Below are 144,179 nucleotides of genomic sequence, written 5' to 3' on the forward strand. Positions count from 1 at the left end.
TCTGTTCAGTTCGTCTTCAGTTGATTGGTGCTTATTTCTGTGTTTCCTGAATTTCTGTCTCATGTTTTCTAAGAACTGTTCACTCCCACAGTCTGTCCTCCCCCTCTTATTTTTATGGTTTTCACAGTAAAATAAATAAGTCATAGAGTCCATTACCAATCTTAGGGAGTGATCAGGTGTCTGTGATGTCACAGTATTTTAATAATTAAATCCTGTCAGTCCTGTAAATTAAAAGTTAAATGATCAATCACCTGTTTGTTGATGTCTCTGATCACTTCTTCTGAGCTCTGTAACCTGCCTCAGGTGTCTCCTGGATTTGGATCTATTTTCTTTCTGCTTCCTGTTGTTTGCTTTAAATAATCATTTGATTTCATCTGTTTCTCTTCAGATTCGTCACCTGGTGTATTTTTCTACCTTTAACTTTAATTAATAATAATGAATTTATTAGTTTGTCATTGATGTTGAGCAGCTCCATAAACTACAGGACTTCAGTTTCCTCACATCTCACAGTCTGGTAGAAACAGAGGAACAACAGAGACAGTGGTTCAGATTTGTACGTGTTTTATTTCATTTTATTATATTTACACTTTATTAATCCACACTAAAGTTCTGTCTTCTCCACATTTGTTCAGTAGGAACAGGGACTCGTCTGCATTTGGGTTTTATCTTCATTGTGGTTCACAGACAACTTGTGACAATCAAAAAGCATGAAATAGTTTAATAATAAAACAGCAACGAGCAGCGTGAACGTTACAAAAACATCAGTCAAACAACATATATATCTCTCCTACTCCACATCCTGAACGTCTCCTTACATCACATTTACAAGTTAAGTAAAGTTAAGGTCTGACGACCACCTATGAACAGCTGCTCACACCGATCATAGCCTGTCACTGTTTCTAATGCACAATACAACATATAGTAAATGTTAAAATAAAATTAATTTTATTTTTTATATATATTTATAACTCTAACACACTCTAACAAAAAATATTTGACTAAAAACAGGAAACATACATTTATTTATGTATGTGGAGTCGTGCAGGAAGGCAGAGGGGTTTGTGGGAAAGTTGGCGTAAGATGTTAATGCAGGTCCTGAGTCTGGCTGCTGGGGGGGGGTGTTGTACCTCTGCATAGTCGTGATCCTTCCAGTATCAGAAACACAGAGTTAATGCTTTAATATATTACTTTAACATATCACACCATGTTGTCAGCTGGAGGAAAACATGTTTATGTCACTCTACATAACCTACAGAAGATTTTATCTTGTTACGTTGCTGACTGACAGAATTAAAAGTGTGTTTAAAAGAGCTGGTGAGGACCTGATGTTAATCAGAAACATTAACATTAAGAGGACTAACATTAGGTGATTCTCTGGAAACGTTCTTTTCTGATCATCGCTCTCTTTCACAGCACAGCATGGTTATGTATTGTTATTCCTGCTCTATGAGTAAATGTGTGAACCTCTGTCATTGTGCTAAATGCTACAAAGCTAATAAACCACACAGAACAACCATGTAGACAGATCTGTTCGTTTACCTCTTTAATGACCTGTGCTCCTCTGTTTCTTTAGTTTTTCTGAGTCTGTCAGAGAGAAATTAAAATAGAAACAAAACAGAAAGAGAAATGGATTCATGTGACCACAGTTAAACCACAGTTCGGATTTGTTTTCAGGCATTTGTTTTTTTTAAATTTTTATTTATATAATCGTACTATCAAGAAAAGGTGTCAAGGTTTATGCGAAGAACAGAAGAGAAACTTCTTACGTTTGTAGATCAAAACCACAACGAGCAGAAGAACCAGCAGAACGACACAGATGCGAACAGCAGTGACTGCAGTCATCAGAGATCCAGCTGCAGGAACTAAAGCAGACGACAGTAGAAACACATTGTTAAAGACAAACTGGATACTGAAGAATAAGACCTGGATTCAAACACTGAACTATCTTACGTTTGTAGAGATGTTTGATCTGCATCATAGAAGCAGACAACATGATTATATCCAACATGAACAGAAAATATGACGAGATCATCAACACCTTCCTTTTTCTTTAACGTCTGGTGTGTAGAACACGTTTATGTGCATGTTCATGTGGTCGACTGTCACCAGTCAGTGTTGGCATCTTAAGGTCTGGTTGAAAATAGAAACAGTAAAGCTGTGCTAGAATTAACATTAACATATTTACAGCTAATTTATCAAGTGGTGACATCAGGTGATTTCTGTTATTTTAGCCAGTGACTAAAAATAAGAAGCAGCTACAGATGTTTTCAGCAGCTGTTTGCTTATTTAAGATAAGATGAGATGTTCTGCTGCCTCTGTATGAATTCAGCAGTCACAGCTGCTCTCAAGACAGGAGATCCAAACAATTCCAATAACTATAACTGTAGTAATGGAATTGAGTAATTTAAATATTCCACAATGATAAAAGTAGCACAATGACACAAGTTGGTGAATTTTCCTTATTTCTGGAGCAGTGTGAACTACAACATAATCTGATTAAGATGAAATGCTTAAACCTGATACAGAGAACCAGAAAATTACCTATTAATTTATTATTATATGTTTATTTATTATTTACAATCTTAAATAAGATTGTGTGGCTAAAGTATGTGAACGTGTGCCTTCAGTAACTGGTGTGAACGTCTCCAGTAACTTTGTTGACTGAAGGATCAGGAGCTGTAATCGAGGCTGTTGTTGTTGTTGCAGGCACAAAACCTAAAATAACAGATTACAGATATAAAACATGATCAGATGTTCATCAGATGTTCTCGTGATGAATCCAAACTGTAACCAGCTTGACAGGGATTCATAGAAACAGCCTGACCTTCAGTGCGTTTTCCACCTGGAGTCTTAGTAGATGTAAACTGAGTTGGAAAAACAGAAGCTGTAATAGAGGTTTATATTAAAGACATATTAATAAAAAGTATTTTATATTAAAAAAATACAATTTGGCAGATCTTGGCAAAGCTAAAAACAAATCTTTGTTAATTTCTTTTATATGGGACTGATACTTTTAACTATCAGTGTTTTTTTAAACTGTTTGTCTCAATTGTGGTTTACATAGGATCTATGGAATACCATGTCCCAATAACTCCATAGAAGCCTCCAGTTAATTCAAAATGCTGCAGCAAGAGTTCTGACTGGAATTAGGAAGAGAGATCATATTTCTCCCATGTTAACTTCTCTCTATTGATAAAATGTTAGTAGATGTCTGATACTCACCTTTAACCTCCAGTTGTATTTTCTCAGACCTGCTCTGTAGTTTCCATCATTTGATTTTCCTCCACACCAGTAGACTCCAGCATCCTGTGAGGACACGTCACTGATGGAGATGTTGAATCCACTGTTGGACTTTATGAGAGTGAACGTCCCGTTTGACTTTGAAACAGATGTCGTTGATAAAATTTCTTCACAGATGAAATCGTTCTCTTTGCAGAAAACCTGGACGTCATGTTTGTTTCCTGTGTTTTCACATGTGATGGTGGTTTCAGCTGTTCTAGACGTAGTTTGAGTAAATGTCTGAAAGACCTCGTCATCTGATGACAAAAAAAGTACATTAAAAATTTAAATCTCTCTCCTGTCTGAATCTGTTCTAAGTGACTTTTAATATTTTAAATTTAATTGGTTGAATAGATGATGAACTGAAAGATTAACTGATTTAGTGACTCTAGTTAATATATCTAGTTTATAACAACATTTTATCAAATGAAAACTCAGCTCAGCAGACAACATGTATTAATTGAAAGGTCTGTTCTGTATCTGAGGTCACAGCAGCTCCTCAGTTCATCTCTCTGAGACTGAGGAATGTGAGCACTGGTGTGATGAAAACCAGCTTGTGTTCAATATGAAGAAGAAGAAGAGATGATGTTTGATCCAAACTGTGTGAGGACAACACGACTAGAATCAGTCTAATGTACAGAAAAATGCTGCTGCACTTCTTACCAACACCCAGTTCCACTTTGTTGGATTCTAATGTTGAGTTGTGTCCTTGGTAAAATTTACACTCGTACTCCGCAAAATCCTCCTGTTCAAGTTGTTTGATGACCACTCTGAGGTTTTTGTTTTTTGTATCATGGTACAGAGAAACTCTGTCGTTCTTTTCCCACTCGTCGTTCTTGTTGCTTCGTATTGTTCTTTTATTTTTAGCAATAACTACTTCAGGATCTTTGTATCTAGTGATGGTTGTGTCGGGATATTTGCAGGTGAATTCAAACCATCCTTTTGGACGTCCCTTTACTTCAGATGAGGCTTCATAGACTGTAGATCAAAGAAAACAGTTCATGCTTCAGATTCTGGAATAATTCATGTTCAGTAATGTGAACAAAACCTAAACTGTGTGAAAACACATATTATAGAGATATTAGATTAGATAATATTCAGTATTAGAATAAGAATAACTGTGACACATGGTCCGTTTTTTAGGATTCATTACTATGTCGAACCAAACTATGTGTAGAAACCATTTTACTGTAAGAGGCACGGTGATAAGTTAGAGGAGCTTCTTTCTCAAAGCTCTGTGATCCTACTGAAACCACAATAATATTACATCACTGCAGTATTTGTCACTGTTTACTGTACCTACTCACCCTCATCAGCATTATTCATACTACATATATGACCATATATATACTTCAACCATTCTTATACTCACCACACACACCACTTGTTTATGACACCACCTACGCTGTAGTACACACTCATTCATACTTAAACTCTATCTATAAATAATAATGAATATTTGTACTTATATTCAGATACTAACTGTACTCCTTTGGCTGTGTACCTGTACTGTGTCAGTCAGTAATCTTCAGTATCAGTAATCGGGTATTAATGATAGTTTTACCTGCCATCAGTGAGAAGACGAGGAGAAGGAAACTCTTCATGTTGGTCTTAGATGCTGAGATCTTAGTTTCCTGATTATTTATAATCTCTTGGTTGTTTCAGCTTCCTCTTGTTGGTTTGTGTCTAACATTTGATTGGTGCTCATTGACGTGTTTCCTGAATCAGTCTGTAGTTTTCTAAGAAGTTGTCACTCTCATGTTTCTGTCTATTCTTCTCCTTTTTAGGTTCCAACTTGTATGTTTACTGGTTAGCACAGTACCAACACCATAAGAATGTAACTAACACTGTTACCTAACAGGATAAGTTGGGTTCTGTTCTATAATGTTATCAAGTCTAGTCCAGAAAGATGTTTAGAAACCCTGCAGACAGCTTTTGTTTGTCTTCAGCTGCTGCTGCTTGGTTGTAAATTGGTCTCTTCCTCTGTCATCACACAGTTTGAGTGAAGAAGATAAAAAGCTGCTTCAGATAAAAAAATGTCACGTTCTGTGGTTTTAAGGAGCACATCAAGTATTTTAATTAAATAAACAAAAGCTTTTACAGCTTCTGCAGATCGACCACTAATAATACAAATTTTGAAGCACATGAACAAATAAAGCATTATGATAATCCTGTCTTTACCAATAGAATTAGTGATGGAAATATTAGAGCAACAGTTTCCAATGTAACATTAAGACTGTTTATGCTGTATAATAAAAAGAATAAAGAAGATAAAAACATGATGTTGGGCACCCCAGGTGCTTGTTGTTTCTGGGTGTGATCGAATTCTCAGTCAGAACGTCTGAGTTCAATCTGCATGTTCCTCTATAAACCAATCACTAAATGTTTACTGCTCCCTCATGCTTCATCTTTGTTGTTGAGACGAGGAAGAAAACAACTCAAGTAAAAAAAAGACCTGTACCTGTTTAAAACCTCTAACCTTGATCCATTCATTAAAATCTTGGAAGATGTGTGAAGATTAAAACTAACTCTCTTTATGTTGGTAGGTGAATCATGTGGTGAACATCAACAGATCCAAACATGATTAACACAGATGTTTGATCTAAATCACAACAGTTCATCATACTTAAAAAACTATGAAATAAATGTAGTTAGAGGTTTTTTAATCAAGAACCCTAAGGTGTAATGTAAAAGTGGCTTCATCTCGGCACAGATATCAGCTGGTAACAAACACTTTTATTTTAGCTGCTGCAGATTCAGCAGTAGAAATATGCATTTACAGCTGGTTTCATCAGGTGGTGACAGGCAGTGAGAGCTGTTGTTTACTTGTAAAAAGATGATAAGATGAGACACACTGCTTCCTCTGTATGAGGTAGCATCACCACAGAAGAGTTATGATCATCTCTGCAGGAATTTAACACGGTTCATGAATTATTTTAGACAAACTTTAAGGCCAACACTACCCTATACCCAGAGATACAGTAAATACATGCACAGATAATCTGGAAATTGAGTCATGGCAACTGGACTTCACTACTCATCAAGTAGCTTCTTCAGTCTGAAGATAGTTGGTTCGAGACACTAATTTATGCTCCAGGTTTGGTTTCCCTCCACCCCTGAGCTGAATAGAAGTGTTAGGTTGTTAGATTTGAATTCAGCCGACCCGTTCTGTTTGTACTCTTGTTACTTTCCTGTATCCTGTTGTTGTATTTGAACATTTCTTGGTCAGTATAACAAACCCTCCAAAGACTCGTCATCTTTAACCCTTCAGCTCTAAATGACAGTTCAGTAGAACTCCTCTTCACACTGTTGTGCCTTGAATACAGTCAGAGGAATTTCCACACCACCACATGAACATTAATCCACCGACACCTTACTTCTGCCTCCCCATATCCTTAATTTCCCACCTGGCTGTGATGGACTGACGACTCTGCTTGTTGTCCAGTGATAGCTAGGATTGGCTGTAGCAACATCCAATTCATTTTAGTTCTGGGTTCTTCACTTAGTTTACACCGACCAGCCCCAACATTCAGTCCATGACCATGTTTTATTTTTATTTATAAATCTTCTGAAGATTCACACCAAGTCACAAAGCTAAAATAATCTCAAACAGTTTTTTTGAATATGACAACTTCACCGTAGTCAGATGACCTCACAGTCACCAGACCTCAGCCCAATAGAGCACATTTGGGATGTGTTGGAATGGGAGATTTGCATCATGGATGTACAGGCAATAAATCTTTAGTGACTGTACGAAGTTGTGAGGACGCAACAAAGGGGACACGAGTATAACGAACTGCATTGACGCAGGCAAACTAAGTAACACACTGACCAAAAACAAAGTACCAACAGAAATGCACAACTGAGTATGTACCAAATGTGGTACTGTAACTAAAGGCACAGTACAAGGCACCACCCGGTCGTGTCTCTAACTACTCACACTTTGTAAGCAATGACTCAAAGTTGAGTTCTGCTTGTCGAGTCACTATAAAAAACAGTGAAATCATTGAACCTTTTTTTTTTTTCATTCTACTTTTGAGGTCAAAACATTTCGCTACTCGTCCAAGTAGCTCCTTCATCCTTTAAGCCACTTCATGTTGTATGAAGTCAGTGGAAGCACAGGTTTTTTCCTTGTGTCTGCTCTGCTCTGTGCAGCTGTGTTCTTTTAAAGCTCTTGGAGAAGAATGGAACTATGAGAGCCACGGTTCTCATCACTATATACTGAACAGAATTTGTTGTTCGAGTCCAACTTCTCAGTGATGAACTGACAGAAGCTTCAGTGGCTGTGAGCCGAGAGAACCAACAGGAGACGCTGAGCAGCCAGTCCAGGATTTAGATTTGGATGTGTCTAATTTTTGTTGTGGATTTAACGTGAGCTTTAATATAGGAAGAAATCGGTAACTTAACTTAATCTAAACAACTAATTTAAGTGATTAAAGTAGGTTAAAACCTGTTTGGAATGATGTTAAACATGTTTGAGAGAAATTTTGCTGTTTCTGTGAATCTGTTTGGATTTTAGTTTGTCTCATAGATAAAAATCACAAAGTTCCAGCTGAGTGTCGTTACTTCAGAATCAGACGTAGTTCTGAGATGTTGACTCCAGTTTAGCTTCATTCGTCAAGTGTCATGACGGTTTACTTGTGTGTTTTTGACAATTATTAAGACGAGTTCTTTAAATCAGCATTTCACTGTGTGACCTCATTGAGTTTGAAGGCCTGAAAGAGAAAATGACCTGCGGCAGTGGTGAATGCAGATGAGGAAAAACCTTTAAACATAAAAAACATTGTGCTGTGGGCTGTGGTTTTACTATTTTAAAAGGTAGAAAGTGATTTAAACAAATAGAAATTGATGGTTCCAGTTTCTGCAGATTTACAAATAATAATACTTAATTATTTTCAGCCAGTCTCTTTATCAAACAGAGTATTTGTAATTGTATTCATTGTATTTGAGTATATTGTGCACATCTCCTTATATCAGATTTAAAAAGATGCTCAAGAAAACAGAAACATTATGTTAAACTATAGTTCCAGTCAGTTGTATGATCCAGTACAATAGTGACAGACAGGGTTAATGTGAAGGATGTCGACTGGTCAGCAGCTGGTTTTGGGTTCATCACACTTGTTTTGGTGGGATGAGGATGGAGCGGTGCGACTGTACAGGTGCAGGTCGAGTGGTTTTACAGGTCCTCTGTCTCATCACGGCTTCAATTCAGTGTGGAACGATGAAAAGTGTCCAGTTGGGTCTGATGACAGTCAGCCTCTTTGTTACTAGCTGCATTTTTCAGAGTTATTTAGAATAAGACCTGAATTCAAACACTGTCTTATGTTCGTAGATGAATCACAAGATGAACATCAGCAGCAGAAGCAGATCCAAACAGAGACACAATGGTCAACACAGATGTTTGATCTGCATCACAGAAGCAGAAGACAGTGTTAGATCCAACATGAACAGAAAATACCAACATCACCTTCCTTTAACGTCCAGATCAGTTTGTGTGAAGCATTTTCCTTTTTCTAAATGAACTCTTTGTACGTAGATTATTATTATTTTTTAACGAAGGTCTTTTTTATATAAAGAACAGTAAAAGACTCAAATTAGATTCTGAACAGGATTCAGGCCAAATTACTATCAAATGTTTTTCCTTAATAATTATTAATTAATCATCAAACGTCATCGTCATTAGTTATCAAACATCTCCCTCTGTAGGAATTCAGGAGTTCAACACAGTTCAAAACTATTTAACTAATGTTATTAATTCAACTTTACCTTGGTAATTGTAAACATTGAGTTAAACTAGTTGTTCACAGTAATGTTATGTATGATCATATTTCCAATGGCATTTTTGAGTGTGACACATTACAAACTAATCGCTCTCAGGGAGGAAGATTCAACATCTTAAACAACTCGGATACTTTTTTAATCAACTACAAGTTAAAACACAAACACCACTGTGATGATAAGAAGTTTCTAGATCTTGTAAATTTTACTTAAACTCGATCAGAATTTCTTTAAAGTTCTAAAACCAGATGGAAGAAACAAAAAGGGACTCTTACTCATTTATTTATGTTGGGATCAAATCAGCTTCAACTAAAAGGAAGTTGTATTTTAAGGGATGTTTTCATGAACCATGTCAGGTTTAAATCTTCCTGCTGCTTCTTCTGTCGTAGTTTCAGAAAAACAAAGTGGACCGAGTACGAGGATCAGCTGAAGCTGTTGGAGGCACTGAAAATAAACAGTTTACTTTGTCTCTGAAATATTATAAAATAAATATTTATATTCTAGAATAATATAATAAAGAAAGCAGATGATGTTGACATCAGGAACCAGAAGAAGACAGGACTCAATAAAGAAACATGGACTGTTTAACATTAACATTTAACTGCTGCAGGTGAACGTCTCCATCTGTCAATAAGCCTCCTGTAATCTGAAGGAGTCAGATTATATTCAAACAGAAAAACGATGTAAACAGTCAAAACCAGTTTGTTGAAGAACACGTTGCTGCGTCTGTCACTGGTTTCTGCTCCACACCAGTATGTCCCAGTGTCGTCTGCTCTCACATCTCTCACTGTTACTGTGATATTTATCTTTTCTTTATCATTATTTATAGAAAACCCCCCAATTTTCTTTCTGCTTCCTGTTGTTTGCTTTAAATAATCATTCGATTTGATCTGTTTCTCTTTAGATTAGTCACCTGGTGCATTTTTCTACCTTTAACCTTTATTAATAAAAATGAGTTCAGTTCTCACGGAAACAGAGGAACAACAGAGACAGTGGTTCAGATTTGTACATATTTAATTTCATTTTATTATATTGACACTGTATTACAACATATATATCTCTCCTACTCCACATCCTGAACGTCTCCTTGCATCACATTTACAAAGACACTCGAGTTAAGGTCTGACGACCACCTATGAACAGCTGCTCACACCGATCATAGCCTGTCACTGTTTCTAATGAGCAATTCAACATATAGAAAATGTTAAAATAAATCAAATGTTCAATTATATTTAGAATTTAAATAATATAATCCAGTCTTTAAAACATGAATAAATGTAATTACATTTTTTCCAGCTGTATTTATGACTCTAACATCAACGGAAAAATATTTGAATAAAAACAGGAAACATAAATGCATAGTCGTGATCCTTCCAGTATCAGAAACACAGAGTTAATGCTTTAATATATTACTTTAACATATCACACCATGTTGTCAGCTGGAGGAAAACATGTTTATGTCACTCTACATAACCTACAGAAGATTTTATCTTGTTACGTTGCTGACTGACAGAATTAAAAGTGTGTTTAAAAGAGCTGGTGAGGACCTGATGTTAATCAGAAACATTAACATTAAGAGGACTAACATTAGGTGATTCTCTGGAAACTTTCTTTTCTGATCATCGCTCTCTTTCACAGCACAGCATGGTTATGTATTGTTATTCCTGCTCTATGAGTAAATGTGTGAACCTCTGTCATTGTGCTAAATGCTACAAAGCTAATAAACCACACAGAACAACCATGTAGACAGATCTGTTCGTTTACCTCTTTAATGACCCGTGCTCCTCTGTTTCTTTAGTTTTTCTGAGTCTGTCAGAGAGAAATTAAAAAAGAAACAAAACAGGAAGAGAAATTATTCATGTGACCACAGTTAAACCACAGTTCGGATTTGTTGTTAGAATTTAAACTTTTCTTTTTTTAATTTGTTAATTTATATAATCGTACTATCAAGAAAAGGTGTCAATGTGTATGTGAAGAAAAGAAGAGAAACTTCTTACGTTTGTAGATCAAAACCACAACGAGCAGAAGAACCAGCAGAACGACACAGATGCGAACAGCAGTGACTGCATTCATCAGAGGTCCAGCTGCAGGAACTAAAGCAGACGACAGGAGGACGAAGAGCTGTTTTAAAACCACATCAACACATCGATCTCATCCTGAAGATCCATGTCAGATCCACATGTTCTCAAAAAGCTGTTCAGTAAGGAGACAGTCGTCGTCCTTACAGAAAACTGAACCACTTTCTCACCTGGAGTGTCAGTGAATGACGTTGAGTCGACTGAAGGGATTTTAACTGAGGGTTCTGCTGTGGTTGGAGTCACTGAAGCTACAAATAAGAGATTACAAATAGAAAACAACACATAATTAATACAAGTTGACAGATTCCTGTAAACAACAACAACAACAGTAAAAACTTCTACATTATGTTAAGAACATAGAATCAACTGATCCATGACACTGAAGAATCCGACTGTGACCCTGAACCATTATAATGTGATGAAGACACGTCTCTGGTCACTATGAAGAGTTTTGTAGTAAACAACTGGGAGTCGTCAGCACATGATTCTAATTCCACAGTTTGTGGTTCAGATAAAATAAAAACTCGACAGTAGCAGTAGAGATGTTAATTACTGATTACTGGTTGCTCATGTGACATGACTGCTGCCAAGCTTTGACAACTAACGTCTACAGTAAATAATGAAGGATGATCTCTGCCTCTGGACAGAAATCACTGAAGTGATGCATCGTTGAACACGGAGGACTAGAACAACATCCAGGTCCAGGGAGGAACGATCATATAAAATACTTGAGAGGCAGCTAATTTCTGGTTTGACTGAGAAGTGAGAAGAGAGATAAGGTCACAAGAAGCAGAGTCGACCTCTGTGTCATGTTCGTTTGTCTGAACCTTGAGGAAACCTGCTGTTTTTATTATACTGAGGTTCAACATGTCTCCACGTTTCCCTGTCTGCTTGTTTCTCACATATTAACTCATCAACACTAAATGAATTAAAATTCCCTCTCAATATACAACCCCTAAATCTAGCCACAGGGGTTGCAAGCCAGTGACTTCTGTGCCGGTCCCAAGCCCGGATAAATAGAGAGGGTTGCGTCAGGAAGGGCATCCGGCGTAAAAATTGCCAAAATAACCATGCAAATCATCAATAACACTTTCATACCGGATCGGTCGAGGCCCGGGTTAACAACGACCGCCACCGGTGCTGTTAACCTACAGGGTGCCGGTGGAAATTTGACTACTGTTGGTCGAAGAAAGAGGGGAGGCAGAAGGGTTCGTGGTCAGAGAGAGAAGGGAAAAGGCAGGAGCGTAGATCTGAGAATAGGGACTCTTAACGTTGGCACAATGACAGGGAAAGGCAGAGAGCTGGCAGACATGATGGAGAGAAGGAAGGTAGATGTTCTGTGTGTGCAGGAGACAAGGTGGAAGGGCAGCAAGGCACGTAGCATTGGAGGAGGATACAAACTGTTCTACCATGGAGTGGATAGGAAGAGAAACGGGGTAGGATTGATTCTGAAGGGGGAGTTTGTGAACAATGTTCTAGAGGTGAAAAGAGTCTCAGACAGGGTGATGAGCCTAAAGCTAGAAATTGAAGGGGTGATGATGAATGTAGTCAGTGGGTATGCTCCACAAGTTGACTGTGAGTTAGAAGAGAAGGAGAGATTCTGGAGTGAGTTTGATGAGGTCATAGAGAGTATCCCCAGAGGAGAGAGAGTTGTTGTTGGAGCAGACTTCAATGGGCATGTTGGTGAGGGCAACAGAGGTGATGAGGAGGTGATGGGCAGGTTTGGTGTGAAGGAAAGGAATCTGGAAGGACAGATGGTGGTGGACTTTGCTAAGAGGATGGAAATGGCTGTAGTCAACACCTACTTCCAGAAGCGAGAGGAACACAGAGTGACATACAGAAGTGGAGGTAGGAGTACACAGGTGGACTACATCCTATGTAGACAAGGTCATTTGAGAGAGGTTAGTGACTGCAAAGTGGTGGTAGGAGAGAGTGTAGCCAGACAGCACCGCATGGTGGTGTGTAAGATGACTCTGGAGGTCAGGAAGAAGATGAGAGGGAAGACAGAAAAGAAGACCAAGTGGTGGAAGTTAAAGAATGAAGAAACTTGTGAGGAATTCAGACAGACGTTGAGACAGGTTCTTGGTGGTCAGGATGAGCTTCCAGATGACTGGGAAACTACAGCAGAGGTTATCAGGGAAACAGGTAGGAAGGTGCTAGGTGTGTCATCTGGAAGAAGGAAAGAAGATAAAGACACTTGGTGGTGGAATGAGGAAGTACAGGAATGCGTCCAGAGGAAGAGGTTGGCTAGAAGGAAGTGGGATGTAGAAAGGACTGAGGAAAGTAGACAGGAGTACAAGGAAGCACAGCGTAGAGTGAAGAGGGAGGTGGCAAAGGCCAAACAGAAAGCTTACGAAGAGCTGTATGACAGGTTAGACACAAAGGAAGGAGAGAAGGACTTGTACAGGCTAGCCAGACAGAGAGATAGAGATGGGAAGGATGTGCAACAGGTAAGGGTGATTAAGGACAGAGATGGAAAGGTGCTAACAACCCAGGAGAGTGTGCAGAAAAGATGGAAGGAGTATTTTGACGAGCTGATGAATGAGGAAAATGACAGGGAAAGAAGAGAGGAAGATGTGGATGTTGTGGAGCAGGAAACAGCAGAGATTGGAAAGAATGAGGTTAGGAAGGCTCTGAAAAGGATGAAGAGTGGAAAGGCTGTTGGTCCTGATGACATACCTGTGGAGGTGTGGAAGTGCTTAGGAGAGGCAGCAGTGGAGTTTTTAACCAGTTTGTTCAATAGGATTCTAGAGAGTGAGAAGATGCCTGAGGAATGGAGGAGAAGCGTTCTGGTTCCGATCTTTAAGAACAAGGGTGACACGCAGAACTGCAGCAACTATAGAGGAATAAAGTTGATGATCCACACAATGAAGCTGTGGGAAAGAGTAGTGGAAGCCAGGCTTAGGAAGAAGGTGGAGATTTGTGAGCAGCAGTATGGTTTCATGCCCCGTAAGAGCACCACTGATGCTGTTTTTGCTTTGAGAATGTTGATGGAAAAGTACAGAGATGGTCAGAAGGAGCTGCATTGTGTCTTTGTAGATTTAGAGAAGGCGTATGACAGGGTGCCGAGGGAGGAGCTGTGGTACTGTATGAGGTCGTCTGGAGTGGCAGAGAAGTACGTCAGACTAGTTCAGGACATGTATGAGAGAAGTATGACGGTGGTGAGATGTGCTGTAGGTCAGACAGAGGAGTTCAAGGTGGAGGTGGGACTACACCAAGGATCAGCTTTGAGTCCCTTCTTGTTTGCTATGCTGATGGACAGGCTGACAGATGAGATCAGACAGGAATCTCCCTGGACAATGATGTTTGCGGATGACATTGTGATTTGCAGTGAGAGTAGAGAGCAGGTGGAGGAACAGCTGGAAAGGTGGAGGTTTGCTCTGGAAAGAAGAGGCATAAAGGTCAGTCGTAGTAAGACAGAATACATGTGTCTGAACGAGAGGGATCAAGGTAGAAGCGTTAGGTTACAGGGGGCTGAGGTGAAGAAGGTACAGGAGTTTAAGTACTTAGGGTCAACAGTTCAGTGTGATGGAGAGTGTGGAAAAGAGGTGAAGAGGCGAGTGCAGGCAGGTTGGAGCGGGTGGAGCAAAGTGTCAGGAGTGTTGTGTGACAGAAGAGTGTCAGCAAGACTCAAAGGAAAGGTGTACAAGACAGTGGTGAGACCAGCTCTGCTCTATGGGTTAGAGACGGTAGCAGTGAGACAGAGACAAGAGGCTGAGATGGAGGTAGCAGAGATAAAGATGTTGAGCTTCTCCTTAGGAGTGACGAGGTTAGACAGAATAAGGAACGAGTACATCAGAGGGACGGCTCACGTTGCCTGCGTTAGCAACCAAGTCAGAGAGGCCAGACTGAGATGGTTTGGACATGTGCAGAGGAGGGATAGTGAGTATATTGGTAGAAGGATGTTGGAGATGGAGCTGCCAGGCAGGAGGGCAAGAGAACGACCAAAGAGGAGATATATGGATGTTATAACAGAGGACATGAGGTTGGCTAGTGTTAGGGTAGAAGATGCTCATGATAGAGTTAGGTGGAAAAGGATGATTCGCTGTGGCAACCCCTGATGGGAAAAGACGAAAGAGAAGAAGAATATACAACCCCTAACCCTAACTATATATATCTGAAAAGGTGAGAATGACTAAATCCTACAGTTTCTCTCTTTAGAACAGAGGAAATGACTCTGCTGCAGGTGAACGTCACCATCTATCAATAAGCCTCCTGTAATCTGAAGGAGTCAGATTATATTCAGACAGTAAAATGATGTAAATACTCACCAACAGTCAAAACCAGTTTGTTGAAGAAGACGTTGCTGCGTCTGTCACTGGTTTCTGCTCCACACCAGTATGTCCCAGTGTCGTCTGCTCTCACATCTCTCACTGTTACTGTGATATTTCTCTTTTCTTTATCATCATTCATAGAAAACCTCCCAGTGTTTTTCTCTGTGCTGCTCACTAGACGTTCACACACAGATGGATCTTCTCCCTTACAGATGAATGTTATACTGGGAGCACTGGTTGAGTAACTACACCCGTAAGTGAGAGTCTGTCCAACAGATGAGGACTTTTCATGGACAGTAATGTCTGTAGACAGAGACAGTTATTGATTATTATACTGAGAACGTTCTCACACTTTGTATTAACTCACAGTACATGTACATGTACATGCAGTACACCGTATATGTACATGTACGTGTTGAAATAGTATTTCTGAGTTTTCTGTTAATGACTTTTATTAAATATTAAATATGATCCAGTCGTGTCCACTGAACCATCTCAGTGTTTTAACATGAACTTGTTAAATCAGCTGTTGTGTTGTGTCATGTTTCACCAGTTGAACCAGTTTCATTAAAAACACCAGTAGATAAAGTTCAGTGTGTCGTAGATGTGAAGTCCTCACTCTGAACCTGCAGCTGGATTTTAGTGAGACTTGATCCGAGTCCACACCAGTAGACTCCATCATCCTGTGAGGACACGTCCCTGATGGAGATGCTGCCGCTGTTGGTGAGAGTGAACCTGTTTGTTTGTGGAGAAGGTCCTGATGGTAAAATGTTCTCACAGTTGGAACCGTTCTGTCTGCAGAAGAACTGGACTGTGGACTGATGGTTTCCACATGGGATGGTGGTTTCAGCTGATCTGTATGGAGTTTGAATAGATGTCTGAGTCTCACATTTCTCTGTAAATAAAACAGAAATAAAACTTGTAAATTCACTGTAACACTGTTTTAACACATGATGAAAACAGTAAAATGTTTCAAAGACACTAGAGGACGAGACGTTATGTAATTTACAGAGGAAGTTTAGAAAACTTTACATCACTGACAGAAAGAAAAGGAAATAAGAATAAAGCTTTGTACATATGAAAAAAGAAAACACAGTAAAAAGTGTTTTAACAAAGAACAAGAGAGTTATTGATTTTATTACCAATTTCCTGTTCCATTGGTTCTTCAGGAGTTGAGCCGTTTGTTCGGTAAAATCTACACTTGAACTCCTTCCTGTTGAGTTGACGCTGTAGAAAAACCAGCTTGAGTTCTTTGTTTCTTGTGTCGTGAAACAGGAAAAACGTTCCTTTGTTTTCCCACATGTTTGTTTTTGTGCTTCGTTTAACACGTCCACGATGATCAACCTCAACTATTTGGTAGTTTTTATTTTCTTTATAGTAACATTCAGCCCATGTTTCATCACATCTGCTGCCAGATGAAGTTTCACAGCCTGTAAGAGAAAACTTCATGTTACCTTAAATTCTGAAACTATTATGTTTCAATATTCAGTTTATCAAACAAATATAAACTGAATAAAACTTTTCCACAGTTTCTGTTTTAAAGCTGTAATTGTTCAGATGTGTAGGTTTTTGAGCGTCTGTTAATTCACATGTATTAACTGCTCTGTTGTGAACATGAGTCAGATGTGGTACAGTAGGTTCAACATGAAGATCTCATAACATAACATCAGTACATTTATTTATTATATGATTTACTTTGAAATAATAACATTTAAATTGAATTCAACACTGATATAATCAGAATATTTTCACATGTAACATTTAATCACTAACATTTACATCAGTAACTAATTTAACTTCACTCAGCTGATTCTAATTAAATATTATTAGGTGTTAATAACAGTTTTACCTGCCGTCAGTGAGAGAACGAGGAGAAGGAAACTCTTCATGTTGGTTTTTGCTGCTGAGGTCTCAGGTTCCTGGTTCTTTATGTCCACTCTGTTCAGTTCGTCTTCAGTTGATTGGTGCTTATTTCTGTGTTTCCTGAATTTCTATTTCATGTTTTCTAAGAACTGTTCACTCCCACAGTCTGTCCTCCCCCTCTTATTTTTATGGTTTTCACAGTAAAATAAATAAGTCATAGAGTCCATTACCAATCTTAGGGAGTGATCAGGTGTCTGTGATGTCACAGTATTTTAATAATTAAATCCTGTCAGTCCTGTAAATTAAAAGTTAAATGATCAATCACCTGTTTGTTGATGTCTCTGATCACTTGTTGTCTTCTGAGCTCTGTAACCTGCCTCACGTGTCTCCTGGATTTGGATCTATTTTCTTTCTGCTTCCTGTTGTTTGCTTTAAATAATCATTTGATTTCATCTGTTTCTCTTCAGATTCGCCACCTGGTGTATTTTTCTACCTTTAACTTTAATTAATAATAATGAATTCATTAGTTTGTCATTGATGTTGAGCAGCTCCATAAACTACAGGACTTCAGTCGCCTCACATCTCACAGTCTGGTAGAAACAGAGGAACAACAGAGACAGTGGTTCAGATTTGTACATATTTTATTTCATTTTATTATATTTACACTTTATTAATCCACACTAAAGTTCTGTCTTATCCACATTTGTTCAGTAGGAACAGGGACTCGTCTGCATTTGGGTTTTATCTTCATTGTGGTTCACAGACAACTTGTGACAATGAAAAAGCATGAAATAGTTTAATAATAAAACAGCAACGAGCAGCGTGAACGTTATAAAAACATCAGTCAAACAACATATATATCTCTCCTACTCCACATCCTGAACGTCTCCTTACATCACATTTACAAGTTAAGTAAAGTTAAGGTCTGACGACCACCTATGAACAGCTGCTCACACCGATCATAGCCTGTCACTGTTTCTAATGCACAATACAACTTATAGTAAATGTTAAAATAAATAAAATGTTCAAATGTATTTAATTAATATAATTCAGTCTTTATAACATAATTATAAACATATTAAGAGTTTTTCTAAAATAGCAAACATGAATTTATTGTCTCCTCTCGTCTCTGTTCTCCAACATTTTAACATCTTCTGTTGTTTGAATTTAAATGAATCCTTTCTTCAGTCCCGCTGAGTGGAGGTGACGGTATAATACAGAGGGTTTTCAGTGGATTCAGGTGGTTGATTGTTCCACACAGTAGAATATGTGTCACCGTTAATGTCGACTGTGGAGTTGTGCAGGAAGGCAGATGGGTTTGTGGGAAAGTTGGCAGTGACGTAAGTGGTTTTTAATGCAGGTCCTGAGTCTGGCTGCTGGGGGGGCTGTTGTATCTCTGCATAGCCGTAATCCTTCCAGTATCAGAAACACAGAGTTAATACTTTACAATCAATACAATCATCTCTCAGTTACACTGAGCTGCTCACAGACAGTTTGAACCTGTCGTCCCACAGAGAATTTAACAGCACAACATTAGTTATGTGTTGTGACTCCAGCTGTAGCATGAGAAAACTAATAAAGACATGTATTATATGAAATTATACAGTATTGAAACTCTGTCATTGTGCTAAATGGTACAAAGTTAATATAACCACACAGAACAACCATGTAGACAGATCTGTTCCTTTACCTCTCTAATGACCTGTGCTCCTCTGTTTCTATTGTTTCTTGAACCTGTCAGAGAAAAAGAGAAAATGTAAAATAGAGTTTAAACAGGAAACAAAATGTACATTAATGTTACAGGAAGGTTTAAGTTTAGGACTTTAGTTGTGCTGGTAAAGTTTGGGAAGAAACTTCTTACGTTTGTGGATCCAAACCACAACAAGCAGAAGAACCAGCAGAACGACACAGACGAGAACAGCAGTGACTGCAGTCATCAGAGATCCAGCTGCAGGAACTAAAGCACAGAAAGATCCACATGTTCTCAAAAAGCTGTTCAGTAAGGAGACAGTCGTCGTCCTTACAGAAAACTGAACCACTTTCTCACCTGGAGTGTCAGTGAATGACGTTGAGTTGACTGAAGGGATTTTAACTGAGGGTTCTGCTGTGGTTGGAGTCACTGAAGCTACAAATAAGAGATTACAAATAGAAAACAACACATAATTAATACAAGTTGACAGATTCCTGTAAACAACAACAACAACAGTAAAAACTTCTACATTATGTTAAGAACATAGAATCAACTGATCCATGACACTGAAGAATCCGACTGTGACCCTGAACCATTATAATGTGATGAAGACACGTCTCTGGTCACTATGAAGAGTTTTGTAGAAAACAACTGGGAGTCGTCAGCACATGATTCTAATTCCACAGTTTGTGGAACTCATCAACACTAAACCCACCAGTTATCTTTCTCTTCTCAGCAGCTGCAGTAGTTGACTGGACTGAAGTTGAGGTTGTTGTTGATGTCGATGGAGAAACTGTGAAAATAGAAATGTTGAAGAAAATTAGGAAAAAACAATTTCAGTCAGTTCTACAGTTTCTCTCTTTAGAACAGAGGAAATGACTCTGCTGCAGGTGAACGTCACCATCTATCAATAAGCCTCCTGTAATCTGAAGGAGTCAGATTATATTCAGACAGTAAAATGATGTAAATACTCTACAACAGTCAAAACCAGTTTGTTGAAGAACACGTTGCTGCGTCTGTCACTGGTTTCTGCTCCACACCAGTATGTCCCAGTGTCGTCTGCTCTCACATCTCTCACTGTTACTGTGATATTTCTCTTTTCTTTATCATCATTCATAGAAAACCTCCCAGTGTTTTTCTCTGAGCTGCTCACTAGACGTTCACACACAGATGGATCTTCTCCCTTACAGATGAATGTTATACTGGGAGCACTGGTTGAGTAACTACACCAGTAAGTGAGAGTCTGTCCAACAGATGAGGACTTTTCATGGACAGTAATGTCTGTAGACAGAGACAGTTATTGATTATTATACTGAGAACGTTCTCACACTCTGCATTAACTTACAGTACATGTACATGTACATGCAGTACACCGTATATGTACTTGTACGTGTTGAAATAGTATTTCTGAGTTTTCTGTTAATAACTTTTATTAAATATTAAATATGATCCAGTCGTGTCCACTGAACCATCTCAGTGTTTTAACATGAACTTGTTAAATCAGCTGTTGTGTTGTGTCATGTTTCACCAGTTAAACCAGTTTCATTAAAAACACCAGTAGATAAAGTTCAGTGTGTCGTAGATGTGAAGTCCTCACTCTGAACCTGCAGCTGGATTTTAGTGAGATTTGATCTGAGTCCACACCAGTAGACTCCATCATCCTGTGAGGACACGTCCCTGATGGAGATGCTGCCGCTGTTGGTGAGAGTGAACCTGTTTGTTTGTGGAGAAGGTCCTGATGGTAAAATGTTCTCACAGTTGGAACCGTTCTGTCTGCAGAAGAACTGGACTGTGGACTGGTGGTTTCCACATGGGATGGTGGTTTCAGCTGATCTGTATGTAGTTTGAATAGATGTCTGAGTCTCACATTTCTCTGTAAATAAAACAGAAATAAAACCTGTAAATTCACTGTAACACTGTTTTAACACATGATGAAAACAGTAAAATGTTTTTTCATCATTTTAATCCTCGATGTATCTGATTGAATTACTTGAATTAATAAAGATAAAGTTAATTATTATTAAACAACAATAAGAGTTTTTCAGACAGTGTAATGATCCTTCTGACACTTAGACTCTGACTTCTCACTGTTCAGTGTCGGTGACTATTCAAACTGTACAAAGACACTAGAGGACGAGACGTTATGTAGGTTAAAGAGGAACTTTAGGAAACTTTACGTCACTGACGGAAAGAAAAGGAAATAAGAATAAAGCTTTGTAAATTAAAAAAAAAAACAGTGACAAAAAAGTGTTTTAACAAAGAATAAGAGAGTTATTGATTTTATTACCAATTTCTGTTTCTTCGGGTTCTTCAGGAGTTGAGCCGTTTGTTCGGTAAAATCTACACTTGAACTCCCCCTTTTTAACTTGACGCTGTAGAAAAACCAGCTTGAGTTCTTTCTTTCTTGTGTTGTGAAACAGGAAAAACGTTCCTTTGTTTTCCCACATGTTTGTTTTTGTGCTTCGTTCAACACGTTCACGATGATCAACCTCAACTATTTGGTAGTTTTTATTCTCTTCATAGTCACATTCAGCCCATGTTTCATCACATGTGCTCCCAGATGAAGTTTCACAGCCTGTAAGAGAAAACTTCATGTTACCTTAAATTCTGAAACTATGATGTTTAAATATTCAGTTTATCAAACAAACATAAACTGAATAAAACTGAATTTAATTTAAAGTTGTTGATTGCATTTTTTTACTTTATACAAAGGTTTTTTTTATTCTTCTAGTAATTTCTGAGAAACGTGGAAAATTGTATTGTGTAAATATGTATAATTGTAAATTTCACATTTCTTATTTAATGGTGACTTTCTGTTCTCATAAACCTTCATTAGTTACAAACAGTACATTCATACATACTAAGAGCTAAATAGATTCTACAGACTGTGTAACATTCATTAATCGGTACTATTAGTAATAAAGTATAAATATATGTATTTTACCTGCCGTCAGTGAGAGGACGAGTAGAAGGAAACTCTTCATCGTGTTGAGATCTCAGATCAGATCAGTTCGTCTCTGTTTCCTCAGTTTAAGTTATTTTAAACTCACTTCTTGTTTCTGTCCCTCCCCCTTTTTCCCTTTTATTAACAACATGTTCATCATTAGTCAACAGGAAATATGTGGTTAGAAAGAAAAAACACTTTAAATGTAGGAAGTGTACACGTTAACAGTCCAACACAATATGTTGGAAACTAACTTTAATGAGGACTCATCAGTGAACATTATTTTAATATGAATTATTACCGTGGCCTTATTGTCATCCACAGTTGAACTAAAGACAGACAGGAAGTGATTCACACTGCATTCACTAAACCACAGACTGCTGCTGCTGAAATGGTTTCTTATATTTAACTTCTCAGATTTAGTTTGTCAAAATATTTTAAAGCTTTTATCGTGAGGCACCTGTTGATACTAAACATTCTCTGGTTTTATTCCAACATGCAGCAGGTCACAGTTTCTCTATTTTCACCATTAAAGGCTTTAAACAGACAGAGATGATATAATGTCACATATATGGTTCACGTCTTAACTCACATCCTGTTTTTATGTGACGCTGTTTTAAGTGGACACTGGTTCCATATATGACTTTATCATGACTTTGTAAAACTTCCTGACAGACTGGAGCCAAACTGGAGACTCGTCAGACACATGTCACAGACACGTGGAAATTATCTGGTTTAAATAAAATGTATTTTCAGCCTCATATTTCTTCTTAACACACAACCTCTTGTGACTCAATAAGATGTGTTTCCAACACTTGACAAGCTAAGAATAAATAGCTAATTAGGTAATTATAACATAGGATGGAGTATGAGACCTAGACAGGGGAGTAACCCCTCACTGTTTTTAATGGGGACATAAAATAGGGATGGGGACCCCTCCCCGAACTGCCACCTTACTGTGGTGGAGGGGTTTGCCTGTCCGAATGACCCTAGGAGCTATGTTGCCGGGGGCTTAAGCCCCTGGTAGGGTCTCCCAAGGCAAACAGGTCCTAGGCGACCGGCCAGACTAAGAGCAGTTCATAAACCCTTTATGATGAATATAACATCAAGGTCGGTTACGTCGCCCAGATTGGCCTCATCAGACCGGGACCTCCAGCAGGCACTGGGGCGGTTTGCAGCCGAGTGTGAAGGGGCTGGGATGAGAATCAGTACCTCCAAGTTCAAGGCCATGGTTCTCAACCGGAAAAAGGTGGCTTGCACCCTCCAGGTTGGGGGGGAGATCCTCCCTCAAGTGGAGGAGTTTAAGTATCTTGGGGACTTGTTCACGAGTGAGGGAAATAGGGAGCGTGAGATTGACAGACGGATTGGTGCATCGGCAGCAGTAATGCGGTCGGTGTACCGGTCCGTCGTGGTGAAAAAGGAGCTGAGCCGAAAGGCAAAGCTCTCGATTTACCGGTCAGTCTACCAGTTCCTACCCTCACCTATGGTCATGAGCTTTGGGTCATGACCGAAAGGACAAGGTCGCGGATACAAGCGGCCGAAATGAGTTTGTTCTGTTCTGTTGTTCTGTAGATCTGTTCAGTAAACCATCTAATGGAAGAGGACATTACACCACAGAGAAGTCACTGCCGCGTTGCAAAATGGGGTTAAAATGGAAAAGCTAATACCTACAGCAGACGCATCTTGCGTCACAGAAGACACGTTGTTAAATTACGAGACAAGTTGAGAAAATGTGAGTTGCGAATGTGCCTGTAAATGAGGCACTGAGTCACCTCCTGTTCCTGTATCAGTGTTTGACAACAGAGTGTGAAACAACACACATATGAGAACAAGGGTTGCAGAAGAATCCATTAAAAGAGCATCATGCAGTGTGAGAGCATCACACACACCATCGCACTGACCTGCACACACACCATCACACTGACCTGCACACACACCATCACACTGACCTGCACACTGACCTGCACACACACCATCACACTGACCTGCACACACACCATCACACTGACCTGCACACTGACGTGCACACACACCATCACACTGACCTGCACACACACCATCACACTGACCTGCACACACACCATCACACTGACCTGCACACACACCATCGCACTGACCTGCACACACACACCCTCACACTGACCTGCACACACACACCCTCACACTGACCTGCACACACACCATCGCACTGACCTGCACACACACACCATCACACTGACCTGCACACACACACCCTCATACTGACCTGCACACACACCATCACACTGACCTGCACACACACCATCACACTGACCTGCACACACACACCATCACACTGACCTGCACACACACCATCACACTGACCTGCACACACACCATCACACTGACCTGCACACACACCATCACACTGACCTGCACACACACCATCACACTGACCTGCACACACACCATCGCATTGACCTGCACACACACACCCTCACACTGACCTGCACACACACACACCCTCACACTGACCTGCACACACACCATCACACTGACCTGCACACACACCATCACACTGACCTGCACACTGACCTGCACACACACCATCACACTGACCTGCACACTGACCTGCACACACACCATCACACTGACCTGCACACACACCATCACACTGACCTGCACACTGACCTGCACACAAACCATCACACTAACCTGCACACACACCATCACACTGACCTGCACACACACCATCACACTGACCTGCACACACACCATCACACTGACCTGCACACACACCATCACACTGACCTGCACACACACACCCTCGCACTGACCTGCACACACACACCCTCACACTGACCTGCACACACACACCCTCACACTGACCTGCACACACACCATCACACTGACCTGCACACACACCATCACACTGACCTGCACACGCACACGCACCCTCACACTGACCTGCACACACACCATCACACTGACCTGCACACTGACCTGCACACACACCATCACACTGACCTGCACACACACCATCACACTGACCTGCACACACACCATCACACTGACCTGCACACGCACCCTCACACTGACCTGCACACACACCATCACACTGACCTGCACACGCACCATCACACTGACCTGCACACGCACCCTCACACTGACCTGCACACACACCATCACACTGACCTGCACACACACCCCTCACACTGACCTGCACACACACCTCACACTGACTCACACTGACCTGCACACGCACACGCACCCTCACACTGACCTGCACACACACCATCACACTGACCTGCACACTGACCTGCACACACACCATCACACTGACCTGCACACACACCATCACACTGACCTGCACACACCCATCACACTGACCTGCACACACACACCATCACACTGACCTGCACACACACCATCACACTGACCTGCACACGCACCCTCACACTGACCTGCACACACACCATCACACTGACCTGCACACACACCCTCACACTGACCTGCACACACACCCTCACACTGACCTGCACACACACCATCACACTGACCTGCACACACACCATCACACTGACCTGCACACACACCATCACACTGACCTGCACACACACCATCACACTGACCTGCACACACACCCTCACACTGTGTTCAAACCTACAGTTTATGTTCGTCTCTCACAACTAATCACACAGATGATTTTTCCTGACAGGCCTCTCTGGGTATCTTGGCCGTGCGACTGGGAAGGACACAGACGCTGATGGTTTTTGGCCGATCCTGTGGGTGAACATGGAGCAATGGCTGAGTGTGTTAGTGGTCGGTGGGACTGCCAGCTGCCAATCTGGAAAGAAAACACAGATAAGATAAAGGTTTTATACCGTTAGTGGGCAGATCACATCAAATCCAAGTGCTCAAGAGTTGATTGGTGTTTATAAAGACTCTGTGATTTATTAGTTATTTACAACCTGATGGTGAGAAGAACATGTAGAAAGGGAAATTGAGTAAGAGCAGGAATCTCAGCTCCAGCGATGAACTGCAGTGTTTCAGGGGATTTCAAGATTCAAGATTCAAAAACCTTTATTGATCCCAGAGGGAAATTATTTTGCCTCTTTACAGTTGTTCTCAAAACAGACAAAAAGTAAAGGAACCACAACCAGGAAAGATCCAACACCAACATAAATACACAATAACATCAATACCGAAAACTCAATATATAAACAGAATACGTAAATAGATAAATAAATTGGGTCAATATATTCACAGCAAGGTTATGACAGTATCACTTCCCCAACCCCTTACAGAGGGGGGAGGAATTGTACAGATTGATTGCCACAGGTAGAAAGGATCTCCTGTGGCGCTCTGTGGAACATTTAATGTTAATAAATCTTTGGCTGAACGTGCTCCTCTGTCCAACCAACACACTGTGCAGTGGGTGGGAGGGGTTGTCCAAGATTGAGAGGAGTTTAGACAGCATCCTCCTTTCAGCCACAACATGTAGAGGGTCCAGCTCCACCCCCAGAACAGAGCCAGCCCTCCTAATCAGTTTGTTTAGTCTGTTAGTGTCTCCACCTTCATGTTGCTGCTTCATGTTGATGACACTGGAACCACAGACTCATAAAACATCCGCAGCATGGTGCTGCAGACGTTGAAGGACCTGAGTCTCCTCAGGAAGTACATCCAGCTCTGAGCCTTCCTGTACAATGCTGATGAGTTTTTGGTCCAATCCAGTTTGTTGTCCAAGTACACTCCCAGGTATTTGTACTCGGACACGACCTCCACCTCCTCTCCCTGTATAGAGAGAGGGATGACAGGACTCCCAGATTTCCTGAAGTCCATCACCAGCTCCTTTGTTTTGTTGATGTTAAGTTGCAGATGGTTGAGTCCACACCAGTCCACAAAACTGTCCACCACTCCACGGTACTCTGTGACATCTCCACCCTTAATACATCCTACAACTGCAGAGTCATCAGAGAACTTCAGAAGATGACAGGACTCTGAGTTGTACCTGAAGTCTGAGGTGTACAGGGTGAAGAGGAATGGAGACAGAACTGTCCCCTGTGGAGCACCTGTGCTACAGATCACAGTGTCAGACACACAGTTCTGCAGGCGGACGTACTGTGGCCGGTCAGTGAGGTAGTCCATGATCCAGGAAATCAGGGGAGTGTTGACTTGCATGTTTTTTAATTTCTCTCCCAGCAGTGCAGGCCGGATGGTGTTGAATGCACTGGAGAAATCAAAAAACATGATCCTCACTAAGCCCCCAGGTTTGTCCAGGTGGGTGTAGGTGCGATGGAGAAGGTGTATGATGGCGTCATCCACTCCAATATGGGGTTGGTAAGTAAACTGGAGGGGGTCAAGTGAGGGTTTAACCAGAGGTCGGAGGGACTCCAGGATCAGCCTCTCAAAAGCCTTCATGATGTGTGATGTCAGAGCCACTGGTCTGTAGTCATTGAGGACTCTGGGACGTGGCGTCTTATTCACTGGAACAAGGCACGACTTTTTCCACCCTAGAGGAACTCTCTCCAGGTGCAGGCTGAGGTTGAAGATGTGTTGGAGAACAACACATAGCTGAGGAGCACAGGCTTTCAGCACCCTTGGGCTGACTCCATCAGGACCTGCAGCCTTTGTGGGATGAAGCCTGTGCAGCTCTCTTCTCACCTGCTCAGCTGAGATTGTGAGGGTGGTGGCTGAGTCGTGTGGGGGAGGGACTGAGGAGCAGTTGGTGAACTGAAGTGGGCTCTGTGACTCAGCCTGGAATCGATTGAAGAAATTATTAAATTCATTAACTCGGTCCACTGTCCCCACATTCTCCTGGCTGCTGGACTTGTAGCCAGTGATGGTCCTCATACCCCTCCAAACCTCCCTGGTGTTGTTCTGTTGAAGGCGTTGTTCCAGTTTTCTCCTGTACGTCTCCTTCCCCTCCCTGATCTTGACAGACAGCAGTCTCTGGACCCTCTTTGCTGCCTCCCTGTCTCCTGATCTGAATGCCTTCTTTTTGTCATTCAGTGTGGCTTTAATGTCCTTAGTGACCCAGAGCTTATTGTTTGGGAAGCAGCAAATGGTTTTTGTAGGTACCTGGGTGTCCACACAGAAATTAATGTAGTCAGAGATGCAGTCTGTCAGTCCATCAATGTCCTCACCATGAGGTTCACAGAGAGTCTTCCAGTCTGTCTCTTCAAAGCATCCCTGCAGGGCGAGGTGTGCCCCCTCTGTCCACCTCCTTACAGTTTTAATGGTGGCAGGCTGCCTGTGAACCAAAGGTGTGTATTGTGGGAGGAGATGTACCAGGTTGTGATCCGACTTTCCCAGAGGGGGGAGGGCAGTGGAGCTGTAGGCATCTTTAACATTAGCATACATCAGGTCCAATGTCCTCTCCCCCCTGGTGGGACAGCTCACAAACTGGGTAAAGGTAGGAAGTGTCTTATTGAGGGTGGCGTGATTAAAGTCTCCAGAGATCATAAAGAAGGCGTCAGGGTGTCTGGTCTGCAGGCTGGAGGTGACCGTCTGAATGACGTCACACGCAGCAGCAGCGTTAGCGGATGGAGGAACGTAAACAGATTAATATGGTGTGAGAAACTCTCTGGACAAATAATATGGACGAAGTCCCACAGCCAAAAGTTCAATATCAGGGCTGCATACACACTCTTTCACAGTGACATGGCCAGGATGGCACCACCTGTTGTTAATGAGAACATCAACCCCCTCTCCTCTCCTAAAACCGTCTACATTAACACAGTAAGATCAGCTGATCCCGGGTGTAAACAAAGGAGCTGGCTCCATGGTGATGGAGCAGCTGTTGCGCTCCGGTCTTTCGGATTAGTGAGAGAATGAAACCAAAGGTAAAAACAGAGATAAAAACTCTCTCGAACAACATGATCTGAGAGGGTAAAACTTAATTTCAAAACTAGTAACTTATCTACACAAAAGGAATAAAAATAATAAGATAAAATACAGAAAAAGACATCACAAGATGAGAACAACGGTAAATCGGCTGCAGCAAGGCTCGCGCCTGCGCACTTCTTTGGTCTGTTAGTGTTTTATTAGCTGAGTTGTTTGTCTTTACAGTTGAAATAACTTATTTTTAGACCAACGTGGATCAGAGAAAATAAACTGTCTGACAAGTGAACCTGTTCATCCCTCACAATCGAACAGGTTCTTATGATTTTAAAGTAAAAAGCTGTTAAACTATAGACAAACTGATGTGACCGCTGAGCTTCAAATTTGTGATCTGCTTTAGGGTCTTAACTCTCCTATAAAACCTTTTTATAAAGCTAACCACCTCCAGTCACATTCAGGGCCCAGTCCCAGCAGCCTTTGTCCTGTAAAACCTCACCTACTTACCCCAGCTCTTCATCATCAAAGAGAAAAAGCTGTTGTCACTAGAACACGGTTTCACATCTGTTGAATTTTAAATACTAAAACTTTTATTTCAGTCACATTGACATGATAATTATGATTTGTCCTGTTTGTGAAGATGATGAAGTGTGTGTGAAGTGGCTGGACAGTGGTGAGACTGCTGCTGAGACCAGGGTTTGAATCCCGTCTCTGTCGTACCTCCCATAAATTAGACCTCCCTGCACTCACCTTGTCTTTGTCTTGTACCTCACTTAAACATCTGTTAAATGACTAAATGTAAGTGAGTGAATAAAGCAGTGTGGAAAGTCCCTGTATCATAGATATATTTAACAGATATTTTTAGGTTTATTAAACATGTGACATCATCACTGTTGTCTTCTCTTCAACATGTTCTATTTACAGTTCTCAGAAATACATCACTCACCTATTGAAACCTTAAATGTTCAGTTTTATTTTTATTTTTCTCCTGAAACATTTCATTTCTTCCATTACTGCTGTTGTTTGTATAAACTTGGTTTGTTACTGTGTTTGAATGAGGATCAGTGTTTTCCTGCAGTCAGCTCAGCTCTAATGTGTTTAATTAGGATTTAAAAGCCTCTCAGTAACTGTTGACCTGTAAATTCCACTCTGTTAGTGTCAGAGACACATCTGATATTTGATTTTCATGTATTTAATTCTAGAAATGCAGCTAAAACTGCTGATAATCTTTTTTTTCTGGATCATTACGCTGACTGACATCTTTAATCTTCATACTGTTGCTGCAGATAATAAAGTGTAAACACCAGAATCACTACTGGTGGGAAATCTCATCACGGTCAATCCCTGTGAAGCTGAAGCTTTTAAGACATAATGGCCATAAATTCCCTTTTTTACTGTAACGATGTGTTTTTACTCCCTTACTGAAAGCATTCCTGTGTCCTCCCCTCTCCTGACATTAGTTTATATGCTACTGGACAGTAGTACAACACATCTACATTAAATTATTCCTTATTGTCTCTGATCCAGGTAATACAGAGGTTCTTATTAATTAGTCTTACAAACTGCATAGGGTATAGAATAGATATAGATATTTCAGGAGACAAGGCCAAAGAGGCTGTAATTCCTCATGCACTTCCTGATTTCTGCCAGCTCTGATTTCCTGAACTCCACCCTGTCAGCTCATTGGCTGCACCTGGTCCCTCCCTATAAATACCTGTCCTCATGTTCAAATGTCTGTTTGACAGATTGTTGCTTCATGTTTAAACCTTCAAACCTGTGTCTTCACCTGCTTTACCAGTCGTCTTCCTGGTTGCTGTTTACCTTCCTGCCTTTTGTCTGCTGACCTTTAAACTCTGTTGGCCTGTTCCACCTGGAACCCATCGTGGACCTGTGTCTCAGCCTGTGACTGATCTGTAAGTGAACTTTCTGTCTTGTGAATTTTGACCTTGGTACAATAACTGTCCCATATGGTCTAGCGGTTAGGATTCCTGGTTTTCACCCAGGCGGCCCGGGTTCGACTCCCGGTATGGGAACTGGTCTTTGACATGTTCAGGGAGGCGTCAACTTGGAGGAGTACACATCATCAGTGACCAGCTACATCAGCAAGTGTGTTGATGATGTGACCATCTCCAAGACCGTCACTACACGCTCCAACCAGAAACCGTGGATGACTGCTAGGGTGCGTGCGCTGCTGAAGTCGAGGGACTCCGCCTTCAGAGCAGGAGACATGACGGCCTTAAGAACAGCAAGGGCTGAACTGTCCCGAGCCATCAGAGAGGCGAAGCGCGCGCACGCCAGGAGGATCCACGGCCACTTTGAGGACAGCGGAGACAGCCGGCGCATGTGGCAGGGCATCCAGGCGATCACTAACTACAAGACAACTCCACCCGTCTGTGTTAGCGATGCCTCCCTCCCAGATGTGCTGAACGACTTCTACGCCCGATTTGAGGTACAGGTAAAGAATAACACGGTAGCTAGGAAATCCACCCTTCCCTCAAATGATCAGGTGCTCTGTCTCTCCACAGCCGACGTGAGGAAGACTCTACGCAGAATCAACCCACGGAAGGCTGCTGGTCCCGACAACGTTCCTGGCAGGGTCCTCAGGGAATGCGCAGATCAGCTCGTGGATGTCTTCACTGACATCTTCAACATCTCCCTGAGCAGCGCCGTTGTTCCTACATGCCTCAAGTCAACGACCATCGTGCCGGTGCCGAAGACGTCTACTGTCTCCTGCCTCAACGACTACCGCCCTGTTGCACTCACACCCATCATCATGAAGTGCTTCGAGAGGCTGGTCATGAGGCACATCAAGTCCCAGCTTCCACCCTCACTGGACCCGCTGCAGTTTGCGTATCGTCCAAACCGTTCCACGGACGATGCCATCACCACTACTCTCCACCTGGCTCTCAGCCATCTGGACAACAAAGACTCATATGTTCGAATGCTGTTCATAGACTTCAGCTCAGCATTCAACACCATCATTCCCCAGCAGCTGATTGGGAAGCTGAGCCGACTGGGTCTGACCACCTCCCTCTGCAACTGGATCCTGGACTTCCTGACTGGGAGACCCCAGTCAGTCCGGATCGGGAACAGCATCTCCAGCACCACCATGCTGAGCACTGGGGCCCCACAGGGCTGTGTGCTCAGTCCACTGCTGTTCACTCTGCTGACTCACGACTGTGTAGCGATGCACAGCTCGAATCAGATCATCAAGTTCGCTGACGACACGACTGTGGTGGGTCTCATCAGCAAGAACGACGAGTCAGCATACAGAGAGGAGGTACATCAGCTCTCAGCCTGGTGCAAGGCCAACAACCTGTCTCTGAATGTTGGGAAAACTAAAGAGATGGTTGTTGACTTTAGAAGAGCAAAGAGTGACCACTCTCCACTGAACATCGATGGAGCGTCAGTGGAGATCGTCAAGAGCACCAAATTTCTTGGTGTCCATCTGGAGGAGAACCTCACCTGGTCACTCAACACCCGCTCCATCAGCAAAAAGGCCCAGCAGCATCTCTACTTCCTGAGGAAGCTGAGGAAAGCCCATCTGCCGCCCCCCATTTTGACTACATTTTACAGGGGAACCATTGAGAGCATCCTGAGCAGCTGCATCACTGCCTGGTTTGGGAACTGCACCGTTTCGGATCGCAAGGCCCTACAGCAGATAGTGAGGACAGCTGAAAAGATCATTGGAGTCTCTCTCCCCTCCATCACGGACATTTACACCACACGCTGCATCCGCAAGGCTACCTGCATTGTGGACGACCCCACCCACCCCTCACACCCAATCTTCACACTTCTGCCATCAGGGAAGAGGTTCCGGAGCATTCGGGCCCTCACAACCAGACTTTTGAACAGTTTCTTCCCCCAAGCCATCAGGCTCCTAAACATACACACAACAAACTGAATGGAGCACACACACTCGCTAGATTTGACATGTTTCCATCTTTCAGTTGTAAATTGTATTCATTTCCGCTACTGGTCGCTGCTGTTTTGTGTTTTGTGTTCTGTTTTTTTGTCTTCTGACGTCTGTCTGCACTTTTTCTTTGTGTTCTTGCACTGTTTGCACTAGGTTGCACAGGATGCACTTTATGTGTTTTGCTAGGACAACTTAGCAGTCCTCAGCCCCATGTTTGTCTTGTTGCCGTTTTATGTAGCACCATGGTTCTGGAGAAACGTTGTCTCATTTCACTATGTACTGCTTCAGCTATATGTGGTTGGAATGACAATAAAGCTTCTTGACTTGACTTGACTTGACTTGACTATTGGATTTTGGGTCGGACTTATTCTACTTATTTGTAGACTGTGTGGAGGACAGAGGTTTTGGGTTCTTGTGGGATGTACTTTACCTTTGTTATCACTGGGACCAGTTCGCACCCTCATTGCTTGTTGACACTTTCCCTTTGCCGTGTTGCCGCCTATATTTCCCCTGAAGTTAAAGACGCCATCTTGCGACTTCTGATCCCTTTTCTCTCATCAACATCTTTACAGGTGTTTAAGTACTTTCCTCACCCGTCCCGCCAACATCATCAAGTCCCACTGCGTTTTCTTCCTTAACATCTTTAAATATGTTAAACTTTGTGTCTCTCTGTCTCCTTTTGCCTGTTCTCTGTGTTTTTTACAGCTTTAATCTTCTCAGCCTGACTGAATGCACAGTGTCATATCCACTAGTCTGGGTCTTTATTTTAAAAACATTTTATTTAACATTTTCTTCAAAAGAAGAGAATTCTCAGTATAGAAGGAAAGTACTAGTAAATAAACCACCACCAGTGAGCTGCTTTGGTTTGTTGTGCTTATTAGTAGAGGTCATATTTGCTGAATGTGACTCAGCAACAAATCTGATGTTTTAGTGAAAGAATGACTGAAACTTTAAAAAAATCAAAAGCATCATGTCACGACTGTTTGACAGAATACGAAAAATAATCTGCCCTCGACAGTTTGAGGCCCTCAGTTCTTTAAAGTGCTGAGATTCTTCATGGAAAACGACAAATATCTTTAATCTTATTCTCAAAGTCTGAGAAGCTCAACAATATGTTTGAATGGCCAAAACTCAAACAAAGGCACTGACAGTCTTCAAGATAAAAACATAACACAGACAAACACTGGAATTGGAAATGACTGTCTTGTCCTGCAGTCCAACTGATAAGATGGAGAACCAGTTCAGTTCTGATTAACAAACCAAGTTCTGGGTGTTTTAACCAAACACGCTTTGGTTCAGAACCTAAATAAAGAACAAAGAACAAAATGTCAACTCCGAACAATAACACTAACTACATTGGTTTCATGAGTGAGTGTGTTCTAAACCTGTGAAAAGAAGCTGTTTTCAGACCATCAATAAACATTAAAGGAAGAAAAAGAATGACGGACATGATCATTATCACCGTCTGGGCCAAATCCTGACTGATGGTGATCGGTCTTCAAAGCTGATCTCAAGCTGTGGACTCATTGTCACAAACGTTCAACAACAACAACAACGGTAAGAAAATCAACAGAGAGAACAACAACGTCTCTGCCACGAGAAATAATTAAAACTATTTTAATATTGACTATTTTAACAGTGCAAACACGAAATGCAAAAAAGCATTTCTGGTATTTCTTTACAGGACATTGAGAATGATCTGCAGAATCATTCAAACATCAGCTTCATTAGAGGTGCGATGACGTTATTTTCAGTCATCTGAAACCTCAAGACAGGAAATCCTTTTCCGTCCTCTCTGTGTTTCTGTGTCTGTTTCACTCTAAATCTCCCCTCACTTCTTCTCATCCTGTCTCTCTTTTTGCTTTAGACATTGAATAGAAACAAACATTTTTAAAGGCTTTTAGGAGCAGGAGCATCATCGATATAGAAGAGTAAAATAGAACAGATTAAACTAAATATGGACAGAAATGTCTCATGTCATGTCGTCCTAACCTTCTGGTTCCTGCTGAAACCATCGAGTCTCTGTCGCATGTAGAAATTTGCTGCTTCTTCAACACAAATAAACTGGACATGATCTAATTTAAATTATCTGATCAGAAATGAAGAAAAACAAACATCTTCCCATTTTAAGTTGTTGGTTTTTTTCTCCTGCACCAAAAAGACATGACACACACGCCTCCCACATCTGGTATCAAAGTGGAGGTTGAGTATTATTTAAATAAAATTAAAAATGAACTCAATGTTTGCTCTTGTTCCTTGTTATCTCCCCTCCGGCCACAAGATGTCCTCAGCCACCTCACCTGTTTGTTCCAGTTAGTTCTACTGTGTCTCCTTGCAGCTCTGCCTGTGTGTTGCTGTGTTAGTCTAAGTTTCAGATTTCTCCAGCACACAATATAAAATTCAAGAAACTTTGAAATTTTAACAACAATCTCTAAGATCTAATAAAATATGATATCTTAAGCTGCACATTTGCTGTTGATGCTGATGATAAACTAAAGGTCACTGCTGAAGTATAAGAAATATAACAAATGATCAAACATCCACAGATTAGAGCTGTAGGTTCTGCAAAGATGTGGGTGTGTTAATGGATTATTGTCCATGTAAATATCACAGTTTGTTGTTTATTATTAGCAGAAAATTCAGAACTGTCTCAACTCTCAACTCTCATTGTTTTCTTTGGTACCACTAAAACTCATAACTGCATAACCAGTTGATTCTGCCTCTGTGAATGCTGCTGTTTACTTTGGCAGACAGGTAAACATCTGGACCTAGAGTCATGGCAACTGAACTTCGTTCTTGTTAGGCTGAGAAGTTTTCTTTACTCAGTCAACTAGCTTCTTCAGTCTGAAAAACGTTTGCAGGATTTAAATCAGATTTATTCTCCAGGGTCGTCACTTCCCTCCTGACCCTAAAAGCCTTGTTATGTTGTGTGTGTATTTCTATGTTTTGCTGAAATGCACACAAAAAAAATACCTACCAAGTCAAGCATTTCAAAGTAAACCATCAAATTCCACAAATGTAATACACAGCTAAAGTCCTTTCCATTGAAGGACTCCATTGTATTTACATTGTCTCATTACACTCTCAACTTATCCTCTCCAAGACAGTTGTTCTCGTCTTTCTAGCCGATCCATCAATACAACACAACATCAGCATCAAGATTTGGTCCACAGTGATTGTTTCCCAAGTCTGCCAGAAAGCTGGGGGTGACCATCATTGACGATCAGCTGAGCTTTACTGGCCACATCTCCTCTGTCTCCACATCACGCCGATTTGCCATTTTCCACATCACAAAGATCGGACTCTACCAACTATACAACTACTCATTTTTCAGGCTCTGGTCATAACTGCTTTTGACTACTTCAGTGTCTTACTGACGGTGTTACCAGCTGCATCATCAAACCTCCAGATGATCCAAAATACAGCAGCACGTCTCATGTTTGACACGTTACACCGCTGTTCAGATCTCTGCACGGGCTTCCTGTAGCATGAGGTTCAAAGACCTAATCCTTACCTACAAAAAACGTCAACTCAACAGCACCGGCCTACCTGAACTCCCTCATCCTGGTCTACGCTCCCTCTTATCAACTGCTCCGCTCTGCCAGCAGACGACGTCTTGTGGTCCCCTCACCTCACCTCAGAAGATCCCAGGCAGCTCAGTGGTTCCATGATAGTGGAACGACCTGCCCACCTCTGCACACTGAGCTGCCTCACTATTAACAAACAAACAAACAGGACTCTTCCACTACTTTCTTTGCACTTAGATCTTCCACTTACACCTCATGAAACAGCAACAGCTCCTCCTAGAGCACTTTACTTAAAGTTCTTCTTCTGGATAAAAGCATGAAATAAATGACTTAATGTAAACGTAAATGCTGTCACCACTAGTGACACTGTTGTAGGTTTCTGAGCAGCTGATGATTTTGTAACACTGGAATCTTTGAGCTCTGTTGACTCTGTGTGTATTTCATGTATTCTCTGTATAGATTTCATCTTGTTACACATTTTTGTTTTAATATGGTAACTGTAGTCTATGTGGCAATGTCTGGACCAGAAGACAACAGTGAAGACATCACTGATACACGATACATACAGGAAGTGAAAACTGTGAAGTGGAGATACAATTAAAACCTGTTGCACATTTGGCTGAAAACAAATGAATAAAAACTGATATTTTGGCACATGCTTCTATCAGGGTGATGAAGAAATGAAGATCAGATGTCAGAAATTAACAAAAGCTTTTAAATATGAGAGCTTTGACGTTTTATATACAACAGTATGATCATGTATTCTTTCACTGATTGCAGAGACACAGGATACAGTACATGAAAAATAAACAACTGCTAAATCAAACCTGTTAAAACACATAAATAAAGCACAGGAACACCAGCTCTTGGTTCTGCAGCTCTGTGCTCTTCAGGCTCTTCGTCCACTCCTGTTCCCATGAGAATGATCTCTGGCTGGTTAGAAGCCATTCGCTGTGTAACCTCTCTGCTTTCCCCCAAAGGACCAATTGACCAACAGTGAGTGAGCGACCCAGCCTGCAGAATGAAGACATATACTGCAGAGCAGCAGTAACAGTAGACTGAGGTCAGGTCGTGCTGGAGATAAGCATTATGTCAAAATAAAGAAGTGGGTGATGGTAAAACTTCAGCAGCAGCTTTTTGTCTTTGACCAGAAGAGGACGTTGCACAAACACCAACTTTTGAACAGAAATCTGTTCTTGTACTTTGTGTTTCTACTTCCTGTTCCTGTTTTTAAAATGTCACTTTCAATGCGTTTCAGAGTTTTTATGTTTCTCTGTAAAAGTATTTAATCTGTATTTGTATCAATCAGTTTCTGCAGAACAACTTATTGCTGTGCAAATAAAGTCAGCACTCATCTCATGTTGTCCCCCCACACATGTAGAGCTTGTGTTTCACAAGCCTGGGACTTTAGTCAAGCCATTTGTCTGGAACTAATCTTTGTATGTGTTTTCATGTACAGAGCAGCAGCGCAGATGAGAGGCTGAGAGAAGCTACATCCTGTGATACTGAGACTCAGAAGGTTGTTAAACTGAAAAGTCGTGGACTGCATGGTTTGTCTTGGCCCTTGATCTCCAGTGATAGCCTAAAGCATCTCTCTGTTTGGAGGACAGAGTAAAACCTTTAGCTCCCAGTTGCTGTCTCAGTATGAATGACCATACAAGGCGTCTGGATTGACTTCAGAACTGGAAGATCAGTCCGGAAAGAAGATTACAACAGCTACTAGACCTCTTTTACAGGTCTTTCCTCTTCTTTCTACCCATTTCTTTTTGCTTTTCCTCAAGTCAACAGTTTATCTGCTTTTCCTCTCCCCTTTTTCTCTGTGTTCCTCTTATCGGCCTTTCCTCTTTTTCACTCCCCTAATCTTGCCCTTTTACATTTCTGGCCACTTCTCATTCCTTCTCTCCTTCCTCCCTCCTTCCTTTGCTTCTCTAATAGACCTCCCTCAGGTCTCCTGTCCCTCCACTCCTCCCTCTTCTTCCCAGTCTTTTCTCTCTCCTCCTCCTCTTCCCTCCCTTGCTCCAAGCCCCAGATAAGAAAAGGGCAGACGTATTTCTCTCTGGCCACTTCTGAAACTGGAGCCACCAGAGAAGGATGGGAAGAGAAAAAGACTGAATTAGATATTTTGCTTTTTTATCCCTGAACCTTTAAGGATTGAGAGATTTGGTATCAGTCTCTGCAACTTCTCCTTTTCTTGTCTTTTAGCTTGTTTTTTAAACACTTCACTTTTCTTCATCCTCACATTATTTATTAGTTTTCTATCTGGAGCTGCACCAGATAATTAAGGACAAGAGGGGACTTCAAAAAAACCAAGACCTACCCAGAGTCAAACCAATGGACTCATTCTGAAACATCTTTATGAACAACACGATCACAAAGAGCAAAATTAAAACCCAAGGAAAGAGAAGAAAGCAGGGATGAGATGGATGCCTCATCTTGAAAAACCATCTGATGCAGATCTTGACCACAGCTGAGGAGGTTTTAACATCATCTTTAACATCAGACAGGTGTTGCTTTCTGGATCAGCATTTCAGAATCAGACCTCATGGATTAACTTATAGATGCAGAGACTCGTACCTGCATCCTGCTCACAGATGTTTTCCTAAAGTGAACTGGAACGAGCTTCTCTCGACTTTCTTGGCACTGAGAGAAAACACTTTAAAGTAGTTGAAGAAAGCATCATGACAGACTTAAATCCCAGGTTGCTGGTGCTTGTGCTGCTTTGGACCTTGTCAGTCATTGCTGATGAAGCTGATGCTGTGAGCGCAGAACGAGGAGGAGCTGGAAGAAGCCAGAGGAAAGGAGGAGGAGGTGGCGGAGGTTCGGAGAAGAGAAGAAAGTTCCATCGCATCCAACACGGCCAGTGCAGCTACACCTTCATCCTGCCAGAGCTGGATGCATGCCAGCGTGGAGGACCCCTGTCACAGACCGAGCAATATGGAGGTTCTCGCAGTGGGACGAGTATCGTGCAGAGAGATTCGCCGCCTACAGATGCTGAATGGTCAGCGCAGAAACTTCAGCAACTGGAGAACACAATGGAGAACAACACACAGTGGCTGCAAAAGGTAAGAAACTGTCTTATGTTGTTGTTCAGATACGTAACTTCTGTCTTTGACCAGTAACGTTTGTACATCTTTACAAAGAACAGTTGAAGACTGTTCCCAAGAGAACCTCCAGAAACTGTGGCATCTTTTAATTTATACGGTGAAGCTGCAGTACAGTTGTTGTACATATGAGGGAAGTTAAATATTAGGGGGTTTGAATCCAGCAGCAGGGAATGTGTGGCATGTGTTCTGCCACGTGCTGTTGACAGTTCATCCAGGACCATTTAACCCCTTGTAGCACCCACAAAAACAAAATAATAAAAAAGGATGAGTAATAGGTAATATATTATAAGATTCCTTCAAGAGAAGCAACATTTGCGTCAACATCTGTTTACGCTGTTGTTGCAACAGCTTTGATTTTATTGCTTAGTAATCTGGAGGATACAGATCAAAGTTTGAGGCTGTGACTGTAGCTGCGTTCAATCAGGAGAAAACCAGCTCGTAAGTGTTCCCTTCTGTCCTCACAAGCTACAGCACATTTCTTCTCTGTGTTGTTTCAATGGAACTGAATCACGAGAACCATTGAACAGTTTGTTCCTTTACTGTGTCACATCTATCCTGCAGCATCTTACCGTCCAAATACTTTGACATGAAAAGCTGAGTGTTAACGTTTGCAGTGTTTCCTTCTGCACTTGATGCTGTTAACGTGTAGGTGGTCCGTGCCGCCCAGTAACACACCCACTGTGCAGGAACAAACCAGTAACAATGATAAAAAGAAGCCCCTGGCTTCACACTTACAAATACTCATACTCACCTGTTGCATCTCATAATGTTGTAAAAGGGTACGAGACGTACAGAGGATGAATTGACTACAACAGTAACACGGCTGCATCAATATTTAATGCACAGAGCTTGATGGGGACTTGACACTGTTGAGTGATGAGACATAGACAGCAATGACAGAAACAGAACAGAAAGAGGTGTTTGGCTCAGTTTATATTCGTCTATGAATCCCAGCATCAGCAGTTGGACTCCCGGTTCCTCCTGGCTACATGTCAATGTGTCAATGTGGATGAGACACTGAAACCCGACAGTAGCACCGTCGTCTGCTGCAGCTGCACAAACAACAATGTCCTCGAGGGGTTCATAAAAGTCTATGATTATTATTATTATCAGTATAATGATTATTATTATTAACACAAGTAATACTGCTCTACTCTCCCTAGATATTGCCCTTATGCGTGTTTGGGGTGTGGAGGGAGAGTCGTATGTGAAGCTATTAATTGTCCAGAGCATTAATAAGCATAAGCCAGATACAACGTTAATACATACTGTATAGTTTCCATGGAGAGGAGGTCAGAACCGATGACCAGGTATCACCCTGTGATCCGCAGGTTGAGGATCCTCTCAACAAGCTCCTCTGTAGATGAGGATCTTCAGAGGTGCTGATCTTGGATGACGAGCTGACATTTAAGACCTGCTTTCTTCAGCAGTCTGATAATGATGCAGTCTATGTTGAGCTCTTTTCACAATTGAAGCCATGTTTCTGGCCCAGCTAACGCTTTCTGTGATGTGGAGGTCTAGGAACCTTAGTTCCCTTAATGGTGAGAGCACGTTGATTTTGAGAGCCAGGTCTCTGTATGATAATCAAAATAATAATGATAAATTTATTTATAGAGCACTTGTGTTTCTCAAAGAAAACAGAAAATTCAAATAGAGAATAGAAAAAAGAAAACTCAACAAATCCCTACTGAGCAGGTACTAGGTGACGGTGGAGAGTAAAACCTCTGTGGGACTCCTGGGAAGAAACCTCCAGCAGAACCAGGCTCAAGATTAGCGGTCATCTGCCTCGACTGGTTGGGGTGAGGGGAATATATGATGGTGACTCATCCTCTGCTGTGTTGAGGCCCAGGATGTGGGTGTCATCCACATACATGATGATATTATTGTCCTGGGTCAACGTAATAGAAGAGGATTAAAATGATGTTGATAGTAAACGATGGTCGAAGTTTTAAAAGAGACCAGGGACTTTTCCTAAACCTCACTGAACAAACCAGTCACTCACTCAGGTCTCTGTTTATGGTTTTCAAACTGTACAGATATGACTGATGCAGCTCTTTATCCAGAGACCACACGCGTCTTGTTGCAGCATCGCCTTCATGTCAAACTCCTGCTAACATGCAGATTGAAGTGATTTGGGTGCAGCAGGTGATGTTGATCCATAAAATCAGATTAACAAATGAAAACATTTTGGAAAGTGATCTGCGTGTGTGGAGTCCTCATTCATCATCATTAGAATCATTTAAGCGTTACACAAGAACGAGAGCCGCAGCATGAATAATGCTTCTGTTTTAAAAGTCCGAGTCCGTTTGAATCATAATTCTTACTGAAGGAATGTTGAGTTGTTAACTCAGCTGTTGTTGTTAACGCGTATTTATTTAACTTTGTAAATGTTGGGTATATCCACGCTAGGCTTCACACGTATTGTAGATGGTGTTTAAAAAAGAGGAAAACTGATTGTTCTGCTCGGTGCAGGGTGGTGTCGGGAAAACTGTAGACTGAGCCACAAGTGCTGCAAAGTAGGAGCTAAACTAATTTAAGACATCTAAATAATATAAAAATAATTGATTATGGATTCATCAATACGTAAGTGTGGAACAGTCGTTTGATTGAGTTTTCATTACATTTTACACTTATACAAACCCAGAAGAGTTGAAACTTTTTCTAACCTAACTTAACTTAACTCTATCCACTGTGACAGAAGCAGGAACTTATTTGACCAATAACATCCAACTGACACAAGCTCAGATCAAGAGAAGCCGTACGACGTCCTCGTCCATGAGTGGAGGTCCTGTTGAATTTCTGGGTGCAGAAGCAGACTGTGTTAAGTGACCGTGGTTTTCCAAAGTTCCCCTGAGGCCTTGTGGCTGTGATGAAACTCTTCAAAGAGTGACAGTTTGAAGAGTTTGAAGATCGCACACATTCAACAGTGGTTTCTGCCGTTGGTCTTTACACACTGAGATGAGTTTTTTCACAGTATCATGAACTGTAGATGGTTAAAAAAAATGTGTGTGTGTATTTGATTTGTCCTTTTGTCAGATTAAGGTTCAAGTCAATTAACAAACATAAATTTTCGTTTTTATGCGTTTGTCTCTTCACATTTGTCTGTTCTATCATTTTGATTCTCTTTAGCTCAGATTGATAAATTACATTGGGTTCAGATACATTCCAGTGTAAATGGACCAAGTAACAGTTCCATCATCTCTGCTGCCCAGAGCAGTTTTCTTCCTTCTAGTAGCTGAAGTAGGGATTGGATTACTTGGATTACTTGGATTACTCTGCATCGTGTAAAAGTGGTGCTTCACTGGATTACGCTGAGCTGTGATCTTTAACAAGCTGGTGTGAGTATATGTGAGATTACTGTGTGTGTGTGTGTGTGTGTGTGTGTTGGTGTATTAACCACCCACAGTGTTAAACCTCAGAGGAGGCACAGATCAAGTCCAGCACTGAGGTCTTCGGCACCCCGTCAGGAGACAGAGGGCCGACCTTTCACCTTCAGGGTTCAGTCAGGGTCAGTAAATATCTAATCGCTCTCTGCCTCTTAAACATCAGTGCACTTTCGTCACCATCCTCTCGTCAGAGCTTTGATTCAGTTCAGATAAAAGATAACCGAGTCTCCTCTTCCTGTCTTTGTCTCCGTTTCTCTGTTCTTCTTTTTCCATCGATCCTTTTGTTGTTGCTCTTCTCTCAAAGCTGCTTCAGACAGTTGAAGACTTATCAGGAATAAAATGAATTAAATTCCTCTGAGCTGGTTTATAAAACAAATAGAAAAGTAACTCCTCTCATGTGAGAAGCTGGAACCACAGAACGTTGATGTCTTTGCTTTAAAATCCACTGAAACCATCAGTGTGTAACTTTGTAGGTGGATTAATTAAGTTTCAGTTCCCTTTGTTACAAAGCAAAACAAAACTTGTTTTCTCTGTCGACTGTAAACACACGTAGGAATTTAGAAATGATAAAAGACATGTAATATTGTACAAGTTTTCACAGAGCAGCTGTCTCGTGTCTGAGTCAGAGTGCAGCAGAGAAAAGTGTCCCGTTCCCTGACCCCTCTAACTGAGACACAGCAGACGGACTCCATTCTCCGCCTGTGTTTCATACTCCATCACTGGTGGCAACTGTTCTCCGTCAGCGCTCAGGAAGTCACAAATCACATGTTAGAGCTGGAATCCTCAACGTTGGTCAGGTTCGAAGTGCAGCACGAATGATGGAGCATCTAGTTCGGTGCTGGTGATGATGCTGCACCTCATAGTTTTCAGACTGCAGCAGCAATATGAACCCAGGCGCTGCGATCTGACAGATCTGACTACCCCTTCTCAGTAGTAGATCGCTGAGAGCGGGTAAATGTGCTGTTTCTAGTACAAACCAGTGCAGCTGAGACATTTCACTTAACACCAAACATGTAAACCAGGTGGTGGCGCTAGAAGAAGAATCACTGAAGGTAGTGGGACGCTCTGCTGGTGACTCAGTGAACCGTGTCCCATAATAATACAGTTACATTCCTCCCAATAACAGATTTGTAACTGCAGTTTAGTTTAATAGAAACATAATTCTTAGGAGACTGGGTTGGTCTAAATAATGTGGTTTTCAGTTGTAAGAACAAAAACATACTTTTTTTTAGCTAATTGAGGCGTCTGTCCAGAAAATGTTGACCTTATCTTCAACTGCTCATTAGGGAAAACATCTGCATATTGTCATTACTGCCCAGGATTTCTGTGAAGTCTGGAAAAAAGCACCTACAGCTCCCAGTGTGAACATTACTTGAACGAGTACAAAAGCAATTAGTAGCTCTAACAGCCCCGATCGCAACAGATCTCACCCTCACGAGTAAAATGAAACTCAATTTATTTCTGTCTCTGCAAAAGTTTTCACTACTTGTCACTCTCTGGTTTCATGGAGCCTCGTGGCCTCTGCAGCGGTTTGGTGGTTTTCAGGGAAGTCAGTCTGCAAACAGCAGTGAGCGAGGTGCTCACCGGGAGGCTTGTTTAGTTTTCTGCCAAATGACTGATTTTAAATGGACCTGTGCCTGAGAGACTGCGAGAGGGAGACAGGGCGACCGCTGTGGTCACATCAGAGCTCTGCTATCAGCCGCTGCTGCTACCAAACAGCGCTTTGATGCAGTCAGAGGTTGTTTCGGTGATAACCCTCTGCAGAGAGACAAAGACAACATCAGCGGCAGCTAGAAAAATCTGAGGATAAGATGGAAAGTGGATGTTAAAGAGCGAGAGCACAGGATGCACATTTTAACCTCGTGCTGCAGCAGTGTGCTGTGTTTCCTGGAGTTAAACAACCTGTATGAACAGAATATTGTGCTGTTTATGGAACATGTTATTCTGAAAAGTGCCATAAATTAAGATTCACATGTGAATCATTACGAGTTAGAAACATTTTTTATTGCACTTTAACTGCAGTGGGCAAAATGTTTTACGAGCCAAACATCAGCACTCACATCTCACACTCATTCAGACAAGTTCGAAAAAAGCCTCCAACTGTGGAAAAGCATCAAATACTTTCCAAATATGTGCAGGGTGTGAAAACCGAACCACGAGAAACACACACAACGTCCAATAGAGCCAAAGAAAATGTAAGAAATAGTTTAATAGAGGTTCAGTACATTAATAATAAATCAGATGAGTAATGTGGAGTCATGGAGAACAGCCACTGCTTTGGAGATTTATGGTCTCTTATAGTTCATTTTAATTTCATAACACATTCAGTCACAGTACAGTCGTCATCACTGTAGTCACCAACAACCCACTACAAACGTACAACATATGTCTGGTGCGTTTGTCTGGTGACACTCACACCAAAATGTTGAACATGTTTCTGTCTGATGATTGAAAATCCTTCTTTTCTCTTTGGTACCAGTGAAACTTATTGTTATTTTAGCATTTTAACAATTTTAATAAAATCACAAATCTGCAGCTGCTGATGAAGTGAACTGTGTTCATCACGTTGAAACAACTGTCGGATTTCTGAATGTGACTTATTTAGCACTGAGGTCCAGGACAAAGCTGAGTCTGGGAGAAGACGTTGAAATCCAAGCCGCCCGCTGTACTAGCTGCTCGACCTCTGTCTGGAGAAACACCTGGTCTGAGCTGCTGCTGTGCTTCATCATCCTGTCCAGACATACATCAAACGTGTCTGAGCAGACCTCACTGACAGCACTAATGACGGCCTAATGACAGTTATTATCGGAGTCCGTCAGTCTAAACACAAACACCGACAATTCAGCTCTTGTTGACTGACTTTTAAAGGCGTCGTTAAAAGAGTAAAAACTGGGAAACTGAAGAATTAGTTCTGGTGGCTCATTGATGGAAAACTGAAAACAATGAAGACTGATGAGGAAAGAAATAGACTTTAAATAGTTTAGTCAGATGATCTAAACCAACCTGAAATGTTCCCCGTGAAGATTTGTCCATACTCCACAGTTTCCCACATTAAAAAGCAGATTTACTTTTTACTCATGCAGAACTCAGATGATTCATATTTACAGTAGAATCTTCACTTTGTCAGTGTGGAACAGCAAAATACAAATTCTATTTTAATAAGCAGCATATGAACAGACAGAGTGTCTCCAGCATTACTTTCAGTTCCCTTTAGTAAAAAAAGAACCTACTATGTATTTTCCAGTGACATCGTGCACGTCATACATCCAGTACTGCACATACTGCAGCTATTTCAGGATTCTGCTTAAGGTGTTCAAACATGAAAAGAGAAGTTCTCAAATTAGACACAAATCATCCTGCTGCTTTGAGAAACCCTGAGTTCTTTGGACCATCATCACAGAGTCTGAGTCAGAACAAGTTGAAATATTCAAACGTTATCTTTTCTTCTGTTGCTCGATTATAATTGGATTTATTTATGTATTTAGTTTTTGCAGATAATATTTTAATATGTATAGATAGTCTTTACTGATGTAAAAGTCCTGCATTCAAAATTATATAAGTGAAGTAGACAAGTACAGTATAAACACAGTGTATTTAAGTATCATAAGTAAAAGTACACGGCCCCTGCTCTTTACAGTGTCTGATTAATTATAATGTGTCAGTGACGAACGAACCAGAGGCAGCTGAACCCTGGTTTGTATTGTGATATAAAACTGGATCACAGAACAGTATCTGAAGCCTCGCACAGGTCCACTACTTGAGTAAAGAGCTAATGTAGCTCTGCTTCTGTTGGTTCACACGTTGTTCACTGAATAAACTTTTTATAGTCATGAAATCACTGCAATTAAAACAGTGCAAACACTGCGTGACCTGTCAGGAATCTGTGACCTCTTTTATCAGAAAATACCACAACAAATCCTCAACTAATCCACTTCACTGGATCCAAACCTCTGGCATTGTGAGAATCTATCTTCTCCCCCTTGAAGAAGAACTCCATGTTTGATTATGTGTCCATCACATAGCAGACATTCCTGCTTCAGGACAGACACGGTCCCAGTTTGTACAAACTCTGAAACCACTGATTTCTTCTGAAGTTCATATCAGTGTTGTTCACTGCTCCCCAAAGTCGGAATTAACAGTTTATAGGTTTTCATTTCTGAGATTCTCTGAGTTTATTCCTCTTCTGGGATTAGTTGGGAATGATTGTTGAGGGCTGGAGGCAGTGATGGGATTGGTTTTACCACAGGAGGCTGTTTTATTGTGTTTCATGGAGACCTGCAGTGGAGACGTTTGAGTGTGTTGTGGCTCATAAAAACATTTCACTGCAGTGCACTGACTGGGGAGCTGGTGCTTTATGATCTGATAATGTAAATGCCAAATGTTTCTGTTACATACTGAGCTGTGTAACACTGAAACAGGTATCAAAGTGAAAACTAACCTAAAACGAAAGGAGTCCCATCATTGGTTTTTGTTTTGCAGCCTTTTTCTGTGGACAGAATTGCACAATGTAATTACATTACAAAATGATGAGAAAGCTATAAAAGCAGAAATTAGAAACATAAAACAAATTACTAATGCAGGAAATGTAGTCACAGGGGAAGTGGCTGTGGTCTTGATTAGGAACTTGTGTGTTTCCATTGTTGTGTATGAAGCTGCTGTGGGTTTTCATGTGAATGTGACAGAGACAGACGTCTTTCAGCAAAACATATGTTCGCCCACTGACTGACGGAGGCATCCATACATGGTCAAATGTTTATCAGCGTTGTAGTTAAATTAACCTCAGCTCGTTATCCTGCATGTGGTGCCAGTGGTGAAAGGAGTTGGTGAACTGTGTGAGGAGATCTAACAGCTGCTGTCTCTTGTTCTCATTACTCCGTGTCATGTATTGATTAGTGGGAAACTCTGGCTGACAGAACTAGTAAATCTGATACTGCTCAGTAAAAAGGATTTGAAACAGAGTTTCTATTTAATAAAAGTTTTATTTATATTTTTGCCACAATCAAAGTGTCCGAATCTCAGATTTGCTGTGCAGTTAATAACTTGCTGCCTTGTAAAGTGTTGCTGAGATTTCTGTCCAAGAATGTTTTGGTAAAGTTTTACGCAGACGATGTGATGAATGTAGCTTTGATGTTTCCCACTGACACTTTACAAGCCTTTAATCTTAATTAAACAACTTTTTTATTAAGTGTCATTATCAATGGAAGTTTGTGGCAACCTTAATTGTTTTTAGTGTTTTTTTTATTTTTTTATAACAAACCTTCTATTTAAAACAAAATGTCATGCATATAAACATATGACAGTAGTTACACATCACTTCACACTAATTTTGCATTTTCTAAGGCTGCTTCAATTTAATTCTAGTGTGGGAATGACATACTCAGCCATGAACAATGAAAATAACTACATTATTATTATTATTATTATTATTATCGTTGATGTTTTAAGATCATTTTATAGTAATGATGGGGTGCTTCCGAAACACAAATGACCTATGCTGCATATGGTCCCTGAACACCTCATTTATGTCCATATAATTAAATAATTTCATAACGATAACGTAACTATTTGCAACTCCCTGGTTTTATAGTTTCATGCAGAAAACCTGAAAGTTGCAAATAGTTCACTTAGTTATTTTTTTGTGGCCACTGTGAGCTAGATTAGTAATTTAAGAAATAATTCAGCATAATTGGTTAATAAATAATAACAACTGAGTGTAGTTTAAATTAAATCTTTCTTTTAAATTGACGAGGAGTTCAATATAAGCACTGAGTAACTGAACTGACAGTTCCTAGAAGAAACTTGTTAGTTCTTTCCAGGACATTTTCAAGTAAAATCACGTTATCCTTAAATCTTAGAACTTTAACTTGTGTAATTGGCCTCTGAACTATGACCTTCCACAAGCAAACCATTATAACCATTATGTACTGTGTGCATCTTGTCATGTTATCATGTGCAGCAGAGTAATCTCTCTATCTCTGCTTTCTGACCACATGTGGCTCATTTTCAGCTCCAGTTACTGAGGCTTTAAAAGTAAAGAGGAAAAGGATAAAACAGAAACAGTGGGAGCCAGGTCGGCCTTCTGTATCACTGCAGCTGATTACTGGCCTGTTATCACCACAGTCAATCTGACCGGCTGCTGGAGACACTTGAAACAAGCGGACAGAGGTGAAGAGGGAAGAAGGGAAATAACGCAGGGAGAGTTTCTGCCAAGTGTGAATGGAGAGAGTCACATCTTTGCCAGTTAAGCAAATGATTTGTCCTCATAAATAAAATGATAACAGGCCACTTACTTAGAAACCATTAAACACAGAGCCCGATACCTGCAATCTCACAACCCTGACACTTATTCCAAATCAGAGTGATGCTTCTTTACTTTCAACAAACTGGAACTTCTGACTTCAGTTTATGTTCAACCACTTCAACACATGATTTTTAATACAGCAAAACCATTACAGACCCGAGTGTTGAATGTTAGTGTCTGTTACATTTTTACTTCACTACTTTACATCTAAGAATGAGCGTAATTCAGGTCTTATTCTAAGGTTAAATCTAGTTTTCTTTGTTAACATAAATCTGATGCAGTTTAGTTTAGAGAAACCCTTTAAGTCAGTTAAACAAACTTTTGTTGCTAGAAACCTTTCTGAGCTTGAGCTCTGCCGATTAAAGAAGCTGCTTTTGTCTGTTTGCATTAAGTTATGTTGAAACATTTACCAGTTCAACAAAGTTTGAGGTCTCAAGTCGAAGTTCTGTTTGAACATGTTCGTAATCATATTTGTGCTCATAAAATCTGGAGGGAGTAAAATACTGATGCTTCATCAAGTCTTTTAGTTCAATTAGCCACAATGTGAATTTTAATTTTTGACGTAAAATGTTAATTTTAAAAGACGGCAAACGACAAAGCATCATTATTTGTTGCTGTGGGTCGGAAATGTGAAACACGTTTACTGTACTTTATTACTCTTCATTTTAACTTACATAGCTTTTATTTTCATGTGTATAATAAGTAGGAAAACACAGTTTGGCACTCAGTAACCTCTATCGCCACCTTGTGGATTGTGCTGGGAAGACATGCTGCTGCTGGACGAGTGAACGAGTGTTCAATGTTTGGAACATGGAAATCTTGATTTTTAATAAAACTGTGGAGCTGTTTTATTGAAAAATCTACTTTTTTTAAAAGTTTGTTTCTCTTATAATCACATAGATCTACAAAAACAAGAACCTGCAAATAGAAACCAGGTCAAAACACAGACCAGGATGTTGGTTAGAAAGAACTTGTTTGGTCTTTGTCAGACAATATTATAATAACATAAAGTGGCAGTAGTGAATATTTGTGCAGTATTTTTATATGAACAGTGCGGTGACATCAGCAGTAATGAGTGTGACGGCCGGTGGAAAGAAACGATTCTGCTGTTCGGCAGTTCTGGCTAACACAGGTCTGTAGAGTAGTCTGTGGTCTGCAGCAGCTGCCAGGGGAGATGAAGACAAAGTGAAATTAATTCATGTGTCTGCAAGACACTAGTTAAAAGACGACACAGACGAGGGAGTGACAGAGACACTAGAGAGGAAAAAACTAACAAGGATGAAATACAGTGAGGAAGACGTGCAGTGGGTCAACACTTCCAGACAAGTCGCCTGTTAATCCATAAATCACGACAGTGATACGAAGCAGGCACGAGGGTGAAAGAGATAAAGTTAGCCCAGATAAATGTGGAAGAGGGGGAGGTGAGAGAAAATGGAAGAAAGAAACAAAGGAAGGACACACAGATGGTGGACACCTAGATCTAGAGTACATTATATTAGAAACACTGAAGAGAGAATTCATCACATAGAGTTTAAAAGTAATAATTATAGATTTATAAACTCCAGTCTGCAGATCTGAAATTAGCCTCTTCACTGTACGAATGTGTGTGTGTAGAAATCACAGTAACTCTGCAGTGGTGGTGAAGACAGAAAGTGCCGGAGATCAATGTCACAGCAGAGACTGAGACAGTGATTTCACGATGACACCGCTCTGAGCTGATCTTCATTTTAATCCTGTTACAGATGTTACAGCTCCTCTGTGCCCAGTTTGGTAAAAAGGAACCTGAACATCTCTGGGACAAACCTCCAGCCTGCATGTGTCCGTTCTCTGTACAACATCTACAGCTCGTCTGTCCATCCTTCCTCAGATGCTTGTAATGTTCTGCCAACATGCTTTTGTCCACATCAGTGAGAACAGCATCTAGTGGATGAAGTGGAGAGGTTTCCTCTCTCTCCATCAGTTTATCTGACAGATGCTGATAGCAGCACTTCCCTGCAGAGCATCACGTCGACCACAGTCTCTTCATCTGTCTCCACAGCAGCTGCTCAACATCTCAGCTGTGACACACACATTTCCCAGCCTCTTACATCCGTAACTGTGTGTGTGTGTGTGTGTGTGTGTGTGTGTGTGTGTGTGTGTGTGTGTGTGTGTGTGTGTGTGTGTGTGCACCCTCATTCGTAAACAGATCAATAACATCATTTCAGATCATTTCTTCATGTTCAGTTTTGCAGCTGCTGGTCGTTGCTCTGAGACTTTTTAATGACACTGAAGTAAACCCAGATCCAGAGATTCGTTACGTAAACACACACTTTTCTTCTAATCAGCTGATCTGTTGCACATTAAACGACCGTGATTACAGCCATATATTAAACAAGGTTCGCTTTGTCTTTCTAACACATAAGTCTGTCGTGTACGTTATTACACACAGAAGGTGTATGTTCTGTATGATGCTGTACAAACATACTGATCACTGTGCTGTGGTTAGGGTTAGGGTTGGTCACATTAAGAAACATCTCTAATCAGCTGTTGTGATTCCCTTTGGAGCTCCATATTTACTGGGTTCATTTGTTATTTTGCTTTTCCCAGAGAAACGCTGCTGTCAGCAGAACAGCTGGAACAGAAACAAAACCCACAGTCAGCAACTTTCCCATTACCATCCTGAGAGCTGCCTCACTGCTGTGTGTGTGTGTGTGTGTGTGTGTGTGTGTGTGTGTGTGTGTGTGTGTGTGTGTGTGTGTGTGTGTGTGTGTGTGTGTGTGTGTGTGTGTGTGTGTGTGTGTGTGCACAGTGAGGAATATTTGCAGCGGTAAAAATAGCTCTATCCGGTATGGTGCAGCGTATGTGTGTTACAAGTTTCCCAGAGATGAGGACGAGTGTGTTTGGGCATAAAATATCCGATGAATTAGGATTTAATCGAGCATGTAATCTGCTCTGTGTGTGTTTGTTATTGATCAGTAAGAGAAGAGAAATACAGACACCCGTAAAGACAGAGTGTTACTGTGTTCCCAGACAGGACGAATCACATTTTAGAGGTGATGAGATCGTGAAGATGCAGCCACAAAAGAGAACACCTGAGCACCTTAAAACTGAGTGATTTTTAAACCTGCTTCATAATTTAACAGGATCTCGAGGAAAAAGAAGAGAGAGTTTATGGAAGTTTACAGAGTTTTGAGCACTCACACTCATACTACCATAGAAATGTTGCACCTGTTACAACACATGTAAACACAGCTGATCACCGGTGGTCAGGAAGAATAAGGCAGGAGAAAACACAGGGGAGTGGACTGAAGTCAGAAACAGGTAGAAAGTGGAAGCAGACAGGTGACAGGTGCTGCTGGGAAGTTACAGTCACTGAGTCTCTGCAGACAATCTGAGCAGTGGAATTTACTGTAGACACATGTAAAGATTTGTCAACGGTCGCACTACAAGCGACTGTGGAAACTCAACGGTGCATCAGATTCAAGTGCTGCAAACTGTTCTGCATCTAAGTCTGAATCACTGGAGCTGATTTGGTGTCAGCACTAAACTGAAATGTCCAAGACGCCAGGACAGGTGGCCAAGTCAAACAAAGATATTATGTTATTTAGTCATGATTAAGAGCAGTACTCAGGGTGAAAGTGATTTTATTTGACGCCAAAGGCCAAATATGTACTTGCATGAGTGAAATATCAATCATTACTTATAATAATGTACAAATAAAAGGCTATCAAAAGCACAAACACAAACACTCACGGCCTGCCAACTCTAAAGATGGATTCTGATATTTCATCACTGACGTCTTTTGGAGTAATATAGTACGTGCCGTTTGTGTTTGTAATGATTATTCAATCTGTCGTCAAGCGCTTAGGCTACTGCCATTAATTCAGTCCTCGCAGCGCTACGTGCTGTGTGACAACGCCAACAGCTGCAAGCTACGCTTTTATTCAGCTTTCATTACGTCCAATTATGTAAATAGTAGATAATGAAGTAAAAATCATTTTAATTCAATTCAATTTTATTGGCTCCCCAGAGGCAACTTGGGAGATAGATAACGGTGAAGGTGGAGGCAGAACAAAGAGTAGAATTCACTAAGACTGTAAACTTCATTAATACAAAGAAGAAAAATATTAAAGAGCCGCTGGTTACGTTTAGCAAAGGTTGCTCAGATCAGAAACGTTTTGTCCTGTTGGGTTTAAACGTTGCTGCTTGTTGCTGTTTAGTTATTTTTATTATTATTATTAGTTTTCTGGTGAACTAACATGTTTTTGAAGCTGTAAACTGACATCTTAACTCCTGATGAGTTGAATTTCTATTCATTAGATGCTCTCTGCGGACACATCTGCATGTCTAAATCCTTTTCTCCGTGGTTTTCAGTCTACAGTAAGTTGGACTGACCGATCGACTGGTTTATTTATTGGCGTCAGTGAGTTTTTAAAGAGACCTGAAAGAGAGCTGTGATGTCCTGCTGGCAGCAGGTTGTTGGGGGACTGTGTGGCACAGCTTTGGTTTCAGTTTCAGAACCTCTACACCTGCCGCTGGCTTTAGAGGAATGGAAGACCTGAGGAGTTTTAACAGAGAGTTAACAGAAACATTCTCAGACACCAGAGAGTTTGTGTTTATACTCAAATGTCAGACGTGAATTGAGGTCGGGTTTGTTAATGATTGAGGAGCCAATGACGTGTGGTGTGTTTCTAGATGTTACAGTAATGACTGACCACAGTGAGGAAAACCATTATATTGTCATTACTCTGGTTTTCTCAGGAGGTTTTTCAATAAACATCCAAAGAAAATGTTGTTGTTGTTGTTGTTGAGTTGAGTTTGACTCTCTGCACAGACTGTATCACTGTAAACAGCGAGTACACCGACGTCAGTACGAGCTGAAAACTATAGATCTGAACAATCAACCATCGAGTGGTTCTTCCAGGAACAGGCGGGTTTTCAAACAACTCCCGTTAACATGTCGTGTTAATCAGAGTTTAATCACAGACAAAACACATTTAGACATGGGCGTCTGTTTATCTCAGTATAAACTCTGCACAGACACTTCAGCTTCCTTCACTTTGATGTCTCCCCGTCACACTCACTCATTTATGTTGCTTTAGTAGAAGTTTCCCTCGTGCTGTAGATCTTTGCTTATACATCACAGTACATATATAAACTAAAGGATGTGCTGCAGTTTTACTGTTTTACCACCAACAGTTAGTTGAAGTTTCTATAGCATCTCCTTTTGTTGTCATGGTTACATTTTACAGACTTTGTTTTATTACCTGACATTAATATCAATAGGTTGTGGTTTTATAAAAGACTCTCTGAGCTCAACACGCTGTTCTTCAATAATAATAATAATAATAAATACATTTATTTATTTATTATTCAGTATATGTTTCATTTAACTACTCTTCATATGATGTTTATTTGATTTTATCGTGTTCTTTATTGTACGAACTACAACTTACGCTCAAGCTTTAGTAAAAGCCTCTGTCAACGTCGGTCAGGCAGAAATACTGGAGTAAAATGCAGTTCGTTCAAATTCACGAAGGTTTTCAAGGCTGTTCTTCTGTTCAGCCATGTGAACTTTTGTGGAATTGTTTTTCTTTAATTTTAGTTAATTTTTAATTTTAATAACCACGAGCTGAGGAACCGGAGGACAGATGCACACACAAAAACGAATCACATCTATATTATTTGTGCGCTGTAGTGGAAGGTCCAGTGTAATTCTGTGCAGGTTTACATAAACTTTGGTTTCTCATATCAAGACTTCATGATCACTGCAGGACAGTGTGTGTAGTGCTGTGATGTGTGAACCATGTCTCCGACTACCTGCTGGTTTTCCATGTTTGTGCCTACACTGCAAATCAGTGTCGTTCGAGGATAATGAAGTTCATCATCGTTTGAGACAAGTCAGTGAAGCATTTAACAGCTGAGGACTCGGCTAAAAGAGACAAACACCTCAGATCAATGATCATAATCTTAAAAATAAAAAAAGTTTGAGACAACGCTCAAGTTTACTTTAACGGAACAAATGTCATCTGTGTATTCACAGTTTAAATGAGTGTTTCTGTTTTAGCTCCACTGATGATTTTCAAGTTTAAAAAGTGTAAATACAGGTTAAAATGCTTCTTACTCAAAGTCTCTGTGTAACATTTAAACTGAGCGTCACAACAGTCCTGATGTAACATCGGAACATAAAAAGTACAATATGAGCCCTTTAAATCTAAAGTCTTTGTAATTAGAAGATTCACGTATACGACAGATCTCATCCTTAAAAGTGAGAAGTGAACAAATCAAACTCGACGACTTTTAACAACTTTTTTTTTTTACTAAAGATCTTGTTAGAACTTAAAATCACGTTTTACTTTGTCGTGAGGACGCAGCTTTTACTGACGTCTCACCTCCACCTCTCTAAAACTGGTGCTCTTCACCCTTCACGCTCTTCAGTACTGACGTTTTGGCCGGGTCGGACTGGACTCGTGGTCCTGAACCCATCTGCGACTTCTCAGTCGTTATCAAATGTGTTGCATACTTTAGCTCCAGTGGTCGAACAAGCCAAATCACCACTTTGGCCCACTTTAACGAGGAAATTAGATTCAGATAAGCCTGATGTCCTCCTACACAACAATGTCTAGTTGTGTCTGACCTAAATATAGCAGGATCCAGTCGAGTCAAGTAATATCGAGCAGTGGTCTCTGATTTATCTGTAAATTGTTGGAGTGCAGAGCGAGCAAACTTATTGAACCATTAAAAATCCTTCAGCTGGGCTAAATTTATGGAGGCGGTTGTTTTAACTAATTTTATGTGAAAATATCTTCACAAAACCAGTTAACTCAGCAACTGGTGAACCGATGTGCTATTCCGGTTAGAAGGAGCATTAGTTCTTCTTCGTGGATCTGCTCACAGCAGCACCATCTGAGCCGACACATCATCAGATCACAAATGTTTGTTTTTGTAGTTTAACACACGGAGACCTCTAAAGCATCTCAAACAAGCGTTGTGGGACCCGAGAACTGAGCAGGACACAGGGTTTAGACTGAGTGAAGCATTTCTGCTGGGGAAACGATCACACAGCTGATTTAGACGAGATGAAACAAGCAGAACATTTTTGGGAATTGTATCATTAGGTTTCAGCTCTGAGACGTAATCGATGCATCATCTTCATTAATCATTAATCATTAGTCAAGAGGCAACTTCAAGCCGATCAAGGGTCAGACGCACCAGGATGAAACAGTCTTGAGTAAGTTTTCACTGAGCCATTACTTCTGAGTAGTTCCAGTACTTCATTTCTCTTGTATTGTGGAGTTGGCCGTCCTGTGTTTGTTTATGTGAGCCTGAGAGAGGAATCTCTCCTTTTGGCCCGGCGCTGCTCTTTCCCTCTGAGCAGCTGGGTCAAAGCACTCAGGCCCAGTTTGGGGGAAGCCAGCACCATCTGAATTGCAAAGAAAACACAAAATCCACTTCAGGCTGAGTCTTAACTTTATGATAACACGTAATTAATTGGCTGGAATCTACTGGCGCAATCAAATACCCTTAACCCCACGCCTCCATGTAATTACAAGCTAAGGACAGAGAATATGAAGTGTGTGTTTGGGGGAACTGTTTAAATCTGAGTTGCTCCATATGAACAAACAACTGAGAGGAAGTGTTTACAGCACGTCTGGGCAGAAATTGTTGACATGTTTTGTGTGTTGAAGTTTCTTGTGTATTGCAGGATGCTGAGTTTATTGATTTGCTTACGGCTCTTTCTGTAATGAAAGTGTTTCTCTTGAGGGGAAAACAAATCTGCAGAGAGGTTCGGTGTCTGCGTTTCACATTCAGAGTGTCTCAGGGGAAATTGTGTCTGGACAGCAAGTGTCAGTATCAAGTGTATGTTGAGCCTGCAGCGGTCACAGCGTTTAAAAGTTCAGCCACAAATCACAGAAAAACAGATTTAGTTTTTATTTTATTAGTCCTTTTAACTCAGGAGTAAAATAGGTTTGTGCAGGGGTAACTGAGTCACTGAATATTATATTAAACCTTTTAAGTAAAGGACTTACTCATTGAACCAAGTTAGTCAAATACAACAAGATGTCATCAGCAAAGAAATGACTAATATTAACCAACACCTCTAACATTCACATCCTGTTGGGACAGTGGGTTCCTCGTGCTAGTACCAATCTCCAACTAACATTCTCCTGACAGTTCGCTGGTATATATACGACGACATTTACAGTTAGGTTCACTTTATTTGAATATTGTGATTCTTTTACTACGGTTCACAGGAAATTATTTTTTTCTTACTTCAGTTTTAGTTAAATTGAAGATGTTTGTTCTGAATATAAAATACAAATAACTAATAAATGATGTTATTACAGACCTGTCAGTGTTTAAAATCAGCTCCACCTTTGTCATCTGTAACTTTAGTGAAGTGAAGCATCAATAATTATTATCCACTGACATCACTCTGGTTCCATAAGGCAGTTAAACTAGCTTCGGTAAGCTACATAGTGATGCTGAATGCAGGACCTTCGTAGTACAGTATTTCTACTATGATAATGACACTTTAATAGTACTTTCATCCCGCTACGCTGCTAACACACTCAGTATTGTTATGTGTATTGTACTTGTATTGTTATTTTTCTTATTGAGAAACGTTCTGTAAACGGTCTGCGGTGCATCCGTTCACTGCAGTTCATCTTCTCTCATTTAAGCAGACAGCAAACTTCCTTCCTGCAGGTTTTATGAAGTCTTATGAACCTCGGAGCACCATGTTCATTTATTGTTTGATGTTATCAGCTTCCCTCTTTTAGCAGGTGAAAGTTCAAAATGTCGCCCATTTATTTGTTGTGGTAGTGAAGCAGAGTCATGTCAGACCACCAACGTCTTTGGAGTAAACAAGGAATAAACAAGATGCTCTAACAAGTGAAGACACAGCTGCAGATACAGGATTGTCTGGATACACTTTGACTGTACCTCAGTGTACTCAGCGCCACTGAAGCCGTGCAGAGCTTGGTCATTTATTGTGAACATGTCTCTCAACAGCTACGACTTGCTGTCAATTTTTAATCCGGTTAAATCTTTAAAATCTTGTTATAAAAACGTTGCTAATCCGGTTTTTGCAAGACGTTTGTCAAGTATCAGTTATAATAAAGTCACTCTCTATTATTATGTTGGGCTACACAAATATCAAAGTAATGAATTTTCTTGAGGATTAAGAAAAACTTTGATCCACAGCAGGTGGGCTCTCTTTCAGTACTCAGCTGCAGCAGCTTAGACGCTAAAGCTCAAAGGGATGTTAATAGAAAGGATAATGTTGCCGTGGAGTCACTGAGTAATGCTAAGAGCTAACTAATAGTACATTTCATCAATTTGGCACTTTTACAGTTTTGCTGAATTAGCCAGGACAAGTTTGTGTTCGCAGTGTACGAATCGAAAAAATTTAAAGAAAACATAAAAATGTGCTGATTTTCAGACAGGATCTGCATCTACTGACTGTCCTGTGATTAAAACAATCAGTCTGTGCCTCCCTGAACTGTAACAGCCACTGCTGCTGATCTTGCTGCTGACTGCATTGATAAACACACTAAATCATTACTGCAATTATTAACTTCATCATGAGCAGCCAAAGATTTTATCCTTTACACAATTACACACAATTTTTACACACAAAGCAATTTTGAGGTCAAATGCTGATAATAAATGGGAGCTGTGACTCAGGAGGTACAGAATAAGAAATCAAATACAGGATGAGGCCTGAATAGGCGCGTATGCTTTTTTGCTCCAGCTGTGTCCAAGGAGAGTAGCACTGTGCGTTAGTACGTTACTGATTCCAATGGGAAATAATTGTTGGACACATAATAATGTGACATCCAGCAGTTTAGTGACTTCAACACTTCAACAAGTAAACTAAGAATCAAACCACCAACACACTATTAAATCATCATGAGCATAACAATGTAATGAAATGAAATCACTAAATGTTCTCATTATAATGTAACGCATAATTAGTCAGGAATAATGAAATTTATGTTTTTTGAATATTTGGAAACTAAAACAGCAAGAAAATCTTTGTCCGTCTGATTTTTTGTTTTCAATTAGTAAGCACACAAACATATTTTCAACAATCTGTCTCAGTTTTCTTTGCATCTTTTAAAAGTTCATATTATAAGTTCATATAATCATCATTTAATTCTGTGTGTGAAGAATTGTCTCAGATCTGCTCTCCACAAAACAACTTTTGCCATAAAATCAGATTCATCACAGCTGATCTATCCTGCAGAGAAACATTCTTTATGCTGTGCATCATTAATACTTGGTTTCTGTTTTACATCCAAAATGGATTAACATATGTCCAGGACTGAATGTAAGACAAACAGCAGCAGCTCCCAAACGCTGTGTAAATCTGCTGCATTTTCTCAACATGTTTGATGGGTGAGTTTTATGGACGTTAGTTACACTGAGATACTGTGATCACACAAGATTGTATGTATGTGTAAAAACATCATAAAATCCTGAGGTGCTGATGTCATTCTGATCTCAGGTTTATTTATTTCTCTCCTCGTTTCTGTAAAGGAAATCTGACACAGCAGGAGTTCTACATATGACAAAACCATCAGTCGGAACAAACTGTTCTCACACAGTTTAAACTTTGGTGCAACATAAAACACAAACTAAACTCCACAATGTGTGAACATACAGTATGTTCAACATGCAGAGTTTACCTGTTTAAATGTTCTGTAAATAGAAATATATCTGAAACGTGCACAAGATGCAGTTATTCTGAACATTAACTGATCTACAAATGAATCAAGAACTATCCTGACAATCAGTTATTTGTAGATCAGATTATTCTCAGTAGTTCTGGGTCAGAGAACCAGGTAACTCCAAAAACCAGCGCACTGAAACCCAGTCTGGAGCTGGGTTGTCATGATTCTACCTTACAAAACCATTACTACAAGTTCCCCTGGTAAGATTAATCAGAACCTGTAACAGATGTTTAAGACTGTCTTCTTGTAAACTGCTCTCAAAGTTGTTGTTCAGTGTTTTTGTCTGTTTAGGGTAAAAATAATTGTTACTAGCTGCCATTTTGGTGCATGGTGCCAAAATGGTGGGGGTGCTCTTCCAACAAACACTCATGGGTTGGGACCTATGTGGGCGTTAAGGAGAACTTGTTGGTGTCAGAACAATGCTGAACAGTCACTTTTCTCTGCAGCCCAGAGTGGATGTAGTAAAACGGACAATGTACAGTTTTATTCATTTGTTTCCTTTAGCTGCCAACTACTGATTAGTAAAAGTCCTTTATTTTGAAGGCATGTTTCCTCTACTGTTCCCTTACAGTAGGAGTCATGTCTGAACAAGGTGCTCACAGCGTTTGACTCAATTCAACAAGACCACAGTGAGAAGCACTCTTACTGTTACTGATACTAATTTGACTCTGTTCGGTGTCTGTATGAGCCTCAAACCAGATGTTGAGATGCAACACGTTGGATGACAAATAAAGCAGAGGAGGAAACGGAGGGAGAGACTCTGAGTGAGATTTATCTCGTGTTCAAAAGGCCACTGAATTTGTTAGCGGAGCAGACAGGCTGTTATCAGCGAGACAGCGATAAAATCCCCCTCCTCAGTGAGTGTGTGTCAGACTCAGAGGGTGAGTGGTGCTTCGTTTTGTTTTCTAATCCCAGTTTGAAGAGGCATTCATCAATCTGCAGCTGTGAGTTGGCATTGTGGGAGATTTGAGCTGCTATGGAAGTCGACAGGCCGAGGGCACGGGGAGGACAGATTGATAGAGGGGGAACGGAGACGAAGACGAGGAGGAGGACGAAGGAGGTGGAGAGGTAAGACAGAAAGAGATTTAAATAATGTGTAGAGGAGAGAAAAGTAGTGAAGGAGTCCAAAGATGGAGGTCGAGATATTAGATGAATAATAATGATGGAAGTCGGGAGGTGTGAGGAAAAAAGAGAGAGACGCAAAGAGGAAGAGATTCTCAGTGACACGTGGCCGAGTGCCAAAGGGACCACAACCACGCAGAGCTTCCTGGAAACTCTCTTCTTGTTCTTTCTCGTTCTCCTCTCTCACTGTGCACACACTCAGAAACACTCACATACTCTGGCCTGAGGCCAAACACCACAGACTGTAAAGGGGCTCAAACATTCCCTTTTTATCAGCTCTAAAACAAATGGACTCCAAACGATTTCACTCCTCAGCTCTTTGGGGACAGCAGGTAGTCTAAACCAGAACGCTGATGGTAATCACACACATGAAGCCTTTTAGGTATATTTATATATTTGAAACAGTTAAACTTCAGTTAAACAGTATAAAGATGGACGTACAGCTCTGTAGAAGACAAACGTCCTGCAGCCAAACGAATAAAACTTTTCAAACCTTTAGCTTGTTTGCTTTGGTCTGAATCAGTGTAAACTTGGTGCGTTTTCAGTTTCTTTTAACACGTATTAAAAGCCAAATAAACCAAACTGCACGACCACAAGCCAAGTTAGAATGTTCTCATCCGTTCATAGGTTAAATGGATCTGGGACGGGAACAAGAAAGTAAACACGAGCAGAAGATCCGGATCTGGACTCCCATTAATATTCCTGTGAGAGAAATGGACTTTGCAACATGGAATAATGGCACTGCTGGCATTTCCTCATAACTGTGCTGATTATTTAGGCAGTAACAGCAGAACGCACTTTAACAAAACACTACGCTGCCTCCAACTTCGCACTGAAGACGGGACAGTTCAGCTAAAACCTGCTGATTTGTCCCAGTGTGAAGAAAGGACGATTCACACCTGTCTCATAATTTGTCACATGTATCTGTCAAATGTCAGCAGTTTGATACGTCAGTCATCATGTTGTTGATGTTAAACTTTACAAAGAAGATTTATTTAATAAGACAATCAGGAAACACAGTAGAGGATCACATCTCTACTTCGTAGCTTAAACACAACTGTAAATGAAATCACTATGAACAAATCTGGACTCAAAAACTCCAGTTGTTGTCACGTGGTGGGAAACTGGCTGACACAGTGTGAACCTCTCTGACGTCTTTGTACTAAAATAAAAATGATATTTGAGGTTTGTGGCTTCACTTTGTTACTGCAGGAGATTAATGTTTGACTCACCTCAGCCATGAAAACTTCAGGTGTCTCTCCGCATCGTTACCACTCATACGACGGACTAAATAGTTTGAAGTCAGTTTGGCTCAGTCACAAACCACATCATCATGAAACAGCAGCTACAGCAGTGAAACCCAAACCACAGTCTGTGTTTTCATTTCTCCATCGCTGTCTCACTTTTTCTCCACCGAGAACCAAAACAACTACGACAGCATCGCTTCTCCTTCGTGTTTTACCAAACACTTCTCCACCACACTGTCTATCGTCCAGGTAATGACTCCATCATCAGGCAGCGTCCGCCCAGCACCATCTGTTCGAACTCGCTGACGGAGGAGCTCTGTGACACCACCAGTCATTAATATAAAACACAGCTTTATTTATTGTCACAGCAGAGAGATGAACACGTTCAGCTCTTGTTACAGACGTGTCTTTCAGCGCAGACATCTTCGATGTCTTTTCTTCTGTCTGTGAATTTAATGTACTGTTCTGGACAGTGAGTAAAAGAAATCACAGCTGTCATTCATTTATTTATTCGACTATAATAAAGGGATGAATCACATTTGATCCAATCAGCTCCTCCTGCTCCCTGTGAGCTTCACTCTTCACAATCCACCACACTTTGAACAACCTGAAGCAGAAGTCTCTGATTGGTCAGAAGGGGGAGCCTCACTCTAAACTTTCAGTGAATATAAACCTGTAACAGTAAAGTGCCTTCAGACGACTATAGAAATAAAATTGAATTGAATTATACTAAAATATTTTAATAAGTTTATTACTCTAGTTTTAAAGTGGACTCTGGTCAACTCCAGCCTCAGTTGTCAGGTGTTTTTTTCACACTGACCCTCATGTGAACCTAATTCTGTCTTCATGTCCTCATCCCTTCGACCTGGTCCCTGTTGGTCCATCGTCCTGTTCCTGCCCTCTCAGTCTCCTCATCACCCTGATCGAGACTGACCTGTAGACGTTGCCCTTTTGACTTGATCCTGTCTCGTCTTTTGGACTTTGTCTCTCTTGGTTTTTGGACTTAGCGTATTTTCCAGTTTTTTTTTGTTCCGTTTTTTCTGTTTCTGACTTTTTATCACCGTGCTCTCAGTACAGTTTCGCCTCTCCAGTTTACTTACTTTACTTCTATCTCTGAGCCTCTGGGCCGTGTTTTCTGTTGTTGTCTTGTACTGGGTCATGTTTTGTCCTAACCTTTTGTACCTTGCCACCCCCCCCCCCCCCAGCCTTGTTTAGTTCTTCCTTTTTCTCCTAATATATTTTCTCTTGTTTGTGTTTTTCCTGCTTGGCCCCTGGATCGTTCTCAATCACCTTTGGACAATACATTATTTTTACTTTACTTGTTCCTGACATTTTAATTGGGACCTTAAACCTTGAAATTCTGACACATCAGCTCTAAAACTCCTAAAACCTCTAAAGATTAGTTTGTGATGAAATGTGCTTTAAACAGCTGAATTAACCACAGTTTGACACAGAACTCTATAAAGATAGTTACACAGACACTGAAACACAGAAACAATAATAATAATAAACATAATCATGGTAATCTGTCAGAAAGTGGAACATAAAGCTGTATTCGAGACTGTGCACACGCACGTATCCAGCTTTGCATCTATTTACACACACACACACACACACACACACGCACACAATGTTGACTTAGCCCATCTGGTTCTGATTGTGGTGAGATGATTGAGATATTTTTCGTGACTCGTTTGCGGGGGCCGTAGTGGTGACCCAGCAGTCTCACCAAGACACACAGACTTATATATGTATAAGGTGTAGATGTATTTACTGACATACACTCAGTCATTCATTTACTCTCACACACACAAACCGAGCAGGGACTCTCTGACACACAACAGACTGTATTATTTAGGTTAGTGACACAATCGAGTGACTGATGTGTGTGTATGTGTGTATGTATATAAATATAAATATATATTAAACAGACGCAGGAAGTTGTTCTTTTCCTGATCGCGGACAAACAGGTTAAACCTCCACCTCTGGCTTTAAGTGAGGGTTTAGTTCAGATGTCGGGGGGGTCCAGCATGAGCATGGAGCCTACAGCCATAGATTAACACAAAAGCACCGTCACTGGTCATATAGGGCAGGTAAACAGAAATGAGGAGGGTGACATGGTTTGTTCACACTGAAAGTGATGTTTACTCTGAAACATGTAAATTAAGTTAATTTAGTTTTCTGATGTTTAGTTTCCTTGTGATGTCGACCTGACTAGAACCTGAATCACAGATGGTTTAATCATTAATTAGTGAACGTTTGCATGTAAACTTTCTAAACTAAGATGGTGGTAATCTTCTTATATCAGCACCTCTAATAATCACATCATGTGTGCACAGTAATTACAGCCTCACAGATTCAACTTGTCTCATGTTTTGGATCTTTAGACGCTGAAGTTGAGCAGAATAAGTAAAAATAAAAACCTCGACTGGAGATTATCTGATGAGACTCTGGAGTTACTCTCCACCTGCTGCAGGAACAGTTCTGCAGTATTGGGGGGTGATTATGGAGGCACTGCCACCTACATCTGTGGTACAGGATTGTTCTGGATCATCCAGGTCTGTACAGAGGACAAATAGCTGCATGAAGCTCCAGCACATTGAGTCTCTCTCTTGCTGGAGGGGGGGTTGTGTTTCTCTGATGACCAGGAATGAGTCAACTGTCCACTTTGCTGACTGTAGGTTGTAGAAGGATGTGGCAGCAGGATGATTTGACTCAGTCCGCATTTTTGGATCTGGGTACGTTTTATTGGGAACTGCTTTGTTTGTGTTTGGCTCATGTCTGATGCAGAGTCTTTGCGCTGGCGTCCTGTGGGAGCAGGATTTGAAATAGCAGAACTAACTTGGGTCCTCTCCACTACTTTCCCACTCCTACCTCTTCCACAAATGAAGTTTTCCCATAAAAAGAATTAAAAGCCACATGAGCACTAAAGAAAGGAAAGTGAAAGCTGAACTCGTGTCTGTTTCTGCTTTAATTCTCCTCTCTGTCACTTACTAATGATCACTAACAGATGCACAAATCTCCGCTCTGATCAACTTTAGCTGTCTGGAAATCTGAGATGAATTTGATCAGAGGAAAGAATCCACGATGCCGCTGCAGCTGAGATTGAATTAAAATGACAAGTTAGTCTCATTAAGTGCTGAGTTGCACTACACAGCTGTAAATTAGAGAATTAATTAGAGACATGTGGGATCCCTGTGCTTCACTGGGTCCTGCCCTAAAACACATGGTCCCGTACAGGAGGTTAGTAGCTTTTCATTGAAATGGAACAAAATCAAAACTTCATTCAACACTCAACAGACATGATGGGTTCATAAAACAATCTAATATAGCTGTTTATTTGATTTACCCTTTAAACATCCTTTATCACAAGCTAAACAAGGTTCCACAGAGAAGGTGAGTCTGTGGGAGCAGTGAGAGCTTCTATTATTTGAAATAACAGAGGATCAGGGAGGATGAGAGGTTCTAACCTGTGACGTGTGAGAGGATCTTAAAGTGCTTCTTGATTTAATTAAGTAAACACAGAGACAACACATGTGCTGCAGAAACGTAATGAACTGACAACTAATCCAGTCTCAATCACTCACAGTCATTTCTTAATCAAACCAAGCTGCTTCACCAAGGTGCATGAACAGTAATTATCCAGTTGTTAGGTTGATTTAAACACTTCTGTTCAGATCGTGGTTAATTAAACAGTTTTATCATTATCTGAAGCAGAGCTCTGTCTAATCTGTGCGTCGCTCTCTCAGTAAGTTCCATATCAACTCTGATGATACTCAAACATTAATGGAATGTAACTTTAGGGTTTGTGAACCCAAAGCTAAATATTTCTGCCCCCACCCATTGTAAATGTCAAACTCCACCTATGATTTTAAAGAGTTCATCGTGTGCATCGTTACACTCACACCAACTTTTACACCATCATAACTTCCACACATTCTTTCAGATGGTTTTTTTGGAGGCGTGACTCTGTCTGCAGGCGGCCAACGTAAACACATAACAGTTTGTTCAAGAGAACCAAAGAGAGCGTCGACCCCTGGAGATTTTTCCCTGCGTGGTACCAAAACAACCAACCGTGAGGACATAAATTAAAATGTTTTATTCAGAGCCGCTACCTCTCTTTTACAGGATCACACAGTTGCACACCTCCGGATTTGGAAACAGCCCAGTACAACCACAGTCTGACCTGCTGCCCGCTGAGCTGCTACTCTTTGTAATAAATTAAGTAATTAAAAGAACATTAAGTTTACTGATGTTAACTTAAACACAGCCCTGATCTAAAAAGAGAAAGAGAGCAGAGCGGTGCAGGACCAACAAATGGAGGGCTGCGACTTCAGGAAGCTACAGGTTCACCACACAGCAACAAATCCACTCCACACTTCACCTGGAGAGGCAGAAGCACAACTTAGTTACCTGTAGGCCTCTCAGTGAGATGAAGGACCCCCCCCATCTCGGCCAAAACAAACAACAAATTCTTCACGAGAAACCATTTTTCACTAGAAATAAAAAGCTTGAACTCGAACACTTGTTCTCTACCCAGTATAGATCAGACTGGCTGCACCGGCTCACCCAGTATAGATCAGACTGGCTGCACCGGCTCACCCAGTATAGATCAGACTGGCTGCACCGGCTCACCCAGTATAGATCAGACTGGCTGCACCGGCTCACCCAGTATAGATCAGACTGGCTGCACCGGCTCACCCAGTATAGATCAGACTGGCTGCACCGGCTCACCCCGACAGCACTATAATCATGATATTGTTATCGTATACTCCCCATGAGGAACTTGTGTAAAACATCTCTGCAGTGGTCTGGTGTTTTAGAAAACAACTGTCAGGCCTGTCAAGAGATGTGCTAATAATGGAGCAGGAATGAAAACAGCAGGTCAGCTTGATCGTGTGCGCTCACAGAGGAACGTCCGAGTCGACGCTGACAGGTGGAAAAACACGGAATGATTTACATATGATGAATATCTGCAGTCAGGAATGTTTCCAAATACGACGCTGTGGTGATGAAGAAGTCAAAGGGAAAAGCTTTAACATGGTGCTTTGAACAACTCCATTCCGCTCAGAAACAGAACATGTCTAAATGTTAAAAGATAACGTTCAGCTAAATGATTTCTCTACACCACAAACCTGTCAGCACACGTCACCAAAACCTAATGTACACGTTTCTTAACAGAGCTTCAAAGCAGTTTTCCATCGATTCACCACAGCTGCTGACTGCACGTCCAAAAATGACTGAAGATTATTATTAATGTTCCGAACTTGACACTGTTAATATAAATACTTAATATGCTTTTATGAAAGACTTCAGGGTGTGAGTGGAGCCTGCAGGGACAGACAGACAGACAGACAGACAGACAGACAGACTGACAGACAGACAGGTTCTTTGCCTCCAGTTTGTCTTTTTCCCATCTGTATTGTGGCATTTCTTAATGATGAACCTTTAAGGAAGCACAAACCACAGTGAAGCCGCTCCTGAGGCTTTATGGGGAAATTAAATCCTGACTTTACTGTCCATCTGTGCAGACTACCTTTAGGGATTCCTGTCCGTGTCACAGATCAGAGGTTCAGCAGGTGTCAGAGCTCAGACGCAGAGCGAGAAACAACTTAAGTTAGTCAGTTAGTGTAAACCAGAATAATAGAATTAAACATGTGAAATTATAAAAAAGACAAAAACATTGGATGATGAAGGCAGCGGGGAGACGATGGAGGGAGTGAAGGTTACACTTCACACACAGAGATATTTCTGTACAGTATGTCAAGTGCAGCTCAGGAATGAAGCCCGAGGCTGTTGGCTTGTTCTGCTCGTTCCTTCAGCCAGAACATCTGCTCCCTGATACTCAGAGACACAGTGCAATAAAATAACAAGCTGCAAAGTATACATGTGTCTTTAAGTCCTGTATCGTCTGCTCAGGTTCATCAGGATCAGGGTGGTTTTACTGGTTTATATTATATTATATTATATTATATTATATTATATTATATTATTATTAACTTCTAGATAGTATCAATATTTATTCATTATGATATATACCAAACATATTACATTTGATTTAGCTCAGCATGTTCCCCTGTGTGTCTGTCATTATTAAGCAGTGTTGGCTCAAATGTGATGAAGATAGATTGAAAGTCCTGCAGAAACCTGCAGTTTAACCACGCTGGGACAGTGCTGCTATTTCTTCTGTCTACTGTATTTGTATTTTAACCTGCACAGCAACAAAGCCACTGATGTGCACTGGTGTAAACAGACACCCCACTGGACCAGCAGTCAGCAGCACCATGGATGCTGCTCCATCGAACAGCAGGGGGAAAGGAGAGGCACCCAATACAGGAGCTGACAAACCACGGCAATTAAAGCCACTTTGTGAAGCTTAAGGGAAGACCGTGGTCATGGGAAATGTTGCAGGACAGGATGTGAACTCTGGTGAACATGTTTTACAACCATCTACCAAACCGGCTCTAAAACTGGGTTTTTCAGTGAACTAGAACATCACAGAACTCACTGTTGGACGCTAAACATAAACAGGGGTCACGTTTTATCCCAGTTTACACAAAGCTGCCTCTATCTTAATATTTTCTGTTGAGTTCAGGCTCATCTGATGTTTTCTCACGTCTCTGGCGCTGCCAGCTCAGATCCCACTCCAGAGATCCACGCTGCACTTGTTCCCTCCGATCTGTATCGGTGCTGCTCGCCTGTGCGTCAGTCCTGTTATCAGGTCTGTGCAGTCACCCAGTCCCCTACCCTCCACCCCGCCCCTCTTCCCTCTGTAAAGTCACCCAGAGGGCCAGATCACAGCGAAGCCAACATGTGGTTTGAGTTAGCATCTCAGCCCTCCATACGTGGGGCTGTGTGTGTATTCCCAGAGCTCGGCCTGTGTAGTTCGAGTGTGTGTTCGTGGAGCTAATTGTGTTTGTGTGTGTTTCCATAAAGCTATGCCAGTTTCCGTGTGTGTTTGTATGTGAATTCTGATGAGGTCCAGTGTGCTGGTTATGTGCGGATCGTTTTAATCCTACAGCAGGAAGCACGGGTCGGTTAGAAGTCAGCACACTGCGTCTCTGGAGACAACAGAAATAACACAATGACCAGAAAGGAACCTGCTGAACTTTGATTGTCGTGTTTGTTTCAATTCATCTCAGCTCTCTTGTTAATTACCCCCATCATGCTGTCATACATGCACCGTGTGTTTGTTCAGACTGTAAACTCAGAGACTTACAACAACTAGTTTTGTGCAGTGCTCAGGTGGAAACGTGGGCTTTCATCAGCTTCTATCTGCAGCATCTCAGGAAGCAGAGCAGGAGGGAGAAACGAACCAGCTCGTTCCAGCTATTTTCTCCTGTTTGGTTATTTGATTAACTTGTCGTTGCGTCACAACATGTGTTTCTTTTTCCTTCCTCGGTCAGCGGTCCCTGCAGAAACCCACTGCGATTCGTATCTCACCGCTCGTAAAATCATTTTCTGATTGAACAGAGCTGAGCTTGTTTAATCTGAAAGCGAATTGAAGCAGACTGAACATAATAGCACCTGAACAGCTTTAATAAGGCAGTAAAAATGAGTGATAGCGCCGTCAAAGTGCATGAAGTGTGATGAATGTGATAAAGTCATTTGACGTGGATAACATCAGTGGTGAAAAGGAATAAAAACCATGAAAACAGAACTTGGAGGATTAGACAGTGCGTATGAAAAATGAATCAGCTGTCAGCTTTCAGCAGCCATAACAAACACGACTTAGCCGGCATCGATCTCCAGTGGCTCTCAGGGGGTTTTTGAGCCTATTCCAGAGAGTTTTTGCTCTTTTCTCTTTGTGTGTGTGTTTGTTTACTCAGGATCTCTCAGCGAGTTCAGAGTTTTCATTTAAATTTGGTGCCAAGTTTGGCTACGAGTCAAGAAACAAGTGATTAGTTTTTGGTTTGGGTCCACGGTGTTTCGGAAATGATTCTCAACATTGTGAAACAGAACATATTTAAACGTTTTCCCTGGTTTCTCATGAACTGTTGCAGAAAAGCAGACGTATCTCCCATCATTGTTTATTTCTGTGTAGGTGAAGATTGAGATTTACAAAACATTTTGTCTCATTAAAATGTATTTAGAGGATTGTGTAACCGAGCTTTCTAGTGTCGGTTCTATTTTGTCTTTGACCCACATTTGTTCTCATAACTACTGAATCTTTTGGCTCAAACTCTTCATGAATGTGCAACAATTTTATGATGAGGTGAAAACTTTTTATGTTTCCCAGTCCCTGGACACCAGCGCTGTACGATCAACTAATAGACAACAGTTGTACAGTAAATGTGCCCTCTTTGTTATTTGTTACTCAATGCTGCAGATTGAAAGTAAGATAACGGATCTTTATGTCCTCCAGATGGTTTTTAGGGACTATAGCTACTCCCGGTCTGTGTTTCTTTATTCTTTATTCAATAATTTAAGTAAGATTTAGTTAAATTTAGTGGAATGTGTCACAGCTGTCATATGGAGGCAGGTGCAGTGAAGAAACAGTCAAACCAGTCTAAAAACTTCATTTCTATACAAATAAACTGCAAAAACAAATATGTTCTGTTACTTTTTCCAAGTAATTACATTTTCTACAAGTTGCTGCAGCAGGTGGTTTATCTGGTATGAATACATCATATCTGTGTTGCTGAGGACGAGCAGCTTATTGAATCTGGTGCCGGAGACGAGCACCTGTTAAAGCTCTGAAATGAAAAAGAAACAGACGGAGCTGAAACCACACCTTATTTAAACGGACCCCATCCGACTGTGATCTAATCTGTGTCGAGTCAAAATGTTTTTAAAAAGTCATTATTAAAAGTTTTGAGATGACGTTAGTAGAAGAAACATGATCCACGCCAGACTCTAAAGTGGTCTGGGCGTTGTGGCCTGAACTTCTCCTCGCTGTGTTTCATCAAACGGCCTCGTTGGTAACTGGACGTCCCACTGGGACCAATCTGTTTGTTGGTGCAGCAGTATATTTATCAACTCCCTGTGCTTCTCAGTGGCACTGATATCCTGGGGACGTGGAGTCGGTTGGTTGGTTGGATTATTTATTTGTCAGGGGTTGAAGGTCAAATCATGGCAGGACAAGTTGGCATCGGCTGATATTCCCAGAGATGGAGAGACGTGCGTCTTTATATACCAGACCTCCTGACAACTTTCATTATATATGTTTGATTTGGTGAACCGGGTGCACTCGGTGGGTGGTTTCACTGCTCTGGACAGACTCACAGTTTAGAGAACAATCCACATCTCATCTCTGTTTTAATGAGAACATGAATCAAACTCAATGGACTGTTTCAATCTTCCTTTGACATCACACACTTTGACTTAACCTGCATTCACGTCTTCTTTCATCTGCAGCTGGAGAACTTCATTCAGAAGAGCGTGAGGCCGAACCTCGGGAACATACCGTCACACTTTGTTCACAACCAGACGGCCACCATGCTGGAGATCGGCACGAACCTCCTGACACACACAGCGGAGCAGACGCGCAAACTCAATGTGGTTGAAGCCAAGGTAACGAGCTGCCTTCAGGCTGCTGATGTTGTCGCCTGAAGTCAGACTCTCTGGGTTTGACGTTGTTTCTTCCACCAGGTGTTGAACCACACGTCTCGGATAGAGATCCAGCTTCTGGAGAACTCTCTGTCCACCAACAAGCTGGAGAAGGAGCTGCTGCTGCAGACCTCGGAGATCAGTCGGCTGCAAGACAAGAACAGGTAGAAAAATAATGAGAGCGTGAAGTAACTGGAGTGACACTAATAGAGAGTCCCTAATAAAAAGGGACCTGGTCCCCGAAGAGACAGTAGTGTTCTGTTCATGCAGATCCCCCGTTGTGTATCCCTGGTTAACCTGACTAGAAGTAAAACGTGAGGGATTTTCCCCTGAGACCCTGAACACACACTTTGTCCTGATTCTCTGACACAAATATGATCTGACCCCGACAGAGAATCAGCGATTTCACAACTTCAGAATATTTGAAATAGCAGCAGGTCATAGGAGACGATGGAAATTGGAGCAGAGCTGTTGCTGCGAGACACAAACACTATTTACAGTCACAATATTTTCACTGTGAGCTGAAGTGAAACATGCAGAGGAACCATCAGGCGTGTTTAACTGTGTTTAACTCTAAGTTAGTGTCTTAACTCAGCAGACAGACGCTGGACGCAGCATCTTCTACATCCTCACTTCATATTTTAACTACCTAGTCTTTTCTTTATTATCCTTACTAATATTTGCACAGTCTTCACATTCACTGCTCGTGATATTCCCCATATAACTGCGTATTTGACAAATAAATCTCTTGAATCCTGAAACAGTTAAAATAGAGGCTGAGACAAAGTGACGGAGATTCAGTTTGACACTTTTCACAGAAGTGTATGTTTGTTTTATTTCGACTGGAGTTCAACTATAAAACACTGAAGACATTAGAGTCAAGTCTGGTGACACTTTAATCAGATTTTACTGTTTATATCTTGTAAATATTTTTATTGTGTGTACAGTTGTCGGTAGCACTTTATTTGTTCATGCACAGTTTCTGCGGAGCCCTGATCTGGCTCTCAGTTCCGAACTGTCAGTCTGAACACGTCTCCTGGCTATAAAACTGTGCACTGGGATTTATTGTCTTTGGCCGGTGCAAACAGATAAAAATGTCAATATTTTTTATTTCTACATGTGCAAAACATTCTATTTTAGAAAGGAAATGTTGTCTCACACAGCTACGAGTGTATTGATCATTTGGAAACTGAAGGTCTGTGAAAGAAGGATCTATCAGCACAGGACAGAGCAAACATTCCTCTATCTGAGGTTAATGTAGACGCTGTGAAAACAGCACTTCAGGTTTATTTCTGTGTATTTACTGTGGTAAACGCAGTAAATACACAGTACGAACTACTACACACAACATTTAGAGCAGACATAACATATTTACTGTAGATGCAAATGCAAACATATATGAGGTTGTGTCGTGTGATTACATTAATGTAGACGCACATTTACACACACACTGGGTCAAAACCGCAGCACCACACAGATCAGTGACTCCCCATCAGTCCACGTCACAGTCAGCGATGGTTCCTCGTTCACATGCAGGTCAGCATATTGAAGTGATCAGAAGCAGGAGCTGCTAATGTGTTTCAGCTCTTAATATGACCACTAATGTAAAAGAATATCACTCATAGGTGTAAAACACGCATCTGGATTTGTGCATATGACGGACGGTCGTGTCTGAGTCGTGTCAGCTACACTTCAGCAGAAACTGGACCTCAGGCGAGACAGTTTGGTTAAAAAGCCTCGTTAACAGATATTATATTACATCTCTGGTGCTGAGGAACTGATTACTACAGGTTTTACTGTACAGGAGAGTAGTAAAATAGTTAAAGATCTGTGACACTTTGAAATATCTATGAGGTAACAATAAATGTAATAAATCTATTTTAAATGAAGGATTCAACTGGTTTATTTATATTTTACATTTACCTTCATTTAAACTTTCTCTTCTGAGCAGAGCTTGTTACACAGAACCTGAGTTACTGGAAACGACTAACTACAGACAAAGTTTGACCTCTGATGTCTTTAACTCAACCTGACTGGACGTAAATACAAAAACTGAGACAACAAGTCGTCCGACCTAAACGCCCATATGTGCTGTTTGTCACGACGCCCTCATAAAATCTATATGAGTGTTCGTTGTAAACACACTGCTGCACAACAGGCGTGTGTTGAAATCACAGCCCGTTCACGCCACAAACACAACAACTGTGCGCACAGATCGCTGACACGTCAGGTTTGGGCACTAAACAAACATCTTTAGATTTATTCAAATGTTGAATGTTTTGTCTGAAACGTTGTCACATGACTTTAGAGGAAGAGAAGCAGCTCGAACTCCGGTCTCCTGTGGGAAAGTCCAGTGTTTTGTTGACCTGTCCATTCACCCCAACCTTCTCCTAACAAACACTTCCAGGTCTAAATGTGGCTGAGTAATGCTCGGTAAATGCAGTACATAACGTATGAGTCGTGTTTTAAAGAAGAGTTTAATAAACATTCAGCCTCAGTTTGGAGATTTACTGATTTACTGACCAGCGCTGCACATGTGCCGACCTCAGCACTCACACATCATCTAGCTCTAAATTAAACCAGGTGACTCCTGAACAGTCACGTTCCTGTGGCTTTCACCGGCCACATCAGCCAGTAACACACGTAATTAACTGAGAGGGTGTTATATTTAGCAGGATTTAACACTCTTAAAGTCAATTTAGCGCTGGTGATGCTGCTGGAGTCACATTAATCACATCACATTAGTGCCTCACAGAGGGTGGGCTCATTAAACATGAAAGGGTCGCGTACAATTAATGAGAGAAAAGATCGTTCTACTTTAATTTAAAGATGTTTATGTTTCCCTCATGATTTCCTGCCACCATCCCATCATTTCCCTGCTGTGTATTTAACACTTTTTCACCACTTAAACTCATCGAACACACACAGATGTGATTAAAAACCACCTCACTCTCTGTTTTCTGCACTCAGAGCCAGAAAGTGAGGAATGGACTGAGCTGTATTTCCCTGTGAACCTGCTGCCACTCCTTCGTCAGGTTTCATTCATTTGGCTCGTCCGGTGTTGATCTAACTGCGGGCTGGAGTCTATTTTCAGCAGCTGCTCTGCTGGTTCAGCTGCAGATAACGAGACCTGTAGACCGCTCTGACAGATAGAAACATACCCGGGTTGTTCATCTTTGTTCTGCTGTTTCACGGCTTCTCTTACAAGAGGGAGTGACTCTGGAGTTACGACCTCTCGTCCATCATGCACAGATTTGTTGTACACGTGGTTTGGATACGTGTCCTCCCTGTGACACACACACAACCTTCATGTTAAACACTTAATGTGAAGCATTCCTGAAATAGTAAAGTGTCAAATCTTCAACTCTCACACTCCACTGTTCATTCATAGTGTAACATGTGAACACACACGTGGTTTAGGAATAAAAACTCGAACTAGAACAGTCTGTTTTATTTATACAGCACTTTATGAACAATGGAACATTCATACAGTAACAAACTGACCATATTATTACTGTATTAAGACCTAATCAACATCAAATATGGACTTTGTAAACGTCTCCACATCAACACCTCTGTGTCTTGTCTGGAAATGTTAAAGCATCATGTTTTTATCATCACATCAGCTCAGTGTACAAATAAGAAAAATGGACTCTGTTTATGGGATTAATGAAACAGCTCAGTTGCTTAATGTGAATCTGCTGCCGACTGAGTGAAGTTCTTTGTGTATTGTCTGATGTTTTTCAGTCGTTTGGAAAGTAAAGTCCAGATGCTGGAGTCTCAGCAGAGAGGGGAGCTGGAGGACATGAGGGAGGAGAAGAACAGGCTGCAGGTAAAGATGATAAAAAGGGCATCTGTGTGTTTTATAGTGAAGCAGCAGCAGCAGCTTTAATACTGTCGGGATGACATGATGTGAACTAGATCAGACTGTATTTTACATTTATAAGGTCGAACCGTCAGTGTGCAAGATCAAAACCAACTGTCTGACCTCATAAATGTAGATTACACAGGTCTGAGTGTTCAGAGGGTTAGGGTCTCTGTTTCTACTGCTTCAATCTACTCGAGCCTCAGCTGCCTGCCACAAACAGAAAACATCAGATTAAACAGGAGTGAATCTTTTCCTCTCAGTCTGTCGTCAGGACTCAGATGGCCGCCATCGAGTCTTTGGAGAAGCAGCTGAGAGTCGCCAGCAGCAACAACTCGGCTCTGCAGAGGCAGCAGGCCCAGCTGATGGAGTCTGTGCACACACTCATCAACATGGTGACCAGTGCTACAGGTACACATGCACACCACCTACAGACCTGTTCTCTGTTCCATAATGACCTGTTTTCCCCAGTATCTCCAGACAGAGTTCACCTGTCTGTCTTTCAACTGGTGACATAAAGTGGTTTTGGTGACATGCTGCTGTTCAGTTAAAGAAATAGAAAAAATGTCGACATCTGCTGGTCAAACATGTGAAAACAGGTGGTCCTCAAGCTTTTATTGTTGTTTTCAGTAAAGTTTGTTTCATCAACATTAATCAGTTAGAAATAGATGCAGAATGAAAAGAGGTACAAGAAGATACAAGAGGTGCCTTTAACGTTCACCGCCGTGAAGTGAGACATCAAAATGTGTGTGTGTGTGTGTGGTGTGTGTAGGATCACCTCCTAGGAACCAGATGTGGAAGGACTGTGCAGATGCTTATAAAGCCGGTCACTCTCTCAGCGGTCTGTATCACATCTACATTGGAAACAAGACGGAACCCGTGCAGGTAACGTCTGACACGCTGTTCGTGGACATAACCTGATCTACTCAGTTATAATAATATCAGGTCCAAAGCTGTAGAGTTGAGTTCATGTTGAAGTAGACTGCAGGGTGGTCACCCAGTGATGATGACCCAGGTGAAGGTGTCTCATGATCCAAGACCTGAAACACTCTGGGTTCATCACTGATGATGTGTTCAAAGTGTCCAAACCTCGATTTAATTGTGTTGAAGAGACATTTTTAGGTTTTAGATGTTGACGCTATAAAAACAGACTGAAGCAAAGTCAGGTGGTAGAGACAGTAAAATAAAAAACACCTGAATATATGAAATAATTCAGATTTTAGGTTGACTTGGTTCTTTCAGAAGAAATGTTCCTGTTTGTACAGAGCCACTCTCTGTCTGTGTCTAATACCAGTTTAGGTTTGTGCAGGATAATAAATGCTGCTGCCTGACATGCTCAGCATGTGCAGCTGTGGAGACATTCAGACCATTAAGTTATTTTTACACCACAGTCAGTGATGTCGTACTGATCTGTGATGCTGATCCAGCAACATGAGAGCAGAAAAGAGTTTAAGGAGTAGTAATAGAACTGAATCAATCAGTTGTTCTACATTTTAAAAAGAATGAACTCTGACTCTTCCTCCGTATGTTTGAGATTCTCTGTCTCAGAATGTTTCCAGTGTCTCAGTGTCTTAAACCACCAAACACCAGTTTTCAGTTGGTGTTCGAGCTGATTAAGCTCCCACTGTTTGGAAAAGGACTGAATTCAAAGTGCAAACTGTTTCTTTTACGTCACCTGAAGGTTTACTGTGACATGGAGACGAGTGGCGGAGGCTGGACAGTCTTCCAGCGGAGGTTTAACGGCAGTGTGGACTTCCAGAGGAGCTGGAGGGAATACAAAATGGTCAGTTTGTCTCCTGAGGTCCATAAATCAAAGTTTAAAATACAGTCTGCTCATCATCAGATCTCTCCTCCTCCCGTCCTGCAGGGTTTTGGAGATGTGCTGGGAGAGCACTGGTTGGGTAATGAGGCTTTGTACCTGCTGACCAGTCAGGGCCAGTACTCTCTGAGAGTGGAGCTGAGGGACTGGGAGGGAATCCAGGCCCACTCCCAGTACGACCGATTTACACTGGGCACAGAGCAGCAGCAGTACAGGTGTAGTATATGAGTACATGTAATACACAGTGACCCATACGGAGAGCATGTATGTCTTATATGACAGAATCTATGTATGTGGTTGAAATCCCTGCACAGTTTGTACAGTTTATACAGTTTATACAGTTTGTACAGTTTATACAGTTTGTACAGTTTATTCAGTTTGTACAGTTTGTACAGTTTGTACAGTTTATACAGTTTATACAGTTTATACAGTTTATACAGTTTGTACAGTTTATACAGTTTGTACAGTTTATACAGTTTATTCAGTTTGTACAGTTTGTACAGTTTGTACAGTTTATACAGTTTATACAGTTTATACAGTTTATACAGTTTGTACAGTTTGTACAGTTTTTACAGTTTGTACAGTTTGTACAGTTTATACAGTTTGTACAGTTTGTACAGTTTATACAGTTTGTACAGTTTGTACAGTTTATACAGTTTATACAGTTTGTACAGTTTGTACAGTTTGTACAGTTTATACAGTTTGTACAGTTTATACAGTTTGTACAGTTTGTACAGTTTATACAGTTTATACAGTTTGTACAGTATATACAGTTTGTACAGTTTATACAGTTTGTACAGTTTGTACAGTTTATACAGTTTGTACAGTTTATACAGTTTGTACAGTATATACAGTTTGTACAGTTTATACAGTTTATACAGTTTGTACAGTTTTTACAGTTTTTACAGTTTATGCAGTTTATACAGTTTGTACAGTTTGTACAGTTTATACAGTTTGTACAGTTTATACAGTTTATACAGTTTGTACAGTTTATACAGTTTATACAGTTTGTACAGTTTATACAGTTTATACAGTTTGTACAGTATATACAGTTTATACAGTTTATACAGTTTATACAGTTTGTACAGTTTATACAGTTTGTACAGTTTGTACAGTTTGTACAGTTTATACAGTTTGTACAGTTTATACAGTTTATACAGTTTATACAGTTTGTACAGTTTGTACAGTTTGTACAGTTTATACAGTTTATACAGTTTGTACAGTTTATACAGTTTATACAGTTTGTACAGTTTATACAGTTTGTACAGTTTGTACAGTTTATACAGTTTGTACAGTTTGTACAGTTTGTACAGTTTTCCTGACGTACAGTAAAGTTGAAGCTTCCAGTCAAGACTCACAGCACATCTTTGTTTTCAGATTCAATCAATCAACAGGCTCGTTTACTTCAACCCAAAATCAAAACTTAACTAAAGTGATTCTTTATCTTAAAGCTCACACAGCTCTGAAGTTGAATGTAGGAGTTCTGTTCTTTGTAAACCGCTAATAGTGTCTATCAAAATACAATAATGTTGGAAATTCACCTTAAATAATTATTTGTTTCACCATAATTTGATGAAATCTTGTTTTTATAGTGTAAATTTTAATTATTTAAAATGTGAAACTTCATTCACACTGATTATTTACAACTTTGCCAAATTTCCATCTAATTACATTGAAAAAAATTGAGTTATTTTTATTAAACCGAGGGACAATTACTGTGTAATTATGATGTAATTTAGAGGCTTTAATTTACTATGCTGCCTCTGAACGATCATAGTTTGTTTGTATATGAACATAATGTTCAGTAGAGGAGTTTGGACAGGGTGACAGTACAGTTTATACTGAGTATGGACATGTAACTGCAGCACATGTAGTTTAAATGTGTGTATGTGAATGTGCACGTATTAAAAATGTTGTGTGTTCTTACAAAACAAGAATTTACATCCAGAAATGCTGCTACAACAACATCTACTAGATCATGGGACAACACTGGTCCTCAAGGCCCTTTGCTAATTACCTGATAAGGTGTGCTCAGTCAATGAGAAGCTGGAAGGTACCATCTCAGACTGCGTCTTCTGTTTGTAAAGACCAGCAGTACATATACTGTGGAAAGAAAAGGGGATTTTAACTACATAATGATTTCACAGACACACAATCCCAGGAGTGACCCGGTTTTCCTGTGTCCTCTCACTCAGGTTGTATCTGCGAGGCTACAGCGGTACCGCAGGGAAGCAGAGCAGCCTGGTCACACATGGGACCGGCTTCAGCACCCGAGACCAGGACAACGACAACTGTGACCACTGTAAATGTGCCCTGATGCTCACTGGAGGTAACGTCTGTCCTCTCCTGTGCTGTTTGAACAACCTTCAGGGTCAGACACATCTACATCCAGCTATCTTCAACTAAAATGAACAAGTTGTCCAATAAAACATTTACTTAAAGAACTGTTAGAGACATGTTCTGTTCAAATATGTGATTTCATAGGGTGGAGACACAAAGAAGAGAACAGTTTGACTTGTTTAATGAAAACTTATTAAACAGTCATTAAACAATATGCCTGCCATAAATCACAAAGAGAGAAAATACTTGTTGATTCCAAAACTACATATTTTGTTGGCTCAGGATCAGAATAATTGTTGTTTTCCCCAAATCTCTGGTCTTTCAAACATCTGTCTCAGCCACCCTTCAGTGCACTACCCTTCACCTTGAGTTACGGCCAAGACAAACAGCTCTTTAGTTCAACTCTGCCTCCCCTTGATGGGCTCTGATCAGCGATTAGCTTAATCGTTGCAGGGAACCTCGAGGTCTCCGAGGACCTTCAGCGAGTCATTTACAATCACTGCAGTTTACAAAGAGAGGGAGAAGAAAGGGTGACAGAGATGAAAAATGAACAAGAAATAGGAAAGAAAAGAGAAAGATTAGGAGAGAGACGGAACAAAAGCGAAGAAGAGATGGAGAGAAACGCTTCTGATTTCACCTCCAGCACACTTTTATCCAACTCTTTGTCAATATTAACACAACTCATGACGTTTCTGTTTTGTTGTTACCAACTGTACCTCTTTTATGTTCATGTGAAATCATCGCTCCTCTCACACTTTCGCTTTCTTTATCCATCTTTTTCCACCTGCCCTCTTCCTCTTTCCTTTTCTCCTCCCCTCTTTCCACCAGGTTGGTGGTTTGACGCCTGTGGTTTCTCCAACCTGAACGGTATCTACTACACTGTCGGACACAACATCAGGAAGCTCAATGGCATCAAATGGCACCACTTCAAAGGCCCCAGCTACTCCCTTCGCTCCACCTCCATGATGGTACGACCCTATGACTTCTAACAACACCCCTCAGCCTTCGGACCCTCCTGTATCATCATGGTACTGCCCACTCTTCCAAAATACCTTTAAAGATGTGGAAGCTACAGTCCGACCCACTGCCTCAAGGGTACAGCACTACGACTATTAATAATACTCCACGGATCAACAGAGGCACAAACCTGACTTTGGCTGATTGTCAGACTGTGGTGGTGGAGCAGGATCTGCAGCAGCTTATTTATAAGCCCTCTGCAGACGTGTTAAGTACCTCTCCAAACCATACTAAATCTAAATGGTACCTTGTTGATAATTGGATCATTCAACTATGGGCACGCTGACCAAACTATTTCCATTTCTGCCTCCCACCAAAGTGCAGCAATAAGCAATTAAGCAACAAGTTTGTAGAGTCCGGAAGAACGTTGAAGCAAGTGGAACAAGTGGAACACAGAACATGTGCTGCAGTTTGGCGATCTACAGAAACTGTGAACAGTTCAACAGAACATTTTTTGTCCGCCACAGCCCATCGTCTGTGTGTGCGATACACTGGTCAACATGTCAGCTATGGTACAGACTGGAAACTGGTTCACATGTAGACGTTAATTATTTTGGACTCTCAGAGGAGATCACACATGCCGGATTTTTTACAGACCAAATCATCCTCAAGCTGGATGGAAGAAGGAAGTTCCTCTGTGCTTGAAGTGTGCAGAGTCCTTGTCATGTTTCTCTTGCTCTTCCCCTCCATGCAGTGCAAGATCCTCAAGTGTATATTAGGTCTTCACCTTGAACTCTGGACAGCCGAACCACATGTACCTGCAGAGTTGAACTGATGTGTCACTTCACCCGGGCAGAGAGGAGCTAATGAGCCCATACAACCGCTCCTGGCCCACATCCCCACCACATGCCTGGACTCCCCTTTCTTTGCCTCTGTGTTGGAGCCCAAAGGTGTTCAGCCGTGGAGTGACAGGCTGGCTGTCATAGAGAGGTTTAAGATGCATTCATTGTTTAATTATGGGGAGGAAACCACATTTAGACAGGACTGAATGGGGCAGTGCATAAATCCACTGGGCAGAAAAATAGCTGGATCCCGTTCACATGTTGCTGCAACACGTTACGTCGTCCATCAACAAGGAGAGCAGGCCAATCACGGATGTGCAAGCATTCATTCCTGGTGGATTACTTTGTAATACGAATGTCACATTTCTGCTGTTTACCTCAAAAAATCATCACAACCAAGGATAAAGCAGTTGGGAAAAGTTCCCAGACGTATTACAACCCACTGTGCTGTGTTTTGGCCTCAAAGAAACTTTAAACAAATAAATCTGTTCCTCGAACTAGACTTTGTATTTCATTGTCTCGCCAATACATGAAACAACACGTTCCCACCAAAGCAGATCTGTGAGAATACGTCCTAACTGTGCAAATCTCATTTGCATTCATTTTGGTCTTATGCTCATTTTTTCACATATTAGAGCGAACAGTTAAAGACGGTACTTACTTAGGTCTGTGCAGCTTATTAATTACAGTGTGATGCTTTATTCATGATTTAGCAGTGACAGCTTGTTGGTCAAGACCATTAAGACTGTCTCTTGTGTAGGTAGGAGCCTATAGGTTAAGAACTTCAGAGACTTTCTATTGAGAATGAAGAACAGTAAATAGATAGGTTGGTTACATGAGCAGTTTGGATGGGAGAGTCTATTGGAACTGCTTCGATTACACTCGTAGGTTCAGTAAGACAGGAAAAGACTGGCTTCAATCTGATGACAAGCTGAAGCTGTTCTGAGGTTTGATCTGCTGAGCTGGAGCAACACCAGGAACCATGACACAATCCCCAGCAGGATGTGATTTTCTCCTCTTGTGGTCTGGTTTAGTTGCAGCGCAGTCACCGGTCTCGCCTGGAGGGGAAACCGAGAGGCCACTAAAATGTGAATATATCTCCCAGGAGCACTTTTAGTGTTCAGAGACACAAAGATGATCGTGGTAACTTAGACTGTATCCTGCAGTAAAACGATTTTTACATGTGAATGACTGAAGGACATGAGACGTTCAACATTAAGGTTTTAACTATTGTTCTGGAAAACAATAATGGCAAGCAGATTGAATATTTTATGTATAAATAATCAAACTTTTATATCGTTTGCCAGAGGATGGACATGGCAACACTTAAAAGATTGAACATAACCTCTACAGTACTTCATGTTCCTGAACACTGAAGGAAGGAAACGATTAAAGAGAAAGATAGAAAATCACAAAAGGCCAAAACAAGAAACTCACACAAATCTAGACTCGCCTTTGTTCAGTTGGTTTGTGTTGGATAGACAGCCTGCTCAATAAGCAGAGGAAGAAGAGGATTAAAAGTGAGAAGTTAAACGTGAGAGATTTCACCATTCCAGTTTCTGAAGCAGAAACATGTTGCTTTAATTTTCTGTGTAATCCAAACAACCTGGTGATTTTCATGTTTCTTGCTGGAGTTCCCATTTGATCCTGGCACTCTCAAGGTGCTCACACATGCAATGAATGAGTTACAGGACATATTGATATGATCCAGTGCATTGGGTTGTCATCGTTAACATGAACACACAGCTGAGATTACAGAGGAGTGATTCTTCTCTGTTAGATCCTTCAGCTCGTGTATCATTAGCAGGTATGGTTTAGGTTATTGGTACCTGAGAAGTGTCCAAGTCTTTGATTAAAATGAGTTGTTGTCATTAAACAATGTGATTTAGAAAATGTGCAGATATTTACTGACGGGTGAAGCTTCCAGTTACCAGTAACTTCATCCCGATGGATATTCATGTTTAGGTGCTGATGGCGATGTCAGTGGACGCAGATCTGCCTGTGATTGCAATGGAAACAGTTGGGAAAGCCAACGTGTTGCATGTTCCAGGCTTGATTTTAATGATCATAGTAATGATATATTTTATATAGTTGGGGAAATTGTTGTTGGATAGCGGCTCGCAGGGGATGGCTGACTACAGGGTCCAAGGACACATCGACTAGAGCCAGAAGGAACCAGGAGGAACCAGGAATCAAACCGCTGACTGAACATTATGAGACAATGGGTCCCTGGGCACAGACAGATAAAAGGTCCCCTCCCCCGCACACAGGAACTCAACTGAAAACCGCCGCACATGAGGAAGAAACGTCATTTTAGTAATTTTCTTTCTTTTTGTTCATCAGGTCGATTTCTTTGGTCTTTTTGTGGTTTGTGGTCATTTTGTGTCTGTTTTTGGTTCTTTGTTGTCTCGTTATGATCATTTTCTCTTTATGACATTGGGAAACAGAAACAACAGCTAATAAATCCCAGATGCTGATTATTCAGGTAGCAAACGTACATGTAGGTTTTGTCACCCGTGCCTGGAAAACTGGAACATGCCACTGTGCCTCTGTTTGTTCTTGGAGTAACTTTACTCCTATATGTCTTAAATATCAGTGAATCTTTTTGGAACACACCTTTTTGCTTTGTTCAGAGCGTTAGATCAATGTTGTTCTCATGTTTATACAGTAAATATTGTGTGTAGCTGGGGGTCAGCAGGACTGGACCAGAAACAGGTCAACAACTGTGTCCAATGGGAACAAAACTCACTAATTAAACTGTTATATCTTGCTTTTTTAATCTGGTACAAAAGCTGAAGTACAAAAACAACATTTTGCACTGGTTTGTGTTTGGCTCTATCAAATCAAATACAGATTTTTGACGTGCACTGCATGGCTGAATATCACAAATCATAAATTTGCTTCATGGAGTTGACAATCTGTACAACATCCAACATCCTCACTGTGGATAGTTCAGTTAAAGCAAACGCCATAAAATCAAGTGGTGAAAACACAGGAGGAAACATCAGGAGGAGCAACAGAGATCAATTTGTGAATTAAACTTTCTGACAGATTAATGCAACTGAAAGTGCTGCACAGATGACTACAAATGATATGTATATCACATATAAGACAATGTAAAGATGAAAAGCAGAACTATTTAGACTAATGCACAGGTAGTGAAATAGAAATGGTGATAAATAAAGAAACAATAAATATTAAACTATAAAGGACATGATACATCAAACTGATGAGACAGAATCGTTTCTACCATAAATACAACAAAATCAAAAAATAAAGACAGTTTTAGCATTCAGGAGGTAGGATTTAAGTTTCAGCTGCTCTTTGAATCTATTCAGACTGTTCCAACAGCCTCGAGCATTAAAACTAAAAGCAGCTTTGTCCAGAACTCAGCTGAACTAAACTACAGATTGGAAACATATCAGACAAACAAGGCTGATGCAAGACCATATGGTCTTTAAAGACAAGTTAATCAGTTACTGGCAGTAACCTACAGAGAGCGGTGTCAGTCGTCTTGGCAAAATATCACCAAGAAAAAAAAAATCTGCATATATCCATAAATATCAAAGTACTTTAAATTCACGCTGTACCTGCACACACGGTTCATATTTGACCAAAAGAGGTGAACTATGAGCCCCTTACATGTGACCTCAGCACATATGTTTCAGTTTAGTTCAAATCCTGCATACATATAAAGGTGTTGAAAATTATATACTATAAAAAAATAATAATAAAATAAAACAGAAATAAAAGAGGTGGGGAGGGACTAATGTTCAGTGCTGCTCTGCCCCCATGTGGTCAGACTGTGACACTGCAATACACTAACTCTGTAGGTGTTAAACTGCTGCTAAGTTTTTTAAACACACACTTAATTGTTCGCTAAAATAATAAATAAAAGTAACTGTTCTGCAAAAAAGTCATGTATATATAATATGTAGTTATATGTGTTTTCTTACTGCTGTACCCGTGACACGACCTGCTTCGCGTTTACAGGCATTAAGTTTGTCCCTTCGCGCCGCCTGTAGAGTCTCTTCCGGTAGAGAAGCACTGCTGCACTGTGCTAGCGGTTTCATTCTGTGAAGGTCGTGAGCTCAACTTGTGAGTATTCATCAAAATGCAACTGTTTAAAATTTGTTGTTTAATCTATAACACAACATGTTGCTTTTTAAAATAAATATTGACCTCTGGATTTTACTAAAATCCCCGAACTTTGTTGCTTTCCCCTTACCTCGCTGTGTAGTTATTTAGCTGTGTCGAGCTAGCTAACGTTAGCATATCGTGTTGCCTTAGCCGACATTAGCTAAATGCTAACCGAAAAACCTATCACTAGCTGTTTGTTATAATTAATTACTAATACTTTTAAGTTACTCCTTCAGCTTATAGTAACGTTTCACCTTATAATGTTAGTGAAAAGAAAAATTCCCATTGTAATGTCTTTAACATTAATGACAAGACCTGTATTACACTTTATGCTAATTTGACCCTTCACTTTAAGCGTCACACAGATTTTTCTTTCTGTAATTATCTGTAATTATCTGTAATTATGCTTCTCACGGCTCTTAAGAGTGTTAGTGTGAGTGAGACACGGGCAGATGTGAGGAAATGTTGTTAGGATCTCGCAGAAAGGTCACACGGTAGGTAAAGTGTCTACCTGACTTGACAGCAGTGTCTGATGGCGACCTCCATTCAGGGACACGAAGAGAAACAGACAAACACACAGTCACTTTGTTTTTATATTTTATTGTCTTATGCTTACATAAGTCAGTTTAGCTACATTGTCCCCTAGGTGTCTTAGAAATATGAGGTTAAAATAAAGTTAGTACTTTGAAAATAAGTAATGGAAGAAGTACTTCTCTTATTTAAGTAAAAGTAGTAATACCACTGTGTAGGAAGTAAATATTATTCACTCAGTAAGTACAGAGGTGTACAAAAATACAGGTTATGAACTAGAAGTAAAATTCTAAATTAAATGTATACCAGAGTGTGCAGTGGTTTTCTGTGACACAAAATTCTTTGATTAAATTTAGCTCTACAAGTTATTCCAAGTATGAAAGCTTTGTTTTTTATTTCCCATATGTCATTAATCTCTAACAGAAAAGGAAGTAGTAGTAGAAAATGGAGTGAGGTAAAAGGTACTGTATTTCCTTCTGAATGCTATCACAAAATTGTAAAGTAGTGCTTGAGTGAATGTACTTTTTTTTTTTGCCAAGTTTACTTTTCACTAATTTATAAATAACATCATAAAGTGCTTTAAATAAAGACATAAGACAGAAAAATAAATTTGAAAAAGTATAAGTATTAAAAATAAACAAATGTATTGACAGAGGTAAAAATTCAGCTAAAGTACAACGCAAGACATTAATAAATTGTCCTTAAAGCGCTTAATAATCATCGTATGAATGTTGGTCTAAGAAACTTCATTATTGGTCGGTTATAATCTAAAAGAGTCGTAGTCTCACTGGGACTGTACAGTTATGTCATAGAGATCAAAATGCTGATTACACATATAATGTTTGACTTCTGTCTTATTCTCTGTGCAGGTGATCCACCATGTCTCTGCCAAAGCCTATGATGAGGGGACTGCTGGCAAAGCGTCTGAGGTTTCACCTGCCTATCGCTTTCGGTCTGGCTATAGGAGCTGCATTAACAGTTCAAGGTGAGAATACAACACACACACAAAGACTTCACTGTCTGTTCTAATTACTTGTCGATTTCACCAGCTCCATATGAGGACAGTTTTCATACACAAGGTAACTCCATAGGAACAAAGGTGACAGTTCCACCAAATGCATTTAAATTTAAATCAACTCTCTTATCAAGTAATAACAAAAGACACAATCTGCTTAAAAAAATGGCATTTTAGCACACATCCTGTACAATGTACTCGGGTAATTATGTTTTTCTCATTCAAAAGAACCTTCATCAAAAAATGAAATTCTGTGTAGCCAAAGTTATTAAATGTTTGTGTTATAATGTGACTGAGCTCAACAGTCTGTCCACCACACACTGGAGTTTACACTAATAAACAAGCAAGAACACTCATTTTAGCTCATTTATATGTTCTTCTCTTAAAGTAAACTTGTACATGTCTAAAGTATTTTTCAGCTTGGTTTTTGTTTTTGTTTTTACCCCAAAATTTTGGTTTGGAATGATTTTGTGATATTTTTATTTTATTTTTATTTTTTTGCTCCCCACAGTTCGGAGTGGGAGAACCCAGGAAACGTGCCTATGCTGAATTCTACAAACAGTACGACTCCACCAAAGAGTTCAATGCCATGAGGGAAGCTGGCATTTTTGAGAGTGTGCGACCCTCTGGGGAGTAAAACCACTGTGAGTGTTATTATTTTTGGGGTTATCTTTATATTTCTGCAGGCTCTTAAAAACTTGCTCATGCTTTTGTGTTTTTGAGGAAATGTTCACTGTTGACATAGTGCTGCCTATAGAAATAGTTGAGGGAGAAATCTAGAGGTGTGTGCGTCTCATCAGAACATAAGAGGGTGTCAGTGGTGCTGTACATCACCTTCACCTGTGTTAAAATCTACTTTAAGCAAACAACATGGCTCTCTTGTCTGTACGGACAGCTTTTACAGACTTTAGTGCAAATGTGACAGAGGAGATACAAAAAAGTATCAGGTACTGTCCACAACTGAAAAGGAGTAGAAAAGATCAGTTGTATTGAGCTTATACCAAGAGGTGGAAGAACACAGTAAAGGCCACTGAGGGTAAAACTTGTGCGTAGGCAGCAGCTCCTCGTATTTAGCTGGTGCTGATCGTAACGGTTTGTGTTTCAATGTCAGTAGGGAAGACTGGCTGTCGCTATCTGATGATAAATTAATGACTTAGGCCAAAAAGACATTTGCTGTTTAGTTTTTCTTCATGTCCTTTACACATTTCCCCTTTGGGTGCATATTACATAGGTCTTAAATAGGGTCCACAGTCATCTGAAATTTAACTTGCTGCAGAAACCCTGAGTCAGAAATGACAGTTGCATTTTTAGCATTGTTTGTGATTATGGAAATACTATTAGTGGATAAAGTTTTCTGAAGGATTGATATTCAAAACCAGTGAGACACTTCTGAGTGTGACAGTTGGGCTGGTCACACGTTTTTTTGTGTGTTGGAGCTGCCTCGACCGGTTGGGGAGAGTGGAAAGAGGAGAGAGAAAGAACAACAAGCAGCAAAAACACTGGACAGGTTGGTAGAACCAGTAACTGGACTCTGGAAATATACAGCTCCAAGGAGGAGGATCCCTGCAGACACAAAGAGGAGACACAAAGTTAATGAGATGCAAAGGTAGAATTTGAATAGATAGGTGAGGTGAGGCGTCTGCCTCCAGAACCTGAACTAGGAGCTGGTTCCACAGGAGAGAAGCTTGATGGCTTAAGGCTCTGTGTCCTATTCTACATCTGGAAACTCTAGGAACCACAAGTAGACCACTATTAATCCCCTGATGGGTGTAACACTCCTCATAAATGTTCTGATGACCCTTCTGTATCTAATTACTTTATTTTGTGTTTTCTTCTTTCAGTTTTTCCTCGTCACTCATTCCTGGTCTGGAGATGAAGTCCCTTCTTGCCTGCTTGGATATAATGTTCTAATTATATGAGAACATCTCTTTGCTGTAATGTTCCTCTAAAATAAACTATTCTGTTAATGTGAGAGACTTTGTGTCTTCTGTTGATAGATGACAAATATGGTTTATTGATAAAGGTTAATGAGCGGATAGACTAAAATCATCTTTCCCTTTTTGATATCTGTCAATGCATATTATAAAGGATCTGTAGTAATTTTTAGTATTCAAATGTATTTGAAAAATCTGGATTGGTTATTTTTATTCTATTACTTATGAGAGTGGGTAATTAAACTTCATAAATCACAATAGCCTGTATATACTCACCTAAAATGATTGTAACTGCATTATTTCATTAAAGCCAGTTGTGTCTGAATTACTTATGGGTTTTACACTAATGTTTTTGTCGTGTTCCAGCTGATTTACAAACTCCAGGTTTAGGTGGACAGAGACCGAGAAAACAATCTGATTATGTTCTACAACTTGTCCTTGAATAAAGTTAATTTTGAAATAAAAACATTTATTACAGCTGCCCAAAAATACTCGTAATAAAAACTCAGAGCCTGTATTGAAGTACAGGTGTGCTGGGTTGGTACTCGATTGGTGGGTGGGTTTCAATTACAGTAACTAATAAGTCCAATATTCCAGTGTAGCCCATAGAAACCTGCCAACGAGATCACAGCACTGATTCTAACAAGAACTTCTTCATCTAACTCTGTTTTTTCTCTCCCAAGCATGTCAGCAAAAAGGCTGTGTCCCTCTCTCTGCCTTGTGCCTTCTATCCTTCTAGGTCCTCGTCATGGGAGGAGGCTGAATGTTCCAGGTCCCACTGTCTGGATGCACCAGGAAGCTGCTGGCGTTCTCCCTGATCTTGTTCTATCTGTTCCTTTTTGTTGTCTACTATCCTCTTATCTCTACTGTCCACTCACCTCAACCAGTCGAGGCAGATTACCGCCCACCCTGAGCCTGGTTGTGCTGGAGGTTTCTACCATTAAAGGGAATTTTTCCTTCCCATTGTCACCCAGTACTTGCTCAAGGGGGATTGTGTGTTTGTTTCTATGAATTCATGAGGCTCCACCTTATTTTGTAAAGTGCCTTGAGATAATTCTGTGATGATTTGGCCTTTATAAATACACTCCTGGAAAACAGTCACCTTCCTGGAGGAAAATGTATTGCAGGTCTGGACTAGACTAAATGTGTGGAGGTGGAGGTATAAGTGGAGGTATGGGTGGAGGTATAAGTGGAGGAATAGGTGGAGGTATGGGTGGAGGTATGGGTGGAGGTGGAGGTATGGCTGTAGGTGGAGGTGGAGGTATAAGTGGAGGTATGGGTGGAGGTATGGGTGGAGGTGGAGGTATAAGTGGAGGTATGGGTGGAGGTGGAGGTGGAGGTATGGGTGGAGGTGGAGGTGGAGGTATGGGTGGAGGTGGAGGTATGGGTGGAGGTGGAGGTATAAGTGGAGGTGGAGGTATGGGTGTAGGTGGAGGTATAAGTGGAGGTGGAGGTGGAGGTGTAGGTATGGCTGTAGGTGGAGGTGGAGGTGTACCTAATAAACTGAACACAGAGTGCCGTGTTCCGTGTCAGCAGCGCCCCCAGCGGCCGCTGCCCGGCACCGCAGTCTTTGTTCGCGCCGCCTTCCTGCCCTCTCTTCCGGGTTGGATGTCAGCGGCTGCCGAGCGGTTTGTCAAACAAGTCCGAAGTTGTTGAGACGCGGGAGGAGGATGAGTCCGGAGGTGTGGAGACGGTCTCCGTGTGTAGTCTCTACATAGTCTGAGCTTCGCTTTACCGAACCATGACCGGACGTTGTGTTTTTCGCGGCCACCGAGCGGCGGCGGCGGCACCGGGGACGCTGCTGTGGAAGTGAGCGGAGCTAGCTAACGTTACCCTGCTAGCTGCTGCTAGCCCGTTAGCGTTAGCACACGGTGGTACTGCTAGTTAGCACCGAGTGTTTGGTTCGTGCCCAGTTCGAGTTTTACTGACTTACAGACGGATTAAAGGAGTCCGAGTGTGAAGAGACGACAACATGGAGAAAGTACAGATGAGGAACAACCCCCGCAGGTGAGCTAAAGGAAACACACCGATGGAAATGGGTTTTATTTGATGTGTGGTGATCTGAAGGGATCTGGATCCAGCTGGGCTGGAAATAAACCCAGTAACTAACAGTAATTAACTAACTAACTAACAGTAATTAACTAACTAACAGTAATTAACTAACTAACTAACAGTAATTAACTAACTAATTAACAGTAATTAACTAACTAACTAACAGTAATTAACTAACTAACTAACAGTAATTAACTAACTAACTAACAGTAATTAACTAACTAACAGTAATTAACTAACTAACTAACAGTAATTAACTAACTAACAGTAATTAACTAACTAACTAACAGTAATTAACTAACTAACTAACAGTAATTAACTAACTAACTAACAGTAATTAACTAACTAACTAACAGTAATTAACTAACTAACTAACAGTAATTAACTAACTAACTAACGAACTAACTTGGTAAATATTAGTACACAACAGATACTCCGAGAAAACTGGACGGTTAATAGGAAATTAATGTGACACCAGAGTCCTCAGGAACATCACTAACATCCAATTACACGTTTTTATTAACTAGGTACATTTATTAATTTACTGTACTTAAGTAAAACAGTCGAGGTTGTTGTACTTTATTTAAATATTAGGATTTTCTTTCTATTCTCCTGCTTTGTCCACTTGCTTTGGATAAAAGCTTTGACTAATGACTAGATGTAAATTAATTTCATAGTACTTTATACCTTTACTTCACTAACTGTGATATTACAGAGAGAACTATTGCTCTTTTTACCCCAATACTGACACTTATAGGTTCTAGTTACTAGTTAACTTTTCCGTTTCCAGAATTTTGTTTATTTATAAGCTAGGGTTTAATATGGGTTGAGAAAATTGTGAGTTAGAAAGTAGTTTATTATTACTCATGAGTAAAATTTTAACAAAATATTTTCTCAGCTGTGTAATGAAACCTTTTTGCTTCTTGAGTGGTTTTCCAGTTCAGTTCATTTTCATGAGTTGCTGTTCGGTTAAGATAATTAATTTCAGTATTACTGTATGGCGCTGCTTCTGAAACCAAGCTAAAGGACAGGTTTAGTTTCTCATGAGGGCCTAACATCTACTTAACTTTCCTACTGGACTACTAAGGTTTATTTATACATTTATTACTGATGAGATTACAAGGACAAAAGAAACAAAGAAAAACAGATCCTAAATAACCTGCAAACACAAATGTACCTAGATTTAGCATGTTTAAAATGCAGATTTACAGTGAAAATACATGAGTAGCAACAGTACAGAAGGAGAAAGAACTATTTAAAATAGGGTTATTCAAAAGGCTTAAGTAAATAAATTAAATGGAAAAAGATAAACATCTGTTATATATATATATATTTTCATGTTTATTGAACATGCTAAACGTATCTAATACAACTAAGCTGTTGTGGCCAGTCCCCAAGATTTACTACTATCAAAGGCCTGCTAATCCAGTTTAATTCCTTAACTGTATTTGAGGATCTTAGCACAGTTGCTTTAATCTTGATAGGTTTAAGTGAATGAGCTCCCAGCAGATGCAGGCGCTTGTCTACAGGTTTGGTTTGGTGAGCTGGGAGACACAAGGTATCTGTCAGCTGGAGTTATATGCTGAAAGCCTTTCAGAGACCACAGTTCAGTAAGAGTGAAACTTTGATTAGAAGTGAAAAACCACTCAATTCATTCATATTCTAGTGGTTCCTGGTTCCTCCTGCCTACCTAGCGGCTGATAGTGTAGTGGTAAGATCGCTGCCCTCCATGTGGGAACTTGGGGTTTGAATCCTAGCTGTGGCCTACCTCCAGTAGGGCCATTAGGTAAGACCTCCTTACGCTTACCTTGTGCTTCACTTGTAAATTGAATCTGCAAAATGACTAAATTTAAATGATGAATAGAAAGAGACTCTTAGCTGACTTAGAAATAGAGGACTGGCTTCTGTGATCTTCCTGTCATTAATGTTTTGTCGTCCAAAGTTTTCCAGTTGTCTCTGCGTTTGGGCAGAAACACTTTTGCATTTAACTGTAAACTGCCCGCTCTTTCTAGGATTTAGTTTGTCTTTGTGTGTCAGTGGTTTTATGTTCTGGAAAATTATAATTGGCTATTTAGACAAAAATTTAATGTAATGAAAAGAAATTATTGCTTATGCTATGTCCTGAGTTGGGGGTTTCCCCAGGAAAGTGTGTTTAGTGGGGCGTTAAGCCACCCAGACATGTTTCATGTAATGATGTCATAACTGAACTGCAGTCTGCACAGCAGTCACAATTCATCAAACATATGGTCTTTGCATTGTGAAACAACTGCTTGTTTCCCCAGAACGTTTAATGTTTTAATTCATAGTGTTTACATTTTTTATGATGGACCTAGAGGGTGTATGTTAGAGCTGTATACTGTACTCTGCATCTTAAAAAGAAAATACAGTTTTAATAATTTAGTGTAAGAAAACAGAAAACCATTGTTATTGGACCAAAACAATCTTCATAAAGTCTTAAATTGATGCATCAGGAGCATCTTAAAAAGGAGCACCTGTTCTTTATTGTTTGGTTTAGAAACTAGTTTGTCTGCTCATTGTAGTCGTTGTGTGTGTGTGTGTTTTTGACAGTAGGAACTGGGGAGTTCCTTTTATGTCCACATATCAGGACGATGCCAGTAAAATGTTATCATGTGCACTCACTCATCCACTGTTTCCTCATAAAGTTGATGTAAGAGTGTAGTTTGCAGTTCATCTGTACGTAGGCACTGAAAACTCAATTATGTTGCTTATTTATGAAAATAGCCTTTGTCAACTGTTAAAATAAAATTTTACGATAAATTAAACAGAGATTGGGACTTCTCAGAAGATCTCCTATACCCCTGTCTATATGTTTTTTTTATTTAAAATGCACAGCTGGTCCTCTGATCCTAGAAGAACAACAGTATAACCAGTAGTTAGTGCTCGAGTCAGATAATCACTACTGAAACTGGACCCCATCAAAAAACATCAAGAAAAAGAAAGCTGAGGCAAAAGGACTTTATAATTTTAGCAATGTAAACATTTGGTATGTTCAGTACATTTAACCACGTATGCTTTTGTTGAAGTTCACAGACTCCACTTGAAAGTTAGATTAAGGGCTGCTACGGTATATTAGCATTTGAATGCTCCGCTCTCTGTCTTCTGCGGCTTGAGGTCGACACACTGGGCAGTTCGGCTGACGGCCATGCTGGGCAGAGTAAACAGTTCTCCCTAAAACGTTTAAAGAACGAGTTACTGGTTCCATGATGTTTGATGATGATCCTGTTTCAGATACTAAAAATATAGCTCGAGCATGTGCATGTTTAAAGATTATTAAAGACCCCTGTGTTTTTGTATATTCCTAAAGGTAACCTGACACAACTTTTTCAAAAGCTGCTAGTTCCAGCTTGAGGACAGAAATGTTTTTACATAGGCTTATCAGGCTGTGTATCACTATTCTAATAATAATATAATGTAACACACAAAACAGTTGACCCAAGCTGCTTGCAGTTACCTGTGCACAGCTCCTCAGACTTTCCAAATGGAATTGGACAATATTCTGAAGAAGAGTTGGTTCACGGGGCTTGTGAAGCCTAGAAATTAAGATTGGATTTCCGCTTTTTCACTTGTTCTCTGTCAAAAAGCCATTTTTGGCCTGTGTGCCTGTGTGTCATGCCACTCAGTGTAGAAGTTGCATAGAGTAGCACAGATCCTAATGTTTTCTGTTGCTTCCCTGCAACATCCACCTCATCAGAACTGTGTATGTTCTCTGCTGTGGGAACATCTACTCAGAGAGAGATCAACCCTCTCATGGTTCCACCATATGGAAAAACTGCCTTTGCTCTATTTCAATACAAAGTTGTGACTGACGGAGCCTAATGTAGTTGCTACACGGTGTAGACCACAGTATGCACAAAGCACAGGATACACATACATGTTGATGAGAAGAGAGAGACTGCTGAACTGGACGTACTTTGAGGTTTCAGACGCCTATTGAGAACACGAGCCATTATAAATAATGAAAACAAGACACAAACCCTGATCAGCATGTTACAGACATCACTGAGAGCAGATAAACTTAGGCAAGACCAGAGCTACACGGAGCAGCTGCAGCACAAGTTACAGATATGTAACATGTCACTTCAGAGTCTCCACTATTTAATAGTTATTGTCAATAAAAAAGCAAATATGCCTGTGGTATATGTTGAAAATAAATATTTGAATACAAGATTGAAAAAAATGATCTTGCTTCAGACACCAAAATAAATTCAACATTTTCTTTGCACTCGTTTGGGTTGCACTAAATATTGTATAAAGCATCCATGGTTCCACCCAAACAGGCGACAGAGATAAGACGGTATCATACCAAAAATGGGAAAGTGTAGCTGCATTTTATGTCTTTGATTTGAAATGGACTTAATTTGATATTTCCTGCCATCTTCCTGTAATCATTCCAACAATAGCTTGTCACAAGCTGAATCTAGGACATGTCTGGATCTATTTTTGTTTGTGTACCGAGTCTATTTTTGTTCCTTTTCAAACATCTGGACAGGTTTTGTAGCACCACTCTCATTTCAGCAGGGAGAAAACTAAAACACAAGCTTTATTCACTGTATTCTTCTTTCCTCATCTTTATTTGACCCACTTCCTGCTCATTTTTTATGTTAGTACATTCTTGCTATACAAATAAGCTAAAAGTAATTAAATAAACATACATACATACATACATAATACAATAAAATAAGTGTTTAATTCTTTATGCTACCTAAAATATTGGTATTTTAAAATGTTAAAAGTTGAAAACTTTTTTTTATTTTTAATATTGTGACACCAAGCTGAGGTCAAAGAAATAGATGGACTAATACATCACCTCACGTTACCTTCGTCTAAGCCGATAATTGAAACTAAAAATGAAGTTGCCCACTATTTTCACACCACCATCGCTCGTCGTAGACAGTTTATATCTACCTACAATCCAGAATATGTCTGCTGAGAAGTTATACATGGTGCTGGATTTTTCTCTTTGTCTTTACAGACAGCTGAAGAAGCTGAGCGAGGACAGTCTCACCAAGCAGCCAGAGGAAGTCTTTGATGTGCTGGAGAAGCTCGGTGAAGGGTGAGTCATTTAGTCGTATCGACGGTCAAATCAGCCGATGGCCAACTCAGAAGCATTTTTACTTACTGCAGGTAGATAGAATGGGTCTGTATAGAAATGGTATCTTAGTGATTTTGTTATAAACGTTTCTTTCCTCTGTCTCTCTTCTACTTTTGTCTGTCACTCAAGTTGTCTCACTTCTCCCCCCTCTCGTTAACTCTGTATAAACCTCCTGTCTTCTGTGGCTCATCAACATAAACATTGCCTCTTCATATCCTGTGTCTCAACACACTTCCTGTTCTGAGCGGCTGATTGACGCCTGTGTGTGTGTGGTACGGCTGATGCTGTCATTTCGGTGACTAACCCTTTGGTGAATGTAACTCCAACAGTAACATTTCTTTCTGCAGCGTAACATTGATGTTAATGACCCCCGTAGTCTCACTAATTGTGTTTAAATGTGTTTGTAGCCTTTCTGCTCTTTTTTCTGATTTTTGGTGAGAGTGAATTCATAAGATGTGACAAAATAAAGACTAATCCAGACCTACAGCTAAATGTACAGATGTTGACAACTGATAGCCTTAAGTTCCTCATGCTTAGAAAGCCAAGCCTTACAAAACACATCAGCAGATCATGCAGCACTAACAGAAAAAACAGACAATAACAAACAGTAGATGGTGGCTCATGATCCTGGTGTAAATTTATATTAGACTGTGTATTGGCCAAAATATAAAATACGATTTGAAACACTTCCATGCTACTCCTGCTGGGCAAGCTGTCCTGAGATACTAACAGAGTCCTTATCCTTCATGTCTTTGCTTACTACATGCTATCATTCATGATGCCCACCGGGGCAAAATAAAATCCCCACATTTGTGCAGCTCGTCTGTCGTACTTACTTGCTCTTTTGTTAGATTCTTAGAGTGTATGTGCACGATTCAGTCTGTTTCTACAGTAAAGCTTTAAAATTGTTTTCACTTGTCAGGATTTTATTTCCTCTGAAACATGTTGCACAAGTAAAACAAGATATTCCTGCAGGTTAACCTGGACGATCGAAACGCTTACATAGTTCGTAGTACTTGGATTAACTTTAAAAGACACTGTTAACGTATTTTAGGAAACTTTCCAACTTAGCATCATTAAGGCTACTGACAGCTGCCGTTTTAGGCTGTTTCACAAGTCTTTAGATTCATTTGGAAAGAGGAACTGTGGTTATCCAACAGTGACTGGCACCACATGGATTTAGTCAAAACTATAAAGAGTTATGTGGGTAGAAAGAATTTGGTTAAACTTTTTCTGCAAAGTCTCATCATACAGCAAGAAGCTGTGTAGGCTCAAGAACATCACAACTAAAGATAAGAGTTGGGATTGTAGTTGTACAATCATGATTGTGAGTGTTGCACCCCACTGTGCTCTGGTGCAGCACATCTTTTAGATTGTAATGTTTTTGCTAACAAATATTATTTGAAACTTATATACTAAGTGTGCTTGGTGCTTTGACTTAATTTCTGCCAGTAGGGTCCCCTTTTCTTTCTTCTTCTTCTTCATCTTCTCCCTAAAATTTTTATAATTTAAACAGATTTTAAACCAATTAAAACTAAATGTAACCAGGTAAACCATTGTAACCACAGGTACAGGTAAACAGAGCATGTGCCTCACAACATTCTCTGTTGGAGGACCACAAGGAGTTGTGGCCAGAGATTAAATGATCACAGGATCATTCACTGACGACACAAACAACTAAGACATCATGTTAAACATCTTTCTGTCCCCCTGCAGGTCATATGGCTGTGTGTTTAAAGCTAATTACAAAGAGACAGGGGAGATTGTAGCCATTAAACAAGTTCCTGTGGAGTCGGATCTTCAGGAAATCATTAAGGAAATCTCCATCATGCAGCAGTGTAACAGGTACTTATACGCACAGTTTATATGAAGTTATGTTTCTAAAAGTGACAAAGGTAATAACAGCGCCACTGGTGTGACATAAAACTTGGGCAAATTACAATACTGAAGTATAAGGTTTAGGGCACTTTATAATGACTACAATTATCTGGCAGATGAATTTGCACAAAGTGATAAAAATAAATGAATCAAGCTATTTTGCTCTGTCACATTTTCAGAGGGTGTTTTCCATAAGCCAAAACTCCTCCAGACAAAGCAACTGTTGTCACAACAACTATCAGGGGAAATACATCAACAGTTCCATTCGACCGAGACATCACTCAGTCATTTACACACATGATTAGTCTTTACTAGAAGTCTTCTGATTTTTATATGTTCCAACAATACGTGATACAGTGAGTTTCAAATTATTTTTAATGAATAAAAAAGCAGAATGACGGAAGAGAACACATGCGTGCATCTAAATGATTCCAGTCAGAAGGAGAAGTTGGTCAGTGGAGGATTCTGTGAATTATTCGAGGTGTGAGTGATGAAACAACAAAGGCAACTAAAGAACACGTATCTAAAAATAAACTGATAACGAGTGAAGTTGTTGTTGTGTATCAGGGAGGAGTCAGCTGAGTGTAACGAGCTTTGTACAATGGTTTAAAAAAACAAGCATCACTAGCTTTTTGATGAACAGTATCTGCAAAGTTCAGCATCAGTAAAATGAGTCAGGAAGCAATTCCTCTAAAAAATGACAGAAGTGAAATGACAGTTCGGGGGTTTGGTGGTTCCAGTTTTCCTCTACAACCAGTTTAATTTGTTCACACAGTAATGGAAGTATTTATAGCTTTACTGATGTTTGTTAAGCAGCCAGCACTCCACCACTAGATATCACACATGTGCAGTTGAATCTTTCTTAGCATTTAGGGCAACACTTTTGTGTCTGGCTGATGTTTTAATTAAATAGGACAACAACTAATGTTTACAGCACAGTAGAATAAGATAATCCAGGCTGACCGACATTAGACTGAGTAGAGTAACTTTTAGTGTCTGTTGAAAAATTATTAATTTAGAAAATAACTAAAGATACTCTTTAAACAGGCCTCATTTTATACTATCCTGAATGACAGCACGTCTGTGTTTTTAACTAACAAAGACACCAACTCATAAATAAAGAGTGACTGCAGTCTGGATCGTCCTGAGTTCATTCTCTGTGTTCAGTCCCCATGTAGTGCGGTACTATGGCAGCTACTTCAAAAACAGTGACCTGTGGATTGTCATGGAGTATTGTGGAGCTGGATCAGTGTCTGATATCATCCGAATACGCAACAAGACGGTAATCAGATACTAATAATTAATCAAATACACATAACTTTCATACAGTATTACAGAGCGATTGTATTTGCTCGAAAAGCTTTAGCTATAACATCTGTAACTGTCTGAATTTGGATGAAGAGTTTTATTATAATATAATAACTCTGTCTCCATCTTGAAGCTAACTGAAGAGGAGATCGCCACCATCCTGCAGTCGACTCTGAAAGGTCTGGAGTATCTTCACTTCATGAGGAAAATCCACAGAGACATCAAAGCAGGAAACATCCTACTAAACACAGAGGGTCAGGCCAAACTGGCCGACTTCGGAGTTGCTGGGCAACTCACAGTAAGTTAAAATATATTTAATAATGACTGTGTGTTTAGATATGGTGTCGTCTTCACAGAAGACATTTTGACTTCTCATAGTAGGAAAAGCACTGGTGCTAACTGATAACATTAACCATGGCACTGAATCCATTCAGATGTGTCGCACGGTGACGTGTCAACATGTGGCCTGTTGTTTCTGATGGGAGAGGACACATGGGTTCATTTTAAAGTTTTTTTATTGATTTGTCTTAATTTTTATCCTTTTTATTTTTTTCTATTTATTTATTTTTTGTAATGTGTGTTTGATTTTTCTGTCCAATTTATTTAATGTCCATGCTATACTTTTCATACCTAAACCATTTCCGTGCAACAGCAATAGTTCCTTTTTTATATATAAGCTCCTCTGTTTGTCTTGAGTGGTTGAAGTCTGTTCACCATCTTCCATCTCTGTTTGAGTTGGTGCTCCGTAAAAGAAAAGTGTTCAAAAAGTGATTTCCACCTCAGGATACCATGGCAAAACGAAACACAGTCATCGGCACGCCGTTCTGGATGGCGCCGGAGGTCATTCAGGAGATCGGCTACAACTGTGTGGCTGACATCTGGTCACTGGGAATAACTGGTATAGAGATGGCTGAGGGGAAGCCGCCCTATGCTGATATTCACCCTATGAGGGTGAGTGAATGTGTTTACTGTCTGTGTGCATGTTTTTAAAAATGAGACGTTAAGTAAGAAATAAAGTATTTGAATGAAAAACTTTATTAGTCACTTACTTTCACCTTGGGTGTACTGAATTCTGTTTCCTCCTCTAGGCCATCTTCATGATTCCCACCAACCCACCCCCAACGTTTAGGAATCCAGATTTGTGGTCTCCAGCTTTTCAAGACTTTGTCAGCCAGTGTTTAGTGAAAAACCCAGAAAACAGGGCAACAGCCACACAGCTACTGCAGGTAATACTGTGTAAAACCCTGCTACTTGGTTTGGTAATAAACAGTCTGCAGTATGTGTGTTATATAGGATAAATCTCAGTCTGGTTTTAAAACCTCTAGTTTATATGCAGTTAAAGCAGTAGAGCCCCTAAAGTGAAGCCAGATCTGCTAATAAACAAAGAGTGCTATCTACTACTTCCTCTTCTCTTGTTTATTCTTATTCTTTTCTCTTCAGCATCCATTTATTAAGTCGGCCAAGCCCAACTCCATCCTCAGAGTCCTGATCACAGACGCCATGGAGATCAAAATGAAGAGACAAGAGGTGGAACAGCAAGACCAGGATGCAGACGCTGACGACAATTCGGTAGAATTGACTTTAATAATCATAAAACAAAGAAACCATTAAATATTCGTTTACATGAACTAAGAAAGGCAAAAAACTTTAACCAGTAAAAATGTGTCATTGTAGTTTTAATTTAACTTCAGATGTGAACAAATGAGCATTAATAAAATTACACTTGCTTGTCGTAGTAACTGCATTTACAGGACAACTTTGTCTCTTGAAATAAAGGTTCACTGTCTGTCTGTATGTTTTAGGATGAGGATGAGGTCGACCAGGGGACGATGGTTCGGGCAGGAACAGGCGATTCGGGAACCGTCAGGGCTGCTGGTTCATTAGCAAGTTCTCTCGGTGGTACGGCACGGACTATGATTGATCACGACAATACAGGAACCATTCAGTCGGGGCTGGGCACCATGGTCATAAACGACGAGGATGAAGACGAAGAGGAGGCCGGTACTATGAAAAGTAAGACCATTAAAGTCACATTCTCTAGAAATGTACTTCTGCATGTGTAGAGACGTGTTATACAAAGACAGGTCACGTCTCACACAGATGACGAGCAATTGGCTTCCAGTTTACTGAAAAGGGAACCAATTGATGAGGAACACACGTTTTAAAACAGGCAACACAGGCTGATTATAATACGTGTTATAGAATGTAGTCCTCTTTAATCTCTGTTTGTGAGGCTTCAATTAACTAAACTACTTATATTTCAGAAATTCATCAGTGTGACTTCTAACAATGACATTTGCATCGAGACACAAAAAACGCACTAAACTCCAGTGACATGCCAGAAAAATCCCCATAAGTCAAAAGCAAGAGCAAAGATATGCTGATGATATTCTTTGTTGTATACGATCGAGAAAAAGGCCTTAATTTGGGACCATGGTTGTTAAATTGGGGTTGTTTTAGTGCTGGTGACAGTGTTTACCCGTTAAACATCACTAACAATAAATATTTGGTCCTTCACCAGGATCTTGTCTTTTTTTTAACCTGTAAATGGCAAAAAAACAGAGATTCTATGACCATGTGGTTACATGTGGTGCGTGATGTGTGTAGTTTTCACAATCTAAACAGTGCAGCTGTAAGGTTTTGTTTTCATCCACTAGGGGGCACCGCGTGACCGTGACATAGGGTGAGGTTCCCTGACTTCATGTGGTAACTGTAGTATCTCTGTGTTGGGTGTGTGGGTGGGTTAGATACTATGTTGGCATCTTGCACACATGCCAGAGGGCAAAAGATGAATTAATCCATTCACCAACAGTGAAGAGTAACTTTAGGAAGATAAACATTTGAAGGAAACAAAGTTTTTGCCTTCAAAGTACTGGAAGTTAGTGGGATTAATAAAAGTCTTATTTAGTGTCAGAAAGTCAAACATCCACAAACTGCTGGTGATTTTAGTGGAGTTTACAGCAAAACTTTCAGCTATCACATTTTATAACAATATATATATATAACAGCAAATATATTATATTAATATACAGTATGTCAGACAAGAATGGATTTAATGTACTCACTGAGGCAGATTTTGCAGAATACATTTATTGTTGCCAGTTGTTGTTGTATTTTGAATGCACCAGTGAATTGGTCATCTGTTCACTGTGATTTTACTGTTGGATTTTACTGAGTGGCTAAAGGGGACCTGCAAAAAGACACTCTCCTGTAAAACTGGGCATACAGGAACACCAGCATTTCTTGGCTCCAGCTAGAGGACCTTTGGACCTGTTCCGATTTGTTGAATGTAGTCGTGTGGTCAGTTGCCTCTGAATAGGGACACAGCTATGTCCTTTTAGTCTGAGGAGGACCAATAAGTACAATTACGGGGGCCACCTAGACAGATAGTAAACATGCAGGGATCTAGGGCTTGAGGATCCGAATGAGTAGCAAGCAGTGTTGATCATTTGGTGGCCAGCAGAGTCGACAAACTTATGTCGGCGTCTCTTCGTGCAGTGAATACATTAACTTTTGTTGGAGTTTACTGAGAGATGTGATAGTGCTGCATCAAACTGTTGGAGTCTTTTCTTTTATTGCAGTGTGGGAGTTGTAAGCGTTGGATGTATTAGATGCTTTTGGAAGGGAGTCTCAACGAGAGTTGGACTCTGTTCATCAGTGCTGGCAGTCTGTGGGTGTGTTTTATGTGTTTGTTTTAATACGCTAAGAATTAACCCCAATGAGACACTGCAGCACTGTGTGTGTGTGTGTGTGTGTGTGTGTTTGCTTTTTCTCTGTGTGACTCCAGTAAAGCACTGAGTGCCTCAGCACTTGTATTTTGCTGATGGAATTAAAACTACTGTGGAAGTTTATGTCACTATATTACAACTCCTACACCTCATCTAATGAGGTTTTGTTAAAGCCACAGGAGTGTGGTGGCATCAACAGCCACTGATAGGACTTAGCCACATTTGGATGATGATGGGGGTAATTTCCTAACCTCCTGTGTTCTCCTGAAAATAGTCAGCAATAGAGATTAAACCACCATAATGAGTTGCAGAGTCACAGACATGTCAGCTAAAGCCCTCATTAGACATGGAAGATACAACACTGCTGGTGGAATATGCTGTAAAGTGATGGCTTTTACTCATTAACGTCTTCAGTCATCAGTACACTACACAATAGTGGATAAGGTCTGATAGTGAGGATGATGTGTTTCTGTCACCTAGCGTCAGGATCGTCAGATAACTAGTTCCAGAAAAGGTTTGATTCTTCAATATTTTCTTACACAAAATAGTTTTTGTTTGTTTCATTGAGCCAAATAATAACAGCACACCTTTCGAAACTAACTACTCAAACAGATTGCACATCATTTGCAGTTATGACATGAGATCCACACTACGCTGTGACACCTGTGACACCTGTGCCAAATCTCCTACACACAACCTTATAAAACACACACACACACCGTCTCCTGTCTGATGTCCTAATATTGAGTTAGTATGGATCTCCACTGCTGGTAGTTTAAACTGCATTAACACTGGAACATTTAGAGTTCATAATTACGTTAGTTCCCCAATATCTTACAGTGGTGTGTTTGTGTGAGTGTGTATCTTTGTGGGGATATTTAAATGGCCGTTCCCTAATGTCTGTGTGATTTTTGTACAGAGTCGTGTCTGTGTTGGGCGGTTTGTGTGTGTCCCAAACTAATGGCCGTGGTCTGATGCAGAATGGGCCCTCACGGTCAAGATAAGATATTAGATCAGATATTGATTCCTTCTAATGGTGCTGAATAATAAACAGCCTTTTAATTTTTGCTGATAAGCCACTAACCCTCAGTCACTAGAGAACACTCTTTGTCTGTCGCTCTCTCTCCGTCTCCAATTCATTGGGTTTATTAAATAACTAAAATCTTAATCTTACAGTCTGTTAAACTTCTGATTATTAAATCAAATGTCATATACTAGGTTTAATTTGTAGGTTTAGGTTTTTTTTCTGTATGGTTCAGATGTTTGTTTTGTTTTTTGTTGTTTATTTTTTTGTTTTTTAAGAAGACTAGTCACTCATTTGCTCTCAGCACTTTCCAAACACAGATAGCCAGCATCCTTTACTGTTACTCAACACAGTTTTGTTTTTGATTTACGATATAAGTCTGTTGATATTTGTTTTGACCTCAGTTTCAGAACCATTAGTGTTAAAGTAGCTGTCCAGTTGACATCTCTGTAGACAAGTGGTAGAGCTTTGACTCTGATGAGGGCAGCCACTGGAGGTCAGTGCAGAGATGTGAACAGTGACATGACGTGTCCTTTTTGGTTGATCATACATGAAGCGTGCTGCTGCATTTTGAATCACGTGGAAAAGTTTCACTGTGGCTTATGGCAGCAAATTTATTAGGCCATTACAGGACTCGAGAGGAGAGGTGACGAGTGCATGCATGAGGAGTTTCAACACTCCTATTTTTCATTTGACTCAGATTGTGGAAGTCTTTACAACATGGGTTTTTCTGAGGGCTGGGCGATTAAACCATCTTGATAATAAATATGTAAAACAGAACACAACAGAAAGTCGAGGTCAGTACTCCCTAACTGCAGGACTAGCTGCCAAGCTCGCAAGCAAACCTTTTATGGTAACAGCTGGGATGATTTCATATTTCACAGGGTAAGAGATGGTTCTAAAAGTTAATGAAGGGTCAGCTTAAGGTATACTCTCCTAGGAGAGAAACATTCATCTTTATGTAGAGAGCAAGGAAGAAGTGAAAGAGCAGCTTCAGTCTTCGCCATCGGTACTGAGCTGTAGTGTAGTTACAGAGCAGAGCCTCAGATTATAACATGATGCGTACAATACATGATAAATTAGCATAAGTATGAGGTCATGTTGGTGCAGAGAGAATAAGATAGTTGTTAAGAACTATGACAAATCCTTCATTCAGATTTAAGCTGAATACACCTGTTAAATAAAGTTTTTATTGACATTAAGTTGGCAAGGATCTCCTTCAGTGATCTGATCTTCTTTACTGAGACAGAAATGTATCGCTGGCAGCAGCTTGACAGCAGCCGTCTCTTCACATCAAACAGCGACAGTAATCGCTTTTAAATCTTGATAATTATCATTCTGGTGAAATATGAGCTGGAACATCTACAGCAGCTCAGATTATTATATGTATTTTTAAGGTTTTATTGCAGATATTTTTAGCAGTAAGACAGAAACTGACAGCAGCAAAGAACAAAGTTAGACACATTATATTAAATGGTTCCTCCGTCTTTGTGTTTCTGAACAGCAGCCTGAAGTAGGAGGGATTCAGAGACTCTGAGCCTCAGCTATGTTGTCTAAACTTCCAATGCTTTTCTCTAATTATACAGCTATTACATGTTTTTTACCTATGTTTACATACATGTGTAAGTATTAATATCACAGTGAACTCACTCACAATAAATATGACCATGTATTTTCTAATACCCTCTCTATTGGTTCTAGTTATTGGAGTTAATAGCTTTCTTTACCTGATTTATTTAGTTTTGGTAAGTTCCACTCTTTATACTCCACCACAGTTTAACCTTCACTTTAACCTCGAGCAGTATAAAACTTTTACTTTGCCAGAATTGTGGTTTTGAGATTGGTTTCTAGTTATGTGACACATAATCATTCAGCACTGTCTGGGTTAGAGAGAGCTTTTAATTCAACTGTGTTATTTTTATGAGCTCAGTTTCTCTGGTTGAATATATCAGCTTCCTCGTTTGTAGTTAAACATTGTAAAGTCCCAAACCCCCTAATTTTACTCGTTGAAGAGACGAGTAAACAACAATAGAATTTATAGGAGCCACTGAGCTTAAATACCAGAGGGTCCCTACCAGTCAAATTGAAGAAGCTTGAGATGACACGCCTTCTTCCAGCAGCTTTGGAATGTCATGACCTGGGTGTTGGAGAATCTGCACAGACAAATGTGAACCTACAGAAGATTGTGCATATAAAATTTTTATTATTATTATCATTATTATTATTATTATTACTTTATTGTTGCATTGACTACAGCAGGAAACAGAGGACTTAGAGAAAATGTCCAAAACGCCACAACTGTTGTTTAGAGAGTAAACATGGCTTCACATGACCGATTGTGCTTTTTGCCTGATTTCTAGCAAGTTTAAAATACTAAGTCAAAGTTCAACCTCAGTTCCTCCAAGTGGCCAAAAAAACAGTGTACTGCAGTGATTAACTAGCAGCATTAATACTTTTTACCTCGAAGTAAACACAACTGTGTTCACTTCCTGCAGTGGTTCGACTGCTGTGAAATGACTAATGATTCGATTGGTCAAAAAAGACACAACAGAGAGGAGTCGGCGTCAGAACACAGAAAACAAAATAATGGGCTTGTCAGTGGGTGACATACACTAATGGCAAAAATCTCTTTAGTAGTCTGTGTTTTGTCATTTCTTGGATCTCTGGGCAGTGAGGCAGCTTCCCCAAACCTTTCAGTGTCTGCGCCGTGCTACAGTTTAATGTTATAATTAATCGCCCAATTACAGCAAAGTGATTTTGGTTTATGTTGCTTCCAGTTAAAAGATCTGAGCACTCCTCCTTCTTTTCCATTCCCTCATCAACAGAGAAGACCTAAAGGTCACCAGAGTCCTTTCATTAGAAGAAGGCGTATGAGAGTGATTATGACCAAACTGGTTAAATTATTGATTAAATCAGTCACAAAATTGAATCTGTTTAATGAGTTTGATGCACTGCTCATCCCTCCTTATGTTTTATCTGCTTCCACTCCTCAAACAAAATGAAATGCTATGAGGGGGATATTTACTTGCAAACTGGGAAAGGGTCACGTAAAAGTATTTGTTCAACTCAGTTCTACTTTCAGTCATTCCCATTTTAGCACTGACCAGTATCATAAGTCTGTTAGTAACACAAAAATGGACTTCAGACTAAGATGTTGAGGAGGTAGAGCAGCATCTTAAAGTATCTGTTCAGAATTTTTGATTTGTTTAAAGTGCGCGTGATGGATGTTATAAAACATTTACACAGGGGTTCATTAAAATTGGACAAGTACCTTGTAAGGTTAAACAGATCTGGTGCTCCTTATGTTTGTCAAAATATTCCACTTCGTCTTCCCCCAGTGATGTCTAAGGTTGAGGTTTAAAGTGAAAAATCATGTTTCAAAACCTCACATGGCAGGTTAGCACATTCATATAATAGGAGTCTAGCACTAACTCATGCTGTGGCCATGTGGTTTTCCAACAGAATCCGTGTTAACCCTTCTTAGACAGAACACATGAACCAAACCTAACCTTTATTTCTGAAGACGTGACACTAATCATCACAGTAATGAGTAGACTTACACACCTTCCCAACACATGACAGAAAATATCAAACGTGTCCATGAAAACAGAAGAAACACTGCTCGTTTGCCTCCACATGGGGTTGGCATAGCAACCAACAAAGCACAGCGGGTCACGGTTTATAGGAATGTGAACAGTTGGAAAGAGTCTTTGACCAGTCAGATAATTGCTCAAGTTACCAATAACACCAGATGCTAAACTAGAAACAAAGACATTAGATCATAGGTTTTTATGGGTTTGGCCTTTCGTCATCTGACTGTGCTGAAAAAACAGCCTGCAGTCGGTTTCCTCAAACAATGGCTTCTCTGAGGTCGTGGTTCTTGGCAGCTTTATTCAGTGTGGCAGGAGAAATGGAGAATAAACAGCCATTAATTATTTTACAGTTTTTTTAAACAGATGGGTTGTTTCCTTGTAGACTTGTTGCATTTTGACCATTAGACGGCCGAAAGCAGATGAAACAAACCTTTATCAAGTTCAACCAATCGACAGCCATTAGGAAACTGGACTATTAACCAAAACAACGTCCTGGAAACTGCACAGAGCAGCAGACAGAGGTGTTTATTCTCAGTGGGATTAGCAGAATTCAAAACCTGTAATATTTCAGAAGTAAATTAGATTTGATTCTTAGGGTAAAGTCCCCACGAAGGTGACGCAGAGTTCATCCCTGCTAATCTTTTATTAGACATGAGCAGTTTGCTTCATAAGGCAATTCAATAATTACAGCAGCAAGAAAACCCTCATTTACACAAAGACACAGGTTTTATGATGTAGTAGTGGGTTAGTAAGTTTACTTTTTCCTTGCTGTGGAGGAGGAGATTTATTTGTAGTCTCCAAGATCCTTCTTTTGTGTCTCTCCACTATCACAGCAACAAAAACAAAGTGCTATTTGGAACAAAGTGACACAAATTGTTGGATAAGCTCGGAGCTGACACGCCCACAGTGAAACACAGAAGTAGGTTTCAGCAAGTTGCTAAATTCGGTGTCTTTAATTTCTGCTGCCAGATTTTGTAGAAATGTTTGCATTTGTGGTCATGGAGAGAAAAACATAAAAGAAGCTTAGACAATAAAGGTTAGTTAAGTTTGTCTTTAGCACCACCGTAGACCTTTCTGATGAAACCAGCAGAACATGACTACTGAATTCACAACAGCTGAACTCAGCATCACAAGATTCTGCAACTCCAGTTCACTTGTCAATTTAAAAAAACTGGATATTTGACCAGAAGTTTATTTTATGTAGACATATGAACCAGTTTTTTTGTTTCTTCTTGTGAGATTTATTTATTTATTAGGTACACCTGTACAATCTAAAAGAAACACCTCCTAATGTAATGCAGTAGAACTCCCACTATGATCTAAATAGTAAATAATAGTAGAAATATTACGTTTTAAAGAATCTGGCAAATGAAAACTGTGTGAAAGTAGAATTTAAGACAGAGCTGCCGTATTGGATTACATTAGATTGTACAGACGTACTTAATGAAGTTTCCTGTGAGACGCACAATTTTGTCCCTGAACTCGTACCATTACTTAAAAATACCCGGGATTCCTGTCAAGTGTGTCCCATTAAAAGCAAATATAAATATGATCCTAAAGAACCCCCTGTGTATCTGCTGTCATTAAGTCCATGTTGGTTGTGTGATATTTACAGGGAGAGATGAGACGATGCAGCCGGCCAAGCCGTCCTTCCTGGAGTACTTTGAGCAGAAAGAAAAGGAGGCCAACATCCACAATGATGGAGGACGACAAAACAACGCCGACAACCGCAAACTGCCTGGTGAAGGAGATCTCGAAGTGGTGAGTTAGAAGCTCTGCGTTTGTGTGTTTGTGGCAGAAAATATCAATATGATACTTTGCAGGTATCACGCGACTTTTTAAAACCAGGATGAATCCACATGGACTCGGTAAAACCTCTTACATTGTTTTGTGACGTCGAACAGAGTCGTACATGTACTGCTGCTGCTCGGGTCTGTGTTCAGCTCTCTTTGTGTCTCAGTTTGTTCGGGTCAACTGTGTTTTTGGTCGACTCTGATTATCGTCAGGTCCGTTTCAGGTCAGCTGGCTGCTGTTCTCAGACCAGCTCACGACGATACCTAAGAAAAAAGGAATTTTTAAATACGATCAGGTAAACCTTGGTAAGGTTTTAAAATCTTCTAGTTTCTTCTAGTCTAGGTTCTAGTTTACATGTTTCTGGAGACTCTGGAATACTACACTACTGTTTGTCTTGCACAAGGACATTTAACTGAGACAAAACATTGCTGCTGGAATTAAATATTAAATATGTGACCTTTAAATCTGAAGTGGTTTCTCTTACCAGACCACCCTGCTGCCTAGTCAGCTTTAGAAATTCAGAGGACATCTTCTTGTGTTCTTGATCTTCTACTGAAGAAGATATTGGGGCAATAAATCTTCTCAAACAGCTGTGCAGACTTTCCTGTGTAGTCGTGATTCATAAAACAAACAAAAAACAGTATTTTGGAGTCATGGTTGTGGATTTGGCAGCAAAGGACTGTTTAAATACTGTGAACGTGGAATTCAAGCGAGTTTATAACCTCTGGAATAAATTGCCCACACACAACACCTTCTTTAGTAGGTGAATCACTAATGGCTGTGACAACTAGAAACTTTCATAGATTTAATCTTAATGTAAAATCTGTTCATGTTGTGTGTGTAAAAACTGTACTTGTCACTGACACAGACAACAGGACCCTGTAGGATTCAACAATGGAAGCAAAAAAACAAATATGTGTGGTTTTACTGAACCATTTAGAGTCTGAGGCAGTAAGAGTAAAATCAAATAGACTTTACTTGACGACACAAATCCTCTTGGGGGGGATTTATTGTTCCATTAGACTTGCAAATGTGGGGATAAAAAGCTAATTTCTTATGGGATCTTTAATACTTTGAGGCAGCGTGTTGACAGCTTGGTGCTGAGTCTAATTTTAGATCTGTCTTCTGCTATTTTTGTATTTTGCTACCAGATGTTTTTTTTTTTATGTAATGTGTTATTCGGGACAGTCGGCTTGTCATTACGTTTCTGGGATCAGTTTTTGGTTTATATGAGCACTTTCTTAAAACTAAGCTGTTGGTAGTATCTGTATTTAATCACCTTTATGATTTAATATTTTATAACTCTAATGTTATTTGGTATTTTAAGCATGCTTTTCTCAGCCTTTTTGTAACAGTATTTACCATTTTATCTGTGGCTCACTAGTCCAACAAAGCAGCGTAGAAAAGGCATTGGGAAAGCACTAACCTGCATTATTCATGAGAAGCAGACGTAACGACCAGTCTCCCTCAGTTCCATTCTGTCATCTCCCCTTTTCTCTATTTTTATTCTTCTTTATTGGTTTTCCTTTTTCCATTTCCATCTCAGAAAACATCTCAACCACAGAAACCACAGTCTCATCCATTTACGGTTCAGTATCTTAAAACAAAACAGAGGAAAAAGTGATTCTGCCTGAAAAGTTCAGTATTTTACTTCAGTGTTTGTTTTTCTCTCCGTTAATACGGCTGCTACTACTACTACTACTACTTACTATTATTAATTTCAGCTCTAAATATGTCATATGGTCTTAAGTCCATTAATTAGAAAAAGAATCAGTGTATTAATCAGTATAAATATAAAGTATTAGTTGTAGTGTCTGCAGTTAATCCTAACAGCAATTGCAGTGATTTTACAGACAAATGTCATAAATCAATTAAATAAATATTGTAATACTCATTGTATATGTAATAGTCACTAATCAGCGAAGGTAAATTTAATAAATAGTGATTTACAGTGAATGTTGCCTCATGTTTTGGGCCCTAAATCTATATTGAGCTTTCAAAATAATTGGTTTTGTGCCTCTGTGTCAGTTTTACCTTGACCTTGGTGTAGTCCGGCGGTAGGACCTTCCATCCTCGGTTCACCGTCTAGTGGACCAGGACGCCGATGTTATTTTAGCTCCATCGATTGTGGGTAATAAATAGCTTGAGAGCAAAGTACTGCTGGTAAAAGCTGAAAGGGGGAATTCCCTGGGGAGAAGCTAAAGCAGGAAGCAGGTCCCTATCTGAGACCTACAGCACAGAGAGATTGAATAAATGTCAATGGATGCAGCCTTTGAAAGCACCTCGTTATCACTGCCATGCGTGAGATATTTTTAGATTGTGGTAAAGATCTGTGTCCATTAATGGGCTCGGTACCAATTTCTCTCTGAGCTCGAAGTCCTCAAATCCTCAATCTGTAACAGCAGACGCTAAGGTCGGTTACGTTCGTCCCAACATTGGAAGAAGTACTCAGATACTTCAGTTAAGGTTAAAGACCTGCACTCTCAGCTTCACTTGACAACAACAATATCGACATTTAAACATAGTTAAAGTACCAGAAGTTTAAAAAATGGCACTTTTTAGCAGATTCCTGTGTTATGATGTTTAAAACTAGCAGCAGTCGAACTGCTCCACTGGACAACAGTGTTTCTTCCTCACATCAATGTGAGGAGCTGACTGTAGCCGACTGTAACCTGGTTATGTACGTACACGTAAACTCTGTCACGCTGCCGAATGGATTTGACCAAAAAGAACAAAAAGTTGTCTTAAAAGTCGAGCTGACCTTTGATGTCTTTGTGTAGGTGAGTACGTGGACGGTGGAGGAGCTGCGGCTGCGGCTGGCCTCTCTGGACCCTCAGATGGAGCAGGAGATCGAGGAGATCCGTCAGCGCTACCAGGCCAAGAGGCAGCCCATCCTCGACGCCATCGAGGCCAAAAAGCGGCGGCAGCAGAACTTTTGAGAAGGATCTGCCGAGCTCCTTACAGAAACACCCGGGTGGTTTGTTTCTCTACAGCAGTTTGATGAAACGTCACTCGTCGTGAGTCGGTGTGGCGACGTTAAAACTGCGAAGACTCGCGATGACTTCGAATGTCAAACTGCTGAGTTTGTTCAACTTTGACGTCACGTCAGAGGAACATCCATAGAGCGGTTTGTTGGACAGAATATTATTGACTTTTGTTGTGTATATGATTTAAGATCCGTATTCTGCTTTCTTGAAATGACCTTTGAACTTTTTTGCATTTCTGGTACAAGAAATAACAGTTGAGTTTTATTTTGATATCATCATCATCATCATCATCATCATCATCATCAGCTGATCTGGATCTGCGAGTTTCTTTTGGCTTCTTGATGCTTCGAGTCCATCACTTCTTCACGCTTCTTTTTTAAACTGTTTTTTTTTACTTGTGGTACTTTTACCTGCTGACTCGACTTACGGTACTCCTCAATCTACTCCTCAGTCTACTCCTTAGTTTAATCCTCAGTCTGCTCCTCAGTTTACTCCTCAGTCTGCTCCTCAGTCTACTCCTCAGTCTGCTCCTCATTCTGCTCCTCAGTCTACTCCTCAGTCTACTCCTTAGTTTAATCCTCAGTCTGCTCCTCAGTCTACTCCTCAGTCTGCTCCTCAGTCTACTCCTCAGTCTGCTCCTCAGTCTGCTCCTCAGTCTGCTCCTCAGTCTGCTCCTCAGTCTACTCCTCAGTCTGCTCCTTAGTTTAATCCTCAGTTTACTCCTCAGTCTACTCCTCAGTCTACTCCTCAGTCTGCTCCTCAGTCTACTCCTCAGTCTACTCCTCAGTCTACTCCTTAGTTTAATCCTCAGTCTGCTCCTCAGTCTACTCCTCAGTCTGCTCCTCATTCTGCTCCTCAGTCTACTCCTCAGTCTACTCCTTAGTTTAATCCTCAGTCTGCTCCTCAGTTTACTCCTCAGTCTGCTCCTCAGTCTACTCCTCAGTCTGCTCCTTAGTTTAATCCTCAGTTTACTCCTCAGTCTACTCCTCAGTCTACTCCTCAGTCTACTCCTTAGTCTGCTCCTCAGTTTACTCCTCAGTCTGCTCCTCAGTCTACTCTTCAGTCTGCTCCTCATTCTGCTCCTCAGTCTACTCCTCAGTCTACTCCTTAGTTTAATCCTCAGTCTGCTCCTCAGTTTACTCCTCAGTCTGCTCCTCAGTTTACTCCTCAGTCTGCTCCTCAGTCTGCTCCTCAGTCTGCTCCTCAGTCTGCTCCTCAGTCTACTCCTCAGTCTACTCCTCAGTCTACTCCTCAGTCTGCTCCTCAGTTTACTCCTCAGTCTGCTCCTTAGTTTAATCCTCAGTTTACTCCTCAGTCTACTCCTCAGTCTACTCCTCAGTCTACTCCTTAGTCTGCTCCTCAGTCTACTCCTCAGTCTACTCCTCAGTCTACTCCTTAGTTTAATCCTCAGTCTGCTCCTCAGTTTACTCCTCAGTCTGCTCCTCAGTCTACTCCTCAGTCTGCTCCTCAGTTTACTCCTCAGTCTGCTCCTTAGTTTAATCCTCAGTCTACTCCTCAGTCTACTCCTCAGTCTACTCCTCAGTCTACTCCTCAGTCTGCTCCTCAGTCTACTCCTCAGTCTACTCCTCAGTCTACTCCTTAGTTTAATCCTCAGTTTACTCCTCAGTCTACTCCTTAGTCTGCTCCTCAGTTTACTCCTCAGTCTGCTCCTTAGTTTAATCCTCAGTCTACTCCTCAGTCTGCTCCTCAGTTTACTCCTCAGTCTACTCCTCAGTCTACTCCTCAGTCTACTCCTTAGTTTAATCCTCAGTCTACTCCTCAGTCTACTCCTCAGTCTACTCCTCAGTCTACTCCTCAGTCTGCTCCTCAGTCTACTCCTCAGTCTACTCCTTAGTTTACTCCTCAGTCTGCTCCTCAGTTTACTCCTCAGTCTGCTCCTCAGTCTACTCCTCAGTCTGCTCCTCAGTCTGCTCCTCAGTCTGCTCCTCAGTCTGCTCCTCAGTTTACTCCTCAGTCTGCTCCTTAGTTTAATCCTCAGTTTACTCCTCAGTCTACTCCTCAGTCTACTCCTCAGTCTGCTCCTCAGTCTACTCCTCAGTCTACTCCTCAGTCTACTCCTTAGTTTAATCCTCAGTCTGCTCCTCAGTCTACTCTTCAGTCTGCTCCTCATTCTGCTCCTCAGTCTACTCCTCAGTCTACTCCTTAGTTTAATCCTCAGTCTGCTCCTCAGTTTACTCCTCAGTCTGCTCCTCAGTCTACTCCTCAGTCTGCTCCTTAGTTTAATCCTCAGTTTACTCCTCAGTCTACTCCTCAGTCTACTCCTCAGTCTACTCCTTAGTCTGCTCCTCAGTTTACTCCTCAGTCTGCTCCTCAGTCTACTCTTCAGTCTGCTCCTCATTCTGCTCCTCAGTCTACTCCTCAGTCTACTCCTTAGTTTAATCCTCAGTCTGCTCCTCAGTTTACTCCTCAGTCTGCTCCTCAGTTTACTCCTCAGTCTGCTCCTCAGTCTGCTCCTCAGTCTGCTCCTCAGTCTGCTCCTCAGTTTACTCCTCAGTTTACTCCTCAGTCTACTCCTCAGTCTGCTCCTCAGTTTACTCCTCAGTCTGCTCCTTAGTTTAATCCTCAGTTTACTCCTCAGTCTACTCCTCAGTCTACTCCTCAGTCTACTCCTTAGTCTACTCCTCAGTCTGCTCCTCAGTCTACTCCTCAGTCTACTCCTTAGTTTAATCCTCAGTCTGCTCCTCAGTTTACTCCTCAGTCTGCTCCTCAGTCTACTCCTCAGTCTGCTCCTCAGTTTACTCCTCAGTCTGCTCCTTAGTTTAATCCTCAGTCTACTCCTCAGTCTACTCCTCAGTCTACTCCTCAGTCTACTCCTCAGTCTACTCCTCAGTCTACTCCTCAGTCTACTCCTCAGTCTACTCCTTAGTTTAATCCTCAGTCTACTCCTCAGTCTACTCTTGCTCCTCAGTTTACGTCGCTCTTAGTTAATCCTCTACTCCTCAGTCTCTCTCAGTTACTCCTCACTACTCCTCATCTACTCCTTAGTTTAATCCTCAGTCTGCTCCTCAGTCTTCCTCAGTCTACTCCTCAGCTACTCCTAGGCTCCTCAGTCTACTCCTTAGTTTAATCCTCAGTCTGCTCCTCAGTTTACTCCTCAGTCTGCTCCTCAGTCTACTCCTCAGTTGTTATTGTTGGTGTTTCCACTCTGGACTGTGAGCATCTAGAATGAATCATATCATATGTAAAGTGGTTCCATCGTACGGCTGCCACCTCTTTAGTTGTAATGTTGGTCAATATGAAGCTACATTATTATTTTTCAATCATATATCAAAGTTTTACCTCTGAGAAACATCAACCAGCTGTTCGTCTTTCCAGCCATAAATTTAAAATCTGCACGTGTAGCTCTTTCTTTTACCTTTTCAGACCTGATCTATTTGTGAGTTCTGTGTCTCCCTGTAAACCTTTAATCTTTTTATTTTGAAGCTTCTTGTTAAAGCTGCTACTTTACTTCTGTTCTAGTTTCCTTGAGCTGCGTCATTGAGCTGTAATTCATCATGTTTTAGTTCTAATGATTCTCTCGATACATGTTACCTGTTAGTTCAACTGCATCCCAGTTGTGTGTGTTTCTCAAGTTGAGACCAACTATCTTGTACTTTTGTGCCTGAAAGTCAAATTATTCGCCCAGTTCTGCTTCGTTAGCTTCACACAAACTGCACAAAGAGGCAGAAAATGGTTCATTCATTGGTTCATTGTTGTAGGTGAAACTTTAACTGATTTCCTACTGTCCAGAAACCTACTGACTGGACTCACAGTAGTAACGTAGAGAAACCTGATCTCATATCATGGACAACGCAGATTTTTAATGTGCAGGACAAAAGACTGCAGACAGGAAAAGGGCCAATGAGCTGTTTAACCTTTAACCTCTGTCTACTCCTGAGCCTTGGAACACTAGTAGCAGTTTTCCACCACATGGTATCAACTCAACTGAACATTTTCAGTTTTTGGGCAGAACTGTTGGATGGAACTTGGAACGTCACCTTTTATCAAGTTCTGAGTGAGCTGAGCTGAAACTTTTTCGTGATTTGTTTTTCAAACTCTTCAAGATTTTGTCAACAGTCTTTGTCTCGTTGCCTTCAGTCCTGAAACAGGTGAGTTGAGCTGAGTCGGTACCATGAGGTGGAAAAACAGTGTGACATTGTACCACAGGTGAAAGAGTGGCGTGAAAAACAGATCATTACTGAAACCTATTGGAGCTCGGCCACCTGTAGCTGTCATTCGGCTCCAACACAGAAAGAAAGAGAAGAATAAACAGGAAGCAGCGTCGTCTGCTGTCCTGTTGAATTCATCCCAGCTGGAGCAGAAGTCACGTTACTGCTCTGCTGTGTGGATTTACAGTGAAAAACCTACTGTTACTGAAGTGCTCAAAAACAAATTCGACTTCAGGACTGGATCCTGTTTTCAGCTTGTGAGGATCATCGTTGTTTATGTCGCTGCCTTCGTCAGTTTTCACTTCATAGATCGAACTAGATGTTATTAAACCACAACAAACCTCCACAGCTCTCAAACAATATTCAGAACCCACAGATCCTCACTGACTAATTTTAATTTCAGTCAGTTAATGTGAGAAACTCTGTACGTTGACTCTGTTGATGGGGTTCAGATTCTCCAGAAGTCGTTTTATTTGCTGTCACAGTTTTGGAGAATTAAACAGAAAACGGTCATTTGCTGCATAAAGTTCTATATTTTTGGTAAAACTTTATTTACATTTGAAATGCACTATGTGAGCATATCCTGGTGGTTTATAGCAGAAAACTATAATAGTAACTATTACTATTGTTATTGTAGCAGAAACATGTGATATGCAGTATTAACTGATTAATTCGAGTGGCAGTGACTTTCTCAGTTTATTAAACACGTTAGTATGATTATTATTGAAAATGTTTAAGAGCACAAATCAACCGACCACTGTACTGTCCCTGAATGCAGCTCCTGACACACTTATTCTTAACGTAGAGCCTGCTCATAAAGACGTGGTGGTTCTCCTTAGAACATGAGCTATCGTTGAGTTTGGGCAGTGACAGCGTTAGAGTTCTAGATGATGGAACCACGGCACCAGACGGTGTCACCACTTCACACCAACATGAAATAATTTAAAGGGAGTTCAACTTGAAACACTTGTTACTGTCGTTTATTTTTAGTTTTCATCTCCATGAACCTCCTTAAACTGAAAACGGACCTGGGTCGATGCGTTTAAGGAGTCGATTCAACAAATCTTTTTCATTCCTGGATGTATTAGTTTAATCCGACACAGTGGACTTAATGAGAAGCTCCGACTGTCGACCCGGGTCTGATTCAGCTTCACTTCAAACATTCCTCTAACTTCGGATGGGTTCGCTGTTCATCCAGCACAAAATAGAAGAAGCGACGGTTTATATTTTTATACGTAGGTTTAGTGGTTTCGCCGTCAGCTTCTCAGGTCATAAACCTCAGGGTGTAAGATACAGAGTAGTGATGAAGACGACTGTAGATAGTTTGGATCGTGTCTGTATATACGAGCAACACTCGGCTGGATTTGGTGAAGGGTTCGGTCTCATTGAGTTTTAACTTCAGCTGCTTCGTTAACATCCAGACGTGTTCTCTGGCTTCTTTGTTTCTCTGTTAGGTTTTTATCCAGCTTTCATTTTCTGTTATGTGTTACAAACAAAGCACAATGATTTTTGTCTTTGCCTTATCTTGTCAACTTTGGATGCACTGCTGTTCTGTTTGGAGTATTTTAGTCGATCTGAACATAAAAACTGGTTTTGCTGTATGGACTTTGGTTCAGTGACACAATGGAAAAAGGGAAAATATTGATTATTATGAAGTCGTAATCACTGGAGATTATTTAGTGTTGTGGAATCGGCGCTAACAGGAACCACTGTTTGTCTTCCACCTCCTCATTCACACAGTTCAACCTTTTCATGATTGTGCAAACTGTAAACTGGTGACTAATGACTGCAGGAATGTGTAGTTTATTTAAAGTTACCTTTAACGGTCATTTAACACCTGGTGAGCAGGTGTTTAAAGCTCCACACATGAGAAGTAGTGCTGACTCGACTGTTTGATGGTGGTGTCTGAGCTTAACGTAACTTGGGTTTGAACTAAAATTTTATTTAAAGTTTATTTTACCTGGATTGAATTTTTGTGCTGTGATTTAATGTAAATTAATTTTCAGTCGCACGGTCGCTTTATTTAACGACTGGGCTACGATGTGGAAATCCTACTGAAGCGTGCGGAGTTGGAGGATTCATTTCTCAGAGTGTTACCACTGTTCAAGCTGCTCGAGGGTCTAATTTATTCATTTTAACGTCACGTCCTCAGCAGCTCAGACGTCAGGTTTTTAGTTCTGTTTGCTTGTAGTCGTTGACTTTCAGGTGTTTTCAGTTCATGTTTTCTAAAATGTGTCGTCTGACATCAGCTCAGTGTTTTAAGCCAACGTGTGTGTGACTATGAAATGTTCAGACTGTCATTGGCTTCTGTATTAAACTGTGACGCCTGCACGAGTGGAAAAATAACCAGAACAAAAAAGTTCTCAGCGAGTAAAATTACAGAAAAACATATTTAGACGTCGTCACTGCTTTTTTTCCGCCGTACCTTTTTAAGCATCTGCTGTCGACTGTGCTTTCCTCGTGTTTTGCACACTGATGTTTCTGAAGTATCTATCTGCCTTAAAAGATGCAGTGGAAGTCAACCGATGTTTGGTTTCTGTATTTTATTATTTCGTCTGTTTGCTTGTCTAATAAAGAGAAAACAATACGAGAAGTTCGTGTCTTTCTGTTTTTCTGTGTCGCCTTCAGTTTTTTTCTTCTGAGTTTATATTTTCCACCAACAGGTTGTGATTAGTTTTTTCTTTTTGTATAAAACCAGTGTTGGAGAAATCGTACTGTGATACGAGGATCATACTTATTCTTAAAATAGTCCTGAAGTATCCAAAGTAAGCGTGATGCATTATCATGGCATCATTTACGCAGCTTTTTACTGTTGCTGCAGAACAAATGAATAAATAACTTAAATACTTATAAATGAATGTACTTGTGCTTGTAAAGTTCAGTAAAGTACAGCAGTTACACAAACAAGGTTCAAACTGAGTGAAGATCGTATATTATTGAATTATGACCAATCGTATGAGAACTCAACATCTCTCTTCCTTTTTCTTGCCTCTGTATAAAGTAAATGTCCTTTTCTGTTTCTTTCTCAGACGTTGACCTGTCAGCTCTTCGGCTTCGTGCTGTGAATTTCTTCCTGTATCAGTGTTGACGTGGACTCGAGCAGCTGAGCTCACTGTCGTTGAGACTTCCTGTTAAACCGTCTCCTGTCCGATCGCATCCATCACACACAGAAACTTCTGAGCTCAGCTCGTCCCGTTTCTTATTTTTCTCCCAGTGAAGAGTTCTGTGCCAAAATAGCAGAAATAAATTTTTAATCAGCCGACCACGAATCTGATCCGTCTCTCTCCTCCTCTGCAGTTTCTGTTTCTCTGAAGCCAAACGAACAGGGAAGGTGTTTGTGTTGTGTCCTGTTTTTATTGGAGACGGATTCATTGAAATATTTAGTCCATGTGAGACCTTATTCATCTTTAGCTGAATACTCACAGAATCTAGCCACAGGGGTTGCAAGCCAGTTACTTCTGTGCCGGTCCCAAGCCCTGGTAAATAGAGAGGGTTGCGTCAGGAAGGGCATCCGGGTTAACAACGACCGCCACTGATGCTGTTAACCTACAGGGTGCCGGTGGAAATTTGACTACTGTTGGTCGAAGAAAGAGGGGAGGCAGAAGGGTTCCTGGTCAGAGAGAGAAGGGTAAAAGGCAGGAGCATAGGTCTGAGAATAGGGACTCTTAACGTTGGCACGATGACAGGGAAAGGCAGAGAGCTGGCAGACATGATGGAGAGAAGGAAGGTAGATGTACTGTGTGTGCAGGAGACAAGGTGGAAGGGCAGCAAGGCACGTAGTATTGGAGGAGGATACAAACTGTTCTACCATGGTGTTGATAGGAAGAGAAACGGGGTAGGAGTGATCTTGAAGGGGGAGTTTGTGAACAATGTTCTAGAGGTGAAAAGAGTCTCAGACAGGGTGATGAGCCTAAAGCTAGAAATTGAAGGGGTGATGGTGAATGTAGTCAGTGGGTATGCTCCACAGGTTGGCTGTGAGTTAGAAGAGAAGGAGAGATTCTGGAGTGAGTTTGATGAGGTCATAGAGAGTATCCCCAGAGGAGAGAGAGTTGTTGTTGGAGCAGACTTCAATGGGCATGTTGGTGAGGGCAACAGAGGTGATGAGGAGGTGATGGGCAGGTTTGGTGTGAAGGAAAGGAATATGGAAGGACAGATGGTGGTGGACTTTGCTAGGAAGATGGAAATGGCTGTAGTCAACACTTACTTCCAGAAGAGAGAGGAACACAGAGTGACATACAGAAGTGGAGGTAGGAGTACACAGGTGGACTACATCCTATGTAGACGAGGTCATTTGAGAGAGGTTAGTGACTGCAAAGTGGTGGTAGGAGAGAGTGTAGCCAGACAGCACCGCATGGTGGTGTGCAAGATGACTCTGGAGGTCAGGAAGAAGAAGAGAGGGAAGACAGAAAAGAAGACCAAGTGGTGGAAGCTAAAGAATGAAGAAACTTGTGAGGAATTCAGACAGACGTTGAGACAGGTTCTCGGTGGTCAGGAGAGCTTCCAGATGACTGGGAAACTACAGCAGAGGTTATCAGGGAAACAGGTAGGAAGGTGCTAGGTGTGTCATCTGGAAAGAGGAAAGAAGGTAAAGACACTTGGTGGTGGAATGAGGAAGTACAGGAATGTGTCCAGAGGAAGAAGTTAGCTAGAAGGAAGTGGGATGTAGAAAGGACTGAGGAAAGTAGACAGGAGTACAAGGAAGCGCAGCGTAGAGTGAAGAGGGAGGTGGCAAAGGCCAAACAGAAAGCTTACGATGAGCTGTATGACAGGTTAGACACAAAGGAAGGAGAGAAGGTCTTGTACAGGCTAGCCAGACAGAGAGACAGAGATGGGAAGGATGTGCAACAGGTAAGGGTGATTAAGGACAGAGATGGAAAGGTGCTAACAACCCAGGAGAGTGTGCAGAAAAGATGGAAGGAGTATTTTGAGGAGCTGATGAACGAGGAAAATGACAGGGAAAGAAGGGAGGAAGATGTTGATGTTGTGGAGCAGGAAATAGCAGAGATTGGAAAGGATGAGGTTAGGAAGGCTCTGAAAAGGATAAAGAGTGGAAAGGCTGTTGGTCCTGATGACGTACCTGTGGAGGTGTGGAAGTGCTTAGGAGAGACAGCAGTGGAGTTTCTAACCAGTTTGTTCAACAGGATTCTAGAGAGTGAGAAGATGCCTGAGGAATGGAGGAGAAGCGTTCTGGTTCCGATCTTTAAGAACAAGGGTGACACGCAGAACTGCAGCAACTACAGAGGAATAAAGTTGATGAGCCACACAATGAAGCTGTGGGAAAGAGTAGTGGAAGCCAGGCTTAGGAAGAAGGTGGAGATTTGTGAGCAGCAGTATGGATTCATGCCCCGTAAGAGCACCACTGATGCTGTTTTTGCTTTGAGAATGTTGATGGAAAAGTACAGAGATGGTCAGAAGGAGCTGCATTGTGTCTTTGTAGATTTAGAGAAGGTGTATGACAGGGTGCCGAGGGAGGAGCTGTGGTACTGTATGAGGTCATCGGGAGTGGCAGAGAAGTACGTCAGAGTAGTTCAGGACATGTATGAGAGAAGTATGACGGTGGTGAGATGTGCTGTAGGTCAGACAGAGGAGTTCAAGGTGGAGGTGGGACTACACCAAGGATCAGCTTTGAGTCCCTTCTTGTTTGCTATGCTGATGGACAGGCTGACAGATGAGGTCAGACTGGAATCTCCCTGGACAATGATGTTTGCAGATGACATTGTGATTTGCAGTGAGAGTAGAGAGCAGGTGGAGGAACAGCTGGAAAGGTGGAGGTTTGCTCTGGAAAGAAGAGGCATGAAGGTCAGTCGTAGTAAGACAGAATACATGTGTCTGAACGAGAGGGATCCAGGTAGAAGCGTTAGGTTACAGGGGGCTGAGGTGAAGAAGGTGCAGGAGTTTAAGTACTTGGGGTCAACAGTTCAGTGTGATGGGGAGTGTGGAAAAGAGGTGAAGAGGAGAGTGCAGGCAGGTTGGAGCGGGTGGAGGAAAGTGTCAGGAGTGTTGTGTGACAGAAGAGTGTCAGCAAGACTCAAAGGAAAGGTGTACAAGACAGTGGTGAGACCAGCTCTGATCTATGGGTTAGAGACGGTAGCAGTGAGAAAGAGACAAGAGGCTGAGATGGAGGTAGCAGAGATGAAGATGTTGAGGTTCTCCTTAGGAGTGACCAGGTTAGACAGAATAAGGAACGAGTACATCAGAGGGACGGCTCACGTTGCATGTGTTAGCAACAAAGTCAGAGAGGCCAGACTGAGATGGTTTGGACATGTTCAGAGGAGGGATAGTGAGTATATTGGTAGAAGGATGTTGGAGATGGAGCTGCCAGGCAGGAGGACAAGAGGACGACCAAGGAGGAGATATATGGATGTTATAACAGAGGACATGAGGTTGGCTAATGTTAGGGTAGAAGATGTTCATGATAGAGTGAGGTGGAGAAGGATGATTCGCTGTGGCGACCCCTGATGGGAAAAGATGAAAGAGAAGAAGAAGAAGCTGAATACTCACAGAATAGAAGAAATGCTTGAAAGAGTTCTGTGTTGATGTTTAATAAACAACCAAAATATATCATTAAGGTGATAAATGGGTTGAGCATCAAAACCAGTGACTGGTTCACTGACACAGCTGTTCTTGAACGTCCAGTAGATCTCTGCACATGTACTGAAATGTTTATGGACCCTCGGCTGAATTTGATCATCTCCAATAAAATACTAAAGCGGGAACCTGCTGCATGTCTTGTGTCCATGTCCATGGTTGGGTAACTGCTACAACAACAAGAGGTTGTCCAGTTATAACTATATATAAATATAAATATATTGGTGATAGGCTCCTACTGGTAGGTTTCAATTGTGGTTATTTAATGGGTTGAAAATCCTGCTGAATATTTACACTGATGTGATCTGGGTGATGTTTGGAATGAAATGAGGCCACATCGTTTGATGGGATATAAATTATCAACCTACAGAGGGCTGAATTCAAAGACACCCTGAAAATCAAAGTGAAGAAATGAAGCAGCAGGTTCGAAATTTTACTGAAATTTAATTCTAGCAACTCACAATTATACTCAGTACTTTGTTTGGCCTCGTGCTCGTATGCAGGTCTGACTATGTTGAGACTTCTCCCAGATCTGGTCCAGGGCGTCACTCAGCTGCCGGAGACATTTGATGGACCAAAACATAATGTCCCGGAGGTGTTCTATTGGAATAGGTCAGGCGAGCGTGGGGGTCATTCAATGGGATCGATCCCTCATCCTCCAGGAACTGTCTGCATACTCTCAGCGCATGAAGCCGGGCGTTGTTGTCACCAGGAGCAAACCAAGACCCACTGCACCAGTCTAGGGTCCGACAGAGGGTCCAGGGATTTCATCCTGATACCTAATGGCACAGTTTAACTGACCTGATGCTAAACTCTGTTTAACAAGTGTATTTAAAACAACTGGCAGTAAACAGTAGTACGACAGTGACTGTTACTGTTACTACTCTGATATTCACAGTGTGACTGTTAAGACCACTCTGCTCTGTTTTCAACATGTTGGTCTAGTTCACATATTTAAGAAGGTTTTGTTTTCGTTGATTTGTGGTTTTCTCCTTTGGTCGAATCACCGGTGCTGAACAGAGTCTGAACTCAGACTGATTCACCTGGATGGTTTCCAGCTGCAGGTCTTTTTCTCCTGCTGCCATCAAACCTCAGTCTCCGTCGTCCCAGCAAACTCAGAACCTGATAGTTGTAAACTGAACTTCAGCTCAGTTCGGATCAAGCTTCATATTTCTGTTCACCTCCAACTCGAGTTCCTCTTTTTATTTAGTGTGGTCATATTCTGCAGTTACACCTGCAGTATTTAGTTTGAGCTTCGTCCACGAACGTTCAGTCGAGTTCAGTCGGGTTTAGTTCAGGAATCCGACCTCTGAGTCAAACACTTACTTATTCTTGTGATGTCATTTTTCCCTCGTAGATCCGTAAAGTTTCTCCACTGCTCCATTATTATTATTTCTCTGTGTGAATCCTCTGGTTCTATAGGATTTGAACTGTGCTCTGTGTGCAGCCTGTGGCTGATGTGGAGCAGCTGATGGTCTATTTATGTCTCTGGAATTACAGGGTCTTTGAGTTGTGCTGACAGTTTTTATTCACAGTTTTTACTGTATTGTTCATGTTTTATCGTATCGAGCGTCTTTGTCAGTTCAGCTGCTGATTTAGAAACAAAAAAATAAAACCCGACCACAGAAAGTGGAGCAAGGACAGTGGAGTTATTTTTACTCTGGAGCTAAATATCAGCTCACAGGAAGTGAGCAGGATGTATCCTCTGGGGACGACGAACATGCTCATAAAAAGTCACAATTCATCCAAAACCTTTGAGACATTTTAATCAAAATCAAAGTGGTGGAACGATCGGCGCTGCCGTCTTCACATGTTCGTTGTTACGAGTAACTAAGAGAAAAATGAACTAATTAGTTAAAACGAATTAACACAGAGATGTTAAGATAAACTGTTCACGTCTGTTCTGGGAGGTTAAACAGATCTTAACATGCTTCAGGAGCTAAATATCAAACTTTATTTATGCTGAAGAACTGTTTTCTGTCTTCAGTTTGTCCTTCACACTGTCTCCATCAGGAGGACACCTGTCAGAGCAGGTGCTGTGTTTCAGCGGTTTTCATTGGTCCAGTGCTCTCAGGTATTCTACCTAAACATTAATAATACTTGATGTGATGTTTTAAAGTATTTCATGTGCTGAATATGAGACGTTGAGATTTTGAACTTAAACAGATTTAAGAAACAAAATCAACACAACTTTCAGATCTGTCTGTAATAGATTTGAATTTGTAACGACCAGCTTCGGTCTCATATTTACGACGTGAGTTTCTTTTTCTGTCTCCGTCCACAAAAGTACTTTCCACAGATTTTCCTTTGATTTTTTATTGTTTCTCATCATCATGCATGTTATTTCATCACAGAACTGTTCTCCAGTCGTTTCTGGATTCAGATTCAGATTCAGTCCAACATGCACAAGTGTCACAAGTGATCGAGGACAAACTACATCATGTCAGTGTCCAGAGTCCGAGTCCACCTCCTCGTCATGTGTCAAACATTAATCGATTTTTATAGAAGCTAAACACATTTGAATCAAACTGTGCCTTCGATGTTTGTTCCGTCCACTTCATAACTTTTGACCTTGGATCAGATCAAATCTGACCTTGAAGTGAGAGCCGACTTTAATCTGTTGGTCGATGAACTAAAACCTCTGATCCTCTTCACAGCTGATGCATCTCCTTCTTCATCACGATGGACATGTATGATGGATGCTCCAAGTAGCTGTAATTGATTACTCCTCCTTCGTCCTCATAATCTATATCGTCCTCCTCGATGTCGTCGATGTCGTCGTCGTCCAGACACCGGCTGTCCCCGTCCGACTCCTCGTCGTCCCCCGGCTCGCTCTCGCAGCTCATCCTGATCTTCCTGCGGTTGTTGTTCCTCACCGACGCCTCCAGAGCTTTCTGTCGACGGTAGAAGTGGGAGAACTTGTTGAAGATGATGGTGATGGGCAGCGCCACCACCAGGGTGCCGCCCAGTATGCAGCCGCTGGCCGCCAGCTTCCCGACCACAGTGACGGGCACCACGTCCCCGTAACCCACCGTGGTCATGCTCACCGTCCCCCACCACCAGCAGGCCGGGATGGTGTCCAGACCTACGTCCTGGAAACAGATGCACAGAAACAGGTTTTAACCCATTTAACCCAAAACACAGAGACTTTAGAGTTGTTGCTGCTGGATTCAGGTGATTCAGTGACAGCTTGCATTAGTTCTGGCTCCTCGTTGGATGTACCAGACTCTGGCTGGTGGTTTGGACTTTGCTGCTGTATTTGTTTCTACCTTTAGTGAACGGTGCACACACTCAGGTGCTCCGTGATGCTCACTTCTCTGTCTGCTGATCATCACTGTCACCTGTCTGAACTCTCTCTCAGCTTCCCTGCAGTCCTGTGTCTCCTGTCCTGGACCACGACACCACACCTGTCCATGTTGTACTGAATCTAAATCTGAATCTGACCGGTTTCTTCTGGGAGCAGAGGGAAACTCTGAGTGATGCCAGAACAAACATCAGACTTCACCTCTTCGTACTCTGCGGTGTAAGCGATGCCAGAGAAGACGGACACTCCGACAGCGAGGTACAGCAGCAGGATGCCGACCTCACGGTAACTGTGCTGCAGACAAAGGGACAGAGGCTCGTTAGAAACCTGCAACAGACAGTGACTCTCATCTTTAAACCCTGTTAGAGCTGCAGACCTCAGTACAGCACAGTTCACACAGTAAGACTGTTGCATGATGTTTTGAAGATTAAACTGGCTCCAAAAGTAAAGATGAGAGAAGTTCAAATGTTGGCACAGTTTCATGTATTTAACTCGATTTCATGGTTCCAGCTCCTGAAATCAGAAGATATTCTGCTTTTCCAGTGAATCATTTAGTTTTAAGGTTTAGACTCTTGACAGAGATATTATGAAATCATCACTTCTGTCTGTTCGATTAAAAAAAGGCATTTTACATCAACTATTATTAGAAGAAAAATATTCATCAGCTGCAGCCCAGAAAAACAAAAAGCATGAAAACTTGTTCAACAACAGTAAAGTGCTGCTCACACACTGATGCAGGAATAATAATAATAATAATAATATTAATGTAATGATTTAATCACCAGTGTCTCAATGAACCTAATAATAATAACAATAATAATAATTTAATGATTTAATAGTTTACACACCAATAATAATAATAATAATAATAATAATAATAAAACTTTCAAATGGAGAGAACTATTCTCTTTTCATTCTGTCTCTGAGGACAAAGAAATCAACTGTCCTCAGTTCAGCCTCTATTAAAAATAGAATCCAGTCGTCTGTTAATAAATAATACGCAGCCCATTTAGTACTAAATATTTCAGATAACTCAGTGTTGTTTTCCTTTTAAGAAAAAATTAATTAAATACATTTCTTTATATATAAATTTCCAGGTCCTGTCCAGATGACAAATAATAAATTATTACATTAAAATAATTTACACAGTTTATGTAGCGTCTATTATTTTTAAACTTAAATTTTACAATGTACAATACACTTTATATAATTTACTGACACAATATAATACTTAATTTTTATATATCATTTTATATATATGTATCATTATAAAGTAGTTGATAGTTTTCTAGGTTATGTAATTGTACTGCATTTAAATAAAACTGTATCAGTCGGTTTCTAAACAGAAGCTCAACCTGCAGCATCATGTTTTTGTAATATAATATTTATAATATACAATAATATTACATTATATTGTAATATAATTACAATATAAAAATCTAAATATGAAATCATGACGCTCTTTGATGCTCACATGTCGAATAACCTTTATTCTTTAGTGCTTTTACTTTCTTACACTTTATTATATTTATTATTTTCTGCTGGCAGCACGAAAGCAAAAAAACATTGTTCCGCAAAGTACAAATATATTTTAAAATGTGTTTATTGTGTTTACAAGTTAAAGTAGAAGCAGTCGAAGCACTTTGGCTCAGACTCAAACGATGTTCAGGGTTTTTTCTGTTAGTCGAGATGTAGAGAAGGAACCAAAGAGCTCTCAGCGTCTCACTCCTGATGCTGCTCACGGATCGGGATCTTTTATTAAAGTGCTGCTTCAGTCGCAAAGTAAATATAATTACATTTACAGCGACATATTAAAAATGACAACAGATTGTTTGAGACAAAGATTCAGCGTTTAGTGATGTTCTACACACAGATCACGCTCTCATCATGATTCTGGAGCAGGGATCCACCCTGTGTTATAATACATGAAGCTCTCACACACTTCACATCTTACAGCAAGTGAAGCAGATGGAACGAAACCCAGGAGGAGCTGCAGGAGCTGCAGGAGCTGCACAGGCCGTGGTTTATTATGCATCAGACACAACGTTGCAGCTGATGTAACTGACAGAGCCACAGGATTGACTTTAACAAACTGGAACTGTTTGTTGATCCACAAACACATGGTTTATAAATTATAATCTGCTCATTTATTTAATCTCCTAGTTTTTATATAGAATGAAAACAAAAATAAAACTTTAAAAGTTGGATTCATGTAATGATCAACTCACAGCTGAATGTAAATTTACTGTATCCAGCAGTTTCTGTGTAGCTGTGAATGTTTTTATCTAAAAGCTGCTGTTCAGTGGCGACTGGACTTTTTCCTCAAGTTCTCCAACTTGTTTCACGGCTCAGTCAAAGTCAAACTGCCTCAGGAGTGAAAGAACTTCATTATAAGTATCTGAAAAGTGACGTCGTTGCCCTCGTCCTCAGCTGAGGGAGAGTTGCTTCAGTTTGACATCCTTTACGCCCTGTTCCGATATATAACAGTAAAGTTTTTCATCACTCCTGAGGCGTAATGAACAATTTATTATTATATTATATTATTATAAGACTGCATAGCAAATTTTAAAACACTTCTCCTCACATATAAAGCTCTTAATAATCAGGCTCCATCTTATCTTAAAGACCTCTTATTGTCCCAGCAGAACTCTCCGTTCTCAGACTGCAGGTCTACAGTTTTATTTTATAAGGTCTTAAACCTTAAACACTGTCAGGTGCGATGTCTGCTTGTAGAGGTGAAAATAAAACCGACTCAAAGCTGCAGACTAGAGACAGAAACTCCACTAATGCAGCCTAAATCTCACAAGCATCATTTTCACTGCTTTAATTTGCAGCTGAGCAATGAGCAGCACATCGGGATGGAGATGCAGAACATTATAGACACATAACTCTGCAGCCGCTTCCTCACACACATATTTAGAATCCATTTATGGCTTCGTTAAGAGGAAATTAAACAAATTTGCAAACGTGGCGCCGAAAAGCTAAGTGAGTGTAAAACTGCTTCAGAAATGCTGAGTGAGAAAAGAAACAGATTCAGCAGGATGTGAAGTAAAGTTCTGTTAAATCAGCTGCATGTGAGTCTGTCTATAGAAAACAGACACACACACTCTGGGGGTTCGCTCCAGCCTTTTTAATAAGTGTCTCACATTGAACTGTTTGCTTTTTTCAATCAGCTGTTTATTGTGCTGGTCTCACACAGTCTGCAGCGCGGCCCTGAAGCCTCACACGTCTTCAAATTGCTAAAAATCGATACCACATGTTCAAAAACAGCACAAAACCCAAATCTGCTCTCAGTCAACAGCGTGCTGAAAGGTCAGCAGGACCACATCACGACAAAATGAAAATCAATCACACGTTTTCTTTCTCAGTGTCAGACATGGAACTGTCTGGGAAGCAGACTCAGCTGGACTCACCCTCAGCGTCGCCCCCAGCGAACGCAGACCTGTCGAGTGCCGGGCCAACTTCAAAACTCTGAAGATCCTCATTAACCTGAACACCTGAGACAGAGACACGAGGTTTAGTCTTTCTCCCAACAACCTCTAAGACGTGCACGTTGTAACCATGGCGACACAAATCATGGTGACAGCATTGTGGCCTACATTTCCCAGGATTCCCTTCAGCTACTTTAATGATGCCATCATTAAGCAACTTGACTGAGAGCATGTGGAGCAAATAGAAAATAATACTATTGATAATTCAGATATAATCTGAGAACAGATTTATGAACAGCAGCTTTGTGTTCCTCCTCGAACCTGTATGAGTCGTCCGAGGTCTCCCAGCTCAGACTCGGACCCCACCGCCAGGTCAAAGATCACGGTGATGTAGATGGGAACCACAGACACCATGTCGATGATGTTCAGCGGGTGATGGAAGAACTTCTTCCTGTTTGGTGCGAGCAGCAGCCGCGTCACCACCTTCACAGATGAAACAAACACTCAGCATGTGTTTTTCAGCAGCAGCTGTTTCTCTGCACCAAAGATGCTGTTTTAATGTCGTCACCTCAAAAGTGAACCAGCAGGTGCAGAACACCTCCAGAGCCTGCATGGTCGGGTCCTCGATCAGCTTCCCATCAGAGTCGAACGTCTGAGAGAAAAAAGCTGATTAAATATCTCCTCTGATGTTTTTCTGCTCAGCACACAGATGAATGTCTGGACTGGTTATTAATTCAGCCATCAGCTGTTTAACAGCTGCGTTGTTGACACCTCTGTCTCTGCACTCTTTAACTCCCTCATCTTTACGAACTGAGCTTCCTTCGATCAGCAGCTCAACAGACAAATCACTTCTCCTTTAAAGACACATGATCTGAACTCATTCACCTCTCGCTAACTCGAGTTCAGCTTCATCGTAATGATTTGTGTGAATATGTCGGTGAGCTTGGAGATGATCAGAGAGTTGCATCGGTCTGTGGGTGCTACATCAGACAGAGACAGAGCTGCCCCCCCCCACTCTTATATTAACTTGTATTAGTTGAAGCAGGTCCTGCTGCTGAGCACCGATGGATCTTTGGAGTTACTTTGGTGCTGAACAAACTTAAAACACGATGATTCTCATGATGTTCTGGAGACATGGACACGCTCAGATTTGACTCCACCTCACAGTTTGAAAAGCTCCGATCCAAACTACTCCCACTCTCTGCGCTGACCTGATATTCTGGGATGCTGTTGATACACATGGTAGCGATGGATGTGAGCACCACTCCGATGGAGAGCAGACTGAAGAGCTTGCTGGGGATGGAGTATCCTGGATTCTCCAGCGTCAGCCACAGACACTTCCGGAAGTTCCCACAACGCACCTCCTGGAAGTGCTGGATGTCTCTGTGAGGGTGGAGGAAGACGTGAAGACGGAGAAGGAAGAAACACAGACAGACGTTAAGGGCCCGGTGTCTTTACCTGTTCAGGTCCGATATCTCGTCCACAGACGTGTCGATGCTGCTGACGTCACTCTCGTCGTCCCAGCTGTGGTGCCGGCTGCTCTCCAGCTTACGGTCATGATACCTGTAACTGCAGCAACTGTCCAGGAAGAACTCGTTGATGCCCCAGTACTCGATCTCCTGACTGTGTGGGACAGGAGACAAATCAACTCCAGTTTGTGTAGCAGGTTTAAATTATGAAAAGAAACCTGATAAAAACACGACGACTCCACTAATCATCTAAAAACCCCTCAGATGGATTGAGAGGAAGGAATTCCCTCTTTCACACCTGTTCGTTCACCTGCTTCTGGTTTTTAGGTCTGTTTCATGTTGATGTGGTTTAAACACGACAGGATCGTTCAGCTCGGATCATTGTCTCAGTAAAAAAATAAAAAACACCTGAGGTTCCCATAACAACAGCACGTCTTGTTCTTCATGAGAGGTTTTATCAGTCAATAATAATAGAAATAATAATTATAAGACAGAGTGAAGGTTACAAGATCTTCAGCTGCACAAATGATAATGATTCAGTTCAAAACATCTCATCATCTCAGCAGCGTTTACGCTGTTGAAATAAGCAGCTGTAGCATTAAAGTGATGAACACATTATGTATCTATAATTAAAACATTTATATAATATTCTGCATAAAGACGACTTTTACTCTTCTACTTTTACTTGGGTAACATTTTGAATACAGGACTTAATAATATTATGTAGTACTTCTACACAGTGGTACTGCTACTTTAATAACAGGTCAGCAGGTGGAAAACCTTCTAAATAACTCCCCAGGACACGAGCTGCTGTTCAGGTGGTTTCTGTATGTGATGTTAACTTAACACTTTTACTGTGTCCACATTTCATTATCATTCATTGAAATGATCGTGCACATTTACTTCAGGACATAACTTTGTCACAACGCTGCTGAGTTTTGTTACGTTACATTGGACAAATCTTTTTTATTGTCTCTTTATCGATATATCAAATTAACTGACACAGACAGATGCTGTTAAACATTAGACGACGACAGACAGACCTGAAGGAGAAGACACACAGCTCCTCCATGATGTGAAGTTTGCCGGTCTGGTAAAAGTGCAGAACATATGGGAACAGACCTGGATTCCTGTCAAAATAAAACTCCTTCTGCTGCACGTCGTAGTCATCACACACCTACAGGAGCGAGGAAAAGAAGACAGAATAAGAAAAACAACATATTCCTGAAGTCAAACACGTTCCTAAGACTTGTCATTTAGCGTCACCCTCCCACCTGCAGTATATCTTCCTCTGAATCACAGGACAGAAGTTTTCCCAGTCGGGTATCAGGGAATTTCTTCAGCGTGCTGCAACAGAGGCTCCTCTTCAGACCTCCGACGTTCACATGAAGGAGACCCTCGTCAGAGTCCTGGTGGATCCAGCTGGGCACACTTTCCTTCACCATGATTATCTGTAGTACAGGTAGTAGTACTCCTGTAACTGTAGTATTAGTATTACAGTATATTAACATTAGAATAACGTGAGAAGATCCTGTCTCGCTCACAGGGGATTCAAATCTAATTAGACACATAAAGTTCTAAAGGAGTTGGTGTTTCATGTTTTTAGACAGTGATACTGGAGAGATGCATTAAAGTCTCTCCACAGATTAAAATCAAAGGTGCTGCAGCTCATGGTCGACGTCTTAAAACACCAGTCCACCTTAAGTGCTGCTGTTCTAATTCCTTCTGTTCTAACTGACCTGAAGTCTGGAGACTGTTGTCGCTCCCACTTTAAGATCTGACAAAGAAGAAGAACAAAACGCTCCACCCAGAACATGGTCTCACTACAGTATCCTCTCATTTACACTGTGACCATGACACTACTCAGATATCACAGTTAATACGTATAAACATGTTCAGAAATGTTCTGTAAAGCTCCAGAGGACATAAATAGTCGCTTCTTAATTAGGCTTTCACAGTGTTTGTGCAGCTCCTAATATAAGCTATTAGTTTTTATGATAGAGGTGAATTAGCAGCGTATTAGGACCAGGACGGAGATTTCTTTTTAATTTTGAACGTTGACACGAAGTTAAAACTTTTAAAGCTGAGTCAAACTGTCAGGTTTGGCTCATACACATCGTTAGTGTGTTAGTGCACAATCAGAAGAAGAAGAACCCAAACAAACATATTAGTATTATTTTATATCATCATTATATTATTTTATACATATTAAAAAATGCGAGGTTAGTTAAAACTCTCTGATTCAGTTTCTGTTCTGTTTCTTCTGATGAACGTTACGTGAATGTTTTTTTTTTTTTGTGGTTATCGACGTATTTACTGTGGACATCAGCCTTCTCATGCAGATTCAGTTACATAGGAGCTGCCATATTTAGACCAACCACAACCTTATAGTGAGGAGTAAGTCAAATGAAAAACAATCCTCACTAAAACGTCCTCTTGTACCCGAATATTTATGAATATTGTAACTCAAAGAATGTCCAGATTTCAATACTTGAAACACATCACTGCTCCTCACGTTTGTAGTTTTTGTTTCTTCATTATCACTTGATGACTGAGTCACACATTCACCGTCCTGCTGCCAGAGACGTCCTCCTGTGTGAGGAAGGTCTGATAAAAACTACAGTGACCACTTAGTCATTGGTGGAAGAAATACTCTAACCATAACCATGAGTGCTTTTCTTGCCCAAATCTAAACTCACACAAGACTCGACCTCGCACTTCAAACGCCCTCCATCCACTCCGTTTTCACCATTTATAAATGCAACGTTTCATTCATTTAAACAACCCACTGCATCACAGCATATTATTATATAATTCTGTTTAAGTCAGGAGTCCAGAAGTATTATCATAAAAGTGTTAAAGAATTAAAAGTAAAAGAGCAGCTTCTCTCTTTTCTTAAGAGACAAACATTATTTAACCAGGTGTGAATCCAAGTTTCAGACAGAACAACATGAAAAACATCCACAGCTTTGAGCTTTGTTCTTAACTAGTAAGAAGAGGAGAAGTATTGAAGTATAAAGGAGTAAAACATGGAAATATGAAGTGAAATAGAAGTACTTTAAGGTACTTTTAGTGACTGCACCGGTATTTGTCTTCATTAGGAGCTGTGAACATTCTGACATTGAACCTGCAGCTTTACTGGAACCGAGCCTGAACGTGATTCAGATTCATTCTCTGTTCTTCCTTCTCAAGCTGAGTCAGCCATCACCAAAGCCCCCCATGAAGAGTTTCTGACAAGAAGAAGCCTTAGTTAGTTTTATTATCTGCTCTAATTTCCTCTGCTCTGCTAAATGCACTTCTAAGACCAGACAGCCAGACTCTAATTTGATGCACAGAACACAGCGAGCGCTGGTTCAGAGCCAAAAGGCTTTTACTGCACTTTAATTCTTCACTGACTGCACAGAAGTCCATGTTTGAATCGTCTCGGTGTCTCTGTGTAACACCCAAAACACTTCAATTATAATTAACTTTCTATTCAACATTAACAGTGGTGCCGAACAACTTTGTTTCCATGTGACCAAGATAAAAAAAAACATGTAGAAGCAGCCAAAACAGAAATAACTCCCACACATGCTCATCTACTGCACTGCTAGTACAAACACCCACACCGTGTGCACACTTTCACAATCAAAACTACACAATTAAATCTCAACTGATAAATAAAAAGTTCACGTCAAACTGGGGAAAGATTTTTATACACTGAAAAATATTGTGAAACTTCTCAGTCGCTTTTTTGCCAAAGGCTTTAAATGTTCCCACGGCTGCTTAAAATAAGTTAAATTTACAGCACAACATTATTATTACTGCCACGAGGTTTAATTCAGTCCAGTTAAGAAATGTTGGTTTCATATTGCTTAGCAACAAGAGACGTTTAAGGGAACAGAGGTGATATTTGGGTCATTTTTAGTTTTAGTTTTTTATTTCTGATCAGAGTGATACCTCCTGGTGTAAATATCTCTCGCTCTCAGTGAGCTGAAGGTATCCGTCCATTTGGAGGCAGCAGTAAGTGCCTGCTCCAGGTAAAGTGTAGCTATAATGTAATGTAATAATGTTATATAGTCTCTAATTGCATGGGGAAGGAAATGGCCTGAAGAATCGTGGATAGGTGCTAACCTAATGTGGACCTAATGGTGTTCTAACCAGAGCAGTCTGACTTCATCGCTCTGTGAATCTTTCACTCTCTTCCTGAAGGTATTTAATCAGGTTTTACCGTCTCTCTCTTTCTCCTCAGCTCAGTTGTTTGTGGTCACACGAGCTGCCTCCAGTCAACTGTGGCAGCTGAAATCTGTCTTAATCTGTCCGCAGCATGTTAGTGTGAATGTGGAGGTGGGTGTGTTTGTATGTGGGAAACATGTTAGCGTTTAACTACCAGTGGTGGATAATAACCAAGTACATTTACTCAGTAGTACAATTAGAGATCAGCTGTTTGTGCTTTACTTGAGTATTTCAGATTCAAACTAAAGTTTGGATTTAAAAATCTGTGATTTGTTAGTTGGGACAGGGTCTAAATAAGACTTAAAATACTGATTCTAAAATTAGAATGTTAACTGGTAACAGGTGACAACATCGTGACGGCTATAAAAGAGGCATCCACCAAATGTTGGTTTTAGCAAGCAAAGACATGCTGGAGCTGTTGTGCCAAACTTTGTGACACAATTGTCAGTCGACTGAAAAAGTGTAGAACGGAGTGTGATGAATATAGTCTCAGGCGTAGTCGCAGTGGTCCATTGACAGCATCCACTGCTTCATTCAGAAATGCAACCTGAAACTCAACGAGTATACAACGAGGAAGCCAAACATCAACTCTCTGCAGAAACACCTCGGAGTCCTTTGGATCCACATCTCAGCTTGTTTAAAAAAAAAAAAACATAAAAACTTCTTCGTGCTCAAGAAATAAAATGAAAAACAATTAATAATAAGGACGTCTTGTCTGTATTTCCTTTAAAAGATACTTTTACATTTCAAAAGGAAACATTTCAATATTTACTCCACTACATACATTAAACAGTTGTAGTTTCTACTGTACCTGCAGATTAATTATAAATATATGATATATTACCTTGTATTATTTCAGATTAGGACAAGAAAAGACTTTCTAAAAACTACAAGTGGCAAGAAAAAGTATGTGAACCTTTTGTATGGTTTCCTGCATTAATTTGTCATAAAACATGATCAGATCTTGATCTAAATCCAAAGTATTAACAAATATAATGTGTCTAAAATAATATCCTAAAAGAATTCTGATCTTTTATTTCTTTATTGAGAACAACCATAAAAACATCATAGTGATAGTGGAAACATTTTGTGAACCCTCAAAATTGACCATGATCATTTGATCATTGTCCTGTAGCATCACCAACTTCTACAGAGTTTCACCTGATGTACAGACATTCTCACATTATTCTGAAGAATGTTTTGATACGCTTGGGAATTCATCCTCCACCCAATTACTGCAAGCTGACCAGACCCTGATGCAGCAAAGCAGGCCCAAATCATAATGTTTCCTCCACCATACTTTACGATTAAGATAATGTTTTTATGAGTGCCCTTTTTATGTCAGATGTAGTGCTGTGTTCTTTCTTTAAATAGTTCAATATAGTTTCATCAGTCCACAAAACATTTTGCCAGTACTGCTGTGGAGTGTCACTGTGCTCTTTGGAAAACTTCAGGCTTCAGCAGTGTTCTTTTTAGTAAACAGCAGCTTCCGCTTCCTGATCCACAGCTACAGGAAGTTCCTGGTCGAGGTTATTGCTGCTAAGGGGGTGTCAAATAGTTATTCATTTTTAGGGTCACCATGAGGTTTTATAGTTGTTCTCAATGAAGACATGAAATATCAGAATTCAAAATTATATTTCTTAGTACTCTTGACTTAGATGAAGATCAGATCACGTTTTATGACATATTAAAGTAGAAAACCATAATAGTTGCTTTTTTGAGGTTATTATTCCAAGGGTTCACATACTTTTTCTTGCCACTGTATATAAAGTGCACATTACTGCATCAATTATTAAAATCCATTTGCATTATGGAAATTATGCTGAGTGCATTGAGAGTGAACCAAAACAGTAAAGTTGTGTTGCAGACATTAAAACCCACAGCGTGACTGAGCTGCAGTTATCTCATCGTCTGATGCTGCAGTTTATGGACGGCTGCTCTACTGACTGCTCTTAAGTTTAACGTTGTAATTTTTATTAAAAAGCATGCATTAGCATTTTTAGTATGGGAGGAATATGGAGACAGCTAGTGGCCTCACACCTCACTCGTTAAGAGCCACTGTTAGATGGAGCCTCAAACTTCTCCAGAGCCCACTGATTATTAAAATGATGCAGGTTTAGATCTGAGCTCCTGGAGAAAGGAACAATGTGTGTTGAGAGGTAAAGGTCCAATGCAGAAAGAGGAGGTGTGTGATGAATGCACATGTAAACAAGAGAAGGAGGTCACAAGCTAATTACTGCCCTGTACATTAAGGAAAGGTCGAAGCTCCAGCAGCACTTGCAGTTTAAAGAACCTGACTCATAGACCATAACTCGTTAAAGTCGCCTTAAAGTTGTTCTTTGAACTGTGTGTTTGCTGCAGTTTTGACCTTTTCAGATCGTTTCCTCTTCTTCGTGCTCCTTGGCAGGAGGTGAAGCCACAAATTCACATAAAACAACTTTAGAAAACAGTTTTGAATATTTTAGGAGTCATGAATGAGTTCCTCTGGTTCAGACAAAAAGATGAAAAAGGCTGAGTGAAGACGTAAAGATCGACGCTCAAACGTGACCTCGCTTCACTTTACAGCATTAAACTTTAACGTTTAGGGAAACTGCAGGCTGTGACAGTTTTTGTGCCTCCTCCTTGGAGCCATTTTGTTAAACTTACAAACAGCAAAGACATAATACCAAGAACAGCAAAGACACTGTAACAAGGGCAGTTTGACAGTTTCTACTTAGTCCCTGATGATCTGATGTCTTCATGAAATTATTAGTTTGCAGTGTTTAACGTTTGTTGCAATAAACAATGAGCTGCTAATTAGTTACACACACAAACACATTTACACTGACGTTACGAACATCAGTATTGATTAATGTGTGCTGCCCTGTAGAAATATGCAGAAACATGATATGTTATGTAGTAATTGTACACTGTAGTAGTAGTACTTTTACTAGAGTAAAACACCTTCCCTCACAGCACAGTGTGATGTGTGGTGGCTGCTGATCCCCGGCTCTGCAGGGCGACTTGTGTTGTGTGAATTATACATTAGACTGTGACTTTTATGAACATGTTCTTCAGTAATTAGACTTTTTAAAATCATTTTAACAAACACTAAACAAAATGAAAGCTGAGGACCTGGCAGTGATGGGACTGACCGGCTCAGCTTTATAATGACATGGAGGCTGAAATAAAGCTGATCTATAATTCAGCACAAGAAGAGCTGCGGCTTGAAATCACAGCGGTGGAAAAATGCAGCTCCACCAACAAACTCCCTCCAACACACAGTGATGTGAAGCAGTGAAGTGAAACAACATGAAGCAGCAGCTGCAGGAGTCCAGCTAAACTATTCATGTTGAAGTCTATTTATACCTGCAGGGTTTAAAACCTGAACGTCCTTATTGACACTTACCTGGGAGTTTTGTCACGACTCTGGTTCATCTCCGGATCAGGATCCTCCTCAGCATCACCCCATGATGCGCTGATAAGTTTGATACTTTCACGACAAAAACCCTGAAGTGAACAGACTCCGACAAAACGACAGAGAGCTTCTGCTGCTAAATATCTGAAATGCGACCTTCTCTTACCCCCCAGCAGTGAACTGCTGAGAACAGACAACAGACTCAGCTGTGGGCTCGCACGTTGCCTCCATCTCAACCTCGGTTTGTCCGTCTTCTCCCGAAAGCAGCCTTCGGCTTTTTCCGTCTTCTCCCGAAAGCAGCCTTCGGCTTTTTCCGTCTCCGAGCAAGAACAACCTTCTGCACTCCCCTGCTTGATGCGTGTGCGTTGCTCGGTGGTAACTTTAGTCCCTCTAATGATGGATGTATTTGTGAAGTCTCTCTTTTTATTTCTCCGCAGAGATCAAACCTGCTGCAGTCAATAATAAGTTTGAAGTGGACTTAAGCGGACTCCCTCCTCTCTCACTGCTGGGATTTGAACAGGATGTGTTTGTGTGGACCTTAATGAAAATTTCCAAAATCTCAGGTGTCATTTAATGAACTCATAATTTTTTTAATTACTGCAATTTGTCTCTCTAATATCCACAGAGACATAATCACTACATTGCAGGCAGGGGCTTTAAGTTCCTAGTTCCTAATGTGTGCTGCTGACTGTTCACTTTTCCTCATTGAGGTGAACTCCACAGAGCATAAACACTTCCTCTCTGAAGCCAGCCGAGCGAGACAAATTGTGCAGAGTTCAGGTGAACAAGGCTTTGCATTAAAACTTTTTCCAGACCAGCACACAGACTGTTTATGAATGTAGTCATGGCTCATTAGGTTTCAGTTCGTGCATGTGGTGATGGGTCCATCTAGTGGCCAACATCTCAAAGTTGAGAAGTGTGGGTCTATATTACAAACATTTTCTGCTAATTGATACTATTATCATTTGATATGAGATGTGCCTAAGTAATTGTCAAATACTAACAATAAAAAACAAAATATGTGTTTATTTTGTGGGTGTTGTGTTCTTTATATTCAGAGTCAAATGAACAAATGACGCTTTTCTGTAAGAACAGTAGCTGAAACAACTTTTTCATGACAAATCATTCATGAAACATTTATAGCATTTTGCAAAAGATGGTTAACATTACACTGAAACAGCGATTATGACATTTAATTTTACATCACTAAATAGAAATCATAGCCCCGTGACTGGTGTGACTGCTGTTCACTTGGATTCCCAGTTCCCTCTGTCCGCGTGTCGACGTGTCACGGACAAAACACTCAGACTCACAGCTCTGCTGATGTTCATGTCCTAATAGTTCTGTAAATGCACTTTGCTCAGTGACTATAAAGTCAAATCTTAAATTTAAAACATATATAATATAATGTAATTCAGTTACATATAATTATAGTTGCCTGCTGGTTCTAGTGAAGAAAGTAGTTAAATTACATTTTTGATATTTTTTGTTTAGTAAACTACTGTTAAACTGTTAAACTAATTAAACTGTTAAACTAATTAAACTGTTAAACTATTTAAACTGTTAAACTATTTAAACTGTTAAACTAATTAAACTGTTAAACTAATTAAACTGTTAAACTAATTAAACTGTTAAACTAATTAAACTGTTAAACTATTTAAACTGTTAAACTATTTAAACCTGTACTTATACCTGTGTCCTGTGTTCACAGGTAACAACTAAGCACATTTAAATTAGTATTGAACACACCACAGGTACTTGTACTTGACTAAAACATTTTGATTTTGTGTAACTTTTTACTACATTTATTGTACCGTACATCTGTAGCACTAGTTACCTCATCACATGTAGATTCTATTAAAAATATAACCATTTAATAAATGAGGATTTGTACTTTTCCTTATTTCCTCTGCTACACTCCAGGTGATCCACTGGTGCCGCTGGTGTTTAAATCTAACGCACCTGCTGCCGTAAAGGCGGGATATTTAAACGTCATCACTCCGCCCGCCGCTCCTGTCCGCAGTCCGTTCGTTAAGGTGCTGATTGGAACACCTGAGGCTCCGCCAGGTATTAAAACATTAGTTAGGTGAATAAATGTTCACTCTACACGAAGCTGTTTGTTCTGTAATCGTGTCTTTTTATTTTAAAGCCATTTGTGTCCAAGTTAGCGACACTGTTAATGATTACAGGCTATGATTAGCAGCCGTTTGTTGACGTGCGGGTTAGCTAGGTGTTCATCAGGTGGAGGTGCTAATGGACATGTTGAACTTTAGTGAACTTTAACCTCAGTGAACTTTAACTTTAGTGAACTTTAACTTTAGTGAACTTTAACTTTAGTGGACTTTAACTTTACTGAACTTTAACTTTACTGAACTTTAACTTTAGTGAACTTTAACTTTAGTGGACTTTAACTTTACTGAACTTTAACTTTAGTGAACTTTAACTTCAGACTTTAACTTCAGTGAACTTTAACTTCAGACTTTAACTTCAGACTTTAACTTCAGACTTTAACTTTAGTGAACTTTAACTTTAGTGAACTTTAACTTCAGTGAACTTTAACTTTAGTGGACTTTAACTTTACTGAACTTTAACTTTACTGAACTTTAACTTTAGTGAACTTTAACTTTAGTGGACTTTAACTTTACTGAACTTTAACTTTAGTGAACTTTAACTTCAGACTTTAACTTTAGTGAACTTTAACTTCAGACTTTAACTTCAGACTTTAACTTCAGACTTTAACTTTAGTGAACTTTAACTTCAGACTTTAACTTTAGTGGACTTTAACTTCAGTGAACTTTAACTTTAGTGAACTTTAACTTCAGTGGACTTTAACTTCAGACTTTAACTTCAGTGGACTTTAACTTTAGTGAACTTTAACTTCAGACTTTAACTTCAGTGGACTTTAACTTCAGACTTTAACTTCAGTGGACTTTAACTTCAGTGGACTTTAACTTCAGTGAACTTTAACTTCAGTGAACTTTAACTTCAGTGGACTTTAACTTCAGACTTTAACTTCAGTGGACTTTAACTTTAGTGAACTTTAACTTCAGACTTTAACTTCAGTGAACTTTAACTTCAGACTTTAACTTCAGTGGACTTTAACTTCAGTGGACTTTAACTTCAGACTTTAACTTCAGTGGACTTTAACTTTAGTGAACTTTAACTTCAGACTTTAACTTTAGACTTTAACTTCAGACTTTAACTTCAGACTTTAACTTTAGTGAACTTTAACTTCAGACTTTAACTTTAGTGGACTTTAACTTTAGTGAACTTTAACTTCAGTGGACTTTAACTTCAGTGAACTTTAACTTCAGTGAACTTTAACTTCAGACTTTAACTTCAGACTTTAACTTCAGACTTTAACTTCAGACTTTAACTTCAGACTTTAACTTCAGACTTTAACTTTAGTGGACTTTAACTTCAGTGGACTTTAACTTTAGTGGACTTTAACTTTAGTGGACTTTAACTTTAGTGGACTTTAACTTTAGTGGACTTTAACTTTAGTGGACTTTAACTTTAGTGGACTTTAACTTTAGTGAACTTTAACTTCAGTGGACTTTAACTTTAGTGAACTTTAACTTCAGTGAACTTTAACTTCAGACTTTAACTTTAGTGAACTTTAACTTCAGTGGACTTTAACTTTAGTGAACTTTAACTTCAGTGAACTTTAACTTTAGTGGACTTTAACTTTAGTGAACTTTAACTTCAGTGGACTTTAACTTTAGTGAACTTTAACTTCAGTGAACTTTAACTTCAGTGAACTTTAACTTCAGTGGACTTTAACTTTAGTGAACTTTAACTTCAGTGAACTTTAACTTCAGACTTTAACTTCAGACTTTAACTTCAGACTTTAACTTCAGACTTTAACTTCAGACTTTAACTTCAGTGAACTTTAACTTCAGACTTTAACTTCAGACTTTAACTTCAGACTTTAACTTCAGACTTTAACTTCAGTGAACTTTAACTTCAGACTTTAACTTCAGACTTTAACTTCAGACTTTAACTTTAGTGAACTTTAACTTCAGACTTTAACTTTAGTGAACTTTAACTTCAGTGAACTTTAACTTCAGACTTTAACTTCAGACTTTAACTTCAGACTTTAACTTCAGACTTTAACTTTAGTGAACTTTAACTTCAGACTTTAACTTTAGTGGACTTTAACTTTAGTGAACTTTAACTTCAGTGGACTTTAACTTCAGTGAACTTTAACTTCAGTGAACTTTAACTTCAGACTTTAACTTCAGACTTTAACTTCAGACTTTAACTTCAGACTTTAACTTCAGACTTTAACTTCAGACTTTAACTTTAGTGAACTTTAACTTCAGTGGACTTTAACTTTAGTGGACTTTAACTTTAGTGGACTTTAACTTTAGTGGACTTTAACTTCAGTGGACTTTAACTTTAGTGGACTTTAACTTTAGTGGACTTTAACTTTAGTGAACTTTAACTTCAGTGGACTTTAACTTTAGTGAACTTTAACTTCAGTGAACTTTAACTTCAGACTTTAACTTTAGTGAACTTTAACTTCAGTGGACTTTAACTTTAGTGAACTTTAACTTCAGTGAACTTTAACTTTAGTGGACTTTAACTTTAGTGAACTTTAACTTCAGTGGACTTTAACTTCAGTGAACTTTAACTTCAGTGAACTTTAACTTCAGACTTTAACTTCAGACTTTAACTTCAGACTTTAACTTCAGACTTTAACTTCAGACTTTAACTTCAGACTTTAACTTTAGTGAACTTTAACTTCAGTGGACTTTAACTTTAGTGGACTTTAACTTTAGTGGACTTTAACTTTAGTGGACTTTAACTTCAGTGGACTTTAACTTTAGTGGACTTTAACTTTAGTGGACTTTAACTTTAGTGAACTTTAACTTCAGTGGACTTTAACTTTAGTGAACTTTAACTTCAGTGAACTTTAACTTCAGACTTTAACTTTAGTGAACTTTAACTTCAGTGAACTTTAACTTCAGACTTTAACTTTAGTGAACTTTAACTTCAGTGAACTTTAACTTCAGACTTTAACTTTAGTGAACTTTAACTTCAGTGGACTTTAACTTCAGACTTTAACTTTAGTGAACTTTAACTTCAGTGAACTTTAACTTTAGTGGA

The 144,179-nt window shown here is 40.5% G+C and overlaps 5 protein-coding genes and 1 non-coding gene across 9 annotated transcripts; 4 read left to right on the forward strand and 2 right to left on the reverse strand.

Annotated features, from left to right (window-relative positions):
* Nucleotides 1-17,895: 17,895 nt before the first annotated feature.
* On the reverse strand, nt 17,896-21,994 carry LOC113155362. 3 transcript variants are annotated; one of them, XM_026350050.1, is made up of 8 exons: nt 21,907-21,992; nt 21,250-21,537; nt 20,719-20,835; nt 19,678-19,755; nt 19,320-19,397; nt 19,134-19,229; nt 18,963-19,006; nt 17,896-18,684 (listed from the first exon to the last, which is right to left on the reverse strand). In XM_026350050.1, the coding sequence occupies exons 1-8, from the start codon at nt 21,944-21,946 to the stop codon at nt 18,457-18,459; spliced, it is 969 nt and encodes a 322-aa protein (XP_026205835.1). In that variant the 5' UTR covers nt 21,947-21,992; the 3' UTR covers nt 17,896-18,456. The 3 variants fall into 3 exon arrangements, with proteins under 3 accessions (XP_026205835.1, XP_026205834.1, XP_026205836.1); XM_026350049.1 differs by having other exon boundaries at nt 20,560-20,835; XM_026350051.1 differs by lacking the exons at nt 17,896-18,684; nt 18,963-19,006; nt 19,134-19,229; nt 19,320-19,397; nt 19,678-19,755 and adding an exon at nt 19,764-20,243 and having other exon boundaries at nt 20,560-20,835; nt 21,907-21,994.
* An 8,546-nt stretch (nt 21,995-30,540) lies between these two features.
* angpt4 (angiopoietin 4) lies at nt 30,541-81,894 on the forward strand. Its single transcript, XM_026348900.1, has 11 exons — nt 30,541-30,617; nt 37,607-39,209; nt 71,383-71,538; nt 71,617-71,738; nt 75,322-75,406; nt 75,703-75,850; nt 76,212-76,324; nt 77,121-77,222; nt 77,307-77,473; nt 79,454-79,587; nt 80,427-81,894. Exons 2-11 carry the CDS (start codon nt 38,826-38,828, stop codon nt 80,585-80,587), a joined length of 1,572 nt encoding a protein of 523 aa, XP_026204685.1. The 5' UTR covers nt 30,541-30,617; nt 37,607-38,825; the 3' UTR covers nt 80,588-81,894.
* On the forward strand, nt 30,666-30,737 carry trnae-uuc. Its single transcript has one exon. It is a non-coding gene; the product is annotated as a tRNA-Glu (tRNA).
* Nucleotides 81,895-85,351: 3,457 nt separating the features above from the next.
* LOC113155509 (cytochrome c oxidase subunit 6C-1) lies at nt 85,352-89,057 on the forward strand. 2 transcript variants are annotated; one of them, XR_003298135.1, is made up of 4 exons: nt 85,352-85,495; nt 86,938-87,053; nt 87,595-87,727; nt 88,925-89,057. XR_003298135.1 is itself a non-coding variant. In XM_026350280.1 (3 exons), exons 1-2 carry the CDS (start codon nt 86,948-86,950, stop codon nt 87,718-87,720), a joined length of 225 nt encoding a protein of 74 aa, XP_026206065.1. In that variant the 5' UTR covers nt 86,938-86,947; the 3' UTR covers nt 87,721-87,727; nt 88,925-89,057. The 2 variants fall into 2 exon arrangements, 1 of the variants encoding a protein (XP_026206065.1); XM_026350280.1 differs by lacking the exon at nt 85,352-85,495 and having other exon boundaries at nt 86,938-87,046.
* A 1,546-nt stretch (nt 89,058-90,603) lies between these two features.
* Nucleotides 90,604-113,033, forward strand: LOC113154975 (serine/threonine-protein kinase 4-like). The gene is made up of 11 exons (XM_026349426.1): nt 90,604-91,024; nt 96,063-96,143; nt 97,899-98,027; nt 99,228-99,342; nt 99,502-99,666; nt 100,152-100,319; nt 100,457-100,594; nt 100,809-100,937; nt 101,171-101,381; nt 109,329-109,474; nt 112,288-113,033. Exons 1-11 carry the CDS (start codon nt 90,990-90,992, stop codon nt 112,444-112,446), a joined length of 1,476 nt encoding a protein of 491 aa, XP_026205211.1. The 5' UTR covers nt 90,604-90,989; the 3' UTR covers nt 112,447-113,033.
* A 12,621-nt stretch (nt 113,034-125,654) lies between these two features.
* si:dkey-43k4.5 (potassium voltage-gated channel subfamily S member 2) lies at nt 125,655-133,382 on the reverse strand. Its single transcript, XM_026348916.1, has 10 exons — nt 133,347-133,382; nt 132,730-132,864; nt 132,499-132,632; nt 131,445-131,609; nt 131,147-131,369; nt 130,555-130,617; nt 130,308-130,469; nt 129,969-130,052; nt 126,757-126,849; nt 125,655-126,343 (listed from the first exon to the last, which is right to left on the reverse strand). The coding sequence occupies exons 1-10, from the start codon at nt 133,380-133,382 to the stop codon at nt 125,903-125,905; spliced, it is 1,536 nt and encodes a 511-aa protein (XP_026204701.1). The 3' UTR covers nt 125,655-125,902.
* Nucleotides 133,383-144,179: the final 10,797 nt, after the last annotated feature.

The sequence above is a fragment of the Anabas testudineus genome, chromosome 5, assembly GCF_900324465.2.
Source record: "Anabas testudineus chromosome 5, fAnaTes1.2, whole genome shotgun sequence".
Taxonomy (NCBI): Eukaryota; Metazoa; Chordata; class Actinopteri; order Anabantiformes; family Anabantidae; genus Anabas; species Anabas testudineus.

Coding starts and splice junctions, on each gene's coding strand:
- angpt4 (XM_026348900.1), top strand. CDS start 38,826: ATGACAGACTTAAATCCCAGGTTGCTGGTGCTTGTGCTGCTTTGGACC. Junction 39,210..71,382: donor ACACACAGTGGCTGCAAAAG/GTAAGAAACTGT, acceptor TTTCATCTGCAG/CTGGAGAACTTCATTCAGAA. Junction 75,407..75,702: donor AGGAGAAGAACAGGCTGCAG/GTAAAGATGATA, acceptor TTTTCCTCTCAG/TCTGTCGTCAGGACTCAGAT.
- si:dkey-43k4.5 (XM_026348916.1), bottom strand. CDS start 133,382: ATGTCCTCTGGAGCTTTACAGAACATTTCTGAACAT. Junction 131,370..131,444: donor GAGATATCGGACCTGAACAG/GTAAAGACACCG, acceptor CCACCCTCACAG/AGACATCCAGCACTTCCAGG. Junction 130,053..130,307: donor ACCTCGGACGACTCATACAG/GTTCGAGGAGGA, acceptor TCTCTGTCTCAG/GTGTTCAGGTTAATGAGGAT.
- LOC113155362 (XM_026350049.1), bottom strand. CDS start 21,946: ATGAAGAGTTTCCTTCTACTCGTCCTCTCACTGACGGCAG. Junction 20,836..21,249: donor ACCCGAAGAAACAGAAATTG/GTAATAAAATCA, acceptor TTTTATTTACAG/AGAAATGTGAGACTCAGACA. Junction 19,230..19,319: donor GTCATTCACTGACACTCCAG/GTGAGAAAGTGG, acceptor TCTGTGCTTTAG/TTCCTGCAGCTGGATCTCTG.
- LOC113154975 (XM_026349426.1), top strand. CDS start 90,990: ATGGAGAAAGTACAGATGAGGAACAACCCCCGCAG. Junction 101,382..109,328: donor GGAGGCCGGTACTATGAAAA/GTAAGACCATTA, acceptor TGATATTTACAG/GGAGAGATGAGACGATGCAG. Junction 109,475..112,287: donor GTGAAGGAGATCTCGAAGTG/GTGAGTTAGAAG, acceptor GTCTTTGTGTAG/GTGAGTACGTGGACGGTGGA.
- LOC113155509 (XM_026350280.1), top strand. CDS start 86,948: ATGTCTCTGCCAAAGCCTATGATGAGGGGACTGCTGGCAAAGCGTCTG. Junction 87,047..87,594: donor CTATAGGAGCTGCATTAACA/GTTCAAGGTGAG, acceptor TGCTCCCCACAG/TTCGGAGTGGGAGAACCCAG.